This window comes from Physella acuta, unplaced genomic scaffold (genome assembly GCF_028476545.2).
Source record: "Physella acuta isolate Inbredline_101_S28 unplaced genomic scaffold, ASM2847654v3 ptg000079l, whole genome shotgun sequence".
Taxonomy (NCBI): domain Eukaryota; kingdom Metazoa; phylum Mollusca; class Gastropoda; family Physidae; genus Physella; species Physella acuta.
The window spans coordinates 3,410,161-3,554,339 of record NW_026731599.1 but is presented as its reverse complement, the minus strand read 5'-3'; the positions used below and the strand labels follow the sequence as shown (position 1 = coordinate 3,554,339).

At 41.5% G+C, this 144,179-nt stretch overlaps 4 protein-coding genes across 4 annotated transcripts; 3 read left to right on the top strand and 1 right to left on the bottom strand.

The window, feature by feature from the left end:
* The first annotated feature begins 3,876 nt into the window (after positions 1 to 3,876).
* On the top strand, positions 3,877 to 19,779 carry LOC131956854 (transcription factor 15). The gene is made up of 3 exons (XM_059321470.1): positions 3,877 to 4,419; positions 6,432 to 6,628; positions 19,319 to 19,779. Exons 1-3 carry the CDS (start codon positions 4,263 to 4,265, stop codon positions 19,382 to 19,384), a joined length of 420 nt encoding a protein of 139 aa, XP_059177453.1. The 5' UTR covers positions 3,877 to 4,262; the 3' UTR covers positions 19,385 to 19,779.
* An 11,251-nt stretch (positions 19,780 to 31,030) lies between these two features.
* Positions 31,031 to 52,788, top strand: LOC131956738 (spermine oxidase). Its single transcript, XM_059321316.1, has 11 exons — positions 31,031 to 31,047; positions 36,471 to 36,619; positions 36,717 to 36,883; positions 37,726 to 37,925; positions 38,175 to 38,379; positions 40,896 to 41,093; positions 41,670 to 41,807; positions 42,095 to 42,184; positions 43,209 to 43,318; positions 43,652 to 43,760; positions 52,137 to 52,788. Exons 2-11 carry the CDS (start codon positions 36,475 to 36,477, stop codon positions 52,323 to 52,325), a joined length of 1,551 nt encoding a protein of 516 aa, XP_059177299.1. The 5' UTR covers positions 31,031 to 31,047; positions 36,471 to 36,474; the 3' UTR covers positions 52,326 to 52,788.
* Positions 52,789 to 54,795: 2,007 nt separating this feature from the next.
* Positions 54,796 to 55,362, top strand: LOC131954782 (salivary glue protein Sgs-4-like). The gene has a single exon (XM_059318548.1). It carries the CDS (start codon positions 54,796 to 54,798, stop codon positions 55,360 to 55,362), a length of 567 nt encoding a protein of 188 aa, XP_059174531.1.
* A 7,731-nt stretch (positions 55,363 to 63,093) lies between these two features.
* LOC131956401 (protein Wnt-4a) lies at positions 63,094 to 130,792 on the bottom strand. Its single transcript, XM_059320822.1, has 6 exons — positions 130,719 to 130,792; positions 129,868 to 129,903; positions 109,441 to 109,648; positions 76,791 to 77,044; positions 65,606 to 65,874; positions 63,094 to 63,825 (listed from the first exon to the last, which is right to left on the bottom strand). Exons 3-6 carry the CDS (start codon positions 109,518 to 109,520, stop codon positions 63,364 to 63,366), a joined length of 1,065 nt encoding a protein of 354 aa, XP_059176805.1. The 5' UTR covers positions 109,521 to 109,648; positions 129,868 to 129,903; positions 130,719 to 130,792; the 3' UTR covers positions 63,094 to 63,363.
* Between the last annotated feature and the right edge of the window lie 13,387 nt (positions 130,793 to 144,179).

Below are 144,179 nucleotides of genomic sequence, written 5' to 3'. Positions count from 1 at the left end.
GGTGTACGGGTCAGATGTACGGGTCAGATGTACTAGTGGGTCATTGATGTTGCACTTGTTTACAAGAACACACAGACTTATGTCGCCTTTTAGTTTTTGATATACATGTATATACACAGAACCCAACGTTGCCGGTATAATGCTTTCTATTAATAGCGTATCCATGTCCATACAGGCGAACTTTGCCGGCATTGGCTGTACTACGTCACACAAACCACGCCCCCACCATGTTCAGCCCCACCCTATTCTACGCCCACTTCACACACAAACTCTTGACCACCACTGATTGTCAAGTCAAACAACACACATGGTTAGATGGTTAGACGGTTAGATGGTTAGGTGGTTAGATGGTTCGGTGGTTAGATGGTTAGATGGTTAGGTGGTTAGATGATTAGATGGTTAGATGGTTAGACCGGTTAGATGTTTAGATGGTTAGATGGTTAGACGGTTATGTGGTTAGATGGTTAGATGGTTATATGGTTAGATGGTTAGATGGTTAGATGTTTAGATGGTTAGATGGTTAGACGGTTAGTTGGTTAGATGATTAGATGGTTAGGTGGTTAGACGGTTAGACCGGTTAGACCGGTTAGACCGGTTAGATGTTTAGATGGTTAGGTGATTAGATGGTTAGGTGGTTAGACAGATGGTTAAACAGTTAGATGGTTAGGTGGTTAGATGGTTAGGTGGTTATATGATTAGATGGTTAGATGTTTAGACCGGTTAGATGTTTAGATGGTTAGATGGTTAGATGGTTAGACAGATGGTTAAACAGTTAGATGGTTAGGTGGTTAGATGGTTCGGTGGTTAGATGGTTAGATGGTTAGAAGGTTAGATGGTTAGATGGTTAGATGGTTAGATGGTTAGATGGTTAGATGGTTAGACGGTTAGATGGTTATGTGGTTAGACGGTTAGGTGGTTAGCCGGTTAGAGTTATTCCTAATTAATAGTTTATTGATTAACATTTGTTCAAATTTAGGACGTTGCTAAAACAGAAGAAAATTTTCCGTCTTCTAAGAGGGGGGGGGGGGGGGGGGACTGGTAGTCAACTTTCTTAAAAAATTTAATTTTTTAAAATCTAAAATCATTATTTGTGATTATCTAGTGAAGGTTGGAATCATTTTTTTGAAAACGTTGTAAGGTGTTGTTTTCCACATAAATATTATCGGGAAAGTAGTTATGTATCAAGGCTATTGATCAGTATGCTAATACATACATTTATATGATAAAAAATTTAGAGATAAAGTTTCATTTTGAGTTGTCTCAGCTATATCAATTTTACAGTAAAGAACTCGGGGACTTAATTTATCTCAAAAGGTGCCTATCAGAAAGACTTCAAATAACCACTGTAAGTTGCGAATATATATATCTACAAATTAGTAGAAGGGTTTGGCCGTGCTTCAATTGTTTAAAAAGTTGTGACGTTTTAGAATTGTTTTCAAAGAAAATCATATGATTTTTTTTTCTTTTTAAAAATTGCACAAAAAATTCATTTTGTAAGATATCAAAATTTCCTTCTAAAAAACCGTCCTTTGTCATGTCTACTTGGAATGTGCAAAATTATTTTGCGTTGTTTTTAATTATTTGTTTAGTTATTTTGATTCTACTGTGTACCTCAAAATTATTCAATTTGACCTCAAATTTCGCTAAAAAGTAAAAATTGGTCCTAAATAAATACAATATTATAATGTTTAACGTATTTTAAAGTTAATACATTGCAAAAAAAAAAAAAGAAGCATGTATCTTATAATTTGTAACAAAATGTTTTTTCACTACCGCCCCCCCCCCCCCCCCTTAAACAGGTAACGATAGTGTCTGTCTCGCACATCTGCCGTGTCAGAATACAGACCACGTGACAGTTAAAAAACATGTTTTAACTTATTTATTTTTATTATAGTTTTGGCCGACAGAAATAATCTGTTGATCGTCCGCTAATCGATATCTGTATATTATCGACTTGGATGATCTGTCAATATTGAACATTGTCAACAACGGTTGGAACCAAATAAAAATAACAAAGTTAGACACTAGCTGCAACATAATAATACATCATAAATTAGTAAACTATTATTTAGATTAATCGACAATTCTTATTGTGTCTAATGTCAAATTGGACGTGATATTTGCTTTGAAGACAAATATTTTCTGCTATATTTAAAAAATAAGCATTACTTTTCGGGTTGCATAATTAAACGTGTGTTTCTACCAGTGTTTCTTCCAGACTTTTTTTCTCCGGGGGGGCACTTGAAATTTTCGGGGGGCGGTAAACTTTCTTCGGGGGGGCGGACACTGTTAAAAGTATATATTTTCTGTATAAATTATATAAATTTTATTCCGTTCGGGGGGGCGGTAAAAAATTTTCGGGGGGGGGCTTAGCCCCCCCGAAGAGATGCCTGGAAGAAACTCTGGTTTCTACATTCGAACATGTCTTTTATTTTATCACTGTAACGTCATTGATTCTAGAGTAAACATAGAACTAAAAATCCAATGCCGAAAAAAATACACAATAATGATGACGTCACCGGCACGCGATAATACAGGCACTAACATTACCGCTTAATTTGTCTAATCTTAAAAGTGGTCTGCATGCAGAGTTTCTTTCAGGCTTCTATTTTGGGTGTAGGACAGAACCCCCCCCCCCCCCCCCCACTGAATAACGTCTACCCCCCCCCCCCCCACGAACGAAATACGGGGCAGGGGGGGTGTTAAGTAGGCGGTAGTGGTAGGAGTTGGGTGGGTTTGATTAGATAAATCAAATGGGTCATTAACAAGTATTTTAAATGTTTAATTTGATAAGTTAAATTTCATTAACTATTATTTTAAATGTATAATTGGATAAGCCAAATGGGTCGTTAACATCTATTTTAAAGATGTGTTTGATTAGATATGATTAGCTAATAGCTGACATGTTATATTTTACATTACTCAAGCTAATAGCTGACATTATATTTTACATTACTCAAGCTAATAGCTGACATTATATTTTACATTACTTTTGCTGATAGCTGACATTATATTTTACATTACTCTTGCTAATAGCTGACATTATATTTTACATTACTCTTGCTAATAGCTGACATTATATTTTACATTACTCTTGCTAATAGCTGACATTATATTTTACATTACTCTTGCTAATAGCTGACATTATATTTTACAATACTCAAGCTAATAGCTGACAAATTTGTTCTAGATTCTACCAGCTCCCGCTACTTCAGTCAGCGATACGTCATTTCCTGTTACAGCTTGTTACGTCACGGCTCCAGTAGTGCCCCTGGCAGGACATCGTCTGCTGATGACGTCACATGATCTCTAGCGTCCATCTGGCAGTCATACAGCGCTTTGTGCGGGCTGGTCAGTAGACAGGTGGAGCCCTAGATAAGTGGAGCCCTAGATAAGTGGAGCCCAGCTGGACCGCGCTGGTCAGGCGTGATGAGAAGTTGATGGTCAGCCCACTCACGTGACCACTTGCCTCTCCACGTACCTGTGTCCATCCGCTGACCAATGCCACACTAGCAAGATTCAGCCAATCAAACAAGCGACTGTGTTCTTACGTCATCGGGCCAAGTAATTCAGCCAATGGCCGCTAAGGTGGAGCTGTGGTTCTGTGTGTAGGTGGTGGTGTTGGTGTGTGGTTGCTGGTGTATACCTAAATGAACAACTCAAGCGCTAAAGACTTGAGAAAAAAGAAAATCAAATTTCCAGCCGTTACGGTAGAAGGCCCATCTAAAGAAAGTAGACCAATAGAAGGCCGATTTACAGAAGTTAGACCAAAAGAAGGCCGATTTACAGAAGTTAGACCAATAGAAGGCCGATTTACAGAAGTTAGACCAATAGAAGGCCGATTTACAGAAGTTAGACCAATAGAAGGCCGATTTACAGAAGTTAGACCAATAGAAGGCAGATTTACAGAAGTTAGACCAAAAGAAGGCCGATCTACACAAAGTAGACCAACAGAAAGCCCCTATATAGGAGGTAATCAAACGGCAGTCCAATCAACAGAAGGTGGACCAATAGAAGGCCGATCCGTGGAGAGTAGACCAATAGAAGGCCGATCTGTGGAGAGTAGACCAATAGAAGGCCGATCTGTGGAGAGTAGACCAATAGAAGGCCGATCTGTGGAGAGTAGACAAATAGAAGGCCGATTTACAGAAATTGGACTAACGAAAGGCCGATCTCTAGAAAGTGGATACAGTTCCGGCTTGAGGGACTATAAGCCGGACAGACGACCGGAGCTGTTGCCGGCAGACAGAGGGGAGAGCCTAATGGAGAGCGGAAGTGCCGGCATGGATGGCTTGTGGGATGAGCGGTCAGCTGGAGGTCAGTGTGGCAAGCCGCGGTGCTCGGCCAATGCACGAGAGCGTGACCGTACACATAGCGTCAACACGGCCTTCGTCACGCTAAGAACTTTAATCCCTACAGGTGAGTTGTCTTCAGGTGTGCTAATTACAGGTGTGTACTGTGTTCTGGAATCTTCTGTGTTCTGGTGTGTTCTGTGTTCTGGTGTGCTCTAGTGTGTTCTTTGTTCTGGTGTGTTATGGTATTTCTATGTTCTCGTGTGTTCTTTGTTCTGGTGTGTTCTGTGTTCTGGTGTGTTCTATGTTCTGGTGTGTTCTAGTTTGTTCTTTGTTCTGGTGTGTTCTGTGTTCTAGTCTGTTCTGTGTTCTAGTGTGTTCTGTGTTCTAGTGTGTTCTATGTTCTAGTGTGTTCTGTGTTCTGGTATTTCAGTGTTCTGGTGTGTTCTTGTGTGTTCTGTGTTCTAGTGAGTTCTTTGCTCTGATGTGTTCTGGTATTTCTATGTTCTCGTGTGTTCTTTGTTCTGGTGTGTTCTGTGTTCTGGTGTGTTCTGTGTTCTGGTGTGTTCTAGTTTGTTCTTTGTTCTGGTGTGTTCTGTGTTGTGTTCTGGTGTGTTCTGTGTTCTAGTGTGTTCTGTGTTCTGGTGTGTTCTGTGTTCTAGTGTGTTCTATGTTCTAGTGTGTTCTGTGTTCTGGTGTGTTCTGTCTTCTTGTGTGTTCTGTGTTCTGGTGTGTTCATTTTTTATTGAAAGTAAACGCGAGTCAATTATTACCGATACAAGATGGCCACCGTATACAATATAAATAGCTGTTAGAGTAGACAGACAACTGGTGATGTAGACAGACAGACAACTGGTTATGTAGACAGACAGACAACTGGTGATGTAGACAGACAGACAACTGGTGATGTAGACAGACAGACAACTGGTAATGTAGACAGACAGACAACTGCTGATGTAGACAGATAGACAACTGGTGATGTAGACAGACAGACAACTGGTGATGTAGACAGACAGACAACTGGTGATGTAGACAGACAGACAACTGGTGATGTAGACAGACAGACAACTGGTGATGTAGACAGACAACTGGTGATGTAGACAGACAGACAACTGGTGATGTAGACAGACAGACAACTGGTGATGTAGACAGACAGACAACTGGTGATGTAGACAGACAACTGGTGATGTAGACAGACAACTGGTGATGTAGACAAACAACTGGTGATGTAGATAGACAGACAACTGGTGATGTAGACAGACAACTGGTGATGTAGACAGACAGACAACTGGTGATGTAGACAGACAGACAACTGGTGATGTAGACAGACAGACAACTGGTGATGTAGACAGACAAGTGGTGATGTAGACAGACAAATGGTGATGTAGACAGACAACTGGTGATGTAGACAGACAGACAACTGGTGATGTAGACAGACAGACAACTGGTGATGTAGACAGACAACTGGTGATGTAGACAGACAGACAACTGGTGATGTAGACAGACAGACAACTGGTGATGTAGACAGACAACTGGTGATGTAGACAGACAGACAACTGGTGATGTAGACAGACAACTGGTGATGTAGACAGACAGACAACTGGTGATGTAGACAGACAGACAACTGGTGATGTAGACAGACAACTGGTGATGTAGACAGACAACTGGTGATGTAGACAGACAGACAACTGGTGATGTAGACAGACAGACAACTGCTGATGTAGACAGACAGACAACTGGTGATGTAGACAGACAGACAACTGGTGATGTAGACAGACAGACAAATGGTGATGTAGACAGACAGACAACTGGTGATGTAGACAGACAGACAACTGGTGATGTAGACAGACAGACAACTGGTGATGTAGACAGACAGACAACTGGTGATGTAGACAGACAGACAACTGGTGATGTAGACAGACAACTGATGATGTAGACAGACAACTGGTGATGTAGACAGACAGACAACTGGTGATGTAGACAGACAGACAACTGGTGATGTAGACAGACAACTGATGATGTAGACAGACAACTGGTGATGTAGACAGACAGACAACTGGTGATGTAGACAGACAACTGGTGATGTAGACAGACAGACAACTGGTGCAGTAGAGTGAGCCTGAATGTCTGTCTCCCCAGAGCCTGCTGACCGGAAGCTGTCCAAGATCGAGACCTTACGTCTGGCGGCCAGCTACATCGCCCACCTGAGCACGGTGTTGATGGTGGGCGCCGAGTGCTCTGAGCAGCCCTGCATCAAGCACCAGGCCATGATCCGCGGGCACGAGATGCCCAAACCTGTCTGCACCTTCTGCCTCAGTGCTGCCAGGCATAAACCGGTAGGTCACACTGCTACATGCAACCTTGTTGTCTGTTGGTTGGGCGGTGGTGTTTTGTGGTGGTGTGTGGTGTTTTGTATTGTTTTGTATTGTTTTGTAATGGTGTGTGGTGATTTGTGGTTTTCTGTTGGTAGGTGGTTCGTGGGAGGTGGTTATTGGATGGTGTTTGGTGGTTGGTGTTTGGTGGTATTAGACAGTATACACGTCAGAATTATACACAGAGACGTATGGGTATATGGCATAAATTTAAATGAAAGGCCTATGTAGGCGTATATATATATATATATATATATATATATATATATATATATATATATATATATATATATATATATATATATATATACTAGCTGCATACCCGTGCTCCGCCACGGTGAATCTTTTTTAAATGTACCAACTTGGGAACAGAAGAAAACTAAACGCAAACACAAACACAAACTCCAACACAACGCAAACACAAACTCAAAAGAAAACACAAACACAAAAAGAATGCAAACACAAACACAATGCAAACACAAATGCAAACTCAAACGCAGAAAAACAGAAACGAAAAAACAAACGCAACACGCAAACACAAAAGAAAACAAACACAGACACAATGCAAGCACAAAAAAACACAAACGCTAACCGTAACGCTAACGCAACTTGCATAACATAAACACAACATAAACGCATAGTGCTTACAGTTTAGCCCGTTGCGCCAAATCGCACCCTGCCAGTGGCGACGCCTCTGATTATACCCAAGTCTGTACTAGAGGTACTAGAATACGGTCTAAAGCGCCGTTTATTTTTAATTTTAAAAAATACCAATATGTCTCCTAATCCCAAATATGTGTGTGTGTGTATGTTTGCGTGTGTGTTTGTGTGTGTGAACTTTTGACCCAGGTCATATCCTGCTCACCTAACGGTATACTAGACAAACATGGCGCCGTGTATTTATCTTTCATTTCCGACAAGGGCGGTAACTGCTGATCTTTAATACACCAGGATCAACTTTGGTAATTTTATTGGGCGAATCTGCGAGAGACAAATATGTGGCAACCATTTTGGTAAATCTTTGTGGCAACCAGTTTGGTAAATCTTTGTGGCAACCATTTTGGTAAAGTTATGTGGCAACCATTTTGGTAAAGTTATGTGGCAACCATTTTGGCAACCAGTTTGGTAAAGTTATGTGGCAACCATTTTGGCAACCAATTTGGTAAAGTTATGTGGCAACCAGTTTGGTAAAGTTATGTGGCAACCATTTTGGCAACCAATTTGGTAAAGTTATGTGGCAACCAGTTTGGTAAAGTTATGTGGCAACCATTTTGGTAAAGCTATGTGGCAACCAGTTTGGTAAATCTTTGTGGCAACCATTTTGGCAACCAGTTTGGTAAAGTTATGTGGCAACCAGTTTGGTAAAGTTATGTGGCAACCATTTTGGTAAAGCTATGTGGCAACCAGTTTGGTAAAGTTATGTGGCAACCATTTTGGCAACCAGTTTGGTAAAGTTATGTGGCAACCATTTTGGCAACCAATTTGGTAAAGTTATGTGGCAACCATTTTGGTAAAGTTATGTAGCAACCATTTTGGTAAAGCTATGTGGCAACCAGTTTGGTAAAGTTATGTGGCAACCATTTTGGTAAAGTTATGTGGCAACCAGTTTGGTAAATCTTTGTGGCAACCAGTTTGGTAAAGTTATGTGGCAACCATTTTGGTAAAGCTATGTGGCAACCATTTTGGTAAAGTTATGTGGCAACCATTTTGGTAAAGTTATGTGGCAACCAGTTTGGTAAATCTTTGTGGCAACCAGTTTGGTAAATCTTTGTGGCAACCAGTTTGGTAAAGTTATGTGGCAACCAGTTTGGTAACGTTATGTGGCAACCATTTTGGTAACCAGTTTGGTAAAGTTATGTGGCAACCATTTTGGCAACCAGTTTGGTAAAGTTATGTGGCAACCATTTTGGCAACCAATTTGGTAAAGTTATGTGGCAACCAGTTTGGTAAAGTTATGTGGCAACCATTTTGGCAACCAATTTGGTAAAGTTATGTGGCAACCAGTTTGGTAAAGTTATGTGGCAACCATTTTGGTAAAGTTATGTGGCAACCAGTTTAGTAAATCTTTGGTAAAGTTATGTTTAAAGAACGCCCCAAATGTTTCCCATGTGTGTGTCTCGGCGCCCCATCTATCACAGCGATCAGCACCGCTTGCAAGACAAACAGACGTAGAATGTCGGGGTAATGCTGGTCTCGTCTCGCTTCAGTTCTCACAGACATTCTTGGTACACTCAGGCTAGGCTAGCATACTGGGGTTAGGCTAGCATACTGGGGTTAGGCTAGCGTACTGGGGTTAGGCTAGCATACTGGGGTTAGGCTAGCATACTGGGGTTAGGCTAGGGTTTGTGGCCCTGTATGTGGCCCTGTTTGTGGTCCTGTATGTGGAATAATACCATAAATATATACGTCCACAGAAGTGGAATAATACCATAAATATATACGTCCACAGAAGTGGAATAATACCATAAATATATACGTCCACAGAAGTGGAATAATACCATAAATATATACGTCCACAGAAGTGGAATAATACCATAAATATATACGTCCACAGAAGTGGAATAATACCATAAATATATACGTCCACAGAAGTGGAATAATACCATAAATATATACGTCCACAGAAGTGGAATAATACCATAAATATATACGTCCACAGAAGTGGAATAATACCATAAATATATACGTCCACAGAAGTGGAATAATACCATAAATATATACGTCCACAGAAGTGGAATAATACCATAAATATATACGTCCACAGAAGTGGAATAATACCATAAATGTATACGTCCACAGAAGTGGAATAATACCATAAATGTATACGTCCACAGAAGTGGAATAATACCATAAATATATACGTCCACAGAAGTGGAATAATACCATAAATGTATACGTCCACAGAAGTGGAATAATACCATAAATATATACGTCCACAGAAGTGGAATAATACCATAAATATATACGTCCACAGAAGTGGAATAATACCATAAATATATACGTCCACAGAAGTGGAATAATACCATAAATATATACGTCCACAGAAGTGGAATAATACCATAAATATATACGTCCACAGAAGTGGAATAATACCATAAATATATACGTCCACAGAAGTGGAATAATACCATAAATGTATACGTCCACAGAAGTGGAATAATACCATAAATGTATACGTCCACAGAAGTGGAATAATACCATAAATATATACGTCCACAGAAGTGGAATAATACCATAAATGTATACGTCCACAGAAGTGGAATAATACCATAAATATATACGTCCACAGAAGTGGAATAATACCATAAATATATACGTCCACAGAAGTGGAATAATACCATAAATATATACGTCCACAGAAGTGGAATAATACCATAAATATATACGTCCACAGAAGTGGAATAATACCATAAATATATACGTCCACAGAAGTGGAATAATACCATAAATATATACGTCCACAGAAGTGGAATAATACCATAAATATATACGTCCACAGAAGTGGAATAATACCATAAATATATACGTCCACAGAAGTGGAATAATACCATAAATATATACGTCCACAGAAGTGGAATAATACCATAAATATATACGTCCACAGAAGTGGAATAATACCATAAATATATACGTCCACAGAAGTGGAATAATACCATAAATATATACGTCCACAGAAGTGGAATAATACCATAAATATATACGTCCACAGAAGTGGAATAATACCATAAATATATACGTCCACAGAAGTGGAATAATACCATAAATATATACGTCCACAGAAGTGGAATAATACCATAAATATATACGTCCACAGAAGTGGAATAATACCATAAATATATACGTCCACAGAAGTGGAATAATACCATAAATATATACGTCCACAGAAGTGGAATAATACCATAAATATATACGTCCACAGAAGTGGAATAATACCATAAATATATACGTCCACAGAAGTGGAATAATACCATAAATATATACGTCCACAGAAGTGGAATAATACCATAAATATATACGTCCACAGAAGTGGAATAATACCATAAATATATACGTCCACAGAAGTGGAATAATACCATAAATATATACGTCCACAGAAGTGGAATAATACCATAAATATATACGTCCACAGAAGTGGAATAATACCATAAATATATACGTCCACAGAAGTGGAATAATACCATAAATATATACGTCCACAGAAGTGGAATAATACCATAAATATATACGTCCACAGAAGTGGAATAATACCATAAATATATACGTCCACAGAAGTGGAATAATACCATAAATATATACGTCCACAGAAGTGGAATAATACCATAAATATATACGTCCACAGAAGTGGAATAATACCATAAATATATACGTCCACAGAAGTGGAATAATACCATAAATATATACGTCCACAGAAGTGGAATAATACCATAAATATATACGTCCACAGAAGTGGAATAATACCATAAATATATACGTCCACAGAAGTGGAATAATACCATAAATATATACGTCCACAGAAGTGGAATAATACCATAAATATATACGTCCACAGAAGTGGAATAATACCATAAATATATACGTCCACAGAAGTGGAATAATACCATAAATATATACGTCCACAGAAGTGGAATAATACCATAAATATATACGTCCACAGAAGTGGAATAATACCATAAATATATACGTCCACAGAAGTGGAATAATACCATAAATATATACGTCCACAGAAGTGGAATAATACCATAAATATATACGTCCACAGAAGTGGAATAATACCATAAATATATACGTCCACAGAAGTGGAATAATACCATAAATATATACGTCCACAGAAGTGGAATAATACCATAAATATATACGTCCACAGAAGTGGAATAATACCATAAATATATACGTCCACAGAAGTGGAATAATACCATAAATGTATACGTCCACAGAAGTGGAATAATACCATAAATATATACGTCCACAGAAGTGGAATAATACCATAAATATATACGTCCACAGAAGTGGAATAATACCATAAATGTATACGTCCACAGAAGTGGAATAATACCATAAATGTATACGTCCACAGAAGTGGAATAATACCATAAATATATACGTCCACAGAAGTGGAATAATACCATAAATATATACGTCCACAGAAGTGGAATAATACCATAAATATATACGTCCACAGAAGTGGAATAATACCATAAATATATACGTCCACAGAAGTGGAATAATACCATAAATATATACGTCCACAGAAGTGGAATAATACCATAAATATATACGTCCACAGAAGTGGAATAATACCATAAATGTATACGTCCACAGAAGTGGAATAATACCATAAATGTATACGTCCACAGAAGTGGAATAATACCATAAATATATACGTCCACAGAAGTGGAATAATACCATAAATGTATACGTCCACAGAAGTGGAATAATACCATAAATATATACGTCCACAGAAGTGGAATAATACCATAAATGTATACGTCCACAGAAGTGGAATAATACCATAAATATATACGTCCACAGAAGTGGAATAATACCATAAATGTATACGTCCACAGAAGTGGAATAATACCATAAAACCAAGTGAACGGATAGCCAGCATTAATGACTGGTTTGTCGGTGTATCTATATCTGTATCTGTATCTGTATCTATATCTGTATCTGTATCTATGTTTGTTTTGAGAAGGCCGCTAACTCCAGCAAACATCGACGCTTCAGACTTCCTGTTCTTTGATATGTTTTCTCGAGGCGAGCAAGAAGCGGGCGGTTGTTGCAGCATTGTTCAACTTTTGTATCCAAACGTTGGGGGAGGTGAGGACATCCCCCTAAAACAACATCACTCGTCGGTCTGGCTACACAGCCCAGGCAATTATTGCGGGCTGTTTGTTGCCACGAGGTGGGGGTGGGGCGGGGGTGGGTCTGTAGCCAGACCTCAACACCCGGGTTAAAGAAACATCAGGCGGCGGCCATCTTGCCGGCGCCATCATTAGATGACGTCAGTGTCAGGCAGCTTCGTGTGGGACCAGGTCAAACGGTACACGCTACTATTTTTTTATCTCAGTTTTTGACAAAGTTCTTTAGTAGCAACATGAGCGGTCTTTAACTGAGATAGGATGTGCAACTCAGGGCCCGCCGGGTTTAAAACGGTACAACAGCACTAGACAGGACTAGCAAACAGCCGCAAGTCAAAACATGGGGCACAGCAAACAGCCGCAAGTCAAACCATCGTGCCTAGCAAACAGCAAACAGCCGCAAGTCAAACCATCGTGCCTAGCAAACAGCAAACAGCCGCAAGTCAAACCATCGTGCCTAGCAAACAGCAAACAGCCGCAAGTCAAACCATCGTGCCTAGCAAACAGCCGCAAGTCAAAACATGGGGCACAGCAAACAGCAAACAGCCGCAAGTCAAAACATGGGGCACAGCAAACAGCCGCAAGTCAAAACATGGGGCACAGCAAACAGCAAACAGCCGCAAGTGAAAGGCTGAGAGATTTGCTAGTGGTCCCAAGACCGGTGTGTTTCTAGACTACACAGATACAAGACGTGCCACTACACAGCTGTGCTGCCGGCTGACGTGCCACTACACAGCTGCCGGCTGACGTGCCACTACACAGCTGCCGGCTGACGTGCCACTACACAGCTGCCGGCTGACGTGCCACTACACAGCTGCCGGCTGACGTGCCACTACACAGCTGTGCTGCCGGCTGACGTGCCACTACACAGCTGTGCTGCCGGCTGCCGACATTCCCCTGAGGATGTCTGACAGTCCGTGCTCCAGAAACGTGAGCCCTCTCATCGCCGCCAGATTTATGCGCGTGCTTCGTGAAGCGAAGCGGCGATCCGTGTTTACTCAGCTGCGGTAATTACCTGAGCCCCGGGCCATCAGCTCTAGCCCCGGGCCATCAGCTCTAGCCCCGGGCCGTAGGGTTCTAGCCCCGGGCCATCAGCTCTAGCCCCGGGCCATCAGCTCTAGCCCCGGGCCATCAGCTCTAGCCCCGGGCCATCAGCTCTAGCCCCGGGCCATCAGCTCTAGCCCCGGGCCATCAGCTCTAGCCCCGGGCCATCAGCTCTAGCCCCGTGTCTGGGTGTGGTTACGGGTTGCTTGCAGTTTAATCGTGACGTCAAATACAGTTTCTCTCCCCCCCCCTCCCCTAACCCGGTTGTCCAGACGTCTTCACTACAATTTGGCTGCCTATACTGACCTCTGTATAGTTTCCATTGACCTACTGTATGTTGTACATATTGGCCCACAAGTTGACCATCTTACTGTATGTTGTACATATTGGCCCACAACTTGACCACCTTACTGTATGTTGTACATATTGGCCCACAAGTTGACCATCTTACTGTATGTTGTACATATTGGCCCACAACTTGACCACCTTACTGCATGTTGTACATATTGGCCCACAACTTACTGTATGTTGTACATATTGGCCCACAACTTGACCACCTTACTGTATGTTGTACATATTGGCCCACAACTTGACCACCTTACTGTATGTTGTACATATTGGCCCACAAGTTGACCACCTTACTGTATGTTGTACATAATGGCCCACAAGTTGACCACCTTACTGTATGTTGTACATAATGGCCCACAAGTTGACCATGTTACTGTATGTTGTACATATTGGCCCACAACTTGACCACCTTACTGTATGTTGTACATATTGGCCCACAAGTTGACCATCTTACTGTATGTTGTACATATTGGCCCACAACTTGACCACCTTACTGTATGTTGTACATATTGGCCCACAACTTGACCACCTTACTGTATGTTGTACATATTGGTCCACAAGTTTACCATCTTACTGTATGTTGTACATATTGGCCCACAACTTGACCACCTTACTGTATGTTGTACATATTGGCCCACACGTTGACCATCTTACTGTATGTTGTACATATTGGCCCACATCTTACTGTATGTTGTACATATTGGCCCACAAGTTGACCACCTTACTGTATGTTGTACATATTGGCCCACAAGTTGACCATCTTACTGTATGTTGTACATATTGGCCCACAAGTTGACCACCTTACTGTATGTTGTACATATTGGCCCACAAGTTGACCATCTTACTGTATGTTGTACATATTGGCCCACAAGTTGACCACCTTACTGTATGTTGTACATATTGGCCCACAACTTGACCACCTTACTGTATGTGGTACATATTGGCCCACAACTTGACCACCTTCCTGTATGTTGTACATATTGGCCCACAACTTGACCATCTTACTGTATGTTGTACATATTGGCCCACAACTTGACCACCTTACTGTATGCTGTACATATTGGCCCACAACTTGACCATCTTACTGTATGTTGACATATAATAATGTTGTACATATTGGCCCACAACTTGACCACCTTACTGTATGTTGTACATATTGGCCCACAACTTGACCATCTTACTGTATGTTGTACATATTGGCCCACAACTTGACCATCTTACTGTATGTTGTACATATTGGCCCACAACTTGACCACCTTACTGTATGTTGTACATATTGGCCCACAAGTTGACCATCTTACTGTATGTTGTACATATTGGCCCACAACTTGACCACCTTACTGCATGTTGTACATATTGGCCCACAACTTGACCACCTTACTGTATGTTGTACATATTGGCCCACAACTTACTGTATGTTGTACATATTGGCCCACAAGTTGACCACCTTACTGTATGTTGTACATATTGGCCCACAAGTTGACCATCTTACTGTATGTTGTACATATTGGCCCACAAGTTGACCACCTTACTGTATGTTGTACATATTGGCCCACAACTTGACCACCTTACTGTATGTGGTACATATTGGCCCACAACTTGACCACCTTACTGTATGTTGTACATATTGGCCCACAACTTGACCACCTTACTGTATGTTGTACATATTGGCCCACAAGTTGACCATCTTACTGCATGTTGTAAATATTGGCCCACAACTTGACCACCTTACTGCATGTTGTACATATTGGCCCACAACTTGACCACCTTACTGTATGTTGTACATATTGGCCCACAACTTACTGTATGTTGTACATATTGGCCCACAAGTTGACCATCTTACTGTATGTTGTACATATTGGCCCACAAGTTGACCATCTTACTGTATGTTGTACATATTGGCCCACAAGTTGACCACCTTACTGTATGTTGTACATATTGGCCCACAACTTGACCACCTTACTGTATGTGGTACATATTGGCCCACAACTTGACCACCTTACTGTATGTTGTACATATTGGCCCACAACTTGACCACCTTACTGTATGTTGTACATATTGGCCCACAACTTGACCACCTTACTGTATGTTGTACATATTGGCCCACAAGTTGACCATCTTACTGTATGTTGTACATATTGGCCCACAACTTGACCACCTTACTGCATGTTGTACATATTGGCCCACAAGTTGACCATCTTACTGTATGTTGTACATATTGGCCCACAAGTTGACCATCTTACTGTATGTTGTACATATTGGCCCACAAGTCGACCACCTTACTGTATGTTGTACATATTGGCCCACAACTTGACCACCTTACTTTATGTGGTACATATTGGCCCACAACTTGACCACCTTACTGTATGTTGTACATATTGGCCCACAACTTGACCACCTTACTGTATGTTGTACATATTGGCCCACAACTTACTGTATGTTGTACATATTGGCCCACAAGTTGACCATCTTACTGTATGTTGTACATATTGGCCCACAAGTTGACCATCTTACTGTATGTTGTTCATATTGGCCCACAAGTTGACCACCTTACTGTATGTTGTACATATTGGCCCACAACTTGACCACCTTACTGTATGTTGTACATATTGGCCCACAACTTACTGTATGTTGTACATATTGGCCCACAAGTTGACCATCTTACTGTATGTTGTACATATTGGCCCACAAGTTGACCATCTTACTGTATGTTGTACATATTGGCCCACAAGTTGACCACCTTACTGTATGTTGTACATATTGGCCCACAACTTGACCACCTTACTGTATGTGGTACATATTGGCCCACAACTTGACCACCTTACTGTATGTTGTACATATTGGCCCACAACTTGACCACCTTACTGTATGTTGTACATATTGGCCCACAAGTTGACCATCTTACTGTATGTTGTACATATTGGCCCACAACTTGACCACCTTACTGCATGTTGTACATATTGGCCCACAACTTGACCACCTTACTGCATGTTGTACATATTGGCCCACAACTTACTGTATGTTGTACATATTGGCCCACAAGTTGACCATCTTACTGTATGTTGTACATATTGGCCCACAAGTTGACCATCTTACTGTATGTTGTACATATTGGCCCACAAGTTGACCATCTTACTGTATGTTGTACATATTGGCCCACAAGTTGACCACCTTACTGTATGTTGTACATATTGGCCCACAACTTGACCACCTTACTGTATGTGGTACATATTGGCCCACAACTTGACCACCTTACTGTATATTGTACATATTGGCCCACAACTTGACCACCTTACTGTATGTTGTACATATTGGCCCACAAGTTGACCATCTTACTGTATGTTGTACATATTGGCCCACAACTTGACCACCTTACTGCATGTTGTACATATTGGCCCACAACTTGACCACCTTACTATATGTTGTACATATTGGCCCACAACTTACTGTATGTTGTACATATTGGCCCACAAGTTGACCATCTTACTGTATGTTGTACATATTGGCCCACAAGTTGACCACCTTACTGTATGTTGTACATATTTGCCCACAAGTTGACCATCTTACTGTATGTTGTACATATTGGCCCACAACTTGACCACCTTACTGTATGTTGTACATATTGGCCCACAAGTTGACCACCTTACTGTATGTTGTACATATTGGCCCACAAGTTGACCATCTTACTGTATGTTGTACATATTGGCCCACAAGTTGACCATGTTACTGTATGTTGTACATATTGGCCCACAACTTGACTACCTTACTGTATGTTGTACATATTGGCCCACAACTTGACCATCTTACTGTATGTTGTACATATTGGCCCACAACTTACTGTATGTTGTACATATTTGCCCACAAGTTGACCATCTTACTGTATGTTGTACATATTGGCCCACAACTTGACCACCTTACTGTATTTTGTACATATTGGCCCACAACTTGACTACCTTACTGTATGTTGTACATAATGGCCCACAAGTTGACCATCTTACTGTATGTTGTACATATTGGCCCACAACTTACTGTATGTTGTACATATTGGCCCACAACTTGACTACCTTACTGTATGTTGTACATATTGGCCCACAACTTGACCATCTTACTGTATGTTGTACATATTGGCCCACAACTTACTGTATGTTGTACATATTGGCCCACAAGTTGACCATCTTACTGTATGTTGTACATATTGGCCCACAACTTGACCACCTTACTGTATTTTGTACATATTGGCCCACAACTTGACTACCTTACTGTATGTTGTACATAATGGCCCACAAGTTGACCATCTTACTGTATGTTGTACATATTGGCCCACAACTTACTGTATGTTGTACATATTGGCCCACAACTTGACCACCTTACTGTATGTGGTACATATTGGCCCACAACTTGACCACCTTACTGTATGTTGTACATATTGGCCCACAACTTGACCACCTTACTGTATGTTGTACATATTGGCCCACAAGTTGACCACCTTACTGCATGTTGTAAATATTGGCCCACAACTTGACCACCTTACTGCATGTTGTACATATTGGCCCACAACTTGACCACCTTACTGTATGTTGTACATATTGGCCCACAACTTACTGTATGTTGTACATATTGGCCCACAAGTTGACCATCTTACTGTATGTTGTACATATTGGCCCACAAGTTGACCATCTTACTGTATGTTGTACATATTGGCCCACAAGTTGACCACCTTACTGTATGTTGTACATATTGGCCCACAACTTGACCACCTTACTGTATGTGGTACATATTGGCCCACAACTTGACCACCTTACTGTATGTTGTACATATTGGCCCACAACTTGACCACCTTACTGTATGTTGTACATATTGGCCCACAAGTTGACCATCTTACTGTATGTTGTACATATTGGCCCACAACTTGACCACCTTACTGCATGTTGTACATATTGGCCCACAACTTGACCACCTTACTGTATGTTGTACATATTGGCCCACAACTTACTGTATGTTGTACATATTGGCCCACAAGTTGACCATCTTACTGTATGTTGTACATATTGGCCCACAAGTTGACCATCTTACTGTATGTTGTACATATTGGCCCACAAGTTGACCACCTTACTGTATGTTGTACATATTGGCCCACAAGTTGACCATCTTACTGTATGTTGTACATATTGGCCCACAACTTGACCACCTTACTGTATTTTGTACATATTGGCCCACAACTTGACCACCTTACTGTATGTTGTACATATTGGCCCACAACTTGACTACCTTACTGTTTGTTGTACATATTGGCCCACATCTTACTGTATGTTGTACATATTGGCCCACAAGTTGACCACCTTACTGTATGTTGTACAGAATGACCCACACCCATCTGATTCTGACCTTGACCTTTCCCCCACAGATCCGCCCGGAGAGCTGCATGTTCAAGGACGTTCGGCATGCCATGCCAATCAGCATACGACGGTGACGTCATCAGCCTTCCTGTCAAAACGTCATGCGTGCTAGTTTTGGCATTTGACATCAGGTAGTGTCATATAGATGACCTCGGTGATGACGTATTTCCTCTACATGGCCTCAAATGACGGGCCAACAGCAGACGTGAAAATCTGGCACCCACTGGTTGGCCATTGACGCACTGGACGGCCATTGGCCATCGCCCTGTTTTTTCACAGTCTACAACTTTTGTCGAATATTTCCAGAACCTTCTTAGCCTCAGTCCTACCGCGTCAAGGTTACATCATTGGGTTTACATCTTCAAAGTTACAGCTTCAAGTCAACCTACAGCTTCAAGTCAACCTACAGCTTCAAGTCAACCTACAGCTTTAAGTCAACCTACAGCTTCCAGTCAACCTACAGCTTTAAGTCAACCTACAGCTTCCAGTCAACCTACAGCTTCAAGTCAACCTACAGCTTCAAGTCAACCTACAGCTTTAAGTCAACCTACAGCTTCAAGTCAACCTACAGCTTTAAGTCAACCTACAGCTTCCAGTCAACCTACAGCTTCAAGTCAACCTACAGCTTCAAGTCAACCTACAGCTTCAAGTCAACCTACAGCTTCAAGTCAACCTACAGCTTCAAGTCAACCTTCAGCTTTAAGTCAACCTACAGCTTTAAGTCAACCTACAGCTTCAAGTCAACCTACAGCTTCAAGTCAACCTACAGCTTCAAGTCAACCTACAGCTTCAAGTCAACCTACAGTTACAAGTTTACAGCTTCATGTAAGCATCAGAACTACAGCTTCTTATTAGTCTACATCTACAGCTTCCTGTGCACTGCTTAAGGCCTACAGCTTCAGTTCTACAGCTTCAGTTCTCCAGCTTTATGCTCACAGCTCCAATGCTAATGGTTCCTGGTATCGCCATGATGTGTTGTGTGACGCCTTCCCTTGGGATGTTCATTCCAAATTCTCGAGATGAAACTGTAGCCGTTGTCTTGAAGGTGTGGTATTGTGGGCGTGTCTTGGAGGTGTGGTAATGTGGGCGTGTCTTGGTGGTGTGGTGTCAGGTGTTGCAGTGAATATGTCACGTGGTGCAGTGAATGTGTCGCGTGGTACAGTGAATGTGTCACGTGGTACAGTATATGTGTCACGTGGTACAGCATATGTGTCACGTGGTATAGTAAATGTGTCACGGGTTGCAATGAATGTGTCACGTGGTACAGTGAATGTGTCACGTGGTACAGTGAATGTGTCACGTGGTACAGTGAATGTGTCACGTGGTACAGTGAATGTGTCACGTGGTACCGTGAATGTGTCACGTGGTACAGTGAATGTGTCACGTGGTGCAGTGAATGTTTCACGTGGTACAGCGAATGTGTGACGTGGTATAGTAAATGTGTCACGTGGTGCAATGATTGTGTCACGTGGTACCGTGAATGTTTACTACTTCTGAAGTTTCTAAAAGGGATGAGTCCACGAGTAAACGTTCACTCAGTTTAAATGACAAAAGTTCAATTTGATGTCATTTGGGCATTCGATTCGATGTCATTTGGGCATTCGAATTTTCATTTTTGAACGTGTTTATTCATGATTGAGATTTCTATTTATGAAATTATTGAATTGAGTTTTTTAACATAGTGTAAATATTTCATATTTTTACAGTGTAAATATTGAAATGGAATAATTTTGTGTTTGATTAAAGTGTACAGACTTCACTGACTCTGTCCTGTTATATATGTACATGTTTTGTTGCTATGTACAGGTTGTGTTGCTATAGAGACGCTAACAACTCTGTGTATAGCAATCACGTGTTACTGGTAAATCTTCGGCCACACATACAGGTAGTAGGTCAACACACACACACAGGTAGTAGGTCAACACACACACAGGTAGTAGGTCAAGTAGGCCAACACACACACAAGTAGTAGGTCAACACACACAGGTAGTAGTTTCAACACACACAGGTACTAGGTCAACACACACGCAGGTATTACAATCAGAAAAGCACCACAACCGGTCTTGAAATCTTTGTAAAAAAATTGACTCGATGGATTAAAATAATATTTAAGACAAGTGAACTAGATTAGGGGAGATAATCACTCTCTTATTAAAAAAAAAGTCTACATCTTTTTTTTTTTTTAATCAGATCCATTATTTTTTTTTAATCTAATACAATAATTGATTTATAATTCTTTTTTTTAAAACAATTTTTTTTCAATACAAAAATATTTTTTTTAAATCACCAGCACATCTATTCTTTAGACCAAAGAAAACTACACAATATTTTTTTTAAACATTTTATAACAGCACACAATTTTGAATTTATTTATTGAAACCATTCGAGACCATTCAAGTCTGCGCCCATTGAGCATTACCCGAATCATATTTCACCAAGATGTAGCACTTTAAAAAAAACCATCAGGTATAAATTGTGCCAAAAGTAGATAAATGTGTATATTTTCTAAACACGCATTTTTAAAAAGATTACATTTTTTTTCCAGGTTTGAGGAATATCTATGTTAACGTAAAAAAGGGTTAAACGAAAAATGTATGGTCTAAGGGAAACAAACATTAAATTTATCAATTTTATAGGTTGTTTTTTTTTCGCGGTTACCTCGCTTAAATATCTTATTTAAATGTGTGCTTAAAACTTTGCAGAGTTAGCAATAAATTTATAGTCAAAGGGAAACAAAAAAAAAAATATTTTCACTTTACAGTCTAGCCAAAGTTACCTCAGTTTAAAATTTTGAATCCGTTTTGTTGGGATAACACAAGCTAAATATTTAAAGAGTAGGCACACTAAATAGTAAACACATTTTAATCTACTATTAATTTTTGTATATTAACTTAAATAATATTTATGTGTATCAATTTTTAATGTTAATAAATAAACACCCTAATGTAAGCGAGATAACCACGGCAAAACCATGTCGTTAAATTATTTCATGATTGTTCCCCTTTGACCATAAATTTGAATAATAGTTTTTTAAAACAAATTGGAATAGCCTATAACTGCCCTTTGCATAGCGAGCGATGTATGAACAAAACATGTTTGTTTGTCTTGAGTTTTGATACTTAGATTTTAGTGTATTATTACAATCGAATTATAATTGTAAAATTACACAGCAGCAAAGCCTTCCGACGACATAGTCCTACATTAAATGAAATAAATATAAAAACCTTGATAACTAGAGAAATGTCCCGTTTAAGGGGAAATAAAACGGTTTCTATGTTAATTTTTTTTCTATATTAATTTTTGTATATTAACTTAAATAAATATTTATGTGTATCAATTTTTAACGTTAATAAATAAAAATCCTAATGTAAGCGAGATAACCACGGCAAAACCATGTCGTTAAATTATTTCATGATTGTTCCCCTTTGACCATAAATTGAATAATAGTTTTTAAAACAAATTGTTGAGTTTTGATACTTAGATTTTAGTGTATTATTACAATCGAATTATAATTGTAAAATTACACAGCAGCAAAGCCTTCCGACGACATAGTCCTACATTAAATGAAATAAATATAAAAACCTTGATAACTAGAGAAATGTCCCGTTTAAGGGGAAATAAAACGGTTTCTATGTTAATTTTTTTTCTATATTAATTTTTGTATATTAACTTAAATAAATATTTATGTGTATCAATTTTTAACGTTAATAAATAAAAATCCTAATGTAAGCGAGATAACCACGGCAAAACCATGTCGTTAAATTATTTCATGATTGTTCCCCTTTGACCATAAATTGAATAATAGTTTTTAAAACAAATTGTTGAGTTTTGATACTTAGATTTTAGTGTATTATTACAATCGAATTATAATTGTAAAATTACACAGCAGCAAAGCCTTCCGACGACATAGTCCTACATTAAATGAAATAAATATAAAAACCTTGATAACTAGAGAAATGTCCCGTTTAAGGGGAAATAAAACGGATTCTACGGAAATTTAACAGTAACCGCCCAATCAGCGGACATGATGTGCAGGGGTAGACACGGTCTGCGACACTCATTCTTAGCTATTGAAACTCGGATTTAGTGAGGGGACTTCAAATGCCTTAGAGCCATTTCAGTTACTATAACCCGATCTAACTAACGTACAATATTATGGACATACGCACAATTAAAATAAAATCTGTGTTCCAGTTCCCAACCTAATCCCAGTTGTAACAATGCCACAAGACGCTAAACATCGCTGTGGGTCACATATACATGTGCTATGTACATAATCAACAAATGGCTGTATGTTAGGAGCATGTGTTTGTGTTGATGGTAAACAATGGCACCACATGCTCGGTCACGTGACTTCACAATTCAGCTGGTGGTGAGTAAGGTGCTTTATTTATGGTGATGACGAGTTCGTTGTGTTGTGCTATATTTACTGGTGTATTGAAGAATGCGTTGTATGTGTTTGAGAGCCCCCCCCTCCCCGTCGTGTTATTTATTAAAGCATGTCCATGTCAACATGTCTGTCCATGTCTGACCTCCACATATTACTCAGTAGACTTTCCTGAAAATCTATTTTCCCTGTAGATCTCCCCACTCTACTTCACCTACTCTAAAGAACCACTTGCCGTGTTATGTCGGCTACTCCTAGCTCGACTAACCCCACGACAAGGATCAAATATTATTTCATGAATGATTTGATTTACCAATCTTTTCAAACTTTTGATGTTTGCATCATTCTCTGTTTTTAGCGCAATTTCCATACTGGCAAATTGCGTTTAATAATGCGTCATTTCTGGGTGGATGTATGGATGTGTGGATGTGTGTCCGCAGCCTTTAAGTCGTATCTCCTCCTCAACGAAGCAATATCGAGGACTAGTTCCAAAAGCAAATATGTTAAGCAAGTTCCAAGGATGATTGTGGGCCAAAACAATTCCCGGAATTCCTTCCTGGATTTCCCGGAAAAGCCAAAAAAACCTCGAACAAATGCAGTTTTTGCTCCACTTAGCGACTTGAAACATTTACTAATCGATTCCTGCCATAATTTAGACCAATATTGCCGAAGAAAGTTTTCAAAAATATCCTTTCGTTCGGTCAAAAAAAATTTTTTGAGATGATTTAAACTGAGCATCTTGTAGGCCTAGGATGATATTTACTACTTGTTTAAACTGAGCATCCTGTAGGCTTTTTCCCCCTTTGATGCGTAGCTTGACGCGTTCTGCGGTACACGCTGCCATTGGCCAGACTCGCGCAGATCTCGCGAGGGGGCGGGGACTAGCTCTGCTCGTGTGGAGAGAAACGAAAAGGGGTGCTCGCGTCTCGCGGTTTGGGTGTGAGAAAATAGTGGTGTGGGTGTGAGAAAATGGTGGTGTGGGTGTGAGAAAATGGTGGTGTGGGTGTGAGAAAATGGTGGTGTGGGTGTGAGAAAATGGTGGTGTGGGTGTGAGAAAATGGTGGTGTGGGTGTGAGAAAATGGTGGTGTGGGTGTAAGAAAATGGTGAGAAAATGGTGGTGTGGGTGTGAGAAAATGGTGGTGTGGGTGTGAGAAAATGGTGTGGGTGTGAGAAAATGGTGGTGTGGGTGTAAGAAAATGGTGAGAAAATGTTGGTGTGGGTGTGAGAAAATGGTGGTGTGGGTGTAAGAAAATGGTGAGAAAATGGTGGTGTGGGTGTGAGAAAATGGTGGTGTGGGTGTGAGAAAATGGTGTGGGTGTGAGAAAATGGTGGTGTAAGTGTGAGAAAATGTTGGTGTGGGTGTGAGAAAATGTTGGTGTGGGTGTGAGAAAATGGTGGTGTGGGTGTGAGAAAATGGTGGTGTGGGTGTGAGAAAATGGTGGTGTGGGTGTGAGAAAATGTTGGTGTGGGTGTAAGAAAATGGTGGTGTGGGTGTGAGAAAATGGTGATAAAATAGTGGTGTGGGTGTGAGAAAATGGTGATAAAATAGTGGTGTGGGTGTGAGAAAATGTTGGTGTGGGTGTAAGAAAATGGTGGTGTGGGTGTGAGAAAATGGTGGTGTGGGCGTGAGAAAATAGTGGTGTGGGTGTGAGAAAATGGTGGTGTGGGTGTGAGAAAATGGTGGTGTGGGTGTGAGAAAATGTCGGTGTGGGTGTGAGAAAATGGTGTGGGTGTGAGAAAATGGTGGTGTGGGTGTGAGAAAATGGTGGTGTGGGTGTGAGAAAATGGTGGTGTGGGTGTGAGAAAATGGTGTGGGTGTCAGAAAATGGTGGTGTGGGTGTGAGAAAATGTTGGTGTGGGTGTGAGAAAATGGTGGTGTGGGTGTGAGAAAATGGTGGTGTGGGTGTGAGAAAATGTCGGTGTGGGTGTGAGAAAATGGTGTGGGTGTGAGAAAATGGTGGTGTGGGTGTGAGAAAATGGTGGTGTGGGTGTGAGAAAATGGTGGTGTGGGTGTGAGAAAATGGTGTGGGTGTCAGAAAATGGTGGTGTGGGTGTGAGAAAATGTTGGTGTGGGTGTGAGAAAATGGTGGTGTGGGTGTGAGAAAATGGTGGTGTGGGTGTGAGAAAATGTCGGTGTGGGTGTGAGAAAATGGTGTGGGTGTGAGAAAATGGTGGTGTGGGTGTGAGAAAATGGTGGTGTGGGTGTGAGAAAATGGTGGTGTGGGTGTGAGAAAATGGTGGTGTGGGTATGAGAAAATGGTGGTGTGGGTGTAAGAAAATGGTGGTATGGGTGTGAGAAAATAGTGGTGTGGGTGTGAGAAAATGGTGGTGTGGTTGTAAGAAAATGGTGATGTGGGTGTGAGAAAATGTTGGTGTGGGTGTGAGAAAATGGTGGTGTGGGTGTGAGAAAATGTTGGTGTGGGTGTGAGAAAATGTTTGTGTGGGTGTTTAGATAACTTTTGACGGGAAACTTGGGCACCGAATGTTTGATGTTGAATAAGATTAGAGATAAGAAAAGGGAGACTATTTAACAAGGGCGTGTATAACAGCGGGGGGGGGGGGGGGGTAATAGGGCCAAAGGTTAGGTGACGACACACCGACAGTACCTGCACTAAACTAACAGGATCAAGTCGACCTTGGCCGTGACCTGATTATTGAATAGTTCCAGAGGGCAAAAACTCACGTCATTTACAACAGGTGGTAGTTTTGTCAGATGGTGGTTAGACGGTGGCGTGGTCAGACGGTGGTGTGGTCAGATGGTGGTGTGGTCAGACTGTGGTCAGATGGTGGTGTGGACAGATGGTGGTGTGGTCAGATGGTGGTGTGGTCAGACTGTGGTCAGATGGTGGTGTGGTCAGATGGTGGTGTGGTCAGATGGTGGTGTAGTTAGATGGTGGTATGGTCAGATGGTGGTGTGGTCAGACGGTGGTGTGGTCAGATGGTGGTGTGGTCAGATGGTGGTGTAGTTAGATGGTGGTGTAGTTAGATGGTGGTGTGGTCAGATGGTGGTGTGGTCAGATGGTGGTGTGGTCAGACGGTGGTGTGGTCAGATAGTGGTGTGGTCAGACTGTGGTCAGATGGTGGTGTGGTCGGATGGTGGTGTGGTCAGACGGTGGTCAGATGGTGGTGTGATCAGACGGTGGTGTGGTCAGACGGTGGTCAGATGGTGGTGTAGTTAGATGGTGGTGTGGTCAGATGATGGTGTGATCAGATGGTGGTCAGATAGTGGTGTGGTCAGATGGTGGTGTGGTCAGATGGTGGTCAGATGGTGGTGTGGTCAGATGGTGGTGTGGTCAGATGGTGGTGTGGTCAGATGATGGTGTGATCAGATGGTGGTCAGATGGTGGTGTGGTCAGATAGTGGTGTGATCAAATGGTGGTCAGATGGTGGTGTGGTCAGATGGTGGTGTGGTCAGATGGTGGTGTGGTCAGATGGTGGTCAGATGGTGGTGTGGTCAGATGGTGGTGTGGTCAGATGATGGTCAGATGGTGGTGTGCTCAGATGGTGGTCAGAAGTTTTTGTGGTCAGATGGTGGTGTAGTCGGATAGTGGTCAGATGGTGGTGTGGGCAGATGGTGGTGTGGTCAGATTGTTGTGTGGTCAGATGGTGGTGTGGTCAGATGGTGGTGTGGTCAGATGGTGGTCAGATGGTGGTGTGGTCAGATGGTGGTGTGGTCAGACGGTGATCAGATGGTGGTCAGATTGTGGTGTGGTCAGATGGTGGTGTGGTCAGATGGTGGTGTGGTCAGACGGTGGTCAGATGGTGGTCAGATTGTGGTGTGGTCAGATGGGGGTGTGGTCAGATGGTGGTGTGGTCAGACGGTGGTGTGGTCAGATGGTGGTGTGGTCAGATGGTGGTGTGGTCAGATGGTGGTGTGGTCAGATGGTGGTGTGGTCAGATGGTGGTGTGGTCAGATGGTGGTGTGGTCAGATGGTGGTGTGGTCAGATGGTGGTGTGGTCAGATGGTGGTCCGATGGTGGTGTGGTCAGATGGTGGTGTGGTCAGATGGTGGTGTGGTTAGACGGTGGTGTGGTCAGACGGTGGTGTGGTCAGATGGTGATGTGGTCAGACGGTGGTGTGGTCAGATGGTGGTGTGGTCAGATGGTGGTGTGGTCAGATGGTGGTGTGGTCAGATGGTGGTGTGGTCAGACGGTGGTCAGATGGTGGTCAGATTGTGGTGTGGTCAGATGGTGGTGTGGTCAGATGGTGGTGTGGTCAGACGGTGGTGTGGTCAGATGGTGGTCAGATGGTGGTGTGGTCAGATGGTGGTGTGGTCAGATGGTGGTGTGGTCAGATGGTGGTGTGGTCAGATGGTGGTCAGATGGTGGTGTGGTCAGATGGTGGTGTGGTCAGATGGTGGTGTGGTCAGATGGTGGTGTGGTCAGATGGTGGTGAGATGGTGGTGTAGTTAGATGGTGGTGTGGTCAGACGATGGTGTGGTCAGATGGTGGTGTGGTAAGATGGTGGTGTGTTCAGATGGTGGTATGGTCAGATAGTAGTGTAGTCAGATAAATAGGTGACATATAAAACCATCATTCCTGACAGATGGTGGTTTAGTTAGATGGTGGTGTGGTCAGATGGTGGTGTGGTCAGATGGTGGTCAGATGGTGGTGTGGTCAGATGGTGGTCAGATAGTGGTGTGGTCAGATGGTGGTCAGATAGTGGTGTGGTCAGATAGTGGTGTGGTCAGATGGTGGTGTGGTCAGATGGTGGTGTGGTCAGATGGTGGTGTGGTCAGATGGTGGTCAGATGGTGGTGTGGTCAGACGGTGGTGTGGTCAGATGGTGGTGTGATCAGATGGTGGTGTGGTCAGATGGTGGTGTGGTCAGATGGTGGTGTGGTCAGATGGTGGTGTGGTCAGATGGTGGTGTGGACAGATGGTGGTCAGATAGTTGTGTGGTCAGATGGTGGTCAGATGGTGGTCAGATGGTTGTGTGGTCAGATGGTGGTGTGGTCAGATGGTGGTGTGGTCAGATGGTGGTGTGGTCAGATGGTGGTGTGGTCAGATGGTGGTGTGGTCAGATAGTGGTGTGGTCAGATGGTGGTGTGGTCAGATGGTGGTGTGGTCAGATGGTGGTCAGATGGTGGTGTGGTCAGATGGTGGTCAGATGGTTTTGTGGTCAGATGGTGGTGTGGTCAGATGGTGGTCAGATGGTGGTGTGGGCAGATGGTGGTGTGGTCAGATGGTTGTGTGGTCAGATGGTGGTGTGGTCAGATGGTGGTGTGGTCAGATGGTGGTGTGGTCAGATGGTGATGTGGCCAGATGGTGGTGTGGTCAGATGGTGGTGTGGTCAGATGGTGGTGTGGTCAGATGGTGGTGTGGTCAGATGGTGGTGTGGTCAGATGGTGGTGTGGTCAGATGGTGGTGTAGTCAGATGGTGGTGTGGTCAGATGGTGGTGTGGTCAGATGGTGGTGTGGTCAGATGGTGGTGTGGTCAGACGGTGGTGTGGTCAGATGGTGGTGTGGTCAGATGATGGTCAGATGGTGGTGTGGTCAGATGGTGGTGTGGTCAGACGGTGGTGTGGTCAGATGGTGGTGTGGTCAGATGGTGGTCAGATGGTGGTGTGGTCAGATGGTGGTCAGATGGTGGTGTGGTCAGATGGTGGTGTGGTCAGATGGTGGTGTGGTCAGATGGTGGTCAGATGGTGGTGTGGTCAGATGGTGGTGTGGTCAGATGGTGGTGTGGTCAGATGGTGGTGTGGTCAGATGGTGGTGTGGTCAGATGGTGGTGTGGTCAGACGGTGGTGTGGTCAGATGGTGGTGTGGTCAGATGGTGGTCAGATGGTGGTGTGGTCAGATGGTGGTCAGATGGTGGTGTGGTCAGATGGTGGTGTGGTCAGATGGTGGTGTGGTCAGATGGTGGTCAGATGGTGGTGTGGTCAGATGGTGGTGTGGTCAGATGGTGGTGTGGTCAGATGGTGGTGTGGTCAGATGGTGGTGTGGTCAGATGGTGGTGTGGTCAGATGGTGGTATGGTCAGATAGTAGTGTGGTCAGATGGTGGTGTGGTCAGATGGTGGTGTGGTCAGATGGTGGTATGGTCAGATAGTAGTGTGGTCAGATAAATAGGTTATATATAAAACCATCATTGATGACAGCCTTTCTCGTCTTAATGTTGCTGTCATTCAGTACCAGTGTAAAGTGAGAGCTGTAATTTCGTGACTTGTGTTGACAGCAGTGTAGGAGGTCACTAGAAATCAGACGCCATGATTTATGGAGGGGCGTGGCTAATTATTGGCGTCTCCAGGACATCATTTTTGTTCATCTAATTTTTTTTGTACACTATCGCAGTAGCGTAGCGAGGGGGGGGGGGGCGGGGGGGCATATGTCCCCGGGCGCCGAGCTTAGGGGGCGCCAAAATGGGTTGGAAAAATAAATTGAAAGGTTGATGGGGGTGCAAATTGAAAGTTTGAGGGGGGGGTGCAAATCAAAATCTCGAGGGGGGGGAGTGCAAATCGAAATCTCGAGGGGGGGTGCAAATCGAAATCTCGAGGGGGGGGGTGCATATCGAAATCTCGAGGGGGGTGCATATCGAAATCTCGAGGGGGGGTGCAAATCGAAATCTCGAGGGGGGTGCATATCGAAAAGTTTGTCCCCGGGCTCCGGGAAGGGTCGCTACGCCTCTGCACTATGGTTCAATGCACGTGTTCATTAAAATCTTTATTTCTGTTTTTGGGGGTGGGGGTGGGGGGTTGAATCATCGGGTGAACACCATTAGTTGACAAAGACACCATTGGTGGTCAGGGGACACCATCGGCGACAACGAGACACCACAGAGTGACCTTCATACACTGTACAGTGAAAAGAAATCTCTATTGATACCAGTGCCAGCATATTTGACTAAACTTTTATGATTGTAGCGTCGACATAAAGGTGAAGGTCATCGAGTCAGCTGGTATTAAATCGTGGTGATTTATAGGACACAAGTAGATCTAACCAGAACCGGTCGGCCTTATCGCACAAAAACTTGGTCAATTTTCTTCCAATTGGACCACGTGGCTTCAACTCTGGTATGTCGCGTCATTTAGGACAGTACCTTGTGTTTCATTGGCCGGAAACAACGTTGGTATTATCGATAAACCAATCAGGAGAGGCCTTACTTCTTGCACAGTGGCCTGAATAAGAGTGCATGTAGTAACAGCGCAGATGAAGCTATATTGGCGCATCAAGTATCAGACGCAAATGAGCAGACCTCGGCACTACAAGCGGGAACCTAAGACAGCCAGTTGTTGGAAGTTTTCATTCAGTCAGCCAGTCACGTGACCAGTGTTTACAGTAAGCTCATTGATTTGTTCACCTGCCTCATCTAGTCTGTTGACCCACAAGTTGCTGGTTACATAACGGACATGTGTGCGTGTTATTGATGTGTTGACATCAGGTTGTTGGTGTACTAGAGATGTGTTGACATCAGCCTGTTGGTGTACTAGAGATGTGTTGACATCAGCCTGTTGGTGTACTAGAGATGTGTTGACATCAACCTGTTGGTGTACTAGAGATGTGTTGACATCAGCCTGTTGGTGTACTAGAGATGTGTTGACATCAGCCTGTGTACTAGAGATGTGTTGACATCAGCCTGTTGGTGTACTAGAAATGTGTTGACATCAGACTGTTGGTGTACTAGAGATGTGTTGACATCAGCCTGTTGGTGTACTAGAGATGTGTTGACATCAGCCTGTTGGTGTACTAGAGATGTGTTGACGTCAGCCTGTTGGTGTACTAGAGATGTGTTGACATCAGTCTGTTGGTGTACTAGAGATGTGTTGACATCAGCCTGTGTACTAGAGATGTGTTGACATCAGTTTGTTGGTGTACTAGAGATGTGTTGACATCAGCCTGTTGGTGTACTAGAGATGTGTTGACATCAGGTTGTTGGTGTACTAGAGATGTGTTGACATCAGACTGTGTACTAGAGATGTGTTGACATCAGTTTGTTGGTGTACTAGAGATGTGTTGACATCAGCCTGTTGGTGTACTAGAGATGTGTTGACATCAGCCTGTGTACTAGAGATGTGTTGACATCAGCCTGTGTACTAGAAATGTGTTGACATCAGGCTGTTGGTGTACTAGAGATGTGTTGACATCAGCCTGTGTACTAGAGATGTGTTGACATCAGCCTGTGTACTAGAGATGTGTTGACATCAGCCTGTTGGTGTACTAGAGATGTGTTGACATCAGTTTGTTGGTGTACTAGAGATGTGTTGACATCAGCCTGTTGGTGTACTAGAGATGTGTTGACATCAGCCTGTGTACTAGAGATGTGTTGACATCAGCCTGTGTACTAGAAATGTGTTGACATCAGGCTGTTGGTGTACTAGAGATGTGTTGACATCAGGCTGTGTACTAGAGATGTGTTGACATCAGGCTGTGTACTAGAGATGTGTTGACATCAGCCTGTTGGTGTACTAGAGATGTGTTGACATCAGCCTGTTGGTGTACTAGAGATGTGTTGACATCAGGCTGTGTACTAGAGATGTGTTGACATCAGGCTGTGTACTAGAGATGTGTTGACATCAGCCTGTTGGTGTACTAGAGATGTGTTGACATCAGGCTGTTGGTGTACTAGAGATGTGTTGACATCAGGCTGTGTACTAGAGATGTGTTGACATCAGCCTGTGTACTAGAGATGTGTTGACATCAGGCTGTGTACTAGAGATGTGTTGACATCAGTTTGTTGGTGTACTAGAGATGTGTTGACATCAGCCTGTTGGTGTACTAGAGATGTGTTGACATCAGCCTGTGTACTAGAGATGTGTTGACATCAGCCTGTGTACTAGAAATGTGTTGACATCAGCCTGTTGGTGTACTAGAGATGTGTTGACATCAGCCTGTGTACTAGAGATGTGTTGACATCAGCCTGTGTACTAGAGATGTGTTGACATCAGCCTGTTGGTGTACTAGAGATGTGTTGACATCAGCCTGTTGGTGTACTAGAGATGTGTTGACATCAGCCTGTTGGTGTACTAGAGATGTGTTGACATCAGCCTGTTGGTGTACTAGAGATGTGTTGACATCAGCCTGTTGGTGTACTAGAGATGTGTTGACATCAGCCTGTGTACTAGAGATGTGTTGACATCAGCCTGTTGGTGTACTAGAGATGTGTTGACATCAGTCTGTTGGTGTACTAGAGATGTGTTGACATCAGCCTGTTGGTGTACTAGAGATGTGTTGACATCAGACTGTGTACTAGAGATGTGTTGACATCAGCCTGTTGGTGTACTAGAGATGTGTTGACATCAGCCTGTTGGTGTACTAGGGATGTGTTGACATCAGGCTGTTGGTGTACTAGAGATGTGTTGACATCAGTCTGTTGGTGTACTAGGGATGTGTTGACATCAGGCTGTTGGTGTACTAGAGATGTGTTGACATCAGTTTGTTGGTGTACTAGAGATGTGTTGACATCAGCCTGTTGGTGTACTAGAGATGTGTTGACATCAGCCTGTGTACTAGAGATGTGTTGACATCAGGCTGTGTACTAGAGATGTGTTGACATCAGTTTGTTGGTGTACTAGAGATGTGTTGACATCAGACTGTGTACTAGAGATGTGTTGACATCAGCCTGTGTACTAGAGATGTGTTGACATCAGCCTGTGTACTAGAGATGTGTTGACATCAGCCTGTTGGTGTACTAGAGATGTGTTGACATCAGCCTGTGTACTAGAGATGTGTTGACATCAGCCTGTGTACTAGAGATGTGTTGACATCAGCCTGTTGGTGTACTAGAGATGTGTTGACATCAGCCTGTTGGTGTACTAGAGATGTGTTGACATCAGCCTGTGTACTAGAGATGTGTTGACATCAGCCTGTGTACTAGAGATGTGTTGACATCAGCCTGTTGGTGTACTAGAGATGTGTTGACATCAGCCTGTTGGTGTACTAGAGATGTGTTGACATCAGGCTGTTGGTGTACTAGAGATGTGTTGACATCAGCCTGTGTACTAGAGATGTGTTGACATCAGCCTGTGTACTAGAGATGTGTTGACATCAGCCTGTGTACTAGAGATGTGTTGACATCAGCCTGTTGAACTAGATGTCTGACCACTGACAGACATGTCACCACAATTCGCCGAATGGCCAGTCACGTGGCTTTATGCACGTGACCCCATTGTTTACAGCACAAAGTAATGTTCAGTGTAGGTGTGTTCGTCCATGTCTGTGTGTGTGTTAAATATGTTTTTGTAGGCCTTGTCCGTGTGCTTACCGTGGTGTACAGAGGTGTTAGACTAACATGGACACATGTGTTAGACTAACATGGACACATGTGTTAGACTAACATGGACACATGTGTTAGACTAACATGGACACATGTGTTAGACTAACATGGACACATGTGTTAGACTAACATGGACACATGTGTTAGACTAACATGGACACATGTGTTAGACTGACATGGACACATGTGTTAGACTAACATGGACACATGTGTTAGACTAACATGGACACATGTGTTAGACTAACATGGACACATGTGTTAGACTAACATGGACACATGTGTTAGACTGACATGGACACATGTGTTAGACTAACATGGACACATGTGTTAGACTAACATGGACACATGTGTTAGACTAACATGGACACATGTGTTAGACTAACATGGACACATGTGTTAGACTAACATGGACACATACGTTAGACTAGCTTGAACACATGTGCATGTATTAGACTAACTTGAACACATGTGTTAGACTAAATTAAACACATGTGTTTAATTCGCATAAACTCGTATATTCAGCTAACAGTGTTAAAATCACGACAGTAGAACCTAGGCCTAAATTTGTCCGTTATATTTTGATTGCGTCTGTTGGTACGTCATACTTACATACCTGGTGGAGCAGTCGTGGAGGTCAGTCTTTAACACACGACACACAACACACAACACACTACACACGACACACAACACACGACACACTACACACTACACACGACACACAACACACGATACACAACACACGACACATAACACACGACACACAATACACGACAAACAACACACGACAGATAACACACGATACACTACACACAACACACGACACACAACACAAGACACACAACACACGACACAGACAGAACTCATAGAACGTCACAAATATATAAATGTGTGGGGCTGTTTCATAAAGCAGACACACATCCGACCCAAAGCAAGCAGATCAATGTATGTATAGAATATGTATAGAATACCCACACACACCCAGTGCCGAGGTGACATTATGTTGTGACACGTTCATACAGTTAGGTGACGTGTCACAAACCACCGTCACGGCTTGTTGTAAAGATCCGTTGCCTGCTCCAATTACACACCGCACTCCCTACCCGCCCCCCTACCCTCCCAACCCACCCCTTACCCCCCCAACCCACCCCTTACCCCCCCCCCCCCCTACCCAGTTGGCCAGAAGTTTGGACCAACCGTTGAATGCCACCAGGTACGGGAAGATCAACTGGAGGCCACATGACTTAAGTTTCACTTGATGTATGTTGTATGACGGTGTTTGATGTATGTTGTATGACGGTGTTGATGTATGACGGTGTTGATGTATGTTGTATGACGGTGTTGATGTATGTTGTATGACGGTGTTGATGTATGTTGTATGACGGTGTTGATGTATGTGTTGTATGACGGTGTTGATGTATGTGTTGTATGACGGTGTTGATGTATGTTGTATGACGGTGTTGATGTATGTGTTGTATGACGGTGTTGATGTATGTGTTGTATGACGGTGTTGATGTATGTTGTATGACGGTGTTGATGTATGTGTTGTATGACGGTGTTGATGTATGTGTTGTATGACGGTGTTGATGTATGTTGTATGACGGTGTTGATGTATGTGTTGTATGACGGTGTTGATGTATGTGTTGTATGACGGTGTTGATGTATGTTGTATGACGGTGTTGATGTATGTTGTATGACGGTGTTGATGTATGTGTTGTATGACGGTGTTGATGTATGTTGTATGACGGTGTTGATGTATGTGTTGTATGACGGTGTTGATGTATGTGTTGTATGACGGTGTTGATGTATGTTGTATGACGGTGTTGATGTATGTGTTGTATGACGGTGTTGATGTATGTGTTGTATGACGGTGTTGATGTATGTTGTATGACGGTGTTGATGTATGTTGTATGACGGTGTTGATGTATGTTGTATGATGGTGTTGTTGTATGATGGTGTTGATGTATGTTGTATGATGGTGTTGATGTATGTTGTATGACGGTGTTGATGTATGTTGTATGACGGTGTTGATGTATGTTGTATGACGGTGTTGATGTATGTTGTATGACGGTGTTGATGTATGTGATGTATGACGGTGTTGATGTATGTGATGTATGACGGTGTTGATGTATGTTGTATGATGGTGTTGATGTATGTTGTATGACGGTGTTGATGTATGTTGTATGACGGTGTTGTTGTATGTTGTATGACGGTGTTGATGTATGTGTTGTATGACGGTGTTGATGTATGTTGTATGACGGTGTTTATGTTGTATGACGGTGTTGATGTATGTGTTGTATGACGGTGTTGATGTATGTTGTATGACGGTGTTGTTGTATGACGGTGTTGATGTATGACGGTGTTGATGTATGTTGTATGACGGTGTTGATGTATGTTGTATGACGGTGTTGATGTATGTTGTATGACTGTGTTGATGTATGACGGTGTTGATGTTTGTTGTATGACTGTGTTGATGTATGACGGTGTTGATGTATGTTGTATGACGGTGTTGATGTATGTTGTATGACGGTGTTGATGTATGACGGTGTTGATGTATCTGTTGCAGCAGCATGCAGACCACCAAGGTTGTGATTGTGGGAGCTGGAACAGCCGGGGTTACAGCGGCTGCCTGGCTGCTCAAACATGGCGTCAGTGACGTCATCATCCTTGAGGCTCAGGACTACGTAGGTGGGCGTGTCAAGGCGGAAGTAGTCGGTAAGACAACTCTTGTCTGACCCATGTCTAACTGACCTCTCTAACTGACCTCTCTAACTGACCTCTCTAACTGACCTCTCTGACCTGTGTCCCACAGACAACACCCCCATAGACCTTGGCGCCCAGTTTGTGCACGGCCGGGACGGGAACCCCGCCTTCTATATCGCCGAGCGTCTGGGCATGGAGTTCTACCCCACCACGGCCTGTCTGCAGACCCAGCTCATCAACTCACCCCCAGAGTTCCTCACTAGCTCAGGTCACAGGGTACGTCACTTCCGTTTCATTATACCTCACCACGTCACTTCCGTTTCTTTCTACCTCACCACGTCACACTTTCTACCTCACCACGTCACACTTTCTACCTCACCACGTCACTTCCGTTTCATTATACCTCACCACGTCACTTCCGTTTCATTATACCACACCACGTCACTTCCGTTTCATTATACCTCACCACGTCACTTCCGTTTCTTTAACCTGACCACGTCGCACTTTCTACCTCACCACGTCACACTTTCTACCTCAGCACGTCACACTTTCTACCTCACCACGTCACACTTTCTACCTCACCACGTCACACTTTCTACCTCACCACGTCACACTTTCTACCTCACTACGTCACACTTTCTACCTGACCATGTCACACTTTCTACCTCACCACGTCACACTTTCTAGCTCACCGCGTCACACTTATTCCTAGAAGTCATACTACATCTCTGTACGTCACAACGTCACACAGCCTCCTCCCGACGTCACACTCCTTCCAGTCTACGTCATACAAGCTGTCTGTAGGTCTATACAAGCTGTCTGTAGGTCTATACAAGCTGTCTGTAGGTCTATACAAGCTGTCTGTAGGTCTATACAAGCTGTCTGTAGGTCTATACAAGCTGTCTGTAGGTCTATACAAGCTGTCTGTAGGTCTATACAAGCTGTCTGTAGGTCTTTGCTCTGGCTAGGATTAGATCAAAGTCTGGCTACTGTTTGCTTTGATTGTGTACACATGGCTGAGCCAACAGTAGGTACACACTTCTGAGAGAACCGGACGTAGACTTTGATAGTGTGACCCACGCGAACTCTGACCTATATAGATGCTGTGACCCTTGCAGGTGAGTCAGCGCGAGACGGGCGCCCTGGTGGAACACCTGACCCGACACCTGTTGAAGGAGGCGGGGGAGGAGCCCGTGGAGATCGACGACCGAGGCCAGAACGAGGGCGAGTGTTATGAGAGGGCCTATGACCAGTTCCTAGAGGCCAACAACCACACGCTCACACCACGCCTTAGGGAACTCTATGACGCCATCTTTAGGTGAGCCAGTCGTTTGTTTACTACAGCACGATAAACCTATAAATAGACTAGCTGACAACACAGAGTCAAAGCTCCTGTCTCATGCTGTAAATGCCTTTATGTTAAACCTTTTGCCAGGTGTAAATGCCCCTATGTTAAACCTTTTGCCAGGTGTAAATGCCCCTATGTTAAACCTTTTGCCAGGTGTAAACGCCCCTATGTTAAACCTTTTGCCAGGTGTAAACCCCCTCCTCTATCTGCCGTCCACAGGTGGTACTGCGCCTACCAGACGATCGACACGTCTGCTTATGACCTCAAAGACCTCTCTGTTTGGGCTCTGAGTATTTACAAGGTCCTCAAAGGTCATCGGTTCACTTACGTCAAGGGTGGCATAACCGCCATTTTGAAAGCCATTGCGGACCTTCTTCCACCAAACATCATCCACCTCAACACACCAGTAGCACACATAGACTGGGTAAGTTAAACATACACACCAGTAGCACACATAGACTGGGTAAGTTAAACATACACACCAGTAGCACACATAGACTGGGTAAGTTAAACATACACACAGTAGCACACATAGACTGGGTAAGTTAAACATACACACCAGTAGCACACATAGATTGGGTAAGTTAAACACACCAGTTGCACACATAGACTGGGTAAGTTAAACATACACACCAGTAGCACACATAGACTGGGTAAGTTAAACATACACACCAGTAGCACACATAGACTGGGTAAGTTAAACACACCAGTTGCACACATAGACTGGGTAAGTTAAACATACACACCAGTAGCACACATAGACTGGGTAAGTTAAACATACACACCAGTAGCACACAGACTGGGTTAGTTAAACACACCAGTAGCACACATAGACTGGGTAAGTTAAACATACACACCAGTAGCACACATAGACTGGGTAAGTTAAACATACACACCAGTAGCACACATAGACTGGGTAAGTTAAACATACACACCAGTAGCACACATAGACTGGGTAAGTTAAACACACCAGTAGCACACATCGACTGGGTAAGTTAAACACACCAGTAGCACACATAGACTGGGTAAGTTAAACATACACACCAGTAGCACACATAGACTGGGTAAGTTAAACATACCAGTAGCACACATAGACTGGGTAAGTTAAACATACCAGTAGCACACATAGACTGGGTAAGTTAAACATACACACCAGTAGCACACATAGACTGGGTAAGTTAAACACACCAGTAGCATACATAGACTGGGTAAGTTAAACATACACACCAGTAGCACACATAGACTGGGTAAGTTAAACATACACACCAGTAGCACACATAGACTGGGTAAGTTAAACACACCAGTAGCACACATAGACTGGGTAAGTTAAACACACCAGTAGCACACATAGACTGGGTAAGTTAAACACACCAGTAGCACACATAGACTGGGTAAGTGAAACATACAGACCAGTAGCACACATAGACTGGGTAAGTTAAACACACCAGTAGCACACATAGACTGGGTAAGTTAAACACACCAGTAGCACACATAGACTGGGTAAGTTAAACACACCAGTAGCACACATAGACTGGGTAAATAACACACCAGTAGCACACATAGACTGGGTAAGTGAAACACACACACCAGTAGCACACATAGACTGGGTAAGTTAAACATACACACCAGTAGCACACATAGACTGGGTAAGTTAAACACACCAGTAGCATACATAGACTGGGTAAGTTAAACATACACACCAGTAGCATACATAGACTGGGTAAGTTTAACACACACCAGTAGCACACATAGACTGGATAAGTTAAACATACACACCAGTAGCACACATAGACTGGGTAAGTTAAACATACACACCAGTAGCACACATAGACTGGGTAAGTTAAACATATACACCAGTAGCACACATAGACTGGGTAAGTTAAACATACACACCAGTAGCATACATAGACTGGGTAAGTAAAACATGCCAGTAGCACACATAGACTGGGTAAGTTAAACACACCAGTAGCACACATAGACTGGGTAAGTTAAACATACCAGTAGCACACATAGACTGGGTAATTTAAACATACCAGTAGCACACATAGACTGGGTAAGTTAAACACACCAGTAGCACACATAGACTGGGTAAGTTAAACATACCAGTAGCACACATAGACTGGGTAAGTTAAACACACCAGTAACACACATAGACTGGGTAAGTTAAACACACCAGTAGCACACATAGACTGGGTAAGTTAAACACACCAGTAGCACACATAGACTGGGTAAGTTAAACATACCAGTAGCACACATAGACTGAGTAAGTTTAACATACACACCAGTAGCATACATAGACTGGGTAAGTTAAACATACCAGTAGCACACATAGACTGGGTAAGTTAAACACACCAGTAGCACACATAGACTGGGTAAGTTAAACACACCAGTAGCACACATAGACTGGGTAAGTTAAACATACCAGAGCACACATAGACTGGGTAAGTTAAACACACCAGTAGCACACATAGACTGGGTAAGTTAAACACACCAGTAGCACACATAGACTGGGTAACTTAAACATACCAGTAGCACACATAGACTGGGTAAGTTAAACATACACACCAGTAGCACATAGACTTGGTAAGTTAAACATACACACCAGTAGCACACATTGACTGGGTAAGTTAAACACACCAGTAGCACACATAGACTGGGTAAGTTAAACACACCAGTAGCACACATAGACTGGGTAAGTTAAACACACCAGTAGCACACATAGACTGGGTAAGTTAAACACACCAGTAGCACACATAGACTGGGTAAGTTAAACATACACACCAGTAGCACACATAGACTGGGTAAGTTAAACAAACATACCAGTAACACACATAGACTGGGTAAGTTAAACACACCAGTAGCACACATAGACATAGTTTAACATACAAAAACTAAAAGAACTAAGCTGTTTTTATAACTCCAATTTGTATTTTGAACCAGAGTGACGTCAGTAAAACTCCAAAGTTGGGAAAATGCCGAGTGACGTGTGAAAATGGGAGACAATATCTGTCTGATTACGTCATTGTCACTGTCAGTATAGGCTGTCTGCAGTCTGGCCATCGGAAGCTCTTCAAGCCGGAACTGCCACGCCCCCTCCAGTCGGCCATAAACCATATAGGTTTTGGCGGGATAGGAAAGGTGCACCTTTTATATGTTGTCATATGTCACAAACATTGGCCTTTTATATGTTGTCATATGTCACAAACATTAGTCTTTTATATGTTGTCATATGTCACAAACATTGGCCTTTTATCTGTTGTCATATGTCACAAACATTGGCCTTTTATCTGTTGTCATATGTCACAAACATTGGCCTTTTAACTGTTGTCATATGTCACAAACATTGGCCTTTTATCTGTTGTCATATGTCACAAACATTGGCCTTTTGTCATATGTCACAAACATTGGCCTTTTGTCATATGTCACAAACATTGGCCTTTTATCTGTTGTCATATGTCACAAACATTGGCCTTTTATCTGTTGTCATCTGTCACAAACATTGGCCTTTTATCTGTTGTCATATGTCACAAACATTGGCCTTTTATCTGTTGTCATATGTCACAAACATTGGCCTTTTGTCATATGTCACAAACATTGGCCTTTTATCTGTTGTCATATGTCACATTGGCCTTTTGTCTGTTGTCATATGTCACAAACATTGGCCTTTGTGTCACATCCTGTGGTTGCTATTGTTACACCTGAACTTTTTCTCAGATATTTCTCATCTGGAACGAGCCATTTGTGGGCTACACCACGACCAATGGCGTCCATCATGTGGAGTCCTTTGACCTGCTGTGGCTGGACTCGGCGCCTGTCGTCATACACAGTGACCGCTGTCCGCAGAAGACCAGGGTAGGTCATCCAGCGGCATTTCACCTGATGTGGACTTTTTCAGGTTATAGGTCACTTACCTTTCCCTGCCATAACCGACATGGCTTACCTTTAACCACGGCTTACCTTTAACCACGGCTTACCTTTAACCACGACTTACCTTTAACCATGACTTACCTTTCACCACGGTTTACCTTTAACCACGGCTTACCTTTCACCACGGCTTACCTTTCACCACGGCTTACCTTTAACCACGGCTTACCTTTCACCACGGCTTACCTTTAACCACGGCTTACCTTACTCTCCAGTACGGCAAACCCTGGTGGTACGGCCTGCACGCCGCAGAAACTGTGTACGGGAGTCCAAACATCCTGGAGCTCTGGCTCAACAAGGATCAGGTGAGGGGGGTGAGCGGGGGTCAAACGTCAGGGGGGGGGTCTTAGATCAGGGGGTGGGCGGGGGGTCAAACATGGGGGGGTCTTACATCAGGGGGTGGGCGGGGGTCAAACGTCGGGGGGGTCTTACATCAGGGGGTGGGTGGGGGTCAAACGTCAGGGGGGTCTTACATCAGGGGGTGGGTGGGGGTCAAACGTCGGGGGGGTCTTACATCAGGGGGTGGGCGGGGGTCAAACGTCAGGGGGGTCTTACATCAGGGGGTGGGTGGGGGTCAAACGTCGGGGGGGTCTTACATCAGGGGGTGGGCGGGGGTCAAACGTCGGGGGGGTCTTACATCAGGGGGTGGGCGGGGGTCAAACGTCAGGGGGGTCTTACATCAGGGGGTGGGCGGGGTCAAACGTCAGGGGGGTCTTACATCAGGGGGTGGGGGGTCAAACATGGGGGGTCTTACATCAGGGGTGGGTGGGGGTCAAACATGGGGGGTCTTACATCAGGGGTGGGTGGGGGGTCAAACATGGGGGGTCTTACATCAGGGGTGGGTGGGGGTCAAACATGGGGGGTCTTAAATCAGGGGTGGGTGGGGGGTCAAACATGGGGGGTCTTACATCAGGGGGTGGGGGGGGTCTTACATCAGGGGGTGGGGGGTCAAACATGGGGGGTCTTACATCAGGGGTGGGTGGGGGTCAAACATGGGGGGTCTTACATCAGGGGTGGGTGGGGGGTCAAACATGGGGGGTCTTACATCAGGGGTGGGTGGGGGTCAAACATGGGGGGTCTTAAATCAGGGGTGGGTGGGGGGTCAAACATGGGGGGTCTTACATCAGGGGTGGGTGGGGTCAAACATGGGGGGTCAAACATGGGGGGTCTTACATCAGGGGTGGGTGGGCGACAGAATCCATTGGGGGTGGGGACTGACTACCCTAAAGGGTATGGTGGTGACTGAGAGAGTTGTTGCTGTGTAATATGTTGGTTTTAACATGACTAATGTTCACATTGTTGCTATGGTAACGGTGCCGGTGCTTCTAGGCCAGCATCATGGAGCAGCTTGACGAGACAGAGGTCAAGGACGTCTGCCATGAAGTTCTCCAAACGTTCTTCAAACACCTGACTATCCCAAAACCAGTGGACATGTGCAGGTGAGAGATCTTGGCCTTTTCTTTGGAGTTAAAAAAACCTAGACAATTTTTTATTACATTAACTTCAAGCTTAACCGTTTTAGATGAAACAGCTGTTCGCCTTTAAAAAAAAAAACATTACCTTGAATAATATGGAACGACCCCTGACCTTAGATATTACGGGATGACTCGTGAGCTTGTATTCGCCCCTGACCTTGTATTCGCCCCTGACCTTGTATTCGCCCCTGACCTTGTATTCGCCCCTGACCTTGTATTCGCCCCTGACCTTGTATTTGACCTCTGACCTTGTATTTGACCTCTGACCTTGTAAAACCCCCTGAGTTTGTGCCCCAGGACCAAGTGGATCAGCAACCCCTACATACAGGGCACCTACAGCTACATCTCCTCCAGGATCAGGAGGGAGGACCTCAAGCACCTGGGTCAACCTTTGCCCTCGCCAGAGGTCAGGCTCACCTTTACTTGAGTTTTTTTTATTTCATGTCTGTCGTTATTTCCATGTCTGTCGTTAATTTCATGTCTGTCTTTTATTTCATGTCTGTCGTTAATTCCATGTCCGTCGTTAATTCCATGTCTGTCGTTAATTCCATGTCTGTCGTTAATTCCATGTCTGTCTTTTATTCCATGTCTGTCGTTAATTCCATGTCTGTCGTTAATTCCATGTCTGTCGTTAATTCCATGTCTGTCTTTTATTCCATGTCTGTCGTTAATTCCATGTCTGTCGTTAATTCCATGTCTGTCTTTTATTCCATGTCTGTCGTTAATTCCATGTCTGTCTTTTATTCCATGTCTGTCGTTAATTCCATGTCTGTCTTTTATTCCATGTCTGTCGTTAATTCCATGTCTGTCGTTAATTCCATGTCTGTCGTTAATTCCATGTCTGTCGTTAATTCCATGTCTGTCGTTAATTCCATGTCTGTCGTTAATTCCATGTCTGTCTTTGGGAGTGTATTAAACTGTATCATTTGTTTTATTTGAGCGTGCTATAAAGGCAATACTTGTGTTTGTGGACAGTCCTGTATGATAGGATTAATCCGAGTGTAAGACTGACGGCCGGCATGAGACATGAAGCTAACCCAAACCTGCCCCATGTAATGATGACGCTAACCCAAACCTGTCCCATGTAATGATGAAGCTAACCTGTCCCATGTAATGATGAAGCTAACCCTAACCTGTCCCATGTAATGATGAAGCTAACCCTAACCTGCCCCATGTAATGATGACGCTAACCCTAACCTGTCCAATGTAATGATGAAGCTAACCTGCCCCATGTAATGATGACGCTAACCCTAACCTGCCCCATGTAATGATGACGCTAACCTGCCCCGTGTAATGATGAAGCTAACCCTAACCTGTCCCATGTAATGATGAAGCTAACCTGCCCCATGTAATGATGACGCTAACCTGTCCCATGTAATGATGAAGCTAACCCTAACCTGTCCCATGTAATGATGACCCTAACCTGCCCCATGTAATGATGACGCTAACATGTCCCATGTAATGATGAAGCTAACCCTAACCTGTCCCATGTAATGATGAAGCTAACCCTAACCTGTCCCATGTAATAATGAAGCTAACCCTAACCTGCCCCATGTAATGATGACGCTAACCCTAACCTGCCCCGTGTAATGATGAAGCTAACCCTAACCTGTCCCATGTAATGATGACGCTAACCCTAACCTGTCCCATGTAATGATGAAGCTAACCCTAACATGTCCCATGTAATGATGACGCTAACCTGCCCCATGTAATGATGACGCTAACGTGTCCCATGTAATAATGAAGCTAACCCTAACCTGTCCCATGTAATGATGACGCTAACCTGCCCCATGTAATGATGAAGCTAACCCTAACCTGTCCCATGTAATGATGACGCTAACGTGTCCCATGTAATGATGACGCTAACCATAACCTGCCCCATGTAATGATGACGCTAACCCTAACCTGTCCCATGTAATGATGACGCTAACCCTAACCTGCCCCATGTAATGATGACGCTAACCTGCCCCATGTAATGATGACGCTAACCTGCCCCATGTAATGATGACGCTAACCTGTCCCATGTAATGATGACGCTAACGTGTCCCATGTAATGATGACGCTAACCATAACCTGCCCCATGTAATGATGACGCTAACCTGCCCCATGTAATGATGACGCTAACGTGTCCCATGTAATGATGACGCTAACCTGTCCCATGTAATGATGAAGCCAACATGTCCCATGTAATGATGAAGCTAACCCTAACCTGTCCCATGTAATGATGACGCTAACCCTAACCTGTCCCATGTAATGATGACGCTAACCCTAACCTGCCCCATGTAATGATGACGCTAACCTGCCCCGTGTAATGATGACGCTAACCCTAACCTGCCCCATGTAATGATGACGCTAACCTGCCCCATGTAATGATGACGCTAACCCTAACCTGTCCCATGTAATGATGACGCTAACCTGCCCCATGTAATGATGACGCTAACCCTAACCTGTCCCATGTAATGATGACGCTAACCTGCACCATGTAATGATGACGCTAACGTGTCCCATGTAATGATGACGCTAACCTGCCCCATGTAATGATGACGCTAACCCTAACCTGCCCCATGTAATGATGACGCTAACCTGTCCCATGTAATGATGACGCTAACCCTAACCTGTCCCATGTAATGATGACGCTAACCCTAACCTGTCCCATGTAATGATGACGCTAACCCTAACCTGCCCCATGTAATGATGACGCTAACCTGTCCCATGTAATGATGACGCTAACCCTAACCTGCCCCATGTAATGATGACGCTAACCTGCCCCATGTAATGATGACGCTAACCCTAACCTGTCCCATGTAATGATGACGCTAACCTGCCCCATGTAATGATGACGCTAACCCTAACCTGTCCCATGTAATGATGACGCTAACCTGCCCCATGTAATGATGACGCTAACGTGTCCCATGTAATGATGACGCTAACCTGCCCCATGTAATGATGACGCTAACCCTAACCTGCCCCATGTAATGATGACGCTAACCTGTCCCATGTAATGATGACGCTAACCCTAACCTGTCCCATGTAATGATGACGCTAACCCTAACCTGTCCCATGTAATGATGACGCTAACCCTAACCTGCCCCATGTAATGATGACGCTAACATGTCCCATGTAATGATGACGCTAACATGTCCCATGTAATGATGACGCTAACCCTAACCTGTCCCATTTAATGATGACGCTAACCTGCCCCGTGTAATGATGACGCTAACCTGTCCCATGTAATGATGACGCTAACCTGCCCCATGTAATGATGACGCTAACCTGCCCCGTGTAATGATGACGCTAACCTGTCCCATGTAATGATGACGCTAACCTGTCCCATGTAATGATGACGCTAACCTGCCCCGTGTAATGATGACGCTAACCTGTCCCATGTAATGATGACGCTAACCTGCCCCATGTAATGATGAAGCTAACGTGTCCCATGTAATGATGACGCTAACCCTAACCTGTCCCATGTAATGATGACGCTAACCTGCCCCGTGTAATGATGACGCTAACCTGTCCCATGTAATGATGACGCTAACCTGCCCCATGTAATGATGAAACTAACATGTCCCATGTAATGATGACGCTAACCCTAACCTGCCCCATGTAATGATGACGCTAACCCTAACTTGCCCCATGTAATGATGACGCTAACCCTAACCTGTCCCATGTAATGATGAAGCTAACCTGTCCCATGTAATGATGACGCTAACCCTAACCTGTCCCATGTAATGATGACGCTAACCCTAACCTGCCCCATGTAATGATGACGCTAACGTGTCCCATGTAATGATGACGCTAACCTGTCCCATGTAATGATGAAGCCAACATGTCCCATGTAATGATGAAGCTAACCCTAACCTGTCCCATGTAATGATGAAGCTAACCCTAACCTGTCCCATGTAATGATGAAGCTAACCTGTCCCATGTAATGATGAAGCTAACCCTAACCTGTCCCATGTAATGATGAAGCTAACATGTCCCGTGTAATGATGACGCTAACGTGTCCCATGTAATGATGAAGCTAACCCTAACCTGTCCCATGTAATGATGACGCTAACCCTAACCTGCCCCATGTAATGATGAAGCTAACCTGTCCCATGTAATGATGACGCTAACCTGTCCCATGTAATGATGAAGCTAATCCTAACCTGTCCCATGTAATGATGACGCTAACCTGTCCCATGTAATGATGAAGCTAACCTGTCCCATGTAATGATGAAGCTAACCCTAACCTGTCCCATGTAATGATGACGCTAACCCTAACCTGTCCCATGTAATGATGACGCTAACCTGCCCCATGTAATGATGACGCTAACCCTAACCTGTCCCATGTAATGATGACGCTAACCTGCCCCGTGTAATGATGACGCTAACCCTAACCTGCCCCATGTAATGATGACGCTAACCCTAACCTGTCCCATGTAATGATGAAGCTAACCTGTCCCATGTAATGATGACGCTAACCTGTCTCATGTAATGATGAAGCTAATCCTAACCTGTCCCATGTAATGATGACGCTAACCTGTCCCATGTAATGATGACGCTAACCTGCCCCGTGTAATGATGACGCTAACCTGTCCCATGTAATGATGACGCTAACCTGCCCCATGTAATGATGAAGCTAACCTGTCCCATGTAATGATGACGCTAACCCTAACCTGCCCCATGTAATGATGAAGCTAACCCTAACCTGTCCCATGTAATGATGAAGCTAACATGTCCCATGTAATGATGACGCTAACCTGTCCCATGTAATGATGACGCTAACCCTAACCTGCCCCATGTAATGATGACGCTAACCCTAACCTGTCCCATGTAATGATGAAGCTAACCTGTCCCATGTAATGATGAAGCTAACCCTAACATGTCCCATGTAATGATGACGCTAACCTGTCCCATGTAATGATGAAGCTAACCCTAACCTGCCCCATGTAATGATGACGCTAACCCTAACCTGTCCCATGTAATGATGAAGCCAACATGTCCCATGTAATGATGACGCTAACCCTAACCTGCCCCATGTAATGATGACGCTAACCCTAACCTGTCCCATGTAATGATGAAGCCAACATGTCCCATGTAATGATGACGCTAACCTGTCCCATGTAATGATGGCGCTAACCTGTCCCATGTAATGATGAAGCTAACCTGTCCCATGTAATTATGACGCTAACCTGTCCCATGTAATGATGACCCTAACATGTCCCGTGTAATGATGACGCTAACCTGTCCCATGTAATGATGACGCTAACCTGTCCCATGTAATGATGACCCTAACATGTCCCGTGTAATGATGACGCTAACCTGTCCCATGTAATGATGACGCTAACCTGTCCCATGTAATGATGACGCTAACATGTCCCATGTAATGATGAAGCCAACATGTCCCATGTAATGATGACGCTAACCTGTCCCATGTAATGATGACGCTAACGTGTCCCATGTAATGATGAAGCTAACCCTAACCTGTCCCATGTAATGATGAAGCTAACATGTCCCATGTAATGATGACGCTAACCTGCCCCATGTAATGATGAAGCTAACCCTAACCTGTCCCATGTAATGATGAAGCTAACATGTCCCATGTAATGATGACGCTAACATGTCCCATGTAATGATGAAGCCAACATGTCCCATGTAATGATGACGCTAACCTGCCCCATGTAATGATGACGCTAACCTGTCCCATGTAATGATGACGCTAACCCTAACCTGCCCCATGTAATGATGACGCTAACCCTAACCTGTCCCATGTAATGATGAAGCTAACCTGTCCCATGTAATGATGACGCTAACCTGTCCCATGTAATGATGAAGCTAACCCTAACATGTCCCATGTAATGATGACGCTAACATGTCCCATGTAATGATGAAGCTAACCTGCCCCATGTAATGATGACGCTAACCCTAACCTGCCCCATGTAATGATGACGCTAACCCTAACCTGTCCCATGTAATGATGAAGCCAACATGTCCCATGTAATGATGACGCTAACCCTAACATGTCCCATGTAATGATGACGCTAACCCTAACATGTCCCATGTAATGATGACGCTAACCCTAACCTGCCCCATGTAATGATGACGCTAACCTGTCCCATGTAATGATGACGCTAACCCTAACCTGCCCCATGTAATGATGACGCTAACCTGCCCCATGTAATGATGACGCTAACCCTAACCTGCCCCATGTAATGATGACGCTAACCCTAACCTGTCCCATGTAATGATGAAGCCAACATGTCCCATGTAATGATGACGCTAACCCTAACCTGCCCCATGTAATGATGACGCTAACCCTAACCTGCCCCATGTAATGATGACGCTAACCCTAACCTGCCCCATGTAATGATGACGCTAACCCTAACCTGTCCCATGTAATGATGAAGCCAACATGTCCCATGTAATGATGACGCTAACCTGTCCCATGTAATGATGACGCTAACCCTAACCTGTCCCATGTAATGATGAAGCTAACCTGTCCCATGTAATGATGACGCTAACCCTAACCTGCCCCATGTAATGATGAAGCTAACCTGCCCCATGTAATGATGACGCTAACCCTAACCTGCCCCATGTAATGATGACGCTAACCCTAACCTGCCCCATGTAATGATGACGCTAACCCTAACCTGTCCCATGTAATGATGAAGCCAACATGCCCCATGTAATGATGGCGCTAACCTGTCCCATGTAATGATGACCCTAACATGTCCCGTGTAATGATGACGCTAACCTGTCCCATGTAATGATGACGCTAACCTGCCCCATGTAATGATGACGCTAACCCTAACATGTCCCATGTAATGATGACGCTAACCCTAACATGTGCCATGTAATGATGACGCTAACCTGCCCCATGTAATGATGACGCTAACCTGTCCCATGTAATGATGACGCTAACCTGTCCCATGTAATGATGAAGCTAACCTGCCCCATGTAATGATGACGCTAACCCAGTGGTTCCCAACCTTTTTCGAGTGGCGACCCCCTTTTATAAAAAGTAAGTGACCCGCGACCCCCATAGAATTAAAAAGCCGAAATTAGAATGGAAATTAATAAACACTAAGATTTTCTAGTAGACTTTCAATATGAACTACACTTGATAATTATTTTAATAGCATGAGTAAAATTGCATACTATTCACTAAACCTTCGTGGTTAAAATTTTAATTTAAAAAAAATTTTGTTAACGCCAACCTATGTCATTATAATTATCTTAGTTTTGTTTTTAATCGAAGAATAGTGTTGAAAATATATTCTCGAAAAGTCAATCAATTTTACGTTTGGGTATGAATGGTGAATACTACACCAAAATTGTGTCTGCAGTTTTTCATCTTACTCGGAATCATTCTGCAAATCAAAGAATTCATCTTGTAAATCATCGGGAATGCTGACAACATCAAGGGAAGAAGAGAATGGGTAATGCGTAAATGCAGATTCTTCTTTTTTTCTTAGCGATGCAGTTCGTTTTCAAGAGATTCAAGATGCCCAGAAATCGCTTCTTTCAAAATTTTAATTATCTCACAATCAGATTCATCTACCACACCGAAGAGTTTCTCAAATTTACAATATTTCCAAGATGTATTTTCTTTACCGATTTTGCAGCTTTGATAAAAATGCCCCGAGATTATCATGGAAAATTTTAATATTCGTTCATTTTCCCTGAAGCTTCAGGTTAAGCTTATCTTGATGTTCTAACACATCTGCTAGGTATGATACTCTTTCCAACCACTCTATGTCGTTTTAAGTATACCAAAAAGTCTTGTTTCCTTTGCATTTCCAAGAACAATTTGATTTCAGATTTCAATTCAAATACACTATTTATAACATTTCGTTTGACAGCCAGCGTACTGTAGTGTAGAAGAGCAGAACCTCGTGATCTATATTAATGTTTTTGCTCAGTTCTTTGAAGGCTCCAGATTTTATATAATTTACAACTTATAATAGCAATGGACTCTTGATGTCGATTGGTTAGGGCAGTTGTTAGGGAGCTAAATCTTTTCTGTTTTCTGAAAGCCCGATTTTGAGCTAAACATAGATGGCGCACCATCCGTACAAACCCCCACAGCCGTTCTAACCCATTTTAATCATCCAGTTTCAAAAAAGGTATTTATTTTCTCCATGCTATCTTCATAAAAGAGCAACTCTTCTTTGCTATCATCCGCGTGAATATAGACACAGACCAGCAACTGCGACCATGAACTCACGTCTGTTGATTTATCAACTTGAAAAGCAAACAATGGTGAAAGCTTAATTTCAATAAAAATGTGTTATTTAACATTTACGTACATGCAGCGTTTGATGAGATTTTCTCCTTTGTTTTTATTGTTTTTGCTTGGCATTTTCTATCGCGACTTCATTTGATGCTTGCACTAATGCTGGTGAAAACTTCCTGTTCGATCAAGTCTCTGGCGTCAGCAACTAGCTTCTTACCGACAAAAGAACTCCATATATTTTTTGGTGTGTTCCGAATGACTCGTCTCAAATGACGTTTTAGTTTTGAAGATTTCATAGATTCGTGACTGAGAACAACTTGGTACATTGCGCTTTGTTTCGTTTCTTCTCTATTACATTTCCAGTGATGTTAATGAAGCCGAATTTCAAAAATGCTTCTAAATATTTATGTTTTGTTTCAAATTACTGAGTTTTGTATATCAGTTGGCGACCCCACAGAAAGACCTTCGCGACCCCCAGGGGGGTCGCGACCCCCAGGTTGGGAACCCGTGCGCTAACCTGTCCCATGTAATGATGACGCTAACCTTTACCCTCGCCTCTAGAACCCGAGGCTGTTGTTTGCTGGAGAGGGCTACGCTCATGAGTTCATCTCGACCTTCCACGGTGCCATCCTCAGCGGTCAAGGTCAGGCTAACCTCATCCTGCAAGACTTGGGGCAGCAGACGTCACATCACGTGACTGACCTGTTCAGTGAACGCGCTGCACCACGTACACCTCGACCAAGGTTGTAAATGACGTCATTAGTCACGTGAAGCAAAGTTTTCCACTACTTCACCAAGAGCCTTCGCCATTTTAAATTGATGGCAATTACATCTTAAATTAACGACAATTACATCTTAAATTTGAAATATTATGTTATTGTCAACATTTTTTTTGTACGTTAATAAATTATTTTGTTTTAATTTTCTCAAAAAAAATCGTCACTTAAAATAATTATATTATTTATAATATAACATTTTAAAATGGCCACGAGCTGTCGTGAATTCGGGTGGTTTTTGTTTATTTCACTGTCTCATTACCCTTCTCCAGCTCATGTTGATTGTTAAACTCGTTGGTTGTTAAACCGAACGATTGCTAACCCCGATGATTGTTAAACTCAGTATATGTACATTTGATTACCTTCAATAAACGTTTAATATTTGTTAAACTCAGTATATGTACATTTGATTACCTTCAATAAACGTTTAATATTTCTTGGTGTTTTTTTAATTGAATTGACCTAACTAAAAAGAAAATCTGTAAAGACCTACATCTTGGTGGAGAGACACTGGATGTGAGACGACCCCTGACCCCGGCCATTTTCTTCGACCGGATCTAGAGCTATTTTAGTGATCGTTGGATAGTGGGTTTTGTCTAGCTCGGCATATTTTCTACTTTTTAGTGCATTATTACAGAAAAGCTTGTTATTTTTTTACTTGCCCTTTGTTACCGAGTGTACATACACTTTAAATATTAGACAAATAAATTCGGCGGTAATATTAGTGTCCTTATTTTCCATTATCCATGACGTAGTTATTGGAAATCTTTTCGGCATTTGACTATCTATTCTATTTTTATCTACAACGAATGACGACATTCCCTTTGTGTAGCTTTAGTGAGCTTCCATCTGGCTTGATAAGATTATTTCTTCCTTAGTTTCACCTGGTTGATAAGATTATTTCTTCCTTAGTTTCATCTGGCTTGATAAGATTATTTCTTCCTTAGTTTCATCTGGCTTGATAAGATTATTTCTTCCTTAGTTTCATCTGGCTTGATAAGATTATTTCTTCCTTAGTTTCATCTGGCTTGATAAGATTATTTCTTCCTTAGTTTCATCTGGCTTGATAAGATTATTTCTTCCTTAGTTTCATCTGGCTTGATAAGATTATTTCTTCCTTAGTTTCATCTGGCTTGATAAGATTATTTCTTCCTTAGTTTCATCTGGCTTGATAAGATTATTTCTTCCTTAGTTTCATCTGGCTTGATAAGATTATTTCTTCCTTAGTTTCGCCTGGTTGATAAGATTATTTCTTCCTTAGTTTCGCGTGACGTCATTACCTCTGCCAGTGACAGTTTGTAATTTTTTAGTCTTTTACTATACGTATGTCATCCACAGACACATATCTTTTATTATACGTATGTCATTCACAAACACACATATCTGTTCGCCATATACAGAGTCCATTTGAGCTTTACATCTATTATTAGATCCATGTACTGTATTCGCAGACCCACAACACACGTGACCCTAGAAAGAGCCTTGAGCAATCGTAAAATAAACCCCTATCTGCGACTTGACGCCTTTTGGCAGCCAGTTGTCATTGATTAGGTTACAAATAATTAATTGGTCTGAGATCATTATTAACTATCTGTTATTCCGTTGACAGAGCGTACATTGTTACCTAATGACCATTTTTTAAAACCGTGGTAGAGAAAGACAAATCCTGCGATCTTGCGGGGTTTATTTTTCCAAGATTACGGCCCTTGGTATAATGTTCAAGCGTTTCAGAGTTTCACTATTCTTTCTTTCAGGACTGTGAATCATTTTGTTGGAATAAATAATTCATGTATAGGCTACATTTATTTTGTTAATGAATGTATATAAAGTTATAAAGATGGCAATAAACTTTTAACCAAAAATATTCAGAAGAATTTTTTTTAAGTGATCATGTTTTTTTAACCTACTTAATTTTTTTTTTAGTGGTGTGTTGTGTTTCCCATGTTTTCATGAGTGTTGTATTTTACGTGTTGTATGTGTATGAAATAATGTGATATAGCACGGGTGTGGGATATTTGACATACAGCAGCCTGCAGTGCAAAGTATGTCAAGGTCTCTACAGGTTTGATGATTAAGTTAATCGCAGGACTACTGCGCCATTATGGCAAAACCTGCCTCATATATTGGAGTAGTCTTGCATGATCGGAACTCTTCCGTTAAAAAAAAATCAAAAGGTGATATTTAGCGAGGCATTCTAGGCATGCCTTGTCTGGGATACCGTTGATGGGGGGGAGGGGGAGGGGGCATACCACGTTACCAGGAGCAGACCGCCCCCGTCAATCAACGCTCCCCGCACCCCACTTCTACCCAGGAGAACATGTTTTCTATGACAGGCCGAGCAGTCACATTTCACAAAAATAAACTGATAATACCCAGGCAAACACAGGCTTTGCTATTTCCATCGTGTTTTCTTTGGGAGCCTGGGGAGAAGTTATTTTCCAAACATGACGTCTCGGGTCGAAAAGAGAGCGGCCCTGGACGGGCCCCCTCGAGCAGAGGACGGGCCCCCTCGAGCAGTGGACGGGCCCCCTCGAGCAGAAGACGGGCCCCCTCGAGCAGTGGACGGGCCCCCTCGAGCAGAAGACGGGCCCCCTCGAGCAGTGGACGGGTCCCCTCGAGCAGAAGACGGGCCCCCTCGAGCAGAAGACGGGCCCCCTCGAGCAGTGGACGGGCCCCCTCGAGCAGAAGACGGGCCCCCTCGAGCAGAAGACGGGCCCCCTCGAGCAGTGGACGGGCCCCCTCGAGCAGAAGACGGGCCCCCTCGAGCAGAAGACGGGCCCCCTCGAGCAGAGGACGGGCCCCCTCGAGCAGAGGACGGGCCCCCTCGAGCAGAGTACGGGCCCCCTCGAGCAGTGGTTGGGCCCCCTCGAGCAGAGGACGGGTCCCCTCGAGCAGTGGACGGGCCCCCTCGAGCAGAGGACGGGTCCCCTCGAGCAGTGGACGGGCCCCCTCGAGCAGTGTTGATCCAAGAAAAAACCAAGCGAGCAATGACGAGAGCGGGGGAGATCTGAGTCAGAGAGATAAAAATTGAATTTCACCACTAGCTGTAGGCAAGTCCAATTTAACATCAGCGGGGGGTCGGGCCGGCCCAGCAGCGCGCACGTGGGACAGCACGCGCCAACAAAGATACAAGTCACGTGATCTCGGAAGACAAAGAGCAGAACACGTGATACTAGCCGGAAATAACCGGTCCTACACACTGTACTATGGTACATGCCGGCGATAACTGGCAAACAAACGGTAAAGATGGTGGGCAAGTATCGTGCACTAGATACTGGACTAGAGTTTGTACATGTACTGGCTGGACTAGAGTTTGTACATGTACTGGGTGGACTAGAGTTTGTACATGTACTGGGTGGACTAGAGTTTGTACATGTACTGGGTGGACTAGAGTTTGTACATGTAATGGGTGGACTAGAGTTTGTACATGTACTGGGTGGACTAAAGTTTGTACTGGGTGGACTAGAGTTTGTACATGTACTGGGTGGACTAGAGTTTGTACATGTACTGGGTGGACTAGAGTTTGTACATGTACTGGGTGGACTAGAGTTTGTACATGTACTGGGTGGACTAGAGTTTGTACATGTACTGGGTGGACTAGAGTTTGTACATGTACTGGGTGGACTAGAGTTTGTACATGTACTGGGTGGACTAGAGTTTGTACATGTACTGGGTGGACTAGAGTTTGTACATGTACTGGGTGGACTAGAGTTTGTACATGTACTGGGTGGACTAGAGTTTGTACATGTACTGGGTGGACTAGAGTTTGTACATGTACTGGGTGGACTAGAGTTTGTACATGTACTGGCTGGACTAGAGTTTGTACATGTACTGGGTGGACTAGAGTTTGTACATGTACTGGGTGGACTAGAGTTTGTACATGTACTGGGTGGACTAGAGTTTGTACATGTACTGGGTGGACTAGAGTTTGTACATGTACTGGGTGGACTAGAGTTTGTACATGTACTGGGTGGACTAGAGTTTGTACATGTACTGGGTGGACTAGAGTTTGTACATGTACTGGGTGGACTAGAGTTTGGACATGTACTGGGTGTACTAGAGTTTGGACATGTACTGGGTGGACTAGAGTTTGGACATGTACTGGGTGGACTAGAGTTTGTACATGTACTGGGTGGACTAGAGTTTGTACATGTACTGGGTGGACTAGAGTTTGTACATGTACTGGGTGGACTAGAGTTTGTACATGTACTGGGTGGACTAGAGTTTGTACATGTACTGGGTGGACTAGAGTTTGTACATGTACTGGGTGGACTAGAGTTTGTACATGTACTGGGTGGACTAGAGTTTGTACATGTACTGGGTGGACTAGAGTTTGTACATGTACTGGGTGGACTAGAGTTTGTACATGTACTGGGTGGACTAGAGTTTGTACATGTACTGGGTGGACTAGAGTTTGGACATGTACTGGGTGGACTAGAGTTTGTACATGTACTGGGTGGACTAGAGTTTGTACATGTACTGGGTGGACTAGAGTTTGTACATGTACTGGGTGGACTAGAGTTTGTACATGTACTGGGTGGACTAGAGTTTGTACATGTACTGGGTGGACAAGAGTTTGTACATGTACTGGGTGGACTAGAGTTTGTACATGTACTGGGTGGACTAGAGTTTGTACATGTACTGGGTGGACTAGAGTTTGTACATGTACTGGGTGGACTAGAGTTTGTACATGTACTGGGTGGACTAGAGTTTGTACATGTACTGGGTGGACTAGAGTTTGTACTGGGTGGACTAGAGTTTGTACTGGGTGGACTAGAGTTTGTACTGGGTGGACTAGAGTTTGTACATGTACTGGGTGGACTAGAGTTTGTACATGTACTGGGTGGACTAGAGTTTGTACATGTACTGGGTGGACTAGAGTTTGTACATGTACTGGGTGGACTAGAGTTTGTACATGTACTGGGTGGACTAGAGTTTGTACATGTACTGGGTGGACTAGAGTTTGTACATGTACTGGGTGGACTAGAGTTTGTACATGTACTGGGTGGACTAGAGTTTGTACATGTACTGGGTGGACTAGAGTTTGTACATGTACTGGGTGGACTAGAGTTTGTACATGTACTGGGTGGACTAGAGTTTGTACATGTAATGGGTGGACTAGAGTTTGTACATGTAATGGGTGGACTAGAGTTTGTAAATGTACTGGGTGGACTAGAGTTTGTACATGTACTGGGTGGACTAGAGTTTGTACATGTACTGGGTGGACTAGAGTTTGTACATGTACTGGGTGGACTAGAGTTTGTACATGTACTGGGTGGACTAGAGTTTGTACATGTAATGGGTGGACTAGAGTTTGTACATGTACTGGGTGGACTAGAGTTTGTACATGTACTGGGTGGACTAGAGTTTGTACATGTACTGGGTGGACTAGAGTTTGTACATGTACTGGGTGGACTAGAGTTTGTACATGTACTGGGTGGACTAGAGTTTGTACATGTACTGGGTGGACTAGAGTTTGTACATGTACTGGGTGGACTTGAGTTTGGACATGTAATGGGTGGACTAGAGTTTGTACATGTACTGGGTGGACTAGAGTTTGTACATGTACTGGGTGGACTAGAGTTTGTACATGTACTGGGTGGACTAGAGTTTGTACTGGGTGGACTAGAGTTTGTACATGTACTGGGTGGACTAGAGTTTGTACATGTACTGGGTGGACTAGAGTTTGTACATGTACTGGGTGGACTAGAGTTTGTACATGTACTGGGTGGACTAGAGTTTGTACATGTACTGGGTGGACTAGAGTTTGTACTGGGTGGACTAGAGTTTGTACATGTACTGGGTGGACTAGAGTTTGTACATGTACTGGGTGGACTAGAGTTTGTACATGTACTGGGTGGACTAGAGTTTGTACATGTACTGGGTGGACTAGAGTTTGTACATGTACTGGGTGGACTTGATTTTGGACATGTTATGGGTGGACTAGAGTTTGTACATGTACTGGGTGGACTAGAGTTTGTACATGTACTGGGTGGACTAGAGTTTGTACATGTACTGGGTGGACTAGAGTTTGTACATGTACTGGGTGGACTAGAGTTTGTACATGTACTGGGTGGACTAGAGTTTGTACATGTACTGGGTGGACTAGAGTTTGTACATGTACTGGGTGGACTAGAGTTTGTACATGTACTGGGTGGACTAGAGTTTGTACATGTACTGGGTGGACTAGAGTTTGTACATGTACTGGGTGGACTAGAGTTTGTACTGGGTGGACTAGAGTTTGTACATGTACTGGGTGGACTAGAGTTTGTACATGTACTGGGTGGACTAGAGTTTGTACATGTACTGGGTGGACTAGAGTTTGTACATGTACTGGGTGGACTAGAGTTTGTACATGTACTGGGTGGACTAGAGTTTGTACATGTACTGGGTGGACTAGAGTTTGTACATGTACTGGGTGGACTAGAGTTTGTACTGGGTGGACTAGAGTTTGTACATGTACTGGGTGGACTAGAGTTTGTACATGTACTGGGTGGACTAGAGTTTGTACATGTACTGGGTGGACTAGAGTTTGTACATGTACTGGGTGGACTAGAGTTTGTACATGTACTGGGTGGACTAGAGTTTGTACATGTACTGGGTGGACTAGAGTTTGTACATGTACTGGGTGGACTAGAGTTTGTACATGTACTGGGTGGACTTGAGTTTGGACATGTAATGGGTGGACTAGAGCGATCTGCGAGTTTTCTGTATGCGCACATTTCTATTTTGATGTTTTATGTGTGCGCACATTCCTCTTTACTTATTATTTTGTGTACGTATTTTAATGTGGGCGCAATTTTCATTTTGCACATTTTTCCGCCTGCGCATTATTCTCTTTGTGCACTTTCTGTCACTTTCTGTGTGCGCAAATTTCTGTTTGTGCTTTTGTTCTGTTTGCGCATCTTTCTGGGAACCTCCACTTAACATTTACAGTAGACTAGCTCAGTAGCTGGTTGTACAGTAGACTAGCTCAGTAGCTGGTTGTACAGTAGACTAGCTCAGTAGCTGGTTGTACAGTAGACTAGCTCAGTAGCTGGTTGTACAGTAGACTAGCTCAGTAGCTGGTTGTACAGTAGACTAGCTCAGTAGCTGGTTGTACAGTAGACTAGCTCAGTAGCTGGTTGTATTGGAAAAGTGAATATTTTGTAAGGGTTCAATCATCCCCTTATTTAATCATCCAACACAAGTCACGTGACGTCCACACTCCCCCTTAATAATAACATCAGTTTTTATCCCCAGCGCAGGCAGATACTTATTCAGGCCGGTTTACAGAACTCAATTATAAATGAGGACCTTCTGTTATTCAGGCCGGTTTACAGAACTCATTTATAAATGAGGACCTTCTGTTATTCAGGCCGGTTTACAGAACTCATTTATAAATGAGGACCTTCTGTTATTCAGGCCGGTTTACAGAACTCATTTATAAATGAGGACCTTCTCAACTTTCAAGCGGCTATTCCAGTTCTTTGAAACTAAGAAATTACCGTAGAAAATACGATACGCTGTCAATAGTCTGTTATTTTACATATTTAAAAAAATATTAGAAAAAAAAAAATGGCCTTGTTTTTGTATACTATTGGGTACAATCTTGCTGGTTGAGATAAAGTATAAGCCTTCTAGTTTAATTGTAAAAATAAATATAGCAGTACCTTAAATAGCGGATGTGTGTGTGTGTGGGGGGGGGGGGGTGATTAAGCCTTGGGAAGCAGGATTTATAAATGTCCAAAAGTTAACGTATCATACAATTAAGTATACATAAATATTTATATACGATTATATATACATACACGTGTATTTATAGTAATTATATGCCTGTATATTATAAGTTATGTATGCCTAAAACATGGGCCCAAACATTTTCAGCAGGGGCCCCTCTCTAGCTGCAGGGGCCCCTCTCTAGCTTTACCCCGGGCACCTGCCACAGTTGACGCCACTGAACAAAAAAATCAATGAAAGCTGCTAGCAATTAAAAGAAAGAGAGCATTTATTTTGTTTCTAATCATCAGCTAATCATGTCTTTGGTACGTGACAACAAAATCAGACACTGAAAACAGACATCGAGAAAGAAATGATTCTAACACTAATGGCACCACAAGTAGATGATAATGTATTATAGCATAACCCGTGGGTGGGTCAAAATGACCATAGACTGGGTCTTACTGATGACCCCTGTGCCGAGAGAGACCGAGAAAATGTGAGTGGGTTTGGTGATGGTCTGTCCAAGGTAGACATCACCAGCTGTTGGTCACTCACTGATAGGGAAAGTAAATCACCACCAGTCATCCACCCGAACATGGACCCAACAGCTTTTGTACCGTCATCAGCTCTCACCTGACATCAGCCTAATAGAACACTGGTATTCAAGGAACTTTATACCCCCTCCCCCCGATTACCTCATAACCATAGAATCTTAGGACTATGCCCCCTACCCCAAGTTATCCTAGGAAAAATGAGCCTACACATTAGGATCCTGTGGTAGGGTAGACCAACAAACTGTAGGGAGAGAGAGCAAGACGGGCTGACAATGTTCCCTGCGTCACAAGCCCGTTCAAAAACTCAAACTTTTAGGTTCTATAGCTTCAATAGAAATAACTATAAATACGATAAATTGTTTATAACTTGAATTGAATCGCACCCACCCTAATGCCCCCCCCCCCCCCCCAAAAGCCAATGTGCCGATTGAATTGAGTCAATTGGGCCAGCGATAAGACCGTATCAGATGACCTTTTGTCTAGAGCCTGGGTCCAGTAGAACCTGCCGCTCGGTGCCCAACTTATGCAGTAGAAAGAATCTTGAGGGAAATGATTAATTACACGTGAGGTTGGTGAGATTTGTACATTGTGAAGGTTGTACGTACAAGGCTACCATTACAATATCTGTCGTCATGACAAGGGACATGTGAAACATCTGTAAAACATGGGAGGAGTACATGGATACAAAATATACAGCTAAGTCCTAGTGCTACATATACATAAAGGTCATGTCCGAGCAATCATACAGCTAATATTTAGTGCTACACAAACAACAGGCACGCCTTCAGATTTACACACTCGTTGACACACCATTAACACATTACACGCAGCTACACACGTGTAATCTTCCTAGCCTGTTCTTCAACAGCCGTCTAAAATTAGTGTACAGTTTTCTCAATCTGAGGATGGCCGTCTAACTGGTGTACAGATTTTTTTTTTAAACGTGGGTCCCTGTAAAAATGCAGGACCCGTATCTAGTCAAATGTGGGGTCCTAGCTCGTTATATTTTTAAAATGTGGCACCTTAAATAGAAGATAAAAACTAGTCGACGCCTAGTTGTTGACTGTTTTTAAGAATAAATATGGGATCTTGACATGAACGTATAGTATTCCCTGAAGCTAATAATATTGGTTGACTTGACGATAGTTCAACCAATACAAGCCCTGTACACACCACCCCCCTATGTGTTGTATCAAATCTAAGACAGGCCCTGTACACACCACCCCATATGTGTTGTATCAAATCTAAGACAGGCCCTGTACACACCACCCCCCTATGTGTTGTATCAAATCTAAGACAGGCCCTGTACACGCCACCCCCCTATGTGTTGTATCAAATCTAAGACAGGCCCTGTACACACCACCCCCTATGTGTTGTATCAAATCTTAGACTGAGGCCCTGTACACACCACCCCATATGTGTTGTATCAAATCTAAGACAGGCCCTGTACACACCACCCCATATGTGTTGTATCAAATCTAAGACAGGCCCTGTACACACCACCCCCCTATGTGTTGTATCAAATCTAAGACAGGCCCTGTACACAGCCCCCCTATGTGTTGTATCAAATCTTAGACTGAGGCCCTGTACACAGCCCCCCCCCCTATGTGTTGTATCAAATCTAAGACAGGCCCTGTACACACCACCCCCCTATGTGTTGTATCAAATCTTAGACAGGCCCTGTACACACCACCCCCCTATGTGTTGTATCAAATCTAAGACAGGCCCTGTACACACCACCCCCCTATGTGTTGTATCAAATCTAAGACAGGCCCTGTACACAGCCCCCTATGTGTTGTATCAAATCTAAGACAGGCCCTGTACACAGCCCCCTATGTGTTGTATCAAATCTAAGACAGGCCCTGTACACAGCCCCCTATGTGTTGTATCAAATCTAAGACAGGCCCTGTACACAGCCCCCTATGTGTTGTATCAAATCTAAGACAGGCCCTGTACACACCACCCCCCTATGTGTTGTATCAAATCTAAGACAGGCCCTGTACACACCACCCCATATGTGTTGTATCAAATCTAAGACAGGCCCTGTACACAGCCCCCCCCCACCCCCCTATGTGTTGTATCAAATCTAAGACAGGCCCTGTACACACCACCCCCCTATGTGTTGTATCAAATCTAAGACAGGCCCTGTACACACCACCCCCTATGTGTTGTATCAAATCTTAGGCTGAGGCGTTTGAAACCTTCCAATCCCTGCCTATGTTCAACAAGAAAGAGCTGACCATTGATATCAAGAAGCTTTCACTGCGCGAAGCTGTATGTAAAACTATGTCCCACTAGAGGTGCAATGTCCACTGTCAGAGAACCACACAATGTGCATGTTCTAGTCTGCTTACTCCGCACACAGCATGTTGTAGAAGCAACTCAAATGTGTGTAGATACTCCTGTTCTCACTCCGCACACAACAGGGTGTAGAAGCAACTCAAATGTGTGTAGATACTCCTGTTCTCACTCCGCACACAACAGGGTGTAGAAGCAACTCAAATGTGAGCAGGTACTCCTGTCCTCACTCCGCACACAGCATGGTGTAGAAGCAACTCAAATGTGTGTAGATACTCCTGTTCTCACTCCGCACACAACAGGGTGTAGAAGCAAGTCAAATGTGAGCAGGTACTCCTGTCCTTACTCCGCACACAGCATGGTGTAGAAGTAACTCAAATGTGAGCAGATACTCCTGTCCTGCACTGACAAATCGTCAATCTCAAAGACTGAACAGAATGTGCACAGCTAGCGGACTGGCTAGTTGCAGAAATGTTTCTCTAAGACTTTTGTGCACTTTTTACACTCAACGCGGCAGCACCAGAAAAATTTACAGTCACAGTCATATTTTTCCTCGCTGACCAGAGTCTGATAGCCCCGCCCACAGCACATGAGGGTGCAGCCGTCCAGCCCGTAGCTGGTCTTGTTGCACTGCCGGCCGCGGGTGCCCAGTGACCCGTACTCCGGGTTAAACTCGCAAAAGTCTGGGGACTCCTGCAAGTAGACCAAGTCGCCTTTGGTGGGTCGCTTCTGCATGCCAGTGATGCGCTTCAAGCGTCTCCTCCGTTTATCCCACTTGACGTACGTGGCGCCGTCGAACTTGTGTTTCAAGGACGCGCCAATGTCTCTGAAGGAGCGCATTTTGCGCCAGCAGATCTTCACCGAACAGTCGCCAGAAACACCGTGACACTTGCACTGTTTCTCCACGTGATCTTTGATCGTCTGCAACAAACGTACAGGCCTTTAGACGGGTATCAAGACAATAGACAGACATTACAAGTATCGTGATAATAGACAGACATTACAATTATCATGACAAAAGACAGACTTTAATAGTATCGTGACAAGTACCATTTCTATGATCTATAATATAACGCTGCTGGTAGTGTGTCAGTCCTTCCGTCATCGCTATAGATTTTAGAACCATGAGAGTAAACATCAAACCATGCAGTGCTTTAACATTGCATCGCATTGTCTTATTATAAAGAATAGAGAAGGGTTTATTTATATAACGACTACATTTTTTAGCGCAATTTCCATACTGACAATTGCGATTATTAATTCGTTCTGGATGGATGTGTGTCCGATGTGTGTCCGCAGCTTTAAGTCGTATCTCCTCCTCAACGAAGCAATATCGAGGACTAGTTCCAAAGCAAATATGTTAAGCAAGTTCCGAGGATGATTGTGGGCCAAATAAATTCCCGGAATTCCTTCCTGGATTTCCCGGAAAAGCCGAAAAACCTCGAAAAAATGCATTTTTGGCCCATATCTCGGCAACCAGACCACTTAGCGACTTGAAACATTTACCAATCGATTCCTGCCATAATTTAGAACAATATTGCCGAAGAAAGTTTTCAAAAATACCCTTTCGTTTGGTCACAAAAAATTAATTAAGGAAATTGCGCTTAAATTGTCACTAGACTTTTTATTAACTTGTTTCTCTAGTTGACACCTCAATGATTTAAGTTATTTTTTTTATTATTACTACCGCATTTATTATAGAAAAAATGTTACAATGATTTATTTATATTATTTTCTAATAAGTCTATGATCTATCAAAATCACTATTTTTTGTTTTTCGGTGTTATTAAAACAGATGGTGAAATTAGAGTTTTAGAGAATGCTGGAAAGGCTCTCTCTGGGCGCAGACGCCTAGGAAAGCGTGTTGTTCGGCGGTGATTCTAATTACATTGCCAATGTGTTTTCTTAGAACCATAAAAGTAAACACCACTTGCCGTTCATTTACTTACATCGCATTGTCTTATTGTAAGTTGTGGAGTAGAATCTATTTATGTGACTTAATTTTTTTCGTGTTGTTGGCAGTTTTAACTCCTTTTCATACTATTTTTTTTTCAGTGATAACGAATGTGGGAAAGGCGGTCACTGAACGCGGACGCCCAGGAAAGCGTGTTGTTCGGCGGTGCGTGAGAGCATATGTATTGTATACACGGTCTTTTGTTTCATAAAGCAATTTGATAAAGCGTTTACGTTTTCATTTGATTTGTTTCACATTGTTTGTGTTTGTGATTTGTTTGTGTTTGTGATTTGCGATGTGTTTGTAATTTGCGTTGTGTTTGTAATTTGCGTTGTGTTTGAGTTTTGTTTGAGTTTGCGTTTGTTTGCGTTTGATTTCTGTTGTGCTTGTATTTGTGTTTCCGTTTGTGTTCTGTATTTACGTTAGCTTGTTGCATTGTATTTGTGTTGTGTTTTTTTTTGTGTTTGAGTTGTGTTTGCGATTTTGTTTGAGTTTGCGTTTGTATTGGATTTGTGTTTTCTTTTGTTTGTATTTATCTTTGCGTTTGTGATTGCGTATTGCATTGGGTTTCTGTTTCTGTTTTTGTTAGCGTTTTTGTTTTTGTTTGCGTTTTTTTTTCCTTTGTAATTGACTTGGGTTTTTTTTTTCCGTTGGTATATTTTAAAAAGATTCACCGTGGCGAAGCACGGGTATGCAGCTAGTTCTAGATATAATGAAAACATACAGACAAGATGACAAACTTCTGACCTTTCTACCGGCTCCATTATTCCACAGGTTCATGCTGCCCTGGTCCTTGTTTCTTGTTTCGTTGCGATCGAGAAAATCTTTGGAAAACTTGGCGCCATAGCGGATATTCTCAGAGCAGCCTCCCCACTCAAAGTTCTCCCCCGGCTCCCGGCTCCTGGCTTTGTTATCACAGCCGCACTTGTCCAGCTCGCCCTTGGCGCAGGCTCGGGTCACGCTGTACATGATGCCGGCCGAGGAGATGGCGTAGATGTAAGCAGTCTCGCGGCTCTCTGGGGGAACACACATCTCATTAGACTTTTATACTCAGGCTCTAGGGACCGTCAAGTATTTGGTCAACTTTCTACTATAGATTTAGTCAAATTAGTCTGACATTTGGATAGCTAGACTACGGCATTTGTTAAGTCAGCATCATAAGTGGAGGTCAATGCTGTTTGTAAGTCGGCACTATCATTGTAAACATACAAGAAAGAATAGGAAACTGACAGCTTTTTATACACTTGACTAGACAAAGAGATCAGACGTGGGAGGGGGGGGGGCGAAATAATAGATGAAACGGACTGGAATTGGCTAGCAACAGCGGGCGGGTCGTTAAAAACTTGAGGAACCACAAAAAGAGTTATAAACCTTATCAGCGTACCAGGTTTCCTGGTTAATGTGTCCGGTGGTTGGGTGGTTAGTCGTGAAATTTGGGAGAATTATGTTCGGTGGTTCGGTGGTTAGTCGTGATATTTGGGAGAATTATGTTCGGTGGTTCGGTGGTTAGACGTGATATTTGGGAGAATTAGGTTCGGTGGTTAGACGTGATATTTGGGAGAATTAGGTTCGGTGGTTCGGTGGTTAGACGTGATATTTGGGAGAATTATGTTCGGTGGTTCGGTGGTTAGACGTGATATTTGGGAGAATTATGTTCGGTGGTTCGGTGGTTAGTCGTGATATTTGGGAGAATTATGTTCGGTGGTTCGGTGGTTAGACGTGATATTTGGGAGAATTATGTTCGGTGGTTCGGTGGTTAGTCGTGATATTTGGGAGAATTATGTTCGGTGGTTCGGTGGTTAGACGTGAAATTTGGGAGAATTAGGTTCGGTGGTTAGACGTGATATTTGGGAGAATTAGGTTCGGTGGTTGGGTGGTTAGTCGTGAAATTTGGGAGAATTAGGTTCGGTGGTTAGACGTGATATTTGGGAGAATTAGGTTCGGTGGTTCGGTGGTTAGACGTGAAATTTGGGAGAATTATGTTCGGTGGTTAGACGTGAAATTTGGGAGAATTATATTTTCCGTGGTTGTGGAGTTGGACTTGATATTTGGGTGAATGCAAGTCCCAAACATTTTCTGAATTTCCTGTGGTGGAAAAACGGGTGTCGGGGACGGGTGGAAGTATACGGAAACCAAGGGGCGAGAACCGGTAAAAGTATACGGAAACCAAGGGTCTAGGACCGGTAGGAGTATACGGAAAACAAGGGGCGAGGACTGGCAGAAGTATACGGAAACCAAGGGTGTGATGGAAGTAGCTCCATGGCTGTCTGCTGCTGAAACGTAACAAGTTTACGAGTAATCCGCGGTTAATCCAGGCCAATCAACAGGAAAACGAGTTGATGTAAGTGGCTGAGATGGGGAGACGACTCATGCCTCTAATATTGCTTGTACCCAGTGGTTCCCTCAGTGACCGAGACCGGGGTCGCTAAATCAACTCTCCAAGTTACTAACAATAGCATGTAATCACATTCACGCCAACGATATCGTGCCAAGCTATAGTAGAGTCTCGCCCAAAGTGAAATCTCCACGTATGGTTATGTCCACGTATACAAAGCTTGGGGGGGGGGGGTGGATGTGTTGTCCATATCTAACAGTTGTGGCTGGTTGAGTGTGTCAAAAGAAACCGTGAGCCTGTGACTAGCAGCTTGAGAAGCCCTGAGGCAGGCAGCCCCTGGTTCAAAGTGTGCTGGTGTAATAGAAACCAGATGCAGCTCCGCTTGTTGGCCGACAGGTACTGGTGTATTATAGGCGACATAATGGGAATATCCCTTCATACCCAGCCATCAGCGGATTACAGAGATAAGATACCAGTGGGGAGGGGGGAGGACGCGGGGAGAGGGGGTGGGGTGGGCTAGGAACATTAGGGAAAGTTAGAGCTTCGCGAGATTTCTATTTGAAACAAATTTAAATCAAAGACAGTCATAACTATTAGTTTAGTTTTCAATATGGACGGTTTCAATCGGACAGTCATTAACATTACGCTCACGGTTATGGATGGGCGGGTTCAGACAGTCATTAACATTACGTTCACGGTTATGGATGGGCGGGTTCAGACAGTCATTAACATTACGCTCACGGTTATGGATGGGCGGGTTCAGACAGTCATTAACATTACGCTCACGGTTATGGATGGGCGGGTTCAGACAGTCATTAACATTACGCTCACGGTTATGGATGGTTGGGTTCAGACAGTCATTAACATTACGCTCACGGTTATGGATGGGCGGGTTCAGACAGTCATTAACATTACGCTCACAGGTTATGGATGGGCGGGTTCAGACAGTCATTAACATTACGCTCACGGTTATGGATGGGCGGGTTCAGACAGTCATTAACATTAGGTTCACGTTTATGGATGGGCGGGTTCAGTCAGTCATTAACATTACGTTCACGGTTATGGATGGGCGGGTTCCGACAGTCATTAACATTACGCTCACGGTTATGGATGGGCGGGTTCAGACAGTCATTAACATTACGCTCACGGTTATGGATGGGCGGGTTCAGACAGTCATTAACATTACGCTCACAGGTTATGGATGGGCGGGTTCCGACAGTCATTAACATTACGCTCACGGTTATGGATGGGCGGGTTCAGACAGTCATTAACATTACGCTCACGGTTATGGATGGGCGGATTCAGACAGTCATTAACATTTCGCTCACGGTTATGGATGGGGGGGTTCAGACAGTCATTAACATTACGCTCACGGTTATGGATGGTCGGGTTCAGACAGTCATTAACATTACACTTACGGTTATGGATGGTCGGGTTCAGACAGTCATTAACATTACGCTCACAGGTTATGGATGGGCGGGTTCAGACAGTCATTAACATTACGCTCACAGGTTATGGATGGTTGGGTTCAGACAGTCATTAACATTACGCTCAGAGGTTATGGATGGGCGGGTTCAGACAGTCATTAACATTACGCTCACGGTTATGGATGGGCGGATTCAGACAGTCATTAACATTACGCTTACGGTTATGGATGGGCGGGTTCAGACAGTCATTAACATTACGCTCACAGGTTATGGATGGGCGGGTTCAGACAGTCATTAACATTACGCTCACAGGTTATGGATGGGCGGGTTCAGACAGTCATTAACATTACGCTCACGGTTATGGATGGGCGGGTTCAGACAGTCATTAACATTACGCTCACGGTTATGGATGGTTGGGTTCAGTCAGTCATTAACATTACGCTTACGGTTATGGATGGGCGGGTTCAGACAGTCATTAACATTACGCTCACGGTTATGGATGGTTGGGTTCAGACAGTCATTAACATTACGCTCACAGGTTATGGATGGGCGGGTTCAGACAGTCATTAACATTACGCTCACGGGTATGGTTGGGCGGGTTCAGACAGTCATTAACATTTCGCTCACGGTTATGGATGGGCGGGTTCAGACAGTCATTAACATTACGCTCACAGGTTATGGATGGGCGGGTTCAGACAGTCATTAACATTACGCTCACGGTTATGGATGGTTGGGTTCAGACAGTCATTAACATTACGCTCACAGGTTATAAGATGGGCGGGTTCAGACAGTCATTAACATTTCGCTCACGGTTATGGATGGGGGGGTTCAGACAGTCATTAACATTACGCTCACGGTTATGGATGGGCGGGTTCAGACAGTCATTAACATTACGCTCACAGGTTATGGATGGGCGGGTTCAGACAGTCATTAACATTACGCTCACAGGTTATGGATGGTTGGGTTCAGACAGTCATTAACATTACGCTCACATGTTATGGATGGGCGGGTTCAGACAGTCATTAACATTACGCTCAGAGGTTATGGATGGGCGGGTTCAGACAGTCATTAACATTACGCTCACGGTTATGGATGGGCGGATTCAGACAGTCATTAACATTACGCTTACGGTTATGGATGGGCGGGTTCAGACAGTCATTAACATTACGCTCACAGGTTATGGATGGGCGGGTTCAGACAGTCATTAACATTAGGTTCACGTTTATGGATGGGCGGGTTCAGTCAGTCATTAACATTACGCTCACGGTTATGGATGGTTGGGTTCAGACAGTCATTAACATTACGCTCACGGTTATGGATGGGCGGGTTCAGACAGTCATTAACATTACGCTCACGGTTATGGATGGTTGGGTTCAGTCAGTCATTAACATTACGCTTACGGTTATGGATGGGCGGGTTCAGACAGTCATTAACATTACGCTCACGGTTATGGATGGTTGGGTTCAGACAGTCATTAACATTACGCTCACAGGTTATGGATGGGCGGGTTCAGACAGTCATTAACATTACGCTCACGGGTATGGTTGGGCGGGTTCAGACAGTCATTAACATTTCGCTCACGGTTATGGATGGGCGGGTTCAGACAGTCATTAACATTACGCTCACAGGTTATGGATGGGCGGGTTCAGACAGTCATTAACATTACGCTCACGGTTATGGATGGTTGGGTTCAGACAGTCATTAACATTACGCTCACAGGTTATAAGATGGGCGGGTTCAGACAGTCATTAACATTACGCTCACAGGTTATGGATGGTTGGGTTCAGACAGTCATTAACATTACGCTCACAGGTTATGGATGGTTGGGTTCAGACAGTCATTAACATTACGCTCACGGTTATGGATGGTTGGGTTCAGACAGTCATTAACATTACGCTTACGGTTATGTTTTGGCGGGTTCAGACAGTCATTAACATTACGCTCACAGGTTATGGATGGGCGGGTTCAGTTAGTCATTAACATTACGCTCACGGTTATGGATGGGCGGATTCAGACAGTCATTAACATTTCGCTCACGGTTATGGATGGGCGGATTCAGACAGTCATTAACATTACGCTCACGGTTATGGATGGGCGGGTTCAGTCAGTCATTAACATTACGCTCACGGTTATGGATGGGCGGGTTCAGTCAGTCATTAACATTACGCTCACAGGTTATGGATGGGCGAGTTCAGACAGTCATTAACATTACGCTCACAGGTTATGGATGGGCGGGTTCAGACAGTCATTAACATTACGCTGTGGCAATAGGTATTTGAGAACTGTTGTGGTAGGTATTTGAGAACTGTGGCGGTAGATAATTGAGAACTGTTGTGGTAGGTATTTGAGAACTGTGGCGGTAGATAATTGAGAACTGTTGTGGTAGGTATTTGAGAACTGTGGCGGTAGATAATTGAGAACTGTTGTGGTAGGTATTTGAGAACTGTTGTGGTAGGTATTTGAGAACTGTTGTGGTAGGTATTTGAGAACTGTTGTGGTAGGTATTTGAACTGTTGTGGTAGGTATTTGAGAACTGTTGTGGTAGGTATTTGAGAACTGTTGTGGTAGGTATTTGAGAACTGTTGTGGTAGGTATTTGAGAACTGTGGTGGTAGGTATTTGAGAACTGTGGTGGTAGGTATTTAAGAAATGTGGTGGTAGGTATTTGAGAACTGTTGTGGTAGGTATTTGAGAACTGTTGTGGTAGGTATTTGAACTGTTGTGGTAGGTATTTGAGAACTGTTGTGGTAGGTATTTAAGAAATGTGGTGGTAGGTATTTGAGAACTGTTGTGGTAGGTATTTGAGAACTGTTGTGGTAGGTATTTGAACTGTTGTGGTAGGTATTTGAGAACTGTTGTGGTAGGTATTTGAGAACTGTGGCGGTAGATAATTGAGAACTGTTGTGGTAGGTATTTGAGAACTGTGGCGGTAGATAATTGAGAACTGTTGTGGTAGGTATTTGAGAACTGTGGCGGTAGATATTTGAGAACTGTGGTGGTAGGTATTTGAGAATTGTGGTGGTAGGTATTTAAGAAATGTGGTGGTAGGTATTTGAGAACTGTTGTTGTAGGTATTTGAGAACTGAGGTAGTAGGTATTTGAGAACTGTGGCGGTAGATATTTGAGAACTGTGGCGCTAGATATTTGAGAACTGTTGTGGTAGGTATTTGAGAACTGTGGTGGTAGGTATTTGAGAACTGTGGGGGTAGATATTTGAGAAATGTGGCCGTTAATAAACTGTCGTTGTACAAATGCACGTGACAAAAATAAAAGGCTATTTTAGTCTCAGTAACTTGAAGAGTGTTCATAAATTATAGGGTTAATGTTATAGGGTTAACGTTATAGGGTTAACGTTATAGTTTTCTAGTGGCGGTTTAATGTTACAGTTTCCCGATATAAGATGAAGGAGTTACATTTTCCCGATATAAGATGAATGGGTTACAGTTTCCGGTGTAAAATGAAGGCTTAACTAATGTTTCGCTAGATTCGCCTGTGTAGCAATAGCCCCTTTGGACGCTTGGTGCGATGTTTTCACGTTTCTCGCTAGCGACGAGATGGGACGAGAGGGGACGAGAGGGGAGCTAACTCGGTCCTCAGGATGAGGGTTCGGAGGTATTGAGGCCGATGATAATAAGGACGAGCCCAAAAGCCGTATTGTGTGGGTCGCCTGGCTCGGCTCGTGAATGGCTATCCCTTTGACAAGTCTCCCCCAGACAACAAGAAAATTGTATGGCACACATTGGCCCCAGGCACCTTCCGCGGGACGCCCACTGAGACATGTGCCCAATTCTCGAGGAGGGAAACTTGATGGTGTTACTTTACGTCGGCGGCTTTATACATGCGTGTGACAGACGGCGGCTTGATACATGCGTGTGACAGACGGCGGCTGGATACATGCGTGTGACAGACTGCGGCTGGATACATGCGTGTGACAGACGGCGGCTTGATACATGCGTGTGACAGACGGCGGCTTGATACATGCGTGTGACAGACGGCGGCTGGATACATGCGTGTGACAGACGGCGGCTTGATACATGCGTGTGACAGACGGCGGCTTGATACATGCGTGTGACAGACGGCGGCTTGATACATGCGTGTGACAGACGGCGGCTTGATACATGCGTGTGACAGACGGCGGCTTGATACATGCGTGTGACAGACGGCGGCTTGATACATGCGTGTGACAGACGGCGGCTTGATACATGCGTATGACACACTGCGGCTGGATACATGAGTGTGACAGTCATGCGTGTGATGCTGTTTCATGTTAGTTTGCAGCTTGATACAAGCTGGATGCATGCATAGAATGGGCTGTATTTTGTTTACCATACAATAAGTATCAGTGTACAGTCTGTATTGTGCTTACCATACAATAGGTATCATTGTACAGTCTGTATTGTGCTTACCATACAATAGGTATCATTGTACAGTCTGTATTGTGCTTACCATACAATAAGTATCATTGTACAGTCTGTATTGTTCTTACCATATCATTGTACAGTCTGTATTGTGCTTACCATACAATAAGTATCATTGTACAGTCTGTATTGTTCTTACCATATCATTGTACAGTCTGTATTGTGCTTACCATACAATAGGTATCATTGTACAGTCTGTATTGTGCTTACCATACAATAGGTATCATTGTACAGTCTGTATTGTGCTTACCATACAATAAGTATCAGTGTACAGTCTGTATTGTGCTTACCATACAATAAGTATCATTGTACAGTCTGTATTGTGCTTACCATATCATTGTACAGTCTGTATTGTGCTTACCATACAATAGGTATCATTGTACAGTCTGTATTGTGCTTACCATACAATAAGTATCATTGTACAGTCTGTATTGTGCTTACCGTATCATTGTACAATCTGTATTGTGCTTACCATACAATAGGTATCATTGTACAGTCTGTATTGTGCTTACCATACAATAGGTATCATTGTACAGTCTGTATTGTGCTTACCGTATCATTGTACAGTCTGTATTGTGCTTACCATACAATAGGTATCATTGTACAGTCTGTATTGTGCTTACCATACAATAAGTATCAGTGTACAGTCTGTATTGTGCTTACCATACAATAAGTATCATTGTACAGTCTGTATTGTGCTTACCATATCATTGTACAGTCTGTATTGTGCTTACCATACAATAGGTATCATTGTACAGTCTGTATTGTGCTTACCATACAATAAGTATCATTGTACAGTCTGTATTGTGCTTACCGTATCATTGTACAATCTGTATTGTGCTTACCATACAATAGGTATCATTGTACAGTCTGTATTGTGCTTACCATACAATAGGTATCATTGTACAGTCTGTATTGTGCTTACCGTATCATTGTACAGTCTGTATTGTGCTTACCATACAATAGGTATCATTCTACAGTCTGTCTTGTGCTTACCATTCTAGATTCTCGATTGCCCTAACGAGGACATGGACATACAGCTTGAGCTTCTTTGCGTGAGTGGTCTACCCATGAACAAACCAAATATGGGAAGATTTTGAACAAATGTCATTTTCCTGTAGCTAAACTGGTCGTTGACTGTGTAAGGGAAGTAACTAGGGAAGAGGCTTCTGGCGTAAGACGGCTAATCTAACGGGCAGGCTGAGCGGCGCGTGCGTGTGAATGGGATCAGCCAACAGGAGGCAGCGAGCAACAGAAAGCAATCGAGTTTGTGAGGAGACGTTCACAATCTGGCTGGGACGAAAGCAAATTCGTGTTTCTATTCTCAGGGGGACTTGTAGGTTCAGATCAAACCGATGGCTTCTCTCCCTTAGACGGCCGCTCGGGGCTGATAGAAGCCGCGGTACACGTCCTGCAGCTTGCCCATACAGCCCTCGCTAGCGCCCCCATGGGAATTCTTTTCATCCAGGAATTCGCTAATAACTCGGGCAAACACCAGCAGCCAATGAGAGTATCGTCCCCTTGCTCCACACAGTGGTAGCCTCCCCTGCCCATACAGCCCGCTGGGTGGCAATGGTTTCTATAAACCCAATAACGCCAGCGAATTGGGACCAGTTAAGAGGAATCGTTGGCTGAACAAACACTCAAGCAGCCCTCTCCCATGACAAGAGGCCGACTGAGTGTGGGGAATATTTGACTCGTGGTTTGCACCCAAATACCAGATCTGACCTTTGAAAAAAAAAACTGGCACGCCGCAGCCGCTCCCCGTCACTTCGCCCCGCGGCCCTTTGTTTTGGGCGCGTTTGCCGGCGCCCTCAGCATTTTGAGCGGCACATCCCTGCCTTTGATCTCTGGCGGTGAATAAGACGAAATTTACTTTTACAATCGACGCTGGGGAGCCCAGCTGACAGACAGCGAGCAATCGTTATCAGGCGAGTCGCGGTCACATCCATGTGTGGCGCACACATTCTACCGCATCACGTGACGGTAATAGCCGTTCTTGCCTGCCACGACATGCGGCTGTCACACCCGATTAACTATCTAAACGTACCAAACTTTGCTTACCAGAATATATATATATATATATATATATATATATATATATATATATATATATATATATATATATATTCCACTGTAACAACATGAATTCTTTGTTGTTATTGTGGGTTCTTCAATATACTCATACGAGCAACAGTAGTTGTGAAACAATAACTTTATTTACACTTTGTACAGAGAATTAATAGACCCATAGTAAATCCATGGTCACAACTGGTATAAGTACAATCACAGTCAAGAAACAAAGTGTCGTAGTAACATCCTACATTCACAGCCACAGTCCTCAGGTTCAAGTTCTAGCACACAACACCCGTTCACCTTTTTGCTCTTCTTTTATTCACCACTTTCTCTCCCCTTACGTACCTGAGCGATCTCACCCAAAAGCATGAAACAACACATGACGATCGCTCAGACAGTCCTTCCGCTAGCCAGGTACTCTTCATTCATGCAAAACACAATATAATAAGGATACATAATTATACAGTCTGTGACACGTCCCCCCTTCAATTAAAATTTTGTGTAACAAAATTTATAAATACAATATTGGTAGGGCAGGATCATGTGCCAGACAACAAAATTTTTATACATCTCAAAAAACATGGAAAAATACATTCTTTGTAGACTAATGCACAAGCATTATGTGTAATGTATTCAAATATGAGAAAGAAAAACATTTCAATTACCAAGTAATTGTATAAACAAGACAAATGAGTTTAGTGAATTACCAAACTATAATACATAGTTGAAATTATCAAAGACTTAATTCAACTCATGAATTAAATAATTATATCCTATGTGGTAAAAAAAACTTCCTTAGCATCAAGGCATGTTATTACGACGCATGATTAATATACTTTGTTGTCTCCCCTAGTTGACCCATTTCAGACAAATCTAGGTCACAACACAACAACATTGCCTTTCACAGGTATGGCTAACACACAATTCATCATTGAGACTTCCGTCTTATTGTTATGCGGAATAATAGTCTCTAACTTTTACTTGATTTACTTTATTCACTGTTAATTAATAGTATAGAATAGGTTTAACATAATACAGTTTACAATCTTTTGAAATAGTACACAATTTATATTACTGATACAAATTGTTTGATATTTATATATTACAGTTACAGACTGTATAATATTAATAAACTGTAAATTGATAATTTAATCTTAGCACCCTCTATAGCATGAGTAATCGTTCTCGTGCAGTTGACGATGACCTGTATGCCATCTCTCCCTCAAATTGTAGCTTTTAGCTGTGCTACCATAATCATTTCCTAGATTTCGTGTAACTTGTGTTACTTCATTTGTTTTAATATTCTCCTCTGGTTTCTGAACAACGTCAGTGGTTATCTTGCTTTGTGTATGTTGGTTTGGTTCATCAACCAACTCAATATAAATATTATGGCATTGCTTTGGCCTCTCATAATATGTGTTGCGTCGGTAACTTCCATTAGTATACCTATTCACACTTTTGTTATTCTGATTTGAAGGCATATATATATATATATATATATATATATATATATATATATATATATATATATATATATATATATATATATATATATATATATATATATATATATATATATATATATATATATATATATATATATTCCACATTTAAAGATTTCAATATCATATTATATAGAGCTGGCTTTAAAAAGCACGTCAGTATATTATGACTTACTTATATAGAGCACCCGTCCAAAGACGTCAGTGTTGTTTGTGGTCGAACAGTTCCATCGACGGTCTCTGAACTGGAACTGACATTCGTCGATACCCATGGCGGCGCCGGTCCTGATGACGTCCAGCAGCTTGCCGTCGTTGCTGCAGATGTCCCGCTGGTGAGGCTCCAGGAACTGCAGGTTGGAGCAGGCGTGCTGCGGTTTGTGTCTCACCTCGTCTGCCAGAATTTGGTAGGAGCTCGCCACACCTAGATACCTGCAACACAGTCAGGTGCTCAATACACATGTTCAGCTATAGAGGAGGCCAATATTCAGATATAAGGGAATTAGCCTACATGTTCAAATATAGGCGAGGTGCAGGTTCAAATATAAGGGAGGTGCAGGTTCAAATATAAGGGAGGTGCATGATAAAATGTTGGGGAGGTAAACGTTGAAACTTTTTTCTTAGGCCGCAGTGTCTGGATGGGAACAGGGCATTACCCCCCGGGCGTCCCACTCCCCCCCCCCCCCCACCGCATAGTAGGACATTACCCCCCCCCCCCCCGGTCACAGCTTAAGGTTCAGCTAGGGTTAGAGCTAGGGTTAAGGCTAGGGTTAGGGCTAGGGCTGGGGTTAGGATTAGGGTTAGGCTTAAATCAATGTCTAGAGTTGGGTTTGGTTTTGGGTTAATTTTAGGGTGAGGCGAATTCTTAGATTTTTCGTCTTTGTCTTAAGGTTAGGATTAAAGTAATATATAAGTATAGAGTTGGAGTTAGAATCAGGATTCTATTTTGGAGGATGGGAGGGGGTAATTCCCTAGGGGGTAATTGACAGGGGGGTAATTGCTCCGGGGGGATGTACGGGGGGTAATGTCCTGTAGCCGTCTGAATATATGTAAGTCTGTCTGTAGATGTGTCTGAAAGGTTTCATATGTATGTTTGTCTGAGACAAAATACCTAAAACAAAATTTCAAGAACAAATAATCGCAGCATTTTTTTACACATGTTTTATTAATGTGCCAAAACAGCCTGAGAAAAAAAGCTGCAACAATATACTATACTAGCCGTCCCTGCTCTGGCTTCTGTGAAAAACCTTTCTGTTAAAGACCATTACCGGTGTGTTTAGTAATCATCATAAACCCGGCACTGCCCACCCAAACCACAACCAACCAAAACCAAAACAACTAAACGCAAACATAACGCTAACACTATTACAAATACAAACGAAAACAAAAACCTAACAACAAACCCAACCACAAACACCAATACAAACACAAAGAAAAAAAAACAAAAAAGCAAACAAAAACCTAACAACAAACCCAACCACAACAACAAACACCAATACGAACACAAAGAAAAAAAAAAACGAAAAAGCAAACGAAAACAAACCAAATCAGAACGCAAAACCAACCACAAACACAAACCCAAAGAAAAAAACACAAACGAAAAAGCAAACGAAAACAAAACAAATCTAAACGCAAAACAAACCACAAACACAAATACAAACATAAACCCAAAGAAAAAAAACACAAACGAAAACGAAAAAAGAACGAACAAAAACAAACCAAATCAAAATGCAACCACTAACGCAAACCCAACCTAAACACAAAGAAAACACAAACGCGAACATAAACGCAAAGTGCTCACAGTCTAGCCCGGGGCAGAATCGCCTGTTTCAGCTTAATAAACGACTATAGTACCCCAACTTATTCACAGTCTTTTGCACTCACTTAAACGAACGCGCCTGTTTCAATTTAATAAACAATTTTAATACTCCAAGCTTATCCGTAAAATACCTACAACATTTGCACTTGATCAATCCCCGCTAATTATGTAATTATTTTTTTTCCCAACACCAAAACAAAGTAATTAAAAAGTAAATTATTTTCACGGAATGCAATGGTTTTATAAAGGGAAGTAATTGTGTTTTTCCTAATTTATCAAAGGGAAGTAAGTGCTATAGGACTAAATAAAGACATAATTAGAATTTTTGTAAAAGATGATATTTTTTTTAAAACTTGTGTTTAATGAACATGCCGACAATTATTACTATAATTTGAAAAATGAAAATTATTTCCCAACACTTTCAATGGTAATTTTTTAGCTCATAAATTTAGACAAATGCGCACGATAATTTTCTAACACTTAAATTCGTACAATTCCAACGACATACAAATGCATTACATACAGAACTGAGCTTTATATATTAGATTATACAGCGCGACACATCGACTGAGGAATATATATATATATATATATATATATATATATATATATATATATATATATATATATATATATATATATATATATATACATATATATATATATATATATACATATATATATATATATATATACATATATATATATATATATATACATATATATATACATATATACACATATATATATACATATATACACATATATATACATATATACATATATATACATATATACATATATATACATATATACATATATATACATATATACATATATATACATATATATATATATATATATATATACATATATATATATACATACATATATATATATATATACATACATATATATATATATACACATATACATATATATATACATACATATATACATATATATATATATACATATATATATACATACATATATATATATATATATATATACATATATATATATATATATACATATATATATATATATATATATATATATATATATATATATATATATATATATATATATATATATATATATATATATATATATATATATATATATATATATATATATATATATATATATATATATATATATATATATATATATATATATATATATATATATATATATATATATATATATATATATATATATATATATATATATATATATATATATATATATATATATATATATATATATATATATATATATATATATATATATATATATATATATATATATATATATATATATGCTTTAACTGTGCTACGGTGGGTGTGCTTGTAGCTGTGCTACGGTGGGTGTGTTTCTAGCTGTGCTACGGTGGGTGTGCTTGTAGCTGTGTTACGGTGGGTGTGCTTCTAGCTGTGTTGTGATGGTTGTGCTTCTAACTGTGCTACGGTGGTTTAGGTGTACTGCTATGATCTGGCTAATGAAATCCACACGGATAAGAAAAAACAGATGTTGCTGTGCGAGACAATGTGCCGAAACGTTCATATGAACAATAGTTCAACTTTCGTTTTTGGTTGTGTTAAAACGCACAGGGCAGATAAGCAGATGGTAGCCCGTATTGTATGCACCTGGTTTATCTCATCTACGCCACTCGCAATATTTTAGCCTGTTCTTTTTTAAACTGATCAAACGAAAGTAAACGCCAGTTATTTCCCTTTCAGCCATTCTTCTCCGCGTATCTGTGTGGTTATTTATCGGCAGGTGTCTTCGGTCCGTCTACCTTCATCAAAATGCCAACTGAACTAGGCAGTCAAAACACGACGGGGGGAGATAAAAAGGGGCGGGGATGGGGGAGAAATACGGAAACAGAGATGTCTAGTACACGAAAATAAGCTGGGAAATTTCACTCACTGTTCAGTAACCGGTGAATGCGGTAAGTGTTCAGGTAATGTTGACCGCAGCAAGTAGGTATGGTAAGTGTTCAGGTAATGTTGACCGCAGCAAGTAGGTATGGTAAGTGTTCAGGTAATGTTGACCGCAGCAAGAAGGTATGGTAAGTGTTCAGGTAATGTTGATCGCAGCAAGTAGGTATGGTAAGTGTTCAGGTAATGTTGACCGCAGCAAGTAGGTATGCCTAGAGTTCTCTGCCTGTGTAAGTGTTCAGGTAATGTTGACCGCAGCAAGAAGGTATGGTAAGTGTTCAGGTAATGTTGACCGCAGCAAGAAGGTATGGTAAGTGTTCAGGTAATGTTGACCGCAGCAAGAAGGTATGCCTAGAGTTCTCTGCCTGTGTAAGTGTTCAGGTAATGTTGACCGCAGCAAGAAGGTATGGTAAGTGTTCAGGTAATGTTGACCGCAGCAAGAAGGTATGGTAAGTGTTCAGGTAATGTTGACCGCAGCAAGAAGGTATGCCTAGAGTTCTCTGCCTGTGTAAGTGTTCAGGTAATGTTGACCGCAGCAAGAAGGTATGGTAAGTGTTCAGGTAATGTTGACCGCAGCAAGAAGGTATGGTAAGTGTTCAGGTAATGTTGACCGCAGCAAGTAGGTATGCCTAGAGTTCTCTGCCTGTGTAAGTGTTCAGGTAATGTTGACCGCAGCAAGAAGGTATGGTAAGTGTTCAGGTAATGTTGACCGCAGCAAGAAGGTATGGTAAGTGTTCAGGTAATGTTGACCGCAGCAAGTAGGTATGATAAGTGTTCAGGTAATGTTGACCGCAGCAAGTAGGTATGGTAAGTGTTCAGGTAATGTTGACCGCAGCAAGTAGGTATGGTAAGTGTTCAGGTAATGTTGACCGCAGCAAGTAGGTAAGCCTAGAGGTCTCTGCCTATGCACGTTTGGGTGTAACATTGTGTTTGTATATGTGCATATATAGGTGTGTGCATGTGCGTGTTTGGTTGTTTGTTTATAAATGGGTGTGTGCTATTATGGCCAACTGTTAAGGCCATGCCATTATGGCCAACTGTTAAGGCCATGCCATTATGGCCAACTGTTAAGGCCATGCCATTATGGCCAACTGTTAAGGCCATGCCATTATGGCCAACTGTTAAGGCCATGCCATTATGGCCAACTGTTAAGGCCATGCCATTATGGCCAACTGTTAAGGCCATGCCATTATGGCCAACTGTTAAGGCCATGTCATTATGGCCAACTGTTAAGGCCATGCCATTATGGCCAACTGTTAAGGCCATGCCATTATGGCCAACTGTTAAGGCCATGCCATTATGGCCAACTGTTAAGGCCATGCCATTATGGCCAACTGTTAAGGCCATGCCATTATGGCCAACTGTTAAGGCCATGCCGTTATGGCCAACTGTTAAGGCCATAATATTATTACTTTTGTTGTTTAACTAGGTTCATCTAAGTTTTGTGGCTGCCGGGTAAGGTTTAGGACCGCGATACTATAATTGCGGTCTCATGTTAAGATCTGCGTGTGTCGGGTAGCCGCGATCGTGCTTTGTGTCGACTATAAAACTGTATGGACAGACATCGGATATAAGCAGAGGCGTAGCGACCCTTCCCGGCGCCCGGGGCGAACTTTCAATTTGGCGCCCCCCCCCCCCCCCCGCTTATATATATATATATATATATATATATATATATATATATATATATATATGTGTGTGTGTGTGTGTGTATAATTATGTGTGTGTGATAGTGTGTTTATATATAAGCTTGTGTGTGGGTAAGAGTGTATTTGTGTGTGTAAGCGTGTGTGTAAGCGTGTATGCTACAGTCCGGACAAGGTTTAATAATTACATTGTATGATTTTCATTCCTTAAAACTTTACGACAATTTAATTCCCATTAAGATGCGTTTAACTTTTTTTGCGAAAGATTAGTAATGTCAGTAAAAAAAAAAATAAGCCTGATCTGTGTTAGAGGGTAGTTTGTAGCTAACGCTAATATGTTTAGACCAGCCTTTTATGTTCTAGTTTTGAACGATCTCTGTTGTGATATGGTACATATTGGATTCGAAGTTTGTTAGAGTAAGGACACACAAGTGACATACAAGAAGAAGTTATCAGAAATATTTATTGTTCACATTGGAATACGACATGGGTATTTCGTTGATTGGTTGATGGTATGACAAAACAAGCTAGAGAAAACAAACTGGAATCCAACGGATGTTAACAGCTCGTAGTCTTGGATTTCGCAGATTTGCCCTGCCTTCTCGCACACAGTTTCTTCCAGGCATCTTTTCGGGGGGGCGAAGCCCCCCGGAAAAATTTTTACGCCCCCCCCCGAACGAAATGAAATTTATATAATTTATATATAGAAAATATATACTTTTAACAGTGTCCGCCCCCCCCCCCGAAGAAAGTTTACCGCCTCCCCCCTCCCCCCGAAGATTTCAAGTGCCCCCCCGGAGAAAAAAGTCTGGAAGAAACACTGATCAAAAGTATCTGATCTCTCACGTTGAAGTTGAGAGAATCGTAAGAATCTTACAAAGAACTAGTCGCGTCTTTTTTTTTAACAAAACTGGCTATTGAAATTGTACATTACGCGTTAATACACTTGGTTTCTTTACTAAGTGTTAAGAGAGTTATCTACTCACCAATCCAGTACAAATACTTGCGATTTTTGTTAGCGAAAAAAGCGCCCCCCCCCCCCCCACCCCCACACACACTCATCACAACCATCTTGGACAAAGTTTGTAGAGCGGTTTTTAACGTAACTAACTTTTTTTTAAAAAATGTTACACAATTATACAATGCACAGTACAATTCGTTTCTTTCTGAGAGCTAAAGGTTGTTTACTCAGAATCCTGTGTAATTTTGCTATTTTATTTAGCCTAAAAGCGCCCCCCTGCACCATCTTGATAAAAGTCACTAACGTATTTTACAGTTCAACAATCGTACAATACGTTTTAATACAATTGGTTTCTTTTAATAGTGGTAACGTTTATCGACTCAACAATCTAGTGTAAATTCTTCCGTTTTAAGTCTCGAAAAAGCGCCCCCCCCCCCCCCCATCTAGGAAAAGCTTCAAAGCGGTTTTGCCGGTCACTGTTTCTTAAGAGTATATGTTTTACATTAAGAAATCAAGATAGAAAACAGTTAAATCAGTATGTAAATGCGTGTAGCCATTATATTTCTTAACTTAGACAGTTTATAATTCAAAACTGCAGCATAAAATCAGCTTTAAAAAATTTTTCCCACCCCTTTTGGCCTTTTGGCGCCCCCATAGGGTCGGCGCCCGGGGCGGCCGCCCCCCCCCGCCCCCCCCTAGCTACGCCTCTGGATATAAGCTGTGTCACACAGATTTCAAGATAGTCCAGCTAACCTGGCTCGGGTATCCGTCAAGCTGGAGCGAGAAATATTTGACTCATAAACACGATGCCGTGAGGGCGCCGGACGGCCGCGTGTAAAGCCGTCATCAGTTGCTGGGGGCTGGCCTGGTCCGACCCTCGGTGGGAAAGTTCTTTTGTTGGGGGTATATTCACAGGGCCGACAACTGCAGGACAATGGCTGGTTACTGAGTCATTCATCTTTGTGAGAACAGGATCACTTCCACATTCCATGTGTCTTGTTTTCATTGCATTTTTAGCAAGTTTTCAAAGCTATCGATGGATCTAGATGTCGTTTTGTGTCTGCTTCATGTGACATGGTGGGCCGATTCATGTGGGCCGCAGTATCGGTACGTGGGTAGATGTATGTGTGGGTACGTTATGTGTGGGACCGTTATGTGTGGGACCGTTGTATCGGCTAGTGATATAGGGGCCGATGTATGTGTAGGCCGATGTATCGGCTGGGGATTGTATGGGCATTTAACATGTGGTCAAGACTTCATTTTCGACTACCAACAAATAAACACATACTAAATGGACCACAACTTTCCCCCCTACTTACGCACGCCTCTGTTCATTATTAACAGCAGAATGAAACCTTTAAAATCAAACTACTTTTTAAAGAATGTGAATCTAAATACAACAAAACACTTTCCTTGGGCTGTAATCACATTCAATACCCATACCGGCATAATACTAGAAATCTGAATGGAAATGGGGAGAAGCGCGATACAGATTTGTGCTTTAAAAAGGCTGATTGGCCTTTGCGTGAAGCGAAGAATCCTATCAGTCACAGCCTTGTGAGGTGCACACCATCAACACAACTATTGCGACATTTGCGCACCATTGTTCGCACCCTCATTCCGACAGCTTGGATCTAGCCTGGGGGCTCTCCGCGCGTCGTTAGCAGTGTAGTTCTAGCATGATATTGTTAGGTGGTCTCTCTTGCAGCTAGGGGCAAGAAGCGAGAGAGAGGGGGGTAAATGCAACTTGATTGATTGCGGGAGAAATCTTAGACATTGAATTAGCATTTTCATAGCTGACAACGATTCTAGAAAAGCTGAAAAATTCCTCAGTCGATGTGTCGCGCTGTATAATCTTACGTGTCTTCTCCTACTGTGCTGGCCTGTTGTCCTACTGTGCTGGCCTGTTGTCCTACCGTGCTGGCCTGTTGTCCTACTGTGCTGGCCTGTTGTCCTACCGTGCTGGCCTGTTGTCCTACCGTGCTGGCCTGTTGTCCTACCGTGCTGGCCTGTTGTCCTACCGTGCTGGCCTGTTGTCCTACCGTGCTGGCCTGTTGTCCTACTGTGCTGGCCTGTTGTCCTACTGTGCTGGCCTGTTGTCCTACCGTGCTGGCCTGTTGTCCTACTGTGCTGGCCTGTTGTCCTACCGTGCTGGCCTGTTGTCCTACTGTGCTGGCCTGTTGTCCTACCGTGCTGGCCTGTTGTCCTACCGTGCTGGCCTGTTGTCCTACCGTGCTGGCCTGTTGTCCTACTGTGCTGGCCTGTTGTCCTACTGTGCTGGCCTGTTGTCCTACTGTGCTGGCCTGTTGTCCTACCGTGCTGGCCTGTTGTCCTACCGTGCTGGCCTGTTGTCCTACCGTGCTGGCCTGTTGTCCTACTGTGCTGGCCTGTTGTCCTACCGTGCTGGCTTGTTGTCCTACAGTGCTGGCCTGTTGTCCTACCGTGCTGGCCTGTTGTCCTACCGTGCTGGTCTGTTGTCCTACTGTGCTGGCCTGTTGTTCTACTATCCTGTCTTGTTGTCTTGACTATCATCAAGCTTAGTTGTCTTGTCCTGTTGTTTTACTGTATTGTCCTATTGTACTGTCCTGTTGTCCTATCCTATCAAGCCATCGTGTCCTGTCTGTTATGTTGCCCATCTACCATTCCTGTCCTACAGTCGTGCCCTACTGTCCTGTAATCGCTGATGCATTATCCAACTTACGAAACTAAACCCGGGTGTTTCGTGGGGAAAATGCCAAAAGTGGGGGGGGGGGGGAGGAGGAGAGTGTAATGCAGGTGTAAATGTGTAACTAACCGTCCCTCAGCCAAACAAGACAGACCAGTCAAACAGAAAATCAAAAATGAGCCAATCAAAGACAGCAGGAATTCAGGCAAATTCAAAAACCCTTATCACATAACCACTCGTTAATATAACCACACGCTAAAATATCCACACAACCACACGCTAAAATATCCACACAACCACACGCTAAAATATCCACACAACCACACGCTAAAATATCCACACAACCACACGCTAAAATATCCACACAACCACACGCTAAAATATCCACACAACCACACGCTAAAATATCCACACAACCACACGCTAAAATATCCACACATTCACACGCTAAAATATCCACACAACCACACGCTAACACAACCACACTCACTGAAAGGCTCACACAACCACACGCTAAAATATCCACACAACCACACGCTAACACAACCACACACTCACTGAAAGGCTCACACAACCACACGCTAACACAACCACACGCTAACAACCACACGCTAACACAACCACACGCTAACACAACCACACGCTAACACAACCACACGCTAACAACCACACGCTAACACAACCACACACTCACTGAAAGGCTCACACAACCACACGCTAAAATATCCACACAACCACACGCTAACACAACCACACACTCACTGAAAGGCTCACACAACCACACGCTAAAATATCCACACAACCACACGCTAACACAACCACACACTCACTGAAAGGCTCACACAACCACACGCTCACACAACCACACGCTCACACAACCACACACTCACACAACCACACGCTCACACAACCACACGCTCACACAACCACACGCTCACACAACCACACGCTCACACAACCACACGCTCACACAACCACACGCTCACACAACCACACGCTCACACAACCACACGCTCACACAACCACACGCTCACACAACCACACGCTCACACAACCACACGCTCACACAACCACACGCTCACACAACCACACGCTAACACAACCACACACTCACTGAAAGACTCACATAACCACTCGCCCACACAACCACACACATAACCACACAACAGCACGCTCACAAAACCACACGTGCCAACAAAACACCACAGGTACAGATAAGCTGTGAGGTAACTAAAGAAACACCAAAAGAGGCGGCGACATATCAGAAAGGTATGCATGTCGATTATGTTATTAAATATACAAAATTTCGATATATTATGTAGGCTATGCACTCATGTACCCCACCCATGAATCTTATTACGTAGGCTTCCCAGCCATCAATTTTATATAGGCTACTCTAAACATGTACTCCATCCAGATACCCCAGCCATCAATCTTATATAGGCTACACCACTCACATAACCCACCCATCAATCTTATATAGGCTACTCCATCCACATACCCCAGCCATCAATCTTATATAGGCTACTCTAAACATGTACGCCATCCACATACCCCACCCATCTATCTTATATAGGCTACACCACTCACATAACCCACCCATCAATCTTATATAGGCTACTCTAAACATGTAGCCCATCCACATACCTCACCCATATATTTAATATAGGCTACCCCACCCATCAACCTTTATGGGCTACGCCACACATATACCCCTTCTAAAAATCCTTTGTAACCTACCCATCAAACTCATGTACCCCGCCCGACAATCTCAAAATAGCCGCCCTTGAATGTTTTGTAGCCCTCCCACACGGCCCTCTCAGCTCCCATCCATACTATGTACCCCGCCCATGCACCCCACCTATACAATTGCACCCCACACCTAGCAACATACCCTGATCATGCTGTATCCAAGTCAAACTATTTTAATGAAATTCCCCCATCAGTGGGAGTGGCCGAGTGTGGCGCGTGTAAATATGCTAATTAAGATATTCAAAGGTTGCCGCTGTCTCGTTACTACAGCACTGGCGGGCTGACGCCGGCCTGATAACATCTATCATATGGTCTATGTTGGTCGGGGGTGGGGGCAGGTGGCTGGGTGGGTGCAGCTAAAGGTTTGAACACACCAATCATCTTATTAGCATCTGGTTCGTTTGTTTCAAGGGCGTTTAAAAACGTTAACAAACTGTAAACATCTTAGAGCCACACGAATCAAGTAAAAACCTTAACAAACTGTAAACATCTTAGAGCCACACGAATCAAGTAAAAACCTTAACAAACTGTAAACATCTTAGAGCCACACGAATCAAGTAAAAACCTTGTGACCTACTTAGGTCGAGTCATTTTAATTTTGGCATTGTATAATTCCTTATATGGAATGATGGTGTAACACCTGGGGTTTTTCCACTGACTTATTAAGGTGTTTGAGACATAGAAATTTTCCATTAAAATCTGATTGAATGATTCTGATCAGATGATTATCCCAACCAATGGCGACATGAGTTGAGGATAACCTCCCCTGTCACAGAAGTCTTTAATTGCACTGCACACTCGCAACACGTGGCAGTTTATCTTGACCTGGCAGTCTACGAGGTAGTTTTACCTCGATCAGGCAGCCGTCCATATTGTCCGGCTATAGACTCTGACCATTTGAACGTGAGAGTACTTAAGACCTGTGTGTGCCTTGCTTTCTTAAGTGATTTAGTCTTCTAGTTTAATATTACTTGTCGCTAAGTAAGTCTTGAAGCTACAACAGTGATTGTGTGGCCTGTGGCTATTATTAGACAGTGTAGAAATCTGTGATAGTGTTTTTTCCTGCATTTTGTAAGTGGGTTTTTGATATTTTATACATTAAATATTTTATCTAGTTCATCTTTGTGTTCTGCCACAACTGTGTTCGCTGATTAAAAGGTCGTATGTAGATTGGATGAGTGTTAATTACAATAGTACCACTAGCTTCCCTAGACATTCAATCCGAGCCCTAGTGGGTCGTTGTGTTAAGTGTTCATCCACTTAGGCCGTAAGGCATTTGCATATGACCCGAAAAAAGAATCCGGGGACGTTCTCCTTCTATTTGGCTGATAGATAGGTTAACGTTACAAAGTGGGGGCTCGTCCGGGATTTAATCTGTCGTTCCAGTTGTTGGTTATGTCAGTTGAATACTAAGGTTAGTTGGATTTAGTTGTTTTTATATCCAGTAGCGCAGTGTTCTTACAACGCGCGCTCAGGCTAGAGTATCTAGGTCAAATAAGCAGACGTGTCACGTCCTACATTTAGAGGTCAAGTACACGGCCCAACGCTGTGTATTAATTTAAAGGATCTAGGCTTGTTGTGATTTGAAAGTTAGTGTTATGGAGTCTTTTTTGGCTAATCCTACTGTTGAAGATGTCGAGAAGTTGAGTAGAAAAGTTTTGGTTAGTGTAGTTAAGGAATTGAAATTGGATTATTCTGTTACGCAGAAGTCAGAAGTGTTGAGAGATAAAGTTGTTGTTCATTTTATTAATGAAGGGGTATTTGATGAAAGTTTGTTGGCTGGTGTGTTACTCCGCGAGGAGAAAGTTGCTTTAGAGAAGGCATTAAAAGAACAGGAGTTAAAGGTTAAAATTGCTTTAGATAGGAGGAGGTTGGAATCAGAATTTGGTCAAGTTAGTGATGTTACTTCTCTGGTAGATCCAAAAAAGTTATCGGTAGGGCAAGTGATTGCCAAATTTGGGAAATTAGTTCCTAAATTTGATGAAACAGATTTGGTCGTTTTCTTTAACTCATTTGAGAGTTTAGCGAAGACATGTGAATGGCCCGAATTGTCCATTACTGCTTTATTGAGCTCTGTCCTTACTGGGAAAGCTGCAAAAACATACCAGGCACTCTCTCACGACGTTCAAAATACCTATAGTTTGGTCAAGACTGCCATTTTAAAGGCCTACGCACTGACGCCCGAGGCCTATCGGACAAAATTCCGAACACTCCGCAAGTTACCCACACAATCATATGTGGAATTTCTCTTTGAAAAGGAGAAAATATTCTCAAGGTGGCTACACTCTGAAGAAGTTTCTGAGTTTGAGAAACTCAGGTCACTTATCCTAAGGGAAGAATTCCTATCGTCCCTGCCTGAAGAGATACGACTACACATTCTGGATAACAAGATAACTGACATCCAGAAGGCTGCTGAGTCGGCTGACACATATATGTTGGTGCATAAGAAACCACCAGTGTCAGGAAACCGCCTCAACCCCGTGCTTCCCCTTTTTGGCAGCAATCATCCTGTCGGCCAACATTTGAAGGCATCACAGTCCAGAGAGAAACCAAGACCAACTCTCAATCGTCGAGCGGTATGCCAGTTCTGCAAAAGGCCTGGTCACCTTGTCAAGGACTGTTACAAACGTCTTCAGAATAACAGGGAGGTGGTGCGTACTTCCGCGCACTATGCTCTATCCCCTCAAGCAGCCAGTTCAACTATGAACTCTAGAATTCAAAAGGACTCTAACCCTAAGTATCCGCAAGAAGGTAGTCAAGTCTCCACACATTATGTGCAGTCACATTTTGACTGTTCTCGCCACCATCCAGTTTCTTCCGAGTCTACCGATCTCGAGAGATCGAGAAAAGTTGACTTTTCATCTTTTATTGCCGAAGCCATCATTAGCAAACCAGGTGATCCGTTGTCTCAGAAGAATATCACCGTTCTAAGAGACACAGGAGCGTCACAATCACTCCTTTTGAAAAGTTCAATGGACATTTCACCAGAGACGAACACCGGAAGGATTTCCATTATCCAGGGAGTAGGGACGAAATCTACTGTCGTCCCTCTACACAAGTTTGCCCTGAAACATCATCTCGTCGAAGGTGAGGTCATTTTAGGTGTGATAGATAGTATTCCTGTCCCAGGAGTACACCTACTTCTAGGGAATGACCTTGCGGGAAGCAAAGTATACCCCTGTACGGTTTCAGACCCTTTGTCAACAGTTCCAGATAATGATAATGAACTGTATCCTGCATGTGCGGTGACAAGAAGCCAGACCAAACAATTGGCTGACACAACGTCTGAACCACACCCGCCATCATCGTCAAGAAATTCGACTCCCAAACTGGAGTCTATGCTTCCAGAAAACACAAGCCTGGGCTTACCCCTGAGAATATCTCAGGAAGACATCGTCAAAGCTCAACAAGTCGACGCGGAGCTCAAAGCAACGGTCGAAAAATCTCTATCATCTGACGATGGAGAATATTTCTCCGAGAACGGCCTCTTCTTTCGTCGCGCTATTCCAGTGATTGCCTCACCAGCCGAACCATGGTTGGGTAAAAACCAGCTGTGGGTCCCTCCACCTTATCGGCATGAAATACTTAAGCTGGCACATGACCATCCAATGTCAGCGCACCCAGGTGTCACTAAAACGACGGCGAAGATCAAAGAACTGTTCTTTTGGCCCAAAATGAGAAAAGATGTGTCGCGTTACTGTAGAAGTTGCACGAACTGTCAGTTGGCCGGAAAGCCAAACCAGACAATTCCTAGGGCCCCTTTGAGTCCGATTCCTGTATTAGAAGAACCTTTTTCTAAAATCGTCATGGACTGTGTAGGTCCCTTGCCTAAAACCAAAGCGGGCAACGAGTACCTACTTACCTTTATGTGTTCAAGTACCCGTTTTCCCGAGGCGATTCCCTTACGGAACATTAAGGCAAAGACTGTAGTCAGAGCCATGACCCGGTTCTTCACTACCTTTGGATTACCTAGAATCGTGCAAACAGATCAAGGCAGCAACTTCACCAGTCACCATTTTCAGGAAGCGCTAGCCAAGCTAGGCGTTACCCACATCACCAGCTCAGCCTACCACCCTCAGTCTCAAGGCGTACTTGAGAGGTTCCACCAAACCCTCAAAACCATGCTAAGGACATTCGCTAATAGTAACACCCAATGGGATGAGTCTGTTCCTTGGATTATTTTCGCCGCGAGGGACTGTGTCCAGGACTCTTTAGGCTACTCGCCTTTTCAACTTGTGTTTGGACATTCTGTCCGTGGCCCCCTGAAGCTGATACACGAACGTTGGACAGGTACCAGTGATCATCCAGTGGAAAACTTCGACGATTTTCACGTTCGACTGAAAGCCGTGTGCGAAATGGCTCACAAGAACTTAAGAAAGGCCCAAGTTAGAATGAAAGAACTGTATGATAAGAGTTCTTGTAAACGAACATTCAAATCAGGCGACAAAGTTCTTGTGTTAGTGCCGAATCTGAACAATGCGTTATCCTTGAGATATTGTGGACCCTTTACTGTGCATTCAAAATTAAGTGATTTGAACTATGTTGTCAATACGCCCGACAGAAGAAAGAAACAGACAGTGTATCATGTCAACTCACTGAAAAAGTATTATGATAATTGTAACAATTTTCAATCCACAGCTAAAATTAATTTACCTGTATGTTCTAATGTTTCTGATGATGTGATACATGATAAATTGAAACCCCCAAAATTGGTAAATTCTTCCTTTTTAGATAATTTGAATGTCCACCTTATGCATTTGTCCACAGAGGAAAGCCATAGGTTGTCTCAATTGTTTGAGACATTTCCCTCTATTTTTGGGGATGTCCCCAAAGAAGCGAAGGTTCCACCTCATGATGTAGACGTTGGTGACGCAAAACCCATTAAACAACACCCCTATAGAGTTAACCCGGAAAAAGCTGCTTTGATAAAAGATGAAATTGATTATATGCTCAAGAATGATATCATTGAGCCCAGTTTCAGCAACTGGAGTTCCCCATGTCTCCTAGTACCGAAAGACGGTGGATCTTTCAGGTTTGTGACCGACTTTAGGAAGGTGAATGCGCTCACCAAAGCTGATTCCTATCCCTTGCCTCGGATAGAAGACGTTATTGATAAAGTTGGTCAGGCTAAGATAATTTCCAAAATTGATTTACTTTCAGGATACTGGCAAATCCCCTTATCTGACCGTGCAAAAGAAATATCTGCTTTTGTAACCCCTAATGGTTTTTATAGATACAAACGTATGCCCTTTGGTATGCGAAATGCTGGTCAAACTTTCCAGAGAGTCATTAACTCTGTCATTGCTGACATAGACCAATGTGAGGCCTACATAGATGATATAGTTGTATTTTCTAATACTTTTGAAGAACATATTGTTCAATTGACTAACCTTTTTAGAAAATTGTCTGAAGTTAATTTTACTGTAAACTTACATAAAAGTGATTTCTGTAAAGCTTCAATTACCTATTTGGGTTATCAAGTGGGAACGAACCAAGTTCGGCCCATTGAAGCTAAAGTAGATGCTATTGTAAGGTTACCACCTCCCAAAAATTGTAAAGAGATCAAAAAGTTCCTTGGGATGGCTGGTTACTATAGGCGGTTCTGTCAAAACTTTTCAGCTATTGCTGAACCTCTTACTGCATTATTGAAAAAGGGTGTTGAATTTGAATGGTCCAATAAATGTCAAGAAACTTTTTTAACCATTAAGTCATTTTTATCAAATGCTCCTGTTATGGCTGCACCAAATTTTAGCAAGCCCTTTAAACTTGCCATTGATGCTAGCAACTTAGCCATTGGCTCAGTCCTATTTCAAGAAGACAACATGGGAATTGACCATCCCATTGCCTTTTTTACCAGGAAGTTAAATGAGAACCAAAAGAATTATTCTACTATTGAAAAAGAAGCTTTAGCTTTGGTTTTGTCATTACAACATTTTGAAGTCTATGTCTCTTCTTCAACCAATCCAGTCAGAGTGTTTTCTGACCATGATCCCCTGAAATTTACCTCTAAGTTAGGACAGACAAATCAAAGAATATTGAGATGGTGCTTATATTTCCAAAATTTTAATCTGGAAATTTCACACATTAAGGGTAGTGATAATGTTGTGGCTGATTGTTTGTCAAGGATGTAAAATCTGGTTGTACACATTGATCATGTGACATGCTTTGTGGTTCATTAGGACCATACACAGGTGTTGTGTTTTAACATGGAAATGAGTGGTATGATTTTGATTTTTTCAAAATTCCAATCCTGTTGAATATTTTGTTTATTTTCAGGTGAACCTTAATTAAAGGTGGTTTTTGATTATATGTAATCTTTTATAATAAAATGTCTCATATGACTCAATTGATATTGTAGCTAGTCATTGAAATAAAGGTCTTACCCTGGCGGGTTTACCACTTTTAATATTCTCATGGAAATATTGTAATACCCTTTCCTGAGGGATTTTGATGTATAATTACTTTTTGAAGGGTTACTCCCCTTTCACCAATTGTAAAAGTTGGAGTTACTTCCCTTTTATGTTCAGGGATATTTTCATCTGGTATTATGATTTTGATTGCCTACATTTGTAAAACATTTTTGTTATTTCATTGCCAGATTGGTTCCTTATGTATGTTCTTGTGGAACCTATCTGTCACTTCCAAAAAGGGAGGGGATGTGACCTACTTAGGTCGAGTCATTTTAATTTTGGCATTGTATAATTCCTTATATGGAATGATGGTGTAACACCTGGGGTTTTTCCACTGACTTATTAAGGTGTTTGAGACATAGAAATTTTCCATTAAAATCTGATTGAATGATTCTGATCAGATGATTATCCCAACCAATGGCGACATGAGTTGAGGATAACCTCCCCTGTCACAGAAGTCTTTAATTGCACTGCACACTCGCAACACGTGGCAGTTTATCTTGACCTGGCAGTCTACGAGGCAGTTTTACCTCGATCAGGCAGCCGTCCATATTGTCCGGCTATAGACTCTGACCATTTGAACGTGAGAGTACTTAAGACCTGTGTGTGCCTTGCTTTCTTAAGTGATTTAGTCTTCTAGTTTAATATTACTTGTCGCTAAGTAAGTCTTGAAGCTACAACAGTGATTGTGTGGCCTGTGGCTATTATTAGACAGTGTAGAAATCTGTGATAGTGTTTTTTCCTGCATTTTGTAAGTGGGTTTTTGATATTTTATACATTAAATATTTTATCTAGTTCATCTTTGTGTTCTGCCACAACTGTGTTCGCTGATTAAAAGGTCGTATGTAGATTGGATGAGTGTTAATTACAATAGTACCACTAGCTTCCCTAGACATTCAATCCGAGCCCTAGTGGGTCGTTGTGTTAAGTGTTCATCCACTTAGGCCGTAAGGCATTTGCATATGACCCGAAAAAAGAATCCGGGGACGTTCTCCTTCTATTTGGCTGATAGATAGGTTAACGTTACAACCTTAACAAACTGTAAACATCTTAGAGCCACACGAATCAAGTAAAAACCTTAACAAACTGTAAACATCTTAGAGCCACACGAATCAAGTAAAAACCTTAACAAACTGTAAACATCTTAGAGCCACACGAATCAAGTAAAAACCTTAACAAACTGTAAACATCTTAGAGCCACACGAATCAAGTTTTCCTGATTGGCACAAAAATCCTGTCTGACCTTGACATTGAAAGACAAATCCACACAGGCCAGTTATTGACGGACCTGTGCGACTCGATGTACCACCAATTTCCGACTCTATGTAATACCAGTCTATTTCCGACTCTATGTAATACCAGTCTATTTCCGACTCTATGAAATATTAGTCTATTTCCGACTCTATGTAACACCAGTCTATTTCCGACTCTATGAAATACCAGTCTATTTCCGACTCTATGTAATACCAGTCTATTTCCGACTCTATGTAACACCAGTCTATTTCCTACTTACAAATGCCCTATTAAAATTAATGCCGGGGGATAATTGTTTATCTTCTTCATCAAACCGAATCATCAGTGTTGTAGATCATTTTGTTTACCCGACAGCATAGTGGCCTGGTATGTGCTCATAATGTCGCGATCGTCATGTTTTAAAATCTCGTGTCTGATAGATTTTGTCACAGTTTGTCATAGTTTGTCACATAGATTTTGTCAGTTTGTCATAGTTTGTCACATAGATTTTGTCACAGTTTGTCATAGTTTGTCACATAGATTTTGTCACAGTTTGTCATAGTTTGTCACATAGATTTTGTCACAGGTTGTCACATAGATTTTGTCATAGTTTGTCACATAGATTTTGTCACAGTTTGTCATAGATTTTGTCAGAGTTTGTCATAGTTTGTCACATAGATTTTGTCACAGTTTGTCATAGTTTGTCACATAGATTTTGTCACAGTTTGTCATAGTTTGTCACATAGATTTTGTCACAGTTTGTCATAGTTTGTCACATAGATTTTGTCACAGTTTGTCATAGTTTGTCACATAGATTTTGTCACAGTTTGTCATAGTTTGTCACATAGATTTTGTCACAGGTTGTCACATAGATTTTGTCATAGTTTGTCACATAGATTTTGTCACAGTTTGTCATAGTTTGTCACATAGATTTTGTCACAGTTTGTCATAGTTTGTCACATAGATATTGTCACAGTTTGTCACATAGATTTTGTCAGAGTTTGTCACATAGATTTTGTCACAGTTTGTCAAGAGTTTGTCACATAGATTTTGTCACAGTTTGTCAAGATTTTGTCACATAGATTTTGTCACAGTTTGTCATAGTTTGTCACATAGATTTTGTCACAGTTTGTCAGAGTTTGTCACATAGATTTTGTCACAGTTTGTCATAGTTTGTCACATAGATTTTGTCACAGGTTGTCATAGTTTGTCACATAGATTTTGTCACAGGTTGTTATAGTTTGTCACATAGATTTTGTCACAGGTTGTCATAGTTTGTCACATAGATTTTGTCACAGGTTGTCAGAGTTTGTCACATAGATTTTGTCACAGTTTGTCACATAGATTTTGTCACAGTTTGTCATAGTTTGTCACATAGATTTTGTCACAGTTTGTCAAAGTTTGTCACATAGATTTTGTCAGATTTGTGTAGATCCACAACACTAAATAATATAAACGTAACGTATGGGTGGTAAGTGGATTGTTAATATGTGCTAATAAAATTTGGTAGGCCCAACTATCATGTCTCGTCTGTATATATATGGTTGTGTTTTTGTGTTTGCGTGGGTTGTGTTTGTGTTTTCTTTTGTGTTTGTGTTTAGTTTTGTTCTGTTCCATAGTTGGTACATTTAAAAAGACACCACACAAAAGATAATAAAAACACAAACACAATGCAAACACTAAAGCAAACGCAAATGCATGCAAAAGTAAACGCAATACAACTCAAACGAAAACGGCAACGCTAACAAAAACGCAAAACAAACACAAACGTAAACCTAAACAATAACGCATAACATAAACATAACTTAAGTGTAAACATAAACGCATAGTGCTCACTGTCTAGCCCGGGAGGCGGAATGCACCCTGACGAAGCGCTGGCAAATTAATTACCATTTTACCCTATTGTTATTAAAATGTTTTTATTTTATCTAGGAATCTAAAAATAAAAAAAATAAAAAAGTAAAGTTCCCTTTACAAACCTGAAGTAGAGTTCACTTGTTTCTGTGACCTCGGCATATGAAGAGATAGTGTGGTCAGCACTATGCCCAGCCGCTTTTACTTTCCTTAACGTGAGTTAGATACCCATCAGAGTAGGGTGGACTCAGGGACGGTCTATTGACTTGAACCCAGATTCCAACTCGAGACACACGGGTTAGCAGTCGAGCTCTCTACCACTCCGTCCCCATAGGAATCTAAGCGATGACTAAACCGAACCAGGGGACGCACCCGGCGCCCCTGAGGTGATGTAACCGAAGGCTCCCGAGACCGCCCTACGACGCCAACGACACCTGCGCGGGGGCCGAGATGTGTTCTACCTCACTATTTAGAAGAGTGATTAACGTTCACTTTAGGCGTTCATACAGCACACACAGGGGCGTCTGGGCGGTAGTATGAACAAACTCGCGCCCCAACAACCAAGATCCAATATAGCGCCGGTGCTGTTTACACTTAGGTAACTCAGTTTTAGAAAACAAGGTCACAATTCTAAAAACACGCGATTGGTAACGCGTAGATGAAATCGTTATAAAAATGTTTCCGTATGTAGCACTAGATGGCAGCGAAAACTCGACGGTTACTGTGTTGTTGTTGTTTACTTTAATTGAGATATTTAAGTGCGAGTAAAACTACCAAAGTGGTTTGCTTTAGTATTAATATGTGTTCAGCCAAACTACAACATTTATTTAGCAACAATATCACCATATAATCAAATAAAAAATGTACAGTGTTTCATAGAACCAATCGTCAAAGCCTTTGTTGTTTATGTGCTAATTTCGTAGTCAAGTAGTGACTCGCCTCCCTCCCCCTCCACACACACACACGTGCGCACACACACACACACACACGCACACACAGACCGCCCCCAACACACGTTATCGTCGTAAATGAGAGGAATTATTCGACGTAAATCTCTCCCTTGCTGCATACATTAGTGACGGCTGGTGTGGAGCTCGGCCTGAGGGAATGTTGCGTGCTTAATTAGCCGGAGCCTTATTAGAGATTTCATTCGTCACGCCTACAAGCTTTTCGCCACGGACCAGTCGCCGAGGTCAACTAGATCTACGTGCGGTGAAATCAAACATTGTCGGCCATCACGGTACGACAACTGCCCTTTTATCTTCTCACTACGACGGTGATAGAGTTGAGTGGATTTGAGAGTTGAGTGTGATGGACGCTGGGTGTCTGGGTGTTGGACTAGGTCTAGCTAAATGTTGGACTAGGTCCAGCTGGATGTTGGACTAGGTCTGGCTGGGTGTCTGGATGTTAGACTAGGTCTGGCTGGGTGTCTGAATGTTGGACTAGGTCTAGCTAAATGTTGGACTAGGTCCAGCTGGATGTTGGACTAGGTCTGGCTGGGTGTCTGGATGTTAGACTAGGTCTGGCTGGGTGTCTGAATGTTGGACTAGGTCTAGCTAAATGTTGGACTAGGTCCAGCTGGATGTTGGACTAGGTCTGGCTGGGTGTCTGGATGTTAGACTAGGTCTGGCTGGGTGTCTGAATGTTGGACTAGGTCTAGCTAGATGTTGGACTAGGTCCAGCTGGATGTTGGACTAGGTCTAGCTGGGTGTCTGGATGTTAGACTAGGTCTGGCTGGGTGTCTGAATGTTGGACTAGGTCTAGCTAGATGTTGGACTAGGTCCAGCTGGATGTTGGACTAGGTCTAGCTGGGTGTCTGGATGTTAGACTAGGTCTGGCTGGGTGTCTGAATGTTGGACTAGGTCTAGCTAGATGTTGGACTAGGTCCAGCTGGATGTTGGACTAGGTCTAGCTGGAAGTTGGACTAGGTTTAGCTGGATGTTGGACTACGTTTAGCTGGGTGTCTGGATGTTGGACTAGGTCTAGCTGGGTGTTGGATGTTGGACTAGGTCCAGCTGGATGTTGGACTAGGTTTAGCTGGGTGTCTGGATGTTGGACTAGGTCTAGCTGGATGTTGGACTAGGTCCAGCTGGATGTTAGACTAGGTCTAGCTGGGTGTCTGGATGTTGGACTAGGTCTAGCTAGATGTTGGACTAGGTCTAGCTGGATGTTGGACTAGGTCCAGCTAGATGTTGGACTAGGTCTAGCTGGATGTTGGACTAGGTCTGGCTGGATGTCTGAATGTTGGACTAGGTCTAGCTAGATGTTGGACTAGGTCTAGCTGGATGTTGGACTAGGTCTGGCTGGATGTCTGAATGTTGGACTAGGTCTAGCTAGATGTTGGACTAGGTCTAGCTGGATGTTGGACTAGGTCTGGCTGGGTGTCTGGATGTTGGACTAGGTCTAGCTAGATGTTGGACTAGGTCTAGCTGGATGTTGGACTAGGTCTGGCTGGGTGTCTGAATGTTGGACTAGGTCTAGCTAGATGTTGGACTAGGTTTAGCTGGATGTTGGACTAGGTCCAGCTGAATGTTGGACTAGGTCTAGCTAGATGTTGGACTAGGTCTAGCTGGGTGTCTGGATGTTAGACTAGGTCTAGCTGGGTGTTGGATGTTGGACTAGGTCTAGCTAGATGTTGGACTAGGTTTAGCTGGATGTTGGACTAGGTCCAGCTGAATGTTGGTCTAGGTCTAGTTAGATGTTGGACTAGGTCTAGCTAGATGTTGGACTAGGTCTAGCTAGATGTTGGACTAGGTCCAGCTGGATGTTGGACTAGGTCTAGCTGGGTGTCTGGATGTTAGACTAGGTCTAGCTGGGTGTTGGATGTTGGACTAGGTCTAGCTGGGTGTTGGTCTAGGTCTAGCTGGGTGTCTGGATGTTGGACTAGGTCTAGCTGGATGTTAGACTAGGTCTAGCTGGGTGTCTGGATATTAGACTAGGTCTAGCTGGGTGTTGGATGTTGGACTAGGTCTAGCTAGATGTTGGACTAGGTCTAGCTGGATGTTGGACTAGGTTTAGCTGGGTGTCTGAATGTTGGACTAGGTCTAGCTAGATGTTGGACTAGGTTTAGCTGGGTGTCTGAATGTTGGACTAGGTCTAGCTAGATGTTGGACTAGGTCTAGCTGGATGTTGGACTAGGTTTAGCTGGGTGTCTGGATGTTGGACTAGGTCTAGCTGGATGTTAGACTAGGTCTAGCTGGGTGTCTGGATGTTGGACTAGGTTTAGCTGAATGTTGGACTAGGTCTAGCTAGATGTTGGACTAGGTCTAGCTGGATGTTGGACTAGGTCTAGCTGGGTGTCTGGATGTTAGACTAGGTCTAGCTGTGTGTTGGATGTTGGACTAGGTCTAGCTAGATGTTGGACTAGGTTTAGCTGGATGTTGGACTAGGTCCAGCTGAATGTTGGACTAGGTCTAGTTAGATGTTGGACTAGGTCTAGCTAGATGTTGGACTAGGTCTAGCTAGATGTTGGACTAGGTCCAGCTGGATGTTGGACTAGGTCTAGCTGGGTGTCTGGATGTTAGACTAGGTCTAGCTGGGTGTTGGATGTTGGACTAGGTCTAGCTGGGTGTTGGTCTAGGTCTAGCTGGGTGTCTGGATGTTGGACTAGGTCTAGCTGGATGTTAGACTAGGTCTAGCTGGGTGTCTGGATATTAGACTAGGTCTAGCTGGGTGTTGGATGTTGGACTAGGTCTAGCTAGATGTTGGACTAGGTCTAGCTGGATGTTGGACTAGGTTTAGCTGGGTGTCTGAATGTTGGACTAGGTCTAGCTAGATGTTGGACTAGGTTTAGCTGGGTGTCTGAATGTTGGACTAGGTCTAGCTAGATGTTGGACTAGGTCTAGCTGGATGTTGGACTAGGTTTAGCTGGGTGTCTGGATGTTGGACTAGGTCTAGCTGGATGTTAGACTAGGTCTAGCTGGGTGTCTGGATGTTGGACTAGGTTTAGCTGAATGTTGGACTAGGTCTAGCTAGATGTTGGACTAGGTCTAGCTGGATGTTGGACTAGGTCTAGCTGGGTGTCTGGATGTTAGACTAGGTCTAGCTGTGTGTTGGATGTTGGACTAGGTCTAGCTGGGTGTTGGTCTAGGTCTAGTTGGGTGTCTGGATGTTGGACTAGGTCTAGCTGGGTGTCTGGATGTTAGACTAGGTCTAGCTGGGTCAATCACACGGCCACGTCTATCATGTTTCCAGCTGACCGGCTCTAATGTAGACACAAACAAATGCAGGTCACAGTTTTCTCGTCACCAACACGGCCTTCTTTCTTCACACTGATTAGCATTTATTTATAGGTGGATCTACACCCACCTGATCAGTTGTGGATCTACACCCACCTTATCAGGTGGATCTACACAACACCCACCTCATCAGTTGTGGATCTACACAACACTCACCTCATCAGTTGTGGATCTACACAACACCCACCTCATCAAGTAGATCTACACAACACTCACCTCATCAGGTGGATCTACACAACACTCACCTCATCAGTTGTGGATCTACACAACACCCACCTCATCAGTTGTGGATCTACACAACACCCACCTCATCAAGTAGATCTACACAACACTCACCTCATCAGGTGGATCTACACAACACTCACCTCATCAGTTGTGGATCTACACAACACCCACCTCATCAGTTGTGGATCTACACAACACCCACCTCATCAAGTAGATCTACACAACACCCACCTCATCAAGTAGATCTACACAACACCCACCTCATTAGGTGGATCTACACAACACTCACCTTATTAGTTGTGGATCTACACAACACCCACCTCATCAGTTGTGGATCTACACAACACCCACCTCATTAGGTGGATCTACACAACACCCACCTTATCAGTTGTGGATCTACACCCACCTTATCAGTTGTGGATCTACACAACACTCACCTCATCAGGTGGATCTACACAACACCCACCTCATCAGTTGTGGATCTACACAACACCCACCTCATCAGGTGGATCTACACAACACCCACCTTATCAGGTGGATCTACACAACACTCACCTTATTAGTTGTGGATCTACACAACACCCACCTCATCAGTTGTGGATCTACACAACACCCACCTCATCAGGTGGATCTACACAACACTCACCTCATTAGTTGTGGATCTACACCCACCTTATCAGTTGTGGATCTACACAACACCCACCTCATCAGGTGGATCTACACAACACTCACCTCATTAGTTGTGGATCTACACCCACCTTATCAGTTGTGGATCTACACAACACCCACCTTATCAGTTGTGGATCTACACCCACCTTATCAGTTGTGGATCTACACAACACCCACCTCATTAGGTGGATCTACACAACACCCACCTCATCAGGTGGATCTACACAACACCCACCTTATCAGGTGGATCTACACAACACCCACCTTATCAGTTGTGGATCTACACAACACCCACCTCATCAGGTGGATCTACACAACACCCACCTCATCAGGTGGATCTACACAACACCCACCTTATTAGTTGTGGATCTACACAACACCCACCTCATCAGTTGTGGATCTACACAACACCCACCTCATCAGGTGGATCTACACAACACTCACCTCATTAGTTGTGGATCTACACCCACCTTATCAGTTGTGGATCTACACAACACCCACCTTATCAGTTGTGGATCTACACCCACCTTATCAGTTGTGGATCTACACAACACCCACCTCATCAGGTGGATCTACACAACACGCACCTCATCAGGTGGATCTACACAACACCCACCTCATCAGGTGGATCTACACAACACTCACCTCATTAGTTGTGGATCTACACCCACCTTATCAGTTGTGGATCTACACAACACCCACCTCATCAGTTGTGGATCTACACCCACCTTATCAGTTGTGGATCTACACAACACCCACCTCATCAGGTGGATCTACACAACACCCACCTCATCAGGTGGATCTACACAACACCCACCTCATCAGGTGGATCTACACAACACTCACCTCATTAGTTGTGGATCTACACCCACCTTATCAGTTGTGGATCTACACAACACCCACCTCATCAGTTGTGGATCTACACCCACCTTATCAGTTGTGGATCTACACAACACCCACCTCATCAGGTGGATCTACACAACACCCACCTCATCAGGTGGATCTACACAACACTCACCTCATCAAGTAGATCTACACAACACCCACCTTATCAGTTGTGGATCTACACAACACCCACCTTATCAGGTGGATCTACACAACACCCACCTCATCAGTTGTGGATCTACACAACACCCACCTTATCAGTTGTGGATCTACACAACACCCACCTCATCAGGTGGATCTACACAACACCCACCTCATCAGTTGGATCTATACAATACCCATTCGTATAGGATAAGTTTGTTCTATAAACTGTTTTTATCTCTAACCAAGTAAGATGTTCCTACAAGACTATTCACACCGCTGAACAACTTCTTGCTTAGCTGACTCGAAGTTACCGGAGCGCTAGCTTAAAGCCGTCAGTCAAAGTCGTACGAGTGACAAGGTGTGTCACATGCCACATCAAAATTAAGCCGAGTTTCTAGTTTTTATTGGTCTAATCTAGAATTATTCTACAATAGAAACTGCTATAAAAGCCAACATGAGTGGAATTTGATCTAAAACTGTCAGACTGAGAAGACAACCTGGCAAAAAAAAAAAAAAAACATAGCCAGGACAGTTCGTTCTTACACCTGGTCATATGGGCCAGGCTCAACCGTTGCCATTCAACGGCTGAGAATATGCCATAGGGTCATCCATAAATGACGTTACGCATTTTTGGACGATATTTACCTACCCCCATCCCATCCGTCACACATCGTCAAAAATAGCCAGACCTCCCTCCCTTAAAATGACGCCACACCTAAACCTACACCCCCCCCCCCCCCCCCCAGCGCTTCAAAATTGCAGTTGAATTTTTTTATTAAAACACGATATTTTTCCCAAATATTGTCTGAACTCTGTCAACATAGAGTGTTTTAATCAATTTCTGTTGCAATTTATTTAAACATTTTCTAAAACGCGAAATAACGGCTGAAATTAGTTTTCCAGCATTGCCTTTCGATAATGCAAAAGTTTAACACCGCACCATCTGAACACCCCTCCCCCCTCATTACATGCCGTCACAAAATTACAGAACCTCCCCCTACTAGTGTGACGTTATTTATGGACGATCCCATGGCATGTAGCCATGGCAATTGGGAATACAAACTCGTCAGCCGAGTTCACTAAAATAAATATAAACACTTTCATAATACTAGGCCTTTAAATGCATTGAAAGTTATAAAAATAAAACTAATTCGCTTTCTTAAATACAAGCAATGGTCGCTAAAATGTGTATGAGATATATAAATGCGACCGTTCCTTGTATTTAAGAATGCGAATTATTTTTACTTTCTAATTTTAAGGGTAATTTAAAGACAGGTATTGTAAGGTTTTAATATTAGTTTTATTGTGGAACTATAGAACTAGGCGAGTGGTGGAACTATAAAACTAGGCGAGTGGTGGAACTGTAGAACTAGGCGAGTGGTGGAACTGTAGAACTAGGCGAGTGGTGGAACTATAAAACTAGGCGAGTGGTGGAACTGTAGAACTAGGCGAGTGGTGGAACTGTAGAACTAGGCGAGTGGTGGAACTGTAGAACTAGGCGAGTGGTGGAACTATAGAACTAGGCGAGTGGTGGAACTATAGAACTAGGCGAGTGGTGGAACTATAGAACTAGGCGAGTGGTGGAACTATAGAACTAGGCGAGTGGTGGAACTATAGAACTAGGCGAGTGGTGGAACTATAGAACTAGGCGAGTTGTGGAACTATAGAACTAGGCGAGTGGTGGAACTATAGAACTAGGCGAGTGGTGGAACTATAGAACTAGGCGAGTGGTGGAACTATAGAACTAGGCGAGTGGTGGAACTATAGAACTAGGCGAGTGGTGGAACTATAGATCTGGGCGAGTGGTGGAACTATAGATCTGGGCGAGTGGTGGAACTATAGAACTAGGCGAGTGGTGGAACTATAGAACTAGGCGAGTGGTGGAACTATAGAACTAGGCGAGTGGTGGAACTATAGAACTAGGCGAGTGGTGGAACTATAGAACTAGGCGAGTGGTGGAACTATAGAACTAGGCGAGTGGTGGAACTATAGAACTAGGCGAGTGGTGGAACTATAGAACTAGGCGAGTGGTGGAACTATAGAACTAGGCGAGTGGTGGAACTATAGAACTAGGCGAGTGGTGGAAGTATAGAACTAGGCGAGTGGTGGAACTGTAGAACTAGGCGAGTGGTGGAACTATAGAACTAGGCGAGTGGTGGAACTATAGAACTAGGCGAGTGGTGGAACTATTATTTTCCGAAATTCTGTCATACTTATCACTGCCTGGACTTATCAATGTGGGCGTGGCTCAGTGATTAGACCAGCAGACTCTGGCCTAGTGGCGTATACAGGTGAAATTTAAAAACCTTTAATACATTTTATCCTTCTATTCAACCGGCAAAAACTGGAAAGCTCAGTTTTCTATTTTTCGTTTACTTGGAAGTTTGTATTAATTTTTTTTTAAATCGAAATCAAGAATTCAACGTTTTACAGTTTCCTGGGTCGGAAAAAATAGTTGTGCAGTCCTGTCCGGATGTGCCTGTTGGGTGAACTTGATAACCCCATTACATTTCATTAGGTGGACATTACATTAGGTCGACGAAACTACATAAATATGACAGTGTATAGTATTAGGTTTCTATCATCAGTCGAGATATTTCGGGTAACCAGAATTTGTACTAGGCGAATGATGCAATATGCATCTATTTTTGGACGATCCTATCAGAAATATAGGTCAATTGCGAACAATTTTCGATGTGTTAAAAAGACAATATTGTCGAGTTTTCACTTTGGCGAATGACGCAAGCTGCCTCTTTGTTTACACGATCCAATCAGAAAAATCTAAAAACACCATTGGTACGCATTGATGAGATCCTCTTCAAATATTCCGTCAGCATTGCTTATGACGCGTGGGGCGAGTACAGTAATACAAATATCCAAGAAGGTTTAGGGAAGCCAAGTCCCCCCCTTTTTTTTTTAAGAGAAGTTCATTTTGAATACAAGTACTAATTTAAATAAGAACAGTGCCTATTTTATTTTTACTTTAAACATAAAAGCTGATTTGAATAAGAAAAAATAAAGAATATATAACTAAGGGCAGATTACAATAGAAAATGCAGGATTTAATAAACCGGGAGTGATCTCCCCTAAACTTTCTCGAATATTCTTATATAAAATAACAGGGGATGGAAACTCGGGCTATAGACATAATTTTTAATCCATTTTAAATACTTAAAGTTTTAAAAATAGAATAAAATCTCGTAGACAAATTAATTGCACACCAAGTGAACGCAAATAAAAAAAAGCGCATAATAGTGCGCAATATTATTAGTACTTTTAAAATTTACATTAGTTTTTTGAGAAATCGGAAGTAGCGTAAATTACTACTTCCAGTCAACGGAAATTACTCAAAATTTAACAGAAGGTAGAGAATTAGATCTTTTACTTACATGTGAAATTTCATTTATCTATCTGAAATAGTACTCAAGTTATAGGCTTTTAAAAAATTCAAAGTAGGAAAAGTACCACTTCCGGTTATCGGAAATCGCTCAAAAGTTGATACGGATCTACGATTTTGATAAAATACTTATATATGAAATTTCATCAACCTAGCTGTAACGGTACTCAAGTTATCGTGTTTACACACGGACAGACACACACACGGACAGACACACACACACACAGACATACGGACAAGATTGCAAAATTATGTTTTTCCGTATCAGTGAGGTGTAAAACGTCGAGATTTGTAAAAATCTCGATTTTTTTTTTGCACGATTACAATACTTTCTCTATACTACGTAGGCCTATATACGAGAAAGTAAAAAGCAGCAAAGATTAAATATTCTGGATAAGATAGTGATGCAAGAATCTTATGACAAGGGAATTGTGAGTAGGAAAAATTTGCTTTTCAACTTTTAAAGACAAAGTAATATAATGTGAGTGACAAAAATGCGACAACTTTCAACGATAACATTGAATCCCCGACAATTGTCAACTTTACATCCCAGTCAAATGTCTTATTCCCGCCATAAGATGCCAGCTAAAGCTAGAGCCCGCCATAGGATGTCAGCTAAAGCTAGAGCCCGCCATAAGATGTCAGCTAAAGCTAGAACCCGCCATAGGATGCCAGCTAAAGCTAGAGCCCGCCATAAGATGTCGGCTAAAGCTAGAGCCCGCCATAAGATGTCAGCTAAAGCTAGAGCCCGCCATAAGATGTCAGCTAAAGCTAGAGCCCGCCATAGGATGCCAGCTAAAGCTAGAGCCCGCCATAGGATGCCAGCTAAAGCTAGAGCCCGCCATAAGATGCCAGCTAAAGCTAGAGCCCGCCATAGGATGCCAGCTAAAGCTAGAGCCCGCCATAAGATGCCAGCTAAAGCTAGAGCCCGCCATAAGATGTCAGCTAAAGCTAGAGCCCGCCATAAGATGTCAGCTAAAGCTAGAGCCCGCCATAAGATGTCAGCTAAAGCTAGAGCCCGCCATAAGATGCCAGCTAAAGCTAGAGCCCGCCATAAGATTTCAGCTAAAGCTAGAGCCCGCCATAAGATGTCAGCTAAAGCTAGAGCCCGCCATAAGATGCCAGCTAAAGCTAGGGCCCGCCATAAGATGTCAGCTAAAGCTAGAGCCAGCCATATCTATTATCTAAGCCCACCGTATAACCCGATGCTACTAATCTTAGTTTAAAAATTCAGGTGGAAAAAAAAACTGAATCTTTTCTCACCTCAGCATGCACATAACAGAGATGGGGGAAGGGGGGAGGGGTAAAGGAACTCGTTTATTTATCTATGGCATTAGGCATTAAATATGGTCACGTGGCCTAATTTAAACAATAGTTGTAAACACCCACGCGCATTACACAGCACGCAGAATATTGGTCTACTCACGAGCTAGGTACAAAATAGTTAGGTAAGCACGCACATTATGAGTATATAGAACCACTATGCCATCTAGTTACGTAGGTAAGTCCACAATGTTGAGTGCAATGGTACTATACCAACACCTAACTTTAGCTCTACCAACACCTAACTTTAGCTCTACCAACACTAAACTTTAGCTCTACCAACACCAAACTTTAGCTCTACCAACACCTAACTTTAGCTATACCAACACCAAACTTTAGCTCCACCAACACCAAACTTTAGCTCTACTAACACCTAACTCTCTACCAGCACCAAACTTTAGCTCTATAAGCACCTAACTTTAGCTCTATCAGCACCTAACTTTAGCTCTATCAGCACCTAACTTTAGCTCTATCAGCACCTAACTTTAGCTCTATCAGCACCTAACTTTAGCTCTATCAGCACCTAACTTTAGCTCTACCAACACCTAACTTTAGCTCTACCAGCACCAAACTTAGCTCTACCAGCACCTAACTTTAGCTATACCAGCACCGACTTTAGCTCTACCAACACCTAACTTAAGCTCCACCAACACCAAACTTTAGCTCTACCAACACCTAACTTTAGCTCCACCAACACCGACTTTAGCTCCACCATATCTGTCACATTCACGTCACCCGCCACTGGAGATGATGTTTTGATTTATGGCCAACTATTTTAGCCAATAAAAATTTGGCATTTTATCTGAGTCGAATGAAACGAAAGCCTAGGCAGGATGATTTCATGCCATAAACCTGTCTGTATTTTATCTCCCCCATTCAAACTCGCAGATACACCATAAAGCGCAGCATGTAGCGAATCGTGAGTAGCCATAAAGAGCATCATGTAGCGAGTAGCTTGTGGCCACTTTTCTTTACGAGCCATAAACAACAGAGGACTTACATCGAAACATCCAAGCTATTATTAATGCGGCTCTTTCAATCCTTCGCTCTATCGTTTTATCTCTTCTCCCTCCCTCCCCCTCCCCAACTTTACCTTTCTCTACCGTCCTCCAGGTGCCACGGCGAGCAGACAGCGAGCGGTTCTATGGGCTCTCTACCAGTGACGGTGTATTATTATCACTGGTTTTACTGGCGACGATTGTGTTGGCGGAGAAAACCAGCCCTACACACTCACGAAATTTGATCACTTATGTGAGATCACTGCACGTGCGCAGGTTAGCTAAATATAGACAAGCTCCTACTGTTTGAGTGACAACATTTCTTCTTTCACCAAAATATTCGCCTGTATTCCAAGAGCCGGCTAAACTAAATCCCATTGACTCACTAGAAAACCCCACCACGAGACCAATTTCAACTGAATGGAGGTGAGCATTAATCTAGGTGGTGGCTTCAGGGTGGATTGGCTATTTTAATTATTTTAAAATTAGTACTGTATGTTCCCATTAAACTCATAGTCCCATTTTTGCACATTGTCTCCCATAATGCAAACGGCCCCACCAAGTTCTTGACCCACGGATACAAATGTTCCCTCATTAGGTTCATGGTCCCACTATGCTCACGGTCCCGATAGGATCAGGTGTCTACAAGACAAAGGTACTCACCACCAAGAAGCGTGGACAACCTGGAGCACGGACACGAAGATGACCAAGGTACTGATCCATGACTTGATGCTGGCTGCCATCGTGTGCTCTCGCGGGTCAGCCGGGGCAAAGCCCCTGCTTTGATGGGCGATCCTGGCCACCTTTGCGTGTCACCCCGTCCACAAATGTGGCCCCACTAATCGCCTCGGGTCTTTGGCCATCTTGTATGCTGAAGGAAAAAATATAATGTTACAGCAGCAGTGAAGGTCGTACTACCAGTACAATCTATAAAATAAGCGGCCAGGTAATGTGTCATTCCGTCATCGCTATAGACTAGAGCCATAAAAGTAAACACCAACACATGACGTGATTTTACTTGCATCGCATTGTCTTAGTATAATAATCAGGGTTCTCCAAACTTTTCAGCCCGAGGGCCGCATTGACTATCAAATATCAGTTCGGGGGCCACAGTTTCTCCCCCCCCCCCCCCCCGGAATAAGGTATACCCCTACTAAAATATATACAAATTACAAGTGCCCCCCCCCCCCTGAGAAAAAAGTCTGAAAGAAACGCTGTCGGGAGCAGACAACACACACGAGGTCCAAGTTTGTTCTCAAATTGTTCTTCACGTATTTCATTCTTGAAATGTTTGTCCACGCAGGTATGTTGTTCCAAAATTTTAAAGGTTCTTTGATGCAAAAGTTTTAATGTTAGGAAAGTCTTCGTTGGGCAAAAACTTATTTAAAAATGTTTTTAAAAAAAAAACCCATCCGCCTTTCTTTGAACTTGTCTCTATGAAGGTCATTTCCTTGCAATTCAATGACCTTCAGCTGTAGTTCATTAGGGCAACTGGCCACATCTGCTTCAAATGTGTTTTGAAACAGTCTCACTTCACTTCTGCATTTGAATCCAGGTCAGAAAACCGCTTTTGAAACTGCAGCTGAAGGTCTTTGATGATCTTGCATGCAAATGACGTGAGAAACTTAGCCATGAAGACCTAGCACTGCTGAAAGTACATTAAGTTGTTGGCCTGTACTTGTTCCAAAAACAAGATGTTTGGATCTGAAGGCCTTTAGGTGGGTGTATAGATCAGAAACTAAATTTTCCTCTCCTTGTAGTTTTAGGTTCAGAAAATGTAAATGACTATTATATCTGCAGCAAAGACCATTTTCCATACCCACTCTTCATCAGACATAAATGGCCGTGGCTTGCCTTACTTTTCAGGAAATCACTTATTTCCTCTCTTAACTTAAATACTCTGCTCAGAACTTTCTGGCAACTTAGCCACCTTACTGCTGTGAAATATGGTAAATGTTGCGATTCTGTGATTGGATCTATAAAGATATCTCTGAACTATGTTTGGACCTATGTGACCTTATTAAATTCACAATTTTCACCACATGATTCAATACAAAGCTAATGTCCATATATTTAACACACAAAGATTGTTGGTGAAACATACAGAGCAAGAACATTAGAATGTTTTTCTCATTCGCGTGTCCAACTAAGCATTTCTTTATGCCACTCATATACTTTCCTCCCTCAACAGTCAGTTAACTGAGTATAGTCTAGTTAGTTGCACAAACCAAGAAAATATGACGTCACAGTCTCAAAACCTTTCGTTTACAAAGAAAATAATTACGTCTAAAGCCGTCGACACATAGCGCATCAAACGGCTTTAAAATAGATATCACGTGATTCCGTAACCCGTTTTAACTTTAGACGGAACGACTTGATGCGGCCGCTTACGGCAGATTAATTTTTTCTTCAAGACCCCTTTTCTATATGTCAAAACAAAAGCCACTTAAAAAGGTAAGTTTTCAAAAATTGTATTAAAATATTTTAACACTCGGACTAGCTCTGTATTTGTTAGGATTATTTTAATAATCCATTTTTCTGCTTAAGTCTAATTTTTTGTAATATTTTACGCTTTAGCAGACTACGAACTTCGTCTCACAAAGCAATCCTCCGAATGACACTATTTAAACGGTATCGATACTTTTTAAACCCCTTTCCGCGCCGATTGATTGATTGTAAAATATAATAAATTTTATGGCATTGACGCTTTAAAAAAAAAAGAATACTTACAAAATTGGAGTTTAAATGTTGCTAACGTAATTATCTTGTGTTAAATGTTAATACAAAACACATTTATACAAATATGTAACGTTTTGAAGGCCCGCTCTAGTTGTAACTAATCCGCTGTAATCATGATCGAACTGGGAATCGATCTATTTAAATAAAATACTGTAAAAAGATACACACTTAAACTAAACATGGATTGAGTGTAATATATTTATCTATTTAATTAAATGCACTAGTAGACTTCTTTTTGTTAATAATTAACAATGTAGAAAATATTGAAAATGGTCTCACAAAGTAGACCAATACTAGTAATATCGATACCGCTTAACACGCATCTCCGTTCAGCCTTAAATCTAGTTTTTAAGCCCCGAACTTCCTAGATAATTAATTAGCTCTAAAAGCTTTATACATGATTAATATTGATAAAATTAAAATAAGGGATTCAATTATTGTTTAAATTGTAAGGTTCTTGTTAATAAAACACCATATTGCATGTCTGTCAACCTATTAAGTAGGCCTATTAAATATACTATATATTTTAAAATAGGCATATCGTTTTCGACTTACTAAAGCTTATTATTACTCAGTTGTTCTTTTTAAGCACTCACAAACACACTAATTTTTGTTTAACTAATAACTGTAATAAATATATTAATATATGTACTATTATTAAAGCTTAATTAACTTTATTAAGTCTATAACTTGATATATTAGTAGTAACATATTTTTTGCGGACGTTACAAAAACCAGTCACTCTTTTAATTAGTGGTATCGATGCCCTTCTTCAAAAGGTCCGTGTATTTTTTTTTTAATAATAAAATATATTATAAGCAGAACTATTAACTTTTTTTTTAGCTATCCATTGTCAAAAATTAAATAGTATAACTATAATTAACTACTTATGATGTTATTATTTATAGGCAAGACAGAATGGGGAAGAAGAATGCCTTGAATGTAGTAAATCTCTATCAAAGGTATTCTGATGTAAGTGGTGAAGTGCGAATAGGCAATGTAGTTTATTTGTACTATATAAAAAATAAAAATATCTCCAAGGTACTTGATGAGCTATTAGATAGAAACAGACATATAAAAACAACAAAAAATTATTTTGCTAACAGAAACTCTGTAAACAGAATCATAAAAAAATTCATGCTCTTAAAATCAAACCCTGAAAGAAATTGGCAACAGTTGGTTAGTTATTTCAATGAACCCTATGTAGGAATAAACACACAGGCAACACCACTATCTGTGAGAAAAGGTTAAAGCTTAAATGAAACAATGGAGTGGCTTGATGCAAAAAGTATCAATGAACAAAATCAGCTAATTGATTTAGCTATAACTGAAGGTGCTCGCAGGCAAAGATCACACAAAACCCAACAGCCAGAAATTGAAATCATACAAAGAAGAGAAGAATCAAGAAAGAAAATAAAGAAAGAAAGAAGTTAAAGATAGATGTTGATAAGTTGGCAAAAGGTCAGTTATTTATTAATGATGAAATATTCTGCAATGTGGAGACCAGACAAAAACAAGTGTTTACTAAATTATCAATGGAGAGGATATGACTGGCCAACTGCTGAAACACAAGTGGGAATGTATAAATGACAATGACACCTTGTTTTTTGGTAGAATAGTCTTAAGACTCACAGCTAGTGAGACAAAACTTGATAGATTTGTAATTGCTTATTGAAAGTTATTGGTCAATTGATGAGGAAAATAGTGAAGACTCAGAACTCAATGTAGCTACTTTAATAACTGATATGATCAGTAAGCATCTGTTGTTTGAGTTTTAATTTACAAGTTCCTTTAGAAGTTATATTGTACAATGTTTAATAAACTAAAGCTATATCCATTGCAATGTTCCTTTAGAAGTTATATTGTACAATTTTTAATAAATGCAATGCACAAAGTTAGTCTCTTTATAAAACACAAGAATTTATATATACATTTTTGTGACTGCTCCTTGTTCAACAAAATAAAATTCTAAGTTCATGTTTGTCAATATCATCTAATAATAATATATGCATCTGATTAGCAGGACTGATCAGATATGTAGTTATGATATATCTTATTATTCCTGCAAATCAGATGCATGTATTAAAATATTCATAAATAATCAGCCTTTAGCTTATTCATTTGACTTTGAGACTACACATCCTACACTGTACACAAAACTAGCCAGATTATTGCTTCTATTCACACATTACTCCTAAAATTAAAAGCTTGTAAACTTTGGGACTTTCCTATATATTAAATAAAATAAAACAGACACACTCTGTTTATGAATTTGTTTTATTCAATTTTTTAATGTAGGCATAAGTTTCCATGTATGCTATAATAAATAGTTTAAACTACTCTTTATTGTGCCATGATTTAAACCATTAATAATAATATCCATGTTTACTTGTTTAGGCCTATTTTTAATGAACCAAGTTTTGTCATGATGCATATTTTTTTTAAAATGTCTCTCAATAGATCTAGAATCTAGAACGCGCCCGTCGTAGATCATGAACAATCAGGGTTGAATTTTGGAGTAGAGCTAGATCTTTGTTGTTTTAAATTAATTTAATTTTAATGCACCATGCATGTGTCCGTAAAAAATTCAATAATCGTGAATTTCATTTAAATCTAGATTCTAGACTTAGATCTAAGTCTAGTTAAACTTTTAGAGTTTAGAGATATGATGGCGATGGGGATTCTAGATTCTAGGGTAGAGTCTAGCTATTTAGTATTTAGTACTAGATCTAGGTACTAGTTAACTTAAGTTAACTAGTAGAGTCTATTTAGATCTAGATCTAGACTCTAGTAATTAATTAGTGTTAAACGGTAAACCTTCTTAATTTTAGGCTTTTTTTATTATTAAGCTTTCATTGACAGTTTAATCTAGCTTTGGTATTTCCTTAAGCGTAAATATATTTAAAGCTAATAAACTAGATTGTTTAAAAACATTTTATTACAATTTATTTAGTCTTACGTAACCTACTCTCTTCGCTCTAGACTAGACGCGCGCAAAGTTAAACTGCGATAATGTAATAATTTTGAGAAATTATAATTATGCCTTTTATTAGAAGATTTTCACATTCGCTTTTTTCGTACTCTCGACGTGACCAACTTTTGGTTTCATTCTCCATAGGCTTAGTTGTCCCCGCAATTTTTACACTAAAACCGTCATATCTAGAGAACCGTTTATCCAATAAACATAAGTTTGGTATTGTTTTGCAGCATTTAGTCCCATTAATACAACCCTGTCGTTATTTTTGTCATTTTCATCAATTGAAAAATTGTGTGCAACTAACTAGTATAGTCCAATCCAAGTTATAATCAGCAATAATAGTCGTGCTACCAGAACAATCAAAGACGAAACATCTTTTCCTCTATTGACTTTTAAGACCTTGAGATCTGTTTTAAGTCATACACGAATGTTATACCTATAGATTGATGTTTTTAGTCATAGAAGAATGCTAAACCTACTGTCTATGTATTGGAATGTATTAATAAATCACACACGAATGTTAAACCTACTATGTAGTAATGTAATGTACTAATAAATCACACACGAATTTTAACCCTGCTGTCTGTGTAATGTAATGTATTAATAAATCACACACGAATGTTAAACACACTAATGTAATGTAATATATTAAAAAAACATACACGAATGTTAAACCTACTATGTAGTAATGTAATGTATTAATAAATCACACACAAATGTTAAACACACGTAATGTAATGTAATGTAATGTAATGCAATGTAATGCAATGTAATGTAATGTAATGTAATGTAATGTAATGTAATGTAATGTAATGTAATGTAATGTAATGTAATGTAATGTAATGTAATGTAATGTAATGTAATGTAATGTAATGTAATGCAATGCAATGCAATGTAATATAATAAATCACACGAATGTTAAACCTACTGTCTATGTAATGTAATGTATTACTAAATCATACACGAATGTTAAACCTACTGTCTATGTAATGTATTACTAAATCACACACGCACGTTAAACCAAACGTCAGTGTTTGAAGTCAACAAGAATGTTAGGCTTAAGAAAGAAAGAAAAACGACTTTAAAAGTTGTGAGTGAGATAATTGAAGGCGACATGTTCAAGCAGGAGATTCGGCTTTTGATGGAAGCTTCCACTGACTCCGTCGCTACTGCTCTACGTCACAAAATGCAGCCAAGCACTGTAGCCGCAGGCAGACACTGTAGCAGCAGCCATGAGCTGTAGCCCCAGCCATGAGCTGTAGCCGTAGGCAGACACTGTAGCCGCAGTAAGAAACTGTAGCCACAGTAAGACACTGTAGCCGCAGCCAGACACTGTAGCCGCAGCCATGAGTTGTAGCCGCAGCCATGAGCTGTAGCCGCAGCCAGACACTGTAGCCGCAGCCATAGCCGCAGCCATGAGGTGTAGCCGCAGCCAGACACTGTAGCCACAGTAAGACACTGTAGCCGCAGCCAGACACTGTAGCCGCAGCCATGAGTTGTAGCTGCAGCCAGACACTGTAGCCGCAGGCAGACACTGTAGCCGCAGGCAGACACTGGAGCCGCAGCCAGACACTGGAGCCGCAGTCAGACATTGTAGCCGCAGCCATGAGCTGTAGCCGCAGCCAGACACTGTAGCCGCAGGCAGACACTGTAGCCGCAGGCAGACATTGTAGCCGCAGCCATGAGCTGTAGCCGTAGGCAGACACTGTAGCTGCAGTCATGAGCTGTAGCCGCAGCCAGAAGCTGAAGATACAGCCATGAACAGCGAATAAATCATCACAGTAAAAATAGTAAATTGGCAGTTGGGCTCAATGACACCGCTGGGCGTTCAACGTTAAAGCATGGTATATTGTTTGTTTTACACCGGTTAACTAGTTCAAGAGTAAAGGGGGGGGGGGGGGGGGCAACATTTAAGCATATTATATAGTTCGCTTTACACCGGTTAACTAGTCCGAGGGGTGGATGGAAGAGGAGGGGGGGGGGGCAACAATAGTATGAGGTAACTAGCCTTAGGTGACTAAGGTAATTAGTCGCATGTGATTAAGGTAATTAGTCTCACTTGACTAAGGTAACTAGTTTCATGTAACTAAGGTAACAAGTCTCATTTTACTAAGGTACTATTACATGACAGGTAAATAGTCTTATGAGATTAAGGAAACTCTGTTGCCACAAACTAAGGTAACTAGTCGGTCGCATGTCCTGTTACGGAGTGTTAGTCACCAGTATATGTCCTGTTAGTCTCCAGTATATGTCCTGTTAGTCTCCAGTATATGTCCTGTTAGTCTCCAGAATATGTCCTGTTAGTATCCACTGTATGTCCTGTTAGTCTCCAGTATATGTCCTGTTAGTCTCCAGAATATGTCCTGTTAGTATCCAGTGTATGTCCTGTTAGTATCCAGTGTATGTCCTGTTAGTATCCAGTGTATGTCCTGTTAGTATCCAGTGTATGTCCTGTTAGTATCCAGTGTATGTCCTGTTAGTCATGACAATCTCGACAAGACTGCGATGTATCAAACTGCGGTACTTAAAAACTTCACATAAAGCTTTATTTTTAGAATATTTCTTCTGTATCTTTGACAAGTAAAACTCTACGAGGGCTTAAATGTGCAACATAAACAGGTAATAAATACTTTCTATGTGCATGTGTCTATCAAAAACCAAACCCTTTACCTGATGAACTATTTCAAAAACCAACCGTTTACCTTATGAACTATTTCAAAAAACAACCGTTTACCTGTTAAACTATTTCAAAAACCAACCGTTTACCTGATGAACTATTTCAAAAACCAATCCCTTTACCAGATGAACTATTTCAAAAACCAATCCCTTTACCTGTTGAACTATTTCAAAAACCAACCGTTTACCTGTTGAACTATTTCAAAAACCAATCCCTTTACCTGTTGAACTATTTCAAAAACCAACCGTTTACCTGTTGAACTATTTCAAAAACCAATCCCTTTACCAGATGAACTATTTCAAAAACCAATCCCTTTACCTGTTAAACTATTTCAAAAACCAACCGTTTACCAGATGAACTATTTCAAAAACCAAACCCAAGTAAACACATCACATGTGCTTTTTACTTGCATCGCAGTGTCTTATTATAAGTAATAAATAGAGCAGGGTTTGTTTATTTAGCAACTTTATTTATTTTATTTTTATAGTTGCTACTGTTTTTACTCTTTCGCATAACGTAAAGAAAATATTAAATTCACGCAAATTGCTAAAACATATTAAACGGATCAATGTCAAATATCATTTTAGTTTTGATTCCAAGAAAAAGTGGATACATTTTAATAATAGTAGGGTCGAATTAGTTAATTAATTAAGTAAACTATTTTGTAATTTTGCCAAGAGAGGTAATTTAAAAATAAATTCAACTCATCCTAATACAAAAAATGTGAATGCAAAAACTCCAAGAGGGAATTATTGTTGGAATAATATAATTAGCAAAATGTGAATGCAAATCTGCAGAGGACAATATTGTAATTAGCATGGATTGATAAAAGGCTATCTTTTATTTATTTATTCACTAAACGTCCTGTTTACTAATTATAATTTTTAATCAACTATTCCGCACTGTTATAGACGCCTCATCACGTTCATTAGGTGCGCAATAATTTTGGTCACGAAACTCTATTGTAAATTTTTAAAATTTAAAGTACTGAAAAAAATGGATGAATTGATAAAGTGCAATATGGTAGGTAAAACACGAATATTTTAAATACTGCTTTTTATTTATTTTATACACAGAACGTACTGTTTAATAATTATTAATCTAACTTTCCGTTTGCGGACAAGCTGGGGTTTTATAGTCATTCTCTGAATCAGGCACGTCCGCCGGCGCTTGGACAAGGTGCGATTTGGCGCCATGAGCTAAACTGTGAGCACTATGCGTTTATGTTTGCATTGAAGTTGTGTTTATGTTATGAGTGTTGTGTTTGTTTTTTCGTTTGTGTTTGCATTGTGTTGGTGTTTTCATTTATATGTATTTATTTGCGTTTGTTTTTTTCTTTTGTGTTTGTGCGTTGCATTTACGTTTTCGTTTTGTGTTTGCGTTGTGTTTGTGTTTTCTTTTGTGGTTGAGTTGTGTTTGTGTTGTGTTTAGTTCTGTTCTGTTCCCAAGTTGGTACATTTAAAAAAGATTTACCGTGGCGGAGCACGGGTATGCAGCTAGTATATATATCTATATATATATATAGATATAGATATATATATATATATATATATATATATATATATATATAGAGAGAGAGAGAGAGAGAGAGAGAGAGAGAGAGAAAGAGAGAGAAATCGTAGGTTTTTATTTTTTAAATACTTTTTTTTATTTGCACACCAAACGAATTTACAAAATTGTGTTAAAACTTATTAGCATGATAAAATTAGCATCTTGATTCTTTTAAATCAATTGACATAACGAGTTGACGAGAATCCTGCCATCATTATTGTTGTCCTTGATACAAATTGTGTTTTTTTTTTTCAATTGTGCTTCCATGGCGGCGGTAAAAAAAAAATCTTTAAAAATAAAGCATGCAAAATTTTAAGAATGTAACATTTTCAGAAACAATTATTTAAAAGTTGCAAATATAGAGAACTTAAATATAATTTTTTTTGTGTGTTTTAAACTATTACTAGTTTTTCACTTTCGTAAGAAAAGCATTCATTGGCTGTATAGAAAATCCGTGATCGATCTTTTGTAAATTCTACTATGTAGTGATGTGTACTAAAACTTGAAGCAAGAGATTCAAGTTTTTAAAATAAAATCATACTTTTTAAAATCACTAATGATGCGATGTTTATGTACTTTTTCAGAGAAAAAAAACGAAAACAACCAAATAAATAAAAGCTTGTTTAAAAAAGCCTAAATCAAACTTTCTTCCTCTGTCTTTCAGTCTGTGTTTCAGTCTGTATGTCTGCCGTGCTTTTGTCGTATTTTAGTCGTGCTTCGTCATGGAAATTTTGACCCTATTTGTTTCAAACTTGGCATGTGAGTCAAGACCCAATAATAATAATGCAATCTGACATACAATTTGACTTAGATGCTTAATTAATTTTTAATTAATTTTTTTTTTTTTTGTGTTCACTTAGTGCGCAATTGTTTTTGTCATGCAGGTCTACTGTATTAAACAATTTTTTTAAATACTGAAATAAAAACATATTAAAAACTTTTTAATTACAATAGTTCATTAATATATATTGAGAAAATCAATTATTTTCTCCTTTTTAAGGTATTATTACATAAAAGCTTATTGTTAAAAAGGTGTTTAAGCATTTTTGTTTTGTTTACTTACCAAAATACTAAAAAAAATACATCTAATTTTTAGTTAAGTGCGACAAAAAGCATTCAGACAGGTTTTTATAACCATATTTTTTTTAAAGCAGCTTATATTATCTTTCAAATATTTAATGGGCCTTTCGACAAATTTCGGTGTGTTCATGTCAAATTTACATCACAGTAGGCCTACATTGTCATCGGGTCTTGACCATCTTTTTAGGTTGAAAACAAATCGGTCTGGTACAAGTGATTGAAATTTCGCTCGCACGTTTCGACCTTGACAAAAACAGGCAAAAGATTTAGCACGAGGAATCCAAGGTTGTTTTTTTTAATTGTTGAATGGAAACAGGTTAAAATTATGCTTTTTGTGTTTCTAAGTTCCTATAATGAGTAACAACTACAAATGTTGGAACTAAAATTAAACATCCAGTTAAAAAAACTCTTTTCCAGGGCCTGGATTCTTCTCTAAAGGTCTGCGTTGAGGGTCTATGCCTCGCATCAATACAGAAGGACAGATCATTGTCTTGTAGGCCCTGATTATCATGACGGATGTTGCTATGTTCAGTCCAATCCAGAATCTATTACCTAATACTATCAATTGTCTTCACTGCCGACTAAGGCACCTATGTTATCAGCGAATCGAAGGTTGGTAATAATTCGTTCGCCGATGTTGACTGAGCCGATATGGTATCTCTATGTGATATATATGGTGACAGATACATTCTACAGTTTGATGACCACCGGCCAGAACTTGGTGACCACCGGCCAGAGGTTGATGACCACCGGCCAGAGGTTGATGACCACCGGGCCAGAGGTTGATGACCACCGGCCAGAACTTGATGACCACCGGCCAGGTTGATGACCACCGGCCAGAGGTTGATGACCACCGGCCAGAGGTTGCTGACCACCGGCCAGAGGTTGATGACCACCGGGTCAGAGGTTGATGACCACCGGCCAGAGGTTGATGACCACCGGCCAGAGGTTGATGACCACCGGCCAGAGGTTGATGACCACCGGCCAGAGGTTGATGACCACCGGCCAGAGGTTGATAACGACCGGCCAGAGGTTGATGACCACCGGCCAGGTTGATGACCACCGGCCAGAGGTTGATGACCACCGGCCAGAGGTTGATGACCACCGGCCAGGTTGATGACCACCGGCCAGAGGTTGATGACCACCGGCCAGAGGTTGATGACCACCGGCCAGAGGTTGATGACCACCGGGCCAGAGGTTGATGACCACCGGCCAGAACTTGATGACCACCGGCCAGGTTGATGACCACCGGCCAGGTTGATGACCACCGGCCAGAGGTTGATGACCACCGGCCAGAGGTTGATGACCACCGGCCAGAGGTTGATGACCACCGGCCAGAGGTTGATGACCACCGGCCAGAGGTTGATAACGACCGGCCAGAGGTTGATGACCACCGGCCAGGTTGATGACCACCGGCCAGAGGTTGATGACCACCGGCCAGAGGTTGATGACCACCGGCCAGGTTGATGACCACCGGCCAGAGGTTGATGACCACCGGCCAGAGGTTGATGACCACCGGCCAGAGGTTGCTGACCACCGGCCAGAGGTTGATGACCACCGGCCAGAGGTAGCTGTTGGCTACTGGGCTAGTAGCTATGGATCTGGAGTGCTGGTCCGTGGGTTTTTGGCTAATAACCGCTACGCAAGATGCAGATGTATTTGCCTAGTTGTTTTTCTACAATTAATTTTTCTCTTTGTTTTGTTGCTATTTTTTCTTTTATTATTTTTCAATTATTTTTATTTTTTTGTAATCTGTTTGGCGAATTACAAAATCGAATGAATTAAACATGTTAATGGAACAAAAAATATGCACATTAAATCATAATTAACTTTGTCAAACGACAATAAGATCCAATGGTTGTATTGGTCTAAAATAGATTGATTTATTCAGCACAAACAAGAGAATTTATTAATTACAACATCAAAATTGTTGTTCAATGTTTGCCCTATTCCAACCAATTAAAAATATTTTATTTGAAAAATAGACTTGAAATGTCTATGTAATCATACTAATTGTTTGGTTTTTTTTTTAATCTTTAAAAAAATACGGCAAGTGATAAAATTATATTTACATTTTTTTTAAATTTACACTCATTCTCATATTTTTGTATTGAATATAAGTCGTTGAAAGTCCTTTTGAATTATGTATCAATTCAAATATTTTTGAAACTATTAAATTAATATTTCTAGCCTTAATTAATCCGGAAGTCATTTTGTACTCATTTCACAATTGTTATAAAATATACAATTTTGGTTTAAAAATATGCTCTTAAGCAACAACCAAGTAGAATTATTTGGAACCAGCTTTTCGAGCGTATTGAGGTCGCTTTGAAGAATTTCACTTTCCCATCATTAGAAATTAAGTTAATCGCCAATAGAAAAAATATCGCAAGTCGACAATCGAACAAAAATGTTTGTCGTCTACATATAACAAATGTCGCTGACAAAAAAAAAGGATTTCGACAAAAGAAAATGTTTGTGTCGATGTTGTATTCGGAAACCAAGACGGACAGATTGTGAATACAGGAGAACTTTTCTTTAATGAGTAAGTGCTACTATAAAGTTTCGCTAAGTTTTCGCTAAGAATTAAAACATTAAATACAATAATTAATTAAGAAGTAGAAAAGCTAAAACAAGTTTTTGTAAGTTAGAATAAACTAGGCTGTGGTAAAGATTAAACTGACTTTCTAACAAAAATGATTATATTAGAAATAAAGAATTTTAATATTGTATTCCATTAAGTGAAATTCCATTAAGTGCTTTATTGTATCTAACTATTGAAAATGATGTAGACATAAAGGAAAAATGGCACATACGTCATCTAGCGCTTACTTTTCTCCTGAAAAAAATAATCCACGTAAATCTCTCACATAAAAAATTTACCTGAATTCCTCACATAAAAATCTACCTGAATCCCTCACATAAAAATCTACCTGAATCCCTCTCATAAAAATATACCTGAATCCTTTACATAAAAAATCGACATGAACCTTTTAACATAAAAAAATTAACCTGAATCCCTTACATAAAAAATCTGCCTGAATCCTTCATTTTAAAAAATCTACCTAAATCCCTCACATAAAAATCTACCTGAATCCCTCACATAAAAAATCTACCCGAATCCCTAAAAAAAATCTACCCGAATCCCTAAAAAAAATCTACATGAATCCCTAAAAAAAATCTACATGAATCCCTCAAAAAAAATCTACATGAATCCATCACATAAAAAATCTAACTGAATCCCTCAAAATTAAAAAAAATCTACCTGAATCTCTCATATAAATAATCTAGCTGAATACCTCCAAAAAAAAAAATCTACCTGAATCTCTCATATAAAAAATCTAGCTGAATCCACCAAAATAAAAAAAATCTAGCTGAATACCTCACATTAAACGTTCACGTGACTTATTCACAACATCAATGAAAGATCAACATTTTGCATCTTTGAATTTAAATAAATAACTTGAATGTCGGAGCTTTAATTTTTTAACTGCAGTTTTAAATTTTTATTTTCGATATTTAAATTTTTTAACCTGAACCAAAGTTGAATAATCATCGGATTATTTCAAAAACTGACAGATGTAGCTTGCTTAACAATGTGCATCTTCAAACGTTAAATCTTCAACAACCAATAGTCCTGTTTACAACTTCATCGTTGGACCCTAGTTAACTTAAACACACAAACACATGTTTATAAAAAAAAAATATATTTCAATATGTCAAGTTACTTTAGGTGTATTTGACATTAAGGGTAGTGTGTATAAAAACGTTAAGTGTATTAATATAGGCTTTTTTGCAGACAGCCACAAAGTATAAATTGTTAAATACAGTCGCACACACCCTATGCAACGTGAAGATAATATCAACGCAAGGATTGCAATCAACACAAGAGGAATCAGAAATACACTACATCAAAAACATAATCAATCCAACTATTGCCTCAGCAAAAATTTATCAGAATAATAAACATATAAGTATAAGAAAAATATCAAAACAACCAGGAAAATATGAAAATGATGAATGTACCAACTCATTAAAAGCTTAGTAATTTGGTGAAGAACAAAAAGAAAATCACATAGCGACTTAATTAGCGCTCTAAAATGTATGCTAATTAATTAGCGCCCGAGAGGGATAAAATGCAAATTGATTGGCGCTGTTGAGAGGAAAATGTAATTTATTTAGGTAGCCTACAAATGTATTTTTTTCTATTAAAAAACACTATGTTATATCCTAACTACTCTTCTGGTTTGTTAATAGTATAGACCTTCAATAATACAATAATAATAATAATACAGACCTTCACTCACAATGTTAATAGTACTACAGACCTTCACTCACAATGTTAATAGTACTACAGACCTTCACTCACAATGTTAATAGTACTACAGACCTTCACTCACAATGTTAATAGTACTACAGACCTTCACTCACAATGTTAATAGTACTACATACCTTCGCACACAACATTTTAATAGTACTACAGACCTTCATTTAGAATGTTATAGTATTAAAAATCTAACATCACAATGTTAAGACTACTAAAGCCTTTCACTCATAATGTTAGTAATACCGAAGACCTTCACTCACAATATTATCCATGAAAACCCACGAATATAAGTGTACGAATTACTCAGTTGTGTACAAATTAGAGCTCAGTGTAACGTTGTTCAATAATTATAACGAAGTATTGTCTAAAATATATGTATACTTTATATATGTATATGTATATTTTTATACAACAGTCGGGGGGGGGCACTTTCAATGCAATCAGGCTATAAAAAATAATTTTTATACTATAAATGTAAATGGAATATAGAAAATATAATCAAGTAGAAAAATATTTCGCACCTAATGAATGCAAACAATGTGTGTATAATAAAGCGGAAAATTATTACTTTATAAAGGAAACTGATATTTTTTTTAAAGTTAGTTAAACATCTATTTAAGTCACATTTTATGTCATAATGCATTGTCATCGAGTTTTTACCTACGTGTAAAGTTTGAAAGAAACCGTTCCGGTAGAAGTGATTTTTTTTTTAAATCTTAAAGTTAAAGAGCGTGTAAAATAACTCAAAATTTGACACAATCAACAGAATAAGATCTTATATCTATGTATAAAAACTCTAATTATCTGTATTATTTTAGAAACCATAATAGAGTTAAGTATCACTTCCGGATATTGGAGGTTACTCATGAATTGAAATCAATGTAAATATAAGATATTATACTTACATATTCAACTTCGTGTACCTAACTGAAACATTACTAAATGTATCGTGTTCACATGGAAATATAGTTTTTAAAAAACCATTTCTGGTTATCGGAAATCACTCAAATGATAGAAACCTGCGAATAAAATGTAGTACTTGTAATACTAGTAATTAGTTATTTGAGAAACCGAAATTAAATACCACATCAGGGAAATGGAAATCGCTCTAAAATTGAAGGAAGACTACAAATTTGATATTACTTATATATGATTTTCCGTCAAACTAACTGAAACGGTTCTCAAATTACGGTGTTTACATATTCATACACACACCCAGACGGACTCTGAAGTTATAAAACGTCAAACGTTGTCAAAATCACGATTTAGATTATCGCATCATTACAATACATCCTATTTTACTCATTATACGATAAAGTAGGGAGGTGTACAACAACGGATACTGTCGAAATATATGTTAATTATTCAGCACCGTTATAATTCATTCTCTTATCTCTGTATACGAGAAAGTAAACAGCTGAGCTAAGAAGCCCTACCAGTCTAAGAGAGCTAAGAAGCCCTACCAGTTTAAGAGAGCTAAGACCTACCAGTCTAAAAAAGGACTAAGAAGACCTACCAGCATAAGAGAGAGCTAAGATGACCTACCAGTCTAAAAGAGCTAAGATGACCTACCAGTCTAAAAGAGCTAAGAAGACCTACCAGTCTAAAAAAGGGCTAAGAAGACCTACCAGTATAAGAGAGAGTTAAGATGACCTACCAGTCTAAAAGAGCTAAGAAGACCTACCAGTCTAAAAGAGCTAAGAAGACCTACCAGTTTAAGAGAGCTTATAAGACCTACCAGTCTAAGAGAGCTAAGAAGACCTACAGAGCTTAAAAGATCACCAGCTTAATGACGAGCTCCCGTCAGGTCCATTTAAATGGCAATTCATTAGATTTCTTGGCGGGACGGGAAATTCAATATTAAAATCATCATTGATAAACGAGGAAATCACCATAGCAACTAGTGAGTCGACGAGCCCAATCAATGATGACACTCATTACGTCTGCCGCTCAATATCTAACTCCCGACAGACAAATTTGGTTAGACCATTTGGCTCCGTTAGAGCTCTTCCTACACATCATGTACGACCGCACACCATATGACTCAAATAGGTATCACCAACTTCTCATCAATATGCCATGTCACAAACATTATCAACAAGTAATTTCACTCAAATGTGAACTGGCCTTGAGTGTTGTCAACGTACACTGACAGGAATTCAGATGACGGAATTCAGATGACGGAAGGAAATTGAGAGATATATTTAATATGCCAACACACGCGTTTTGGCAAATGAAAAACACCATAGATTATTAGATAACACTGCAAATGAAAAACACCATTGATATCAAGAGAGAAGTTTTCAATTGACCACACAAAAACGACCAGTGATTTCAGGAGAAGTTTTCAAAAGTCCAACTAATTCAGCCACCATCTCAATCACGACGCGAACAATCACTTCAAAGTAACATGACGTAACAAAGCCCTACGGCGATGACCATCTGGCCACTGTATTGGTCGGTTGTTACTGAACCAATTATAGCTTTCAATGGCGCCTCGCTCAACAAAATAATAGACCATCGCAAGTGGGAGCCGTCAGTAGAAATGAATGGCGCAATCCCACTTAAACAGCTGGGTTGTTGGAGCTTAAGCTGTAGAGGTTGTTGGAGCTTAAGCTGTAAAGGTTGGTCGAGTTTAAGCCGCTGAGGAGGGTTGTGTCTCAAGTAGACTTCTTGTACTAATTACCTCCCGATTGCTCTCGGCGTTTTTACGTGCAAGACTAGATCTATGAGGACAGCGAGCGTCAAGATGTACTCACCCCTCTGTACAACAACACAAGAGGACATTCTTACAGGTTTTACTTATAGGTGTTTAGACATAGACATTCTTACAGGTTTTACTGATAGGTGTCTGGACATTCTTACAGGTTTTACTGATTGGTGTTTAGACATAGACTTTACAGGTTTTACTGATAGTTGTCCAAACATTCTTACAGGTTTTACTATTAGGTGTCTACAAATTCTTACAGGTTTTACTGATATGTGTCTGGACATTCTTACAGGTTTTACTGATATGTGTCTGGACATTCTTACAGGTTTTACTGATTGGTGTTTAGACATAGACATTCTTACAGGTTTTACTGATAGTTGTCTAAACATTCTTACAGGTTTTACTATTAGGCGTCTAGACATTCTTACAGGTTTTACTGATAGGTGTCTGGACATTCTTACAGGTTTTACTTATAGGTGTTTAGACATAGACATTCTTACAGGTGTTACTTATAGGTGTTTAGACATAAACATTCTTACAGGTTTTACTAATAGGTGTCTACACATTCTTACAGGTTTTACTTATAGGTGTTTAGACATAGACATTCTTACAGGTTTTACTGATAGGTGTCTGGACATTCTTACAGGTTTTACTGATTGGTGTTTAGACATAGACTTTACAGGTTTTACTGATAGTTGTCCAAACATTCTTACAGGTTTTACTATTAGGTGTCTACAAATTCTTACAGGTTTTACTGATATGTGTCTGGACATTCTTACAGGTTTTACTGATATGTGTCTGGACATTCTTACAGGTTTTACTGATTGGTGTTTAGACATAGACATTCTTACAGGTTTTACTGATAGTTGTCTAAACATTCTTACAGGTTTTACTATTAGGCGTCTAGACATTCTTACAGGTTTTACTGATAGGTGTCTGGACATTCTTACAGGTTTTACTTATAGGTGTTTAGACATAGACATTCTTACAGGTGTTACTTATAGGTGTTTAGACACAGAGCCGGCGTTAGGTATACGCGGGGCCTATGGCCAACCATCCGCGCGGGGCCTGCTTTTATCCATTATATATATATATATATATATATATATATATATATATATATATATATATATATATATATATATATATATATATATATATATATATATATGCCTATATAATATTCGTGCACACATAATAACACATAAATGTTTTGGAGTTTATAAGCCAATGCCAAACTTCTCCCTTTAATAACCGATGGTTACCTCTCCCACGTTTTTACCCAATGTTCTTTGTCGTTTTTTTCCTTGCTAAGATATTAAATTAATATAAAAGTCAATTGATTTAGGTGTATCTAAAAAAAGAGAGTGCACAGAATTTTAGACAAATCATAATATCAACAAAACTGAATTAAAGTTAAAAAGAAATAGAAAAACATTTATAGCTTACGACTTTGCTCGAGTCGTGAATAAACACTGGTTACGAATCGTGAAAGCAAACTGTATGTTTATGGATATCCAAAAGAAATGATTCTCAAATGTTATCATGGACGCTCAGTAGGGTGGAGCATTGGGGTGGGTGGCAGTTGGTGTGGGGGGGGGGGGGGGGAGGTAAAGGATAACTTTGCATTTAAATCTATGGCTATGGGATGCCATACCCTAAAAAAAAGGGTCACCAAGTTCAAGTACCCCGTTAATGGATCTCTGACTGGAGTCATTCAAAACAAGGTTTGTGTTTATAGAGCGTCCACGTATAACATTACCGGTCATGATCGCGATCTCACAAGAGAAAGTTCATGTCTATAATTAGGGAGTGACAGCCAGCTACACCTTATTTATGAGTTTCGCGATGGCATGCTCGGGCTGCCGTGAAAGTCGGTACTTTAGACGTGTGAGAAATCAGGACAACTTGACAATACAGCGAACTCGTCAGCTCAGGTCAAATGCGAGGCGACCGTACCCTACACAAATGGGAGGTATAGAATTACGGCCTGTCCCAGTTCAGGTGGGTGATAACTCACTAGCATCAACCGTGGCCTCAGTTATAACAATCCAAAACGTCGGCATTCGAACATTTAGTTTTTCCCAATTGAATTCAGCAAAAAAATGTTAAAGTTTACAAACTAATTCAGATAACAATGACAGTGCTAAAGCGCGGGGCCCCTTCAAGCGCGGGGCCTAGGGCGACCGCCCCGTTCGCCACCCCCTAACGCCGGCTCTGTTTAGACATAAACATTCTTACAGGTTTTACTAATAGGTGTCTACACATTCTTACAGGTTTTACTTATAGGTGTTTAGACATAGACATTCTTACAGGTGTTACTGATAGGTGTCTGAACATTTTAGGGGTACTTAATAAGTTACAATACAACGGAAAGATATGACATCGGTAATTGAAAACATTTATTAAAATAAAACAATTATGAATCATTAGGTATGCCGGCTAAAATCCAATAATTTTTATATTAAATTAAATCCAAATTTGCCAATTAAGATAAAAGGAAATGTGTTTTGATCAAAATATTGTTTTATACCTTTTTTTCCATTTTAGTCACATGTCTTCCGTAATTAGTTAACGCTTGTTCATTGATAACATACGCATTCGCATTATGTCGGTATGTCTTAGAAAAAGATAAATACGACAAAACAAAGGCGAAATGTTAAGTTTCTTCCACTTGTGGCCGCGATGTGTGCTACCGTAAGTAGCGACATCAACAAAAACTCAACCCGCTAGCCGAGGTGACAAGTGCAGGTAGCCCGACAACTGCTACACTTTCAACAGGCTAGTTGTGTGCTAACTACATCAGTTGACGAATACCTCGCTTGTCTTGTGTCTGGCTACTCAGAACTTACGTGACGGCATTTATTTCAACAACAATTAATCATTAATTCGAGCATATCCCAGGTAAAAAAATTTAGGCCCCTTATCCAACTTGCCATGCAACAACAACAACATAAAAAGTAAAAAATTAAATTTGCAACAAAGTTTGATATGTAAAAAAAAAAATCTAAAACAATTTCGCAACTTACCTTCACATGTGAAAACTTGTGTCCGAACAATGAATCCTAGAAAATGTATTGCAAACCGAATCAACTAAAAATTGGATCTAACACAGGTTCACTAACACCACTGTTTACTCCTAGAGGTAAATATCTTTCGACACTTAACTTATGGACACAGTCCGTGTTTTTTTTTTTAAATAATGTAATTCTTAACGTCGTATATGAATGAATGAATACAAAATAAATGTATTAAGTGACCATCAGGGGAAATTGGATAACGAGTTATCCGGACAATATTTCCACCTGACTCACACAAAATTGCTTTCTTATATTTTTGTTGTGTATTTTTTCACTGTCATTTTTAAAACTTCTGATCTAACGTCACACATGTTAACACACGCACTAAGCAGGAAATAAGAAAATAATCCAAGACAGTCCACTACGGTAATCGATCGTTGAATGATTGACCAAGTGACTAGCCGCGGTGTCTAGTGGCGCACTTGACCAGCCGTCGCGAGTTGCGTCTCGCGTCAGCCACGGCGTAGTGATACATCCAACGTTAGTCGGTAAGCAAGCGCTCTCATGCCGTGCCTTACCTGGGCTAGGGGTGGGCAAGGGGTGTGGGATAGCTGTCAGCCAGCGGTAGAAGATTTTAAAACATGACATCCATGCTTTAGGACCCTGCTTGCTGACTGGCAGATGGGGATCATTCAACACTTCGCTCAACGCCTAACATTTTTTTTCTACATTGCAACATGTAGATTCATTCATATTTTGGTACATTAAGGAAGTTTTTTTTTTAAAGTATTTACATGTACTTTGTAATAGTGAAAAATCTGAACTGAGTTTTCAAGCTAACAAGCTTTCTGTTATCTCACCTGATTAAACAGTTATTATGCTTAATCACGAATTTCAAACATTCATCCGGCCATCGTGAACTACACATCCAGACATCCATCCGAGTGTCTTGAATTACACATCTAGAAGACATAGGTCGATCGGAGTGTAGCGAACTACACAGCCAAACGACATCCATCCGAGTGTCGACAGATAGATCAACATCCATCCCACTGTTTTGAGTTACTATTGTTTTATAGAATTACTGAGTGTATAGTTTATATTTATTCATACTGATATACATCTAGATCGATTTAGATCTAATTAATATTTAACTTTCACTACACATATTGCATATCAAAACCACATTCCTCCAACTGAGTGAACTACACATCCAGAGATCTAACCCAGTGTCTTGAACTACACACCCAGACGACATTCATCGAGTCTAGTGAACACACTCACTGACTTTGCTAACAAATGCTTATATTGGCTTACAGGGGAGAATTTTTATACCGGTGTCCGATAATGGAATCTTCTTTAAAAAAGGGGTGTTACATCATTACCTAAAATCATCCCAAAAGACAGCTCGTTTAGATATAGATTCTATATTATAGATATCTAGATCTAGAATCATAAGAATCTATATTAATATTAGATTTTAGATATCTAGAATTCTATATCTTGAATCTAGGCTAGAATAGATCTAGATCTAAATCTAGATTCTAGAAGATCTAGATTTCTAGAACTAGAATCTACGTAAACTAGATTTCTAGATCTAGAGTCGAAATAGTGATCAGATTAGAATGGTAAGAATCTAGATCTAGAAAAACTAGATCTAGAATCTAGCTACTCAACAGACTAGATCTAGCTAGATCCAGAGTTTCTTCCAGGCATCTCTTCGGGGGGGCTTTGCCCCCCCGAAAAATTTTTACCGCCCCCCCCGAACGAAATGAAATTTATATAATTTATATAGAAAATATATACTTTTAACAGTGTCCGCCCCCCCGAAGAAAGTTTACCGCCCCCCCGAAGATTTCAAGTGCCCCCCCGGAGAAAAAAGTCTGGAAGAAACACTGGCTAGATCTATTAAGATCTAGATCTACATCTAGAATCTAGATTACATTTAAGATCTAGCGATTATATCTAGATCTAGATAGATCTACATCTAGATTCTACATCTATTTAGATTCTAGATAGATCTAGATCTATGTATTCTAATATAATCAACTCTGAAAAATAAACCTAATCTAAGACAATCTATTCATTCTAGATCTAAGTCTAAGAGTTTAGTCTAAGACAATCGTCACAATCTAAAAATCTAAGACAACCACTTTCAAAACAAATTAGATTCTAGACTAGATCTAGATCTAGATCTAATCTAGATCTAGAGTCTAGATCTAGATTTCTAGATCTAGATCTAGAACTAGAAGTCTAGAATAAGATATGTATTATGTAGACTACATGAAGGCCACAATAATAATTTTTTTATAGACTAGATCTAGAATCTAGATACTAAAAAGAATCGCTAACCATTAATAATATGAACCATAACTCATTATTCAGTTACTACCGAAACTAGATCTAGAAATCTATAGACCAGGCTAGATTTGATTATTGAAGAAAAACAACTTATTTAATTAAACGAAACAATTAACCGGAAGTGGTGAAACACGTCACCAGTTTCTGCCGTGTCGGGTGGTATCGTGTCACTCTATGTCCGCCAACCAGAAGACAGCATTTCAAATTTTAGTTGTGTGTACAACTCGCTCGTGCGTGTTTGAGTTGTATCTAATAATAGATCAGCTAGAAGGAGATGGGGGCCGATTTGTAAACAGCACTGGTATTTTGATTATGTTAGTTATTCAGATAAGCAAGATTAACAGTAACATTTAACAATTTTAAACAGCATGAAAAATGTCTGAACGCAAGATTAAAATACTCAGAAAACTTTTTAGTCGAAATTAAATACACTTGACCACGATGCATAATAAAACATAGCTCCATATGTGGACATCAAACATGCACATCATGATGATACCAGTCAATGACCAGTCTATGACGCACCCATGTATGCTGGACTGTCCAGTCCATTCATCTCTATTGGATTTTTAGGCATTTCTTCGAGGGGTGGGGCAGGGGTGAAGTACACCCACGTCTGAAACTTGACTGTCCTGTCCATGAGATATCCATCTCAACCGGACGGTCCAGTCTATGAATCATCCATCTTTATTTGGCTGTCCAGTCTATGATACATCCATCTTTATTCGGCTGTCCGGTTTATGCCCCCCGTAAGAGTAAAACGGTTACGACAAACAATACCTATGAGTGAATGGAAAATGGCGCTAGAGTTGTAACCAATACCAAAAGGTGTGATGCGTCTAGCGGGGGTTCGAACCCGCCAGTCTGGGCATTGTGCGATGAGTTTGTGTTAATTGTCTGGCCATTGTTGCGCCTGTAGCGGCTAACGAGTGAGAACTAGCTGTGAGCTGGTCGCTAGTCTGCGGCCTTTTATCGCGCGCTCCGCGGGATACAAAGAGATGGCCAAACTTCGTTATGGGAAAGGGAAATAATCTTTGGAAAATACAATTCCAGTTGTCGTTCCTATCCCGCCGGACACAATTTATTCTGTACACCCCCCCCCCCCCTCTCCCCCTCTCGACTGCTGTGCCGGGACATAAAACCATATCAATGGGCAAGTGTGAAGGAGAGAGGGGAGGGGGAGAGAAGGGAGAATTAAGAACGGAAACTTTGTGAAAGGGGAGATAACGAAAAAGTTATTAACAATTTAATGAATTATTTGTTCTGGGATTAGTTTTACAAGTAATTTACATAGAAAACAGAGTGATCGATGAAAACATTTTTTCAGTTGCCCGATTGTTGTAATTCCTCACTGTGCAGATGTTACACTACATGTTTTAATTAAGTAGAAGCTAAACTAGAAGGCGTCGGCGTGGTCGGTATAGCTCTTTGTTGCTAAACCGTTAAGTTCCGAGTTCAAACCCCTGGCAGATGAGGCTCGATAGCTGAGGACAGCATCGAATCTATGAGAGACAACTCGATAGCTGGGGACAGCATCGAATCTAGGAGAGACAACTCGATAGCTGGGGACAGCATCTCATCTAGGAGAGACAACTCGATAGCTGGGGACAGCAACCCATCTAGGAGAGACAACTCGATAGCTGGGGACAGCATCACATCTAGGAGAGACAACTCGATAGCTGGAGACAGCATCACATCTAGGAGAGACAACTCGATAGCTGGGGACAGCATCACATCTAGGAGAGACAACTTGATAGCTGGGGACAGCATCTCATCTAGGAGAGACAACTCGATAGCTGGGGACAGCATCTCATCTAGTAGAGACAACTCGATAGCTGGGGACAGCATCACATCTAGGAGAGACAACTCGATAGCTGGGGACAGCATCTCATCTAGTAGAGACAACTCGATAGCTGGGGACAGCATCTCATCTAGGAGAGACAACTCGACAGCTGGGGACAGCATCACATCTAGGAGAGACAACTCGATAGCTGGGGACAGCATCTCATCTAGTAGAGACAACTCGATAGCTGGGGACAGCATCTCATCTAGGAGAGACAACTCGACAGCTGGGGACAGCATCACATCTAGGAGAGACAACTCGACAGCTGGGGACAGCATCACATCTAGGAGAGACAACTCGATAGCTGGGGACAGCATCTCATCTAGGAGAGACAACTCGATAGCTGGGGACAGCATCTCATCTAGGAGAGACAACTCGATAGCTGGGGACAGCATCTCATCTAGGAGAGACAACTCCAACATTACACAACTGGTGCTACCACGTCATGGTTGGGCGAATGACTTTCCAGTAAAGGTCACCGGCCAGGGCACTTGAGTTCCGGGATGAACTTTAACGGCCACGTGTTCGTGACCAATGCGAGCCACCAAGATGGAGGTATCCGGATGTGATCGGTAAACGGAAAAAAAGTCACAGGAAAAAAAAACACAGAAAAAAAGTCACAGTTTTTGCTAGGAAAAAAAGTCACAGAAAAAAAGTCACAGTGGAAAAATTTTATCGGAAAAAAAGTCACAGAAATAAAGTCACAGAAAAAAAGTCACAAAAATCGTTTTAGAAATATTTTGATTTATTTGTTAAGAATTGTAAAATTGTGTATGTTTATTGTTGTGGGTTGTATTTTTTGATGGCATACATTATATATAGACGTTAAAAGCATTATGGTTTATAACAATTGTAAGTAAAAATACTCTTAGATAATTTACACAACAATCTCAACATTTCTCACGTATTTAGTTAAATACGCGGTAGAAAAGTTAATTATAAAAGAAATTTAGGCAAATTTGGCCGTAGGCTATTATCTGGTCTGTCTCTCCTCAATAGGCAATGTCCGAACATATTTTGTGTTTTTGACGTCATGCGTCAATGACCGCCTTTGAACCTTGTCGGATCTGTTTTGATCCTAAGTTTTGTTATGTAATGAGCGTGATAAATGTGGGCAGTAAAGGTGGTTGTACTAAACATAACTATTGTTGCCATGAGTTGAGGGCAGCAAGTCAGAAGAACTTACTATTTCTCGGTAAAATTAATGTTAGTATTAAAAAAAACACGATGAAAACCGTGGACTTTGGAGCATTCTATTAAATGCTACTAATCTTAAGTTTAACATAATTACAATCTACATACTTCATACTAAGTATTTTTAGATTAATTATAAAAATTACTATGCGTATACAGCCTACACACATTACATTACACTTAATTAATCCTAAGTTAATTTGCACTCTCTAAATATTTAATACATAAAAGTATTAACAAATATCATGCAAATATATATTTGTGACTTTTTTTCCTGTGACTTTTTTTCCTGTGACTTTTTTTCCTGTGACTTTTTTTCTGTGTTTTTTTTTTCCTGTGTTTTTTTTTCCTGTGACTTTTTTTCCTACAATCATGTGATCAGGCATGGAGAGGTGTGGGCGCTACCTACTCTCATCACTTAGCCCACACACGGCTGTGGTCAGGCATGGAGAGGTGTGGGCGCTACCTACTCTCATCACTTAGCCCACACACGGCTGTGGTCAGGCATGGAGAGGTGTGGGCGCTACCTACTCTCATCACTTAGCCCACACTACTCTGGGTTAGATATGTCTGAAAGAAACACTACCCATCAGGTAGTGTATTTACTGAAATATTTGCCCAAGCACTCGCTTTTGCTTGATAAAAATATTTAAATGAACATCTTCATGACAAAGTGTTCCCATTAAACGGTGTACCATTTTAAATTACTACAATAAACAGCGTACATTTTTGTCTGGAGAAATGAAAGACTTGGAGGCCATCAAAAAATGAAAGAAGTTTGGTATTCAAACTGCGATTTGGCAAGTTATGATGTCATGGGAGACAGCCAATGAATACAAGAATCTCCCCATTCTTCGTGTTCCGCTTGGCGTGATTTCATTGGCTATTGGATCGGCCGGGTGACAGCAGAAGCATCCAAATGAGAGCTGAGCGCCCCCGGCAAGTGTTAAGCCGGACCCGGCTAACAACGAAGAACGAATTTAATCTCGAGATTATGATTATCTCTGGGCCCTGAATGGCGTGACGCCTAGCGTTAATGATAGCCCAGCTGTCAGAGCTGTATACAGGAGCCGTGTAAGCTACAAGTTGGAGCTGTAGACAGGAGCCGTGTCAGCTACAAGCTGAAGCTGTAGACAGAAGCCGTATCATTTAAAAGGTGCAGAGGTTGCGCCTACGAACTTTAGTGAGTGGTTGCAAATATGTGGTGAAGGGAAGGAAAGCCCGTGTAGAGATTTATGAAATTAAGTGGAGTGGTGGAATATAGTGGAGTGGTGGAACATAGAGGAGTGGTTCAACATAGTGGTACATAGTGGAACATAGTGGAACATAGTGGAGTGGTTCAACATAGTGGAGTGGTGGAACATAGTGGAGTGGTGGAACATAGTTAAGTGGTTCAACATAGTGGAGTGGTGGAACATAGTGGAGTTATTATTTTTTTAGAATTAACGTTTAAACTAGGTGACCTAACGAGTTTTTAAATATTGAACAAATAAATTTCCAAACGTCAGATTGTTTTGCTTGAGATTTTTTTCTTGAAATGAAGTTAGTAGCGGGGCGGGCAAGGATCGTTCTATTGGCTTCTGTTCACCTGTGCTAGTCCTGCATAGGCGTCGTTTCATTACTTCTTTCTTTAATTCTTTCATTACTTCTTTCTTTCATTCTTTCTTTAATTCTTTCATTACTTCTTTCTTTAATTCTTTCATTACTTCTTCTTAATTTCATCTAAAACTGCGGACAATGATGTAAAGAAAATATTGTAAGAAGCGCGCCCCTTTTGTTATCACTTATAGATATTATTTTTTGCATATCTTAATTAAACTGTTGAGTGTACATGTTTTCCTGTGTGTATATGTGTATTTATGTGTAGTTTTCTATTTAAGTCAACAACCTGAGGTATCAAGTGTAAAAAAATGTTTAGAATCCAGGCCTAGGTTGTTAAAGGATTACTTTCAGGAATGTCGTGTCATTGATAGGTTCAGGCGAAATCCTTTGGGCCAAACTCTGGGCGTTGAGCTGATTGTAAGTGATACAGCCAGCGGTAGCTAGCAGCTCGGACCAAAGACCGCTGCAAGTGTATCAGCTTCCCTCTGGTCCACTAGCCTGCTAATTCCCTGGCGTCAGGCCAGCGTCCAGCTAATCCCCACGCGGAGAAACTGACCTGAATTTAAGTCCGAATTGATCTCACTTAAAGGTCCTAATTAACTTGTCGTTAAAACGGAAAGCTTTCATCCTAGTCACAGAGCTTTGTAACATGCGGTTCAAGTTTCAAGGACACTGTAATGAGATGATGGTCAAGATTTTAGGACAATGTAATGAGATGATGGTCAAGATTTTAGGACAATGTAATGAGATGATGGTCAAGATTTAAAGACAATGATTGAGACTTTAGATGACAGGGTATATGCAGGTGAATGATTGAGGCTTTAGATGACATGGTACATGCAGGTGAATGATTGAGGCTTTAGATGACAGGGTACATGCAGGTGAATGATTGAGACTTTAGATGACAGGGTACATGCAGGTGAATGATTGAGACTTTAGATGACAGGGTAAATGCAGGTGAATGATTGAGACTTTAGATTACATGATAAGTTATTGTTTGTTTGCAAAGTTTATATAACATATCCACATGAATCCCATAATCCATAAGTGTGATTTGAGTCACTATATAAGCAGTATAACAATTGTCTCTGTAAAACGTGGATACAGCCATATTAGGGCTGCCAGTCCTGACCTTGCAGTGGATACAGCCATATTAGGTCTGCCAGTCATGACCTTGACGTGGATACAGCCATATTAGGGCTGCCAGTCCTGACCTTGCAGTGGATACAGCCATATTAGGGCTGCCAGTCATGACCTTGACGTGGATACAGCCATATTAGGTCTGCCAGTCATGACCTTGACGTGGATACAGCCATATTAGGTCTGCCAGTCCTGACCTTGCAGTGGATACAGCCATATTAGGGCTGCCAGTCATGACCTTGACGTGGATACAGCCATATTAGGTCTGCCAGTCATGACCTTGACGTGGATACAGCCATATTAGGTCTGCCAGTCATGACCTTGCAGTGGATACAGCCATATTAGGTCTGCCAGTCATGACCTAGCAGTGGATACAGCCATATTAGGTCTGCCAGTCATGACCTAGCAGTGGATACAGCCATATTAGGTCTGCCAGTCATAACCTAGCAGTGGATACAGCCATATTAGGGCTGCCAGTCATGACCTTGCCAAAAAAAAGTTAGACTGGGGTTGTTTGCTTTAAACTTGATCCTCTCCAACCGCGGCTGAAATGTGGTGGGGAAGACACCAATAAAATAAATTATAGACTACTATTTAAATTACTATAAAGAAAAGCGTCGGTCACTTTAGTATCTATTGGATACCTTTACAGATGTTTAGGAAGAGGCCCACGCTTTTCTTAATAGTTATTTAAATAGTAGTCTACAATTTATTTTCTACTTTTTAGTGCATTGGTACATAAAAGCTTGTTATTAAAACGTTTTTTTATGAAATTTTTGTTTTAGTATTTTACAGGTTTTTATTTACAATAGAATTTCATGACTAAAAACCATTGTGCGCCTATTGAACGTGATGACGCGCTATTGAACGTGATGACGCGTGTGGTGTGGTTGGATAGAAATGCCTACTAATTTGGTCAAAATTTTAATTAATTCATACAAAATTAATTAGGCATCCAATTAAGTCAAATTTAATGTCACAATGCATTGTCCTCATGTCTTGACCCACTTACCAATTACGAACCGTATCTGTCAAGTAGAAGTGCCTGCAATTTCGCTCCGGCGTTTCGATCTAGACTGACGACAGACTGTCGACAGACTGTCGACAGAGGAAGTGAGTTAAATAAAAGCTTGTACTAAGCCATTCATCAGCATTGGATTACGCGCAGCTCGCTGGCGTGTAGGATTTTAGAGTTATCTGCCTTTAGTGCGGAGGTGGCACCCCTGCAGCTACATGCATGACACTAGTGGAGGGGTTCCCCCGCCGGCCGGGGGACACATTCTATGCCTGCGACCCAGAAGCCTAGGGCCAAAACTTGGATTTACCTCTGAAGAAATGTAGAATGCGAGTAAAATACTTGTAAAAAAAAGTCTTGTATTTGAAAGTTTTATTTCCTATGTCAAGTGTCAGCCCGAGGGCAGGTAGTTGTGTGCCCGTGTCATGTATCATACAGGCAACAATGGCGAGAAACGGGAGACAGATCCACGGGGCCCGCCTAAATACCGACCCGACGGGTTGGGCGTGCTGGGTTGGCTGGGGCGGCCCTTTCAGGGGGAGGGAGCCAATAACTATCTCTGATAGATGGCTGGGATGTATGACATGTGGTTAGCCCAACTTCCTTTACCTCCAGTTGACTCAACTGTAAACAGTGGCCAGGAGAAGGGGAGGACAACTCCATACAATTCGACTCCAGTAATTGGATTGTTTCCCTTTGTTCGAACAGAAATGTAGTGCAACGTTCCTCCGGCTTGGGTGAAAAGGGACAATCACACATTCCCTTGGATGAAACAAACAATCACACATTCCCTTGGATGAAACAATCACACATTCCCTTGGATGAAACAAACAATCACACATTCCCTTGGATGAAACAAACAATCACACATTCCCTTGGATGAAACAATCACACATTCCCTTGGATGAAACAAACAATCACACATTCCCTTGGATGAAACAAACAATCACACATTCCCTTGGATGAAACAAACAATCACACATTCCCTTGGATGAAACAATCACACATTCCCTTGGATGAAACAAACAATCACACATTCCCTTGGATGAAACAATCACACATTCCCTTGGATGAAACAAACAATCACACATTCCCTTGGATGAAACAAACAATCACACATTCCCTTGGATGAAACAATCACACATTCCCTTGGATGAAACAAACAATCACACATTCCCTTGGATGAAACAAACAATCACACATTCCCTTGGATGAAACAAACAATCACACATTCCCTTGGATGAAACAAACAATCACACATTCCCTTGGATGAAACAAACAATCACACATTCCCTTGGATGAAACAAACAATCACACATTCCCTTGGATGAAACAAACAATCACACATTCCCTTGGATGAAACAAACAATCACACATTCCCTTGGATGAAACAAACAATCACACATTCCCTTGGATGAAACAAACAATCACACATTCCCTTGGATGAAACAAACAATCACACATTCCCTTGGATTAAACAAACAATCACACATTCCCTTGGATGAAACAAACAATCACACATTCCCTTGGATGAAACAATCACACATTCCCTTGGATGAAACAATCACACATTCCCTTGGATGAAACAAACAATCACACATTCCCTTGGATTAAACAAACAATCACACATTCCCTTGGATGAAACAAACAATCACACATTCCCTTGGATGAAACAAACAATCACACATTCCCTTGGATGAAACAAACAATCACACATTCCCTTGGATGAAACAAACAATCACACATTCCCTTGGATGAAACAAACAATCACACATTCCCTTGGATGAAACAAACAATCACACATTCCCTTGGATGAAACAAACAATCACACATTCCCTTGGATGAAACAAACAATCACACATTCCCTTGGATGAAACAAACAATCACACATTCCCTTGGATGAAACAATCACACATTCCCTTGGATGAAACAAACAATCACACATTCCCTTGGATGAAACAAACAATCACACATTCCCTTGGATTAAACAAACAATCACACATTCCCTTGGATGAAACAAACAATCACACATTCCCTTGGATGAAACAAACAATCACACATTCCCTTGGATGAAACAAACAATCACACATTCCCTTGGATGAAACAAACAATCACACATTCCCTTGGATGAAACAAACAATCACACATTCCCTTGGATGAAACAAACAATCACACATTCCCTTGGATGAAACAATCACACATTCCCTTGGATGAAACAAACAATCACACATTCCCTTGGATGAAACAAACAATCACACATTCCCTTGGATGAAACAAACAATCACACATTCCCTTGGATGAAACAAACAATCACACATTCCCTTGGATGAAACAAACAATCACACATTCCCTTGGATGAAACAAACAATCACACATTCCCTTGGATTAAACAAACAATCACATATTCCCTTGGATGAAACAAACAATCACACATTCCCTTGGATGAAACAAACAATCACACATTCCCTTGGATTAAACAAACAATCACACATTCCCTTGGATGAAACAATCACACATTCCCTTGGATGAAACAATCACACATTCCCTTGGATGAAACAATCACACATTCCCTTGGATGAAACAATCACACATTCCCTTGGATGAAACAATCACACATTCCCATGGATGAAACAATCACACATTCCCTTGGATGAAACAAACCTTAAGACATTCCCTTGAATATAATATACATTCAAATATGCAATTGAATGGAAAATAAATAGGAAATTCCATTGAATGAAAGAAACAATCAAACATTCTCAATGAGCACTTAACACAATCATACACTACATCTTAGATCCACCAAAAAAATATCTCTTTAATTAACAGACACGCGCATAGTATACGAGCAAAGCTTATTCATCGACAGAGCACAGCTACAAAATGAACATAGCACAGGTACACTCAAACTGTATGCATCTAAAGACACTTAGCGCAACTAGATGCAACCAGAGTTTCTTCCAGGCAAAGCCCCCCCCCCCCCCCCCGAAAAATTTTTACCGCCCCCCCCCCCCTCCCGAACGAAATGAAATGTATATAATTTATATAGAAAATATATACTTGTAACAGTATCCGCCCCCCCCCCCCAAGAAAGTTTACCGCCCCCCCCCCCCCCGAAAATTTCAAGTGCCCCCCCCCCCGGAGAAAAAAGTCTGAAAGAAACACTGGATGCAACAACTGGCCTACAGTTATAAACTGAGCACATATAAATATTGATAGATGCAACAACTGGCCTACAGTTATAAACTGAGCACATATAAATATTGATAGATGCAACAACTGGCCTACAGTTATAAACTGAGCACATATAAATATTGATAGATGCAACAACTGGCCTACAGCTATAAACTGAGCACATATAATTATTGATAGATGCAACAACTGGCCTACAGTTATAAACTGAGCACATATAAATATTGCTAGATGCAACAACTGGCCTACAGTTATAAACTGAGCACATATTAATATTGATAGATGCAACCACCTTGCTACAGTTATAAACTGAGCACAACGTGACGACGTAACAACGTGACTACGAGACAATGTGACTACGAGACGTGACGACGTAACGACGTAACAACGTGACGACGTAACAACGTGACTACGAGACAACGTGACGACGTAACAACGTGACGACGTAACAACGTGACGACGTAACAACGTGACTACAAGACAACGTGACGACGTAACAACGTGACTACGAGACAACGTGACGACGTAACAACGTGACGACGTAACAACGTGACTACGAGACAACGTGACGACGTAATAACATGACTACGAGACAACGTGACTACGTAACAACGTGACGACGTAACAACGTGACTACGAGACAATGTGACTACGAGACGTGACGACGTAACGACGTAACAACGTGACGACGTAACAACGTGACTACAAGACAACGTGACGACGTAACAACGTGACTACGAGACAACGTGACGACGTAACAACGTGACGACGAGACAACGTGACGACGTAACAACGTGACGACGAGACAACGTGACTACGAGACAACGTGATGACTAGCTGACGAAACGCTGTCAGGCTGGGAAATTCTGATATAAGAAGGAAGCTCGGGGGAAGGCAATACTAAACAGCAATAAACAATCTGGCTTTAGAGACGCTAAAACAGCAATCTTAATCATGACTTTAAGGTAACTAAAGAGCAAATTATAACTTCAACGTCAGTCAAAACCCTGACTTCATGCACTCTTCATTACGTCAGACAGAACAGTGCCACCAGCAAGACACAGATATGGTGTCAGCTAATGACGTCAGATAGAACAGTGCCACCAGCAAGACACAGATATGGTGTCAGCTAATGACGTCAGACAGAACAGTGCCACCAGCAAGACACAGATATGGTGTCAGCTAATGACGTCAGACATACGCTGAGTGTCAAAGAACCTGACGGAGCCACATTTGACATTTAATGATTGTTTGGAGGTTTTTTAATGCCGCGGATTTGACATGTGTCTGTGGGTGTCTATATGTAGTGTATGTGTGTATGTATGTAGGTGTGTGCTGGATGTACTAGATGACATAAATGTATTTCAAACTATTTAGAATGCGATATCAAGTAGCGACTTACACATATACTAGTTTTTATACAAGATACAGATATCTTAGTGAAATCTGACAAGAGCGTGTTCACTTTGGGGTCAGATATTGATGACCCCCACTACTAGGAGACATACACTAACCGATCATTGACTCCCCCCTCTCCCAAGTCAGAGTTATACGTTGCTTACCCTAGGGGGTGGTGGGGGAGTTCACGCGTTGATGAGACCCACAGAGTGAAATAAAGACAAACTATTTTCTTTTTAGTTCTTTAAATAATAGTTCATTGTTATATACTTAAAGAAAATCATCTGTTTTCTCCTTTTTAGAGCATTATTACATAAGCTTGTTATTAAAAGTTTTTAATGCATTTTTACAAGCTTCTATTTAACTTGCTTCCCGTTTTTAGTGCTTTTGTCGTAACGGATTAAAATCTGGCGAGCAAAATTTCGACCACTTCTAACGGACCGACTGGTTTCAAACTTGGTACGTAGGTCAAGACTCGACGACAATGCAAGCTGAGATCAAATTTAACTAAATTAAATGCCTAATTAATTTTTAAAGAATTAATTTATGTTTTCTACACAAAGTGCTATTTTTTTA

Bases quoted from the DNA above. Each gene is read 5' to 3' on its own strand.
- LOC131956854 (XM_059321470.1), top strand. From the start codon at position 4,263: ATGGAGAGCGGAAGTGCCGGCATGGATGGCTTGTGGGATGAGCGGTCA. The intron at 4,420-6,431 runs GTGAGTTGTCTT...CTGTCTCCCCAG, and splicing joins AAGAACTTTAATCCCTACAG to AGCCTGCTGACCGGAAGCTG. The intron at 6,629-19,318 runs GTAGGTCACACT...TTTCCCCCACAG, and splicing joins GTGCTGCCAGGCATAAACCG to ATCCGCCCGGAGAGCTGCAT.
- LOC131956738 (XM_059321316.1), top strand. From the start codon at position 36,475: ATGCAGACCACCAAGGTTGTGATTGTGGGAGCTGGAACAGCCGGGGTT. The intron at 41,094-41,669 runs GTGCACCTTTTA...ACTTTTTCTCAG, and splicing joins GTTTTGGCGGGATAGGAAAG to ATATTTCTCATCTGGAACGA. The intron at 43,761-52,136 runs GTCAGGCTCACC...CCTCGCCTCTAG, and splicing joins AACCTTTGCCCTCGCCAGAG to AACCCGAGGCTGTTGTTTGC.
- LOC131954782 (XM_059318548.1), top strand. From the start codon at position 54,796: ATGACGTCTCGGGTCGAAAAGAGAGCGGCCCTGGACGGGCCCCCTCGA.
- LOC131956401 (XM_059320822.1), bottom strand. From the start codon at position 109,520: ATGGCAGCCAGCATCAAGTCATGGATCAGTACCTTGGTCATCTTCGTG. The intron at 65,875-76,790 runs GTAAGTCATAAT...GTGTTCCCCCAG, and splicing joins TGGACGGGTGCTCTATATAA to AGAGCCGCGAGACTGCTTAC. The intron at 63,826-65,605 runs GTCAGAAGTTTG...CGTTTGTTGCAG, and splicing joins ATAATGGAGCCGGTAGAAAG to ACGATCAAAGATCACGTGGA.